Here is a 121,896-nt window from a genome sequence, read left to right as displayed (position 1 = left end):
CATGGGTGGACTCATGAAAAAAATCAAAGGTGTGTTGTTTTAGGCTACTGAATTTTGGAGTGGTTTTTAATGCACCAAGAGTTAACTGATATAACCAAAAAGTAATCTTTTTAATTAGCAGTCAGTGAAGCCAAGGCAGTTATTCTTTCACTTTTTAGTCTGTGCTCCAATCTGGGCTGATTGTTCCCTAGATGCACTGGGCATGTCATCTCGGGATCTCATCTTTATCATCACTTTAGAAATTCCTTTTACTTTGTTTTCTGAACTTCATGCCTTTCCCTTTCCCGGTAACTCCCTTGTTTTGCTGGAGTACATTCTTCGGGAGTTGCCTGAGAATGGGTGAGCAAGTTTGGAGACAATGCATGTTTGAAATGCCTTCATTCTACCCTTTTTTTTAGTTTGGTTTAGCTGCATTGCAGTTCTAGCTTGGAAGTATTTCTCTCAGAATTGTGAAGGCACTGTTTCATGGTCTTCAATGTGGCTTTGGAAAGTCTGATTCTATTTTGATTCTTGATCTTCTGTATTATCATTCTTTTCTCTCTAGAGGTTATAGAATAATCTTTGTCTCAATTGTTATGAATTTGTAAAATAATGTGCTTTAATATGAATGTTTTCATCTATTGCGCTAAGCACTCACTTGGTTCTTTCTGCTTAGATATTCATGTTCTCCAGTTCTAGGAAATCGTTTTGACTTATTTCATGGATGATTTCTTTCTCTTCCTTTTCTCTTTCTGCTACTCCTATTATTTGCATGTTAGATTTCCTAGAATGATTCTCCACTTTCCTTACTTTTTCTTCTCTGTGTCCATTGCTTCGTCTTTGCTGTTTTCTGGGATAGATCTTTAACTGTAGTTTCTAAACCTATTATTGAGTTTACTTTTAAATCTGTGCTTTCATGTTTCAGTGTTAAAGATCTCCTTTTTTTCGAGGTGTTCCCTGTTTGTTATCCTAGCATTGTGTTCTTGTTTCATAGATACACCATCTTCTCTTATCTTACCGAAGTCATTAATGTTTTTTATTTTTGAGTTTTCTTCTCTGTGAATCATCTCAGCTTCTCATGTGTAAGAGGGAGCCACAGGAAACCAAAAGTCTTGTGTGGTCCTGGTGAAGTTTGAGATTGATCTTCACTGTAGATTGCTATGCTCAGCATTGCCTTGGGGAGCCATTATGTTAGGAAGTCCATGGTTCTCTCTCAGGCTTATCAGATTGCCCAGAAAGACTGAGCTTCTGCCTGGAGAACTCATGCCTGGTGTTGACATTCTGGGAGCCACATTGGGGGAGAAGGCAAGGCAGTCCCAACATTCCTTATGCCTGGCCTCACTTTTCAGTATGGAATCTCCAGTGTCAACTGTGTGTGCCTTATAGCCTTTCAGCCAGAGACTCTTTATTTTGCCCTCTTCAGAGAATAAATTTCTAGTCATTTGCTGGAATTGGTAAAGAACAATCACAAAGCTACTTAGAGTAGGGGAGGAGATCTGGATTTCTAACTCTGTGTCTTAAATAGACTTTAAACCCCTCCTCTCTACCCCATCCAGATGTGGATGCTGCCAATACCTGAGCCTTTGAGGGGTTCTTTTACACAAGTCTGCTGGCTTCTCAACTTTCCCTATTTCTGGTTAAAATTCAGCTTTTCCAAATGTACAAATTCAGCCAGTCAACAATGAACCGCCACTTCCAACGTCAAATTTAGTTTACTGTTCTTTCTTCTTCCATTCTCTCTGGCCCGGTTAGGTTATGCCTTTTTGGAATACCTCTTACTGTCTTTTGAGTCTTGTATAAGGAAAGGGAGATATGTTCACTTTCCTCTCTTTTCCTGCAGGTCCAGGAATAATTCTTGACTTTAAAGAACTAACACTTCACAATAGCTCATTTAGTTTGAAATGTATGGACCATAACACCTTCTATGGAAAATTGGACTTTCTCCCAAAGAAGACGCACGGGGAGAGACACAAAGTTTTCCTTTTAGAAAAAATAATGTGAGTGTGAAATTTCAGCCACCTCCTACACCTGTAACCTTGTGCTTCTAAATTACCCAGATAGGCAGACAACCAGCTGTTTTCCCCTCCCAGGCTTCCACGCCCCTTAAATCAGAGACTCCTGAGTCCATTTTCTTTAACTTTTCAATAGTAACCTTTTAATATTTTCCAGTAAGCACTTAACTGGGCAATATACACATCGTGCTTTCCTTCTTATTACTGGCCCATCAGTAAATATACAAAAGTCAGAGGAAGGGAGTACTGTGAAAAGTCAAAGTAACAATAGTCATAGCATACATGTGAACAACAGACTATTCTTTGAAAACTCAAAGTGATTTACAAAAGGCATAATGGTGAATAAATTACAGTATTCTTGTTCTGAAGTATATTTTACTCTCCTAGAGAAGTGGGAGATTTCCTTTCTCCTACTCCTACTGTACCAGAGTTGAATGAACATTGACTATGAAATTGATCCTTGGCGTCATGGGCTTGATGTAAAATTTTTTGAGAGGTTTTGTTTGCAAAATCCATTCTGCAAGCTAAAATCTGCAAAATATACATATGAAAATGCCTTTTGTCCTATTGGATTTTTCACCCAGGGCTAATTTAACAGAAGCCCTCAGGACACACAAAAGATTTACCCTTATAGGACAAATTACATTGTAATCTCTGAGCTTTGGAGAGCTTTCATCTTTGCTCTCCTAAGCTTTGCAAAATAATGAAATGCTGGCTCCTTACTAATAACAAACAAGACCCAGTTTAATGACTTAGTCCAGGTCACCTGGGCTGATGGGTAGGAATGATGGTAGGAATGATGTGTAGTCAAGCTGTGCTTCCAGAGTTACATCATTATGTCACATGGGAGACAGTGCATCCTGGTCCATGACCTTTGGGCGATATTGCAGGTGAAGTGCACCTATGAGATGGAAGTTCTAGAGTTCCCCTAGTCCTGTGTTGAGAACACAAAGGCATATCCAAGTGGGGGGCCACAACATAATGAAAGGAAAGATCATATTTAATTCCAAAATAAAGTAGAAAAAGTCTTCTCTCTCCACCTATTTATTGGGAATATCCAGAAGGAGTGAAAAACCATCCCTAGCTATGAGACTTGTATGACTATCTATGGCCCTAAAGAGAATCTGGGGGACAGGTGGAGTCCTAGAGTAGCCCTCCTTAACCCGATCCCACAGTAGGTCGTTGCATTCAGGTTCAAGAGCCAGGAAAGGTCTTGGACAGCAGAAGGCACTTAAACACTAGTGGCAGGAACAACAGAGTGACCACATGTCTATTTTCTTTTCTTGCAACATGAACATAAAAACAAAATCAGACCAGAGAAGGAAAAGGGGTTTTCAAAGACCATGGCAGGAATGGGTTGAGAAGGTTTACTGGAGAGAGAACAGGGTGGAAATGAATGCAGAAAGCAGGCTTTTCACCTTTCAATATCTCCTTCAGAACCAACTCTTCATTAAGTCCAGCCCTAATTTATGTGGGAGCTTTTTCCTTTCCTCCTCCCCTCAGTCCTCTACCTTCTCCTACCCCTTCTCCTCTCCTCCTCCTTTTCCTCTTTTCCCTCCCCCTCTCCTTTCTCCTCCTCTTCCTCCCTCTTTCTTTCTGCTTCCTCTTTTTCCTTCTCCTCTTCCTCCTCCTCTTCTTCCTTCTCCTCCCCCTCGTTTCTTTTTCTTTTTGTTTGAGAAACATTTCTAGTCAAACATGTTAGTTTAGGTTCCAGATAACTTTTTATGGGGGCCTAAGGAATGAGGTCCCATTCTATAGGGACTCTGACTTTATAGATCCAATCTCTTCTAACACAAGTACCATTTGAAAGTTCCAGGATGAACAGGGCCTCCTGAATTTAAGAATAAAGACCACAGAGGATTTGCCATACAAGGGATAAAGACATTAATCTCTTATTTGGCCATAAACCTGGTATCTGATGATAGGGTTCCAATGGTGGGAAACCCTGTAAACTTTTGACATATTCCCCAGGCACTTAACTTTCTGAGTGGCAATGTCATTGGGGACAGACAACTGGAATGTTAAAGTATAAATAAATACTGACATAAAAATACTCGAGCCATATCTACACAGTTCACTCCCCCAGCTTCTCTAATCTGTGCCAACCAGTTGGCTACTGTCTATGCTCTTTCATTTCCACTATTTCTCCCTTGATTACAAGAGGTCAAAAGGTACTTCCTTGTTGTTTTTGGACATCACTAATGGGGTCAGTGTCCATGAAATGGGCCACCACTACGGAAAGTCATACAGATGTAATGTGACTTCCCATAGCTTTTCGGGGGGAGCACAGGTGGCCATTAAAACATAAAAGCTGTTGAAGCTCCTGCTCTCCCAATTCTGGTTTCAGGACAAGACAGAAAGCCTCTGAAGCCTTGGAAATAAAACAGTGCTGTCTTCCCTGATCTTCTGTGGGACTGGCTGAGGGAGCCAGAGCAGGGACTCAGCTCTGAGATGAAGTCTTTCAGGGAGACCTTCTCACAGGTTTGCAATGAGCTGCAGGGACCCAGACCTGGCTGGTTAAGACACTGAAGGATCACAGCACCCAGGGTAGAAGTGGAAGAAGTACAGATGTTTATTATAAATCAGCTTAAACCCCTTTATGTCTCTGACAAAGTAACAACAACAACAAAAATCATACTAATCAAAGGACCTCCAGGGTTTAATATCTCAAAAACACAGATAAATAGCTCACTACAGATAAATAGCTTCACCCTTTGGGTATTCTCAGAAGCATATGAGACATTTCCAGGGGGTCTGTAGGAGGGGATGTGTAACCAGTACACCCCCGTCCCTCCCCCACTGGAAGGTGATGCCTAGGCATTGGGCCCCTGGAAAGGCAACATGGACCCATTCAGATTTCCTCCCAGGAACCAATCCCTCTTAGCTCTGGGGATGTCCTTAGCATGTGGCTGCCAACTGGGAGGCGGGGTGAAGGGAAGGTTGGGGATAGGAAAGATGTGTGTGTGGCTTTTGTGAGAAGCAGTCCATAACACACCCCAGGGAGTGAGACTGGCTTTGAGGCGGGAACTGAAACAGTCAAATTCTTGCCAATTGTTAATTGGGCCCTCATTTCAGAAAGCAATGCTATTCTTATAAATTGAATTGACTTCAAAAAAACAAAGCACAATAAACAAAAAAGAGTAGAAAATTTTATGCTAAAAAAAAAAAGAACCGCAATGAAATAATCAGTAGCACATTGCATCTGTGAATGTCCCAGCTCCCTGTAAAGATTAGGTAGGATTTCTAAGGTCATGGTGTAGGTATTACGCCCCGATCTTCACGTCTTCATTCTGCAAGTTCTGTGTCTCGTCGGTTGTCATACACTGGTCCATGGTCTCTGACGGCTCCTTGTTCACCAGATGCACCATCTCCTGAGATTTGCTGGCTTCCCCATTAAGTCCGCTTGGCTTTCTGTCCTCCACGGCTCCATTCCCGTTGTTGATCACCAGCTTTTTCTTCTGCCCACACCTAATAATTTAAAGATCATGTGAGAAAAGGGTGCAATGATGCAATCGTCATTATCACAGTCATGATCACTATGGTTTATAACAATCTTAGAAAGTATGTTTCACCTTATTGGACTCTTTAAAGTGAAGTCCCCTAAACCGGCAGTAAAAGCATCAGCCACCGTGAACTTGTTAGAAATGCAAATTCTCAGCCCTACCCCAGACATATCGAATCAGGAAACACTAGGAGTGGGACCCAGGAGCTATGGTTTAATGAGCCTTCAAGGGGTTTCTGATGCACACTCCAGGTGGAGAACCAGGGGTCACAACTCAGGAAGCCAGCGCTATGACGGGTGAGAAAACCTGGGGCTCAGAGAACTCAGTGCCTTGCCCCAGGTTACTCAGCAAGTAATAAAAGATCAGAATTCAACCCCTGGAGTGTCTGACTCCCAAATTCCAATTCTCCTTTCACCACACTATGCAATGGAAATGTTTCTTTCTTCTTAGTGCTTTAGCAATTTTTGCAGACTCAGAGAAACCACCAACACGATGATTGTGAATCAATCATTCTGGTGTACTAAAGAAAATCCCATTACTTCCTCTGGCAGCCAACGCTGTTGGCCTTTTCAAGGTTATTAGTGCACATACTGAGAAGAATCCAACGCCATTTTTCTAGAAGTATAAGGCCGTACTGACTGTTCCTTAGCATTGGTTACCTTTCCATATAACCCTGGTCATAGGAGGTTGATCAACTAACTGCACAAGGCAAACATTTCAGTTACTTTAAGTTTTCTAAGGGACATTACTGTTACTTTAAGGTTTCTCAGTAATACTTCTTAAGATTTAAATGCAGGTCTTCTGTGGAAGAGCACGACTTGGTCTTACTCCGGGGCACTGTCAAAGCGCTGTCTCACCCCAGGCAGCCTGACACAGAGCTTCCTCTTTCCTGTAACGTGATCCCTGCTACACATCTGGAAGTCAGATTGTGTTTCGTCGAAGCAAAATGGCAGAGCCTCACAACTATCTCTCCGCCTCCCAAGTGACAGCCACATGCTGAGGGCACCTCCTGCATGCCCGGCGCCTTGTATTTGATATGACAAATACATGTCATTTCATGTAATCCTCACAACAATCCCACAAAGTAGCTGTTTTTCCCCTTGGTGGAAACTGAGGCCCAGGGAGGTTTAATAGCTAACTGGAGGTCATACATCTAGTAAAAGGCAGAGTCAATATTCAACTCCAGGCCTTTATGACCAAAAGCCTGGACTCTGCCCAACTCTATTCATGCTGCCAACCATCTGGAGACCTGCAAACAGTACGAAGTCAGAATTGTTCACTTTGCCGCTGGATATTTGGAGTTGTAGAGACAAGGCCTCTATTATTCATGACCGTGGGCCATTCCTGCCAGAACTGCCAAGGCCATAAACTCTAATCTCTTGTTTGGGGAAAAAGAAATTATACCTCCTCAGCAGGAGTTAGATCCTGTCTCCTCTGGCAGGAGGCTTGATGAGGGCAGAGGGAAGAATGCTTGACCTGGCTGCAGATCCGGACTGGGAGCATGGATGCGCTCCCCATAGACGAGAACAAGGACTCGGGAGGCCTGGTTTTGAGACTTACTGCTGTGTGACCTGGGACAACTTACTCATGCTCTCTGAGCTTCAGCTCACTTATCTGTAATCTCAGGCTACTTAGGGTACCACTTTCACGAGATGATAGCAAGCCCTCAAAACAGAGCCTGGCACTGCATCTATGAGTCTGCTATTATTTTATTTGCTGTTTTTATGAACACTGTGGGTGAGGAAACCAAAGCCTTGGACAAGCTCTTAGAACAGTATCTGGAACACAGTAAATGTTCAAGAATCACTGGCTGTAATTCGAATATAACGAGCATCACATCAACTGGGTTTTGCTTGTTTCTGCGGCCGCCTCCAGCCCCTTGTCACGTGTACTATGAAGATGACTTAAAAGGCCGAAGGCAGAATGTTGCTCGTGTTATTTTAGATTCTTGAGTGGTATTTCGTTCTTTGGAAGAAAGGTGACTTGTTAGAGTAATCCCCATTGCCTACCTGGTGGGTGCTTGAGAAGTTGAACGAGATATTGCAAGGAAGGGATTTATAAGCATAAAAAAAAAAGCTTGTGTGTGGGGGTGAAGTGAGGCTTGATATGCTGACATAAACAAAGCTGACTGGGAAGGTGGATGGCATCCGACCTACAGGGCTTAGGAATGCGGGGCTCGGACTTTGCCCTGTCCACGCTTCCCTTTGGATTTAGGTGTCTCTGTTACCTGCCTGAGTTCTTTCAGGCTGGCAGGATGACTCTCTTCAATAACTCAGTCTGATGTGTGGTGCTCCAGGCGTTTATCAGTACTTATTTATAAGTACTTTCAAAAGACATGTCCTCTTTTTTTCATCCTTCTGAGTTGGAAAAATGTTCAAAGGAACGGTATTAGCACTGAGGGACTTCAGAGGTCATCTAGCCCAGCCTTTTCCTTATGCTGACTGAAGACTGAGTCCCAGAAGCCCAGGCTACTGCCCGAGACTGCACCACTAGCGAGGGCAGGGCCAATGTTGTGCGACATTGAGTCCAAAGGTCAGAGGTCTCCACTGAACTGCATCTTGCCTTTATATCCTTTCCCCTAAATCTCAGGCATTAGCTGAGCATGGTGACCACATGATGTGGATGGACCCAGGCTGCAGCCTTGCCAGGAAAGGGTGGACAGGCTCCGTGGGGTTTAGAAACCAGGTAACGTACAGTTAGAACATGAAGGAATTTCTCTTGAAAGATTTGGGGGATGAGGGTGGGTAACTTAACAGCCAATCTTATGTCTCTTCTACCTGGCCATCCTTAAAGATATTGAGAGGTTTATTTTGCTTTGTGCTAGAGCCAGGTCATGCAATACAGTCACCACTAGCCACACGTGGCTATTTCAATTTAAACTAATTAAAATAAAATAATATTTAAAATTCACTGAAGATGAACTAGCCACATCTGGAGCGCTCGGCAGCCACCCGTGATTCATGGCTGTGTATGGGACAGGACAGGTATGGAACCTTTCTGCCATCGCAGAAAGTTCTGTTGGACAGCTCCATTCTAGAGGGCGGAAGGAGGCTGGGTGGGCACAGATTATGGAGATCAAGACTGCAGCTGAAGAGAAGGCAGACATTCTAAATCCTGGAACTTCAGCAAGGGGACCTGCCAAGTAGATGGTGGATGACTCCCCACTGGGGCTTACAGAAAAGACGCTAATTTTCATGAGAGGGAAATCCATTGAAGGCCTCTTCTGCACAAGCAGTGTGGAAACATTATTGAATCACTCTTGCTTTGTGAAGCTTTTTCCAGTCAGGCCCTCCCATTTTTTTCCCCTCTCCATACTAATCAGATAAATTCTTGAAGGAAAAGGCACTTAACTTCTTCTCTTGGGCCTCACTGAATATCTATCTACCACTCCAATGGACTCCCAAGACCACTGTTTGCTCTTAAAGACCATGAATAAAGTACAATTTTCATTGTCAAGTTGCAATTCAAGGACTCTGGTTACATGAAGAACAGCAAGAAAAGGTGACGTGGGTTATGACAGGGATGGAAAAAGCTAAGGAAATAATAGGACTTCTAAATCAGCACCTTTAAGGTGATGTCACTCACAGATGACACTGTCATGGGAACCTGTGGTCAACCCTTGAACGTCATCTTCAGTGACTAATGTTTTTTCACTTTTATCTTTTAACCATAATTCATATAATAGTGCTTGGCACAGAGTATGTGCTCAATAAATATTAGGTGACTCAAATCCAACAGGCCAATATTGCCACGAAACCTCAAGACTCTTAGAGAAAGGATGGTATTCTTTTTTGTTTTGAATCTTCTCCTTCTCTTGCCCAGGGCTGACAGTTATAGCTGCCCCTCAAATGACGTTTCCCAAATAAACATATGTTTGTTGTAGGTCCCTGCTTCTAACCAAACTTTCTTTGATGAACACAAGATTCTACAGCTCTCTAACTCGTAGTGCTCAAAGCAGTAAGGCCTGGCCTTTAAGAGGATTAGAAAAAGGCTAGCGACTTTAGCAACCCAAGTGCACCTTAGGGTCCTGTGAAGCCTTATAACCACCTTTTAGCTGCCTGGCAAGTCCGTTTGTGGTGATCAGATCAGGACGTTTTATGGCAGCCAAGCAGCTCTCTTCCCAGTGAGATACTCCCAGTGCTGATCCCATGAGTCCCTGTTTGCCTGTTGCTAGGGTGACTGCTGGTCTCAGGGGAGGGGGAGGGCAGTAATGGGGCCTGTTTTCACTGCTGACTCGATGGGCAATGACGTGTGAGCTAAGCAGTCACACTGCACAGACTCCAGCTGCTCTCAGGGACAGTTGTAATGGTTCTCTGAGGTCCCCCCCATGTCAACAACATCAAGGGCCACTGTTTCTATGGTGATATGTGCAGAACTCATGGACTGTGTATGTGAGCAGGAGCAATACTTTCTAGGACCTGGGACAAAAGGACTGATTTCAAACAATAGGAAATTCATATGTAATTGAGCAAAACTAACCTAAGAGATAATAAGGAAGCCAAGGTCAAGTATAAAAATTCTCTGGAAGGGGTCCCTTAAGTCACATTATTTAAATTCAACTTAAAAAAAATATCTTTCCATTTAGTCACAGAAGACAACTAAAAGGGCTTTCAGATTTCCTTTCCTAGTTTTTGTTCCTTATACAATCAGCTGCCATGACTAATTATTTTTATTATGCCTTCAAACACACAGATAGCAACACAGTTGTTTGACTGTAATATAGCACTTTTATTAACTTGTACCTGTGTAAGACAGCCTTATTTAATTTCTTCAGATAATTAGCAATACTGCCTGGGCTGCCCACAGCAATGGAATTGAGTATTTGCTATTTTCCAAAAGCCAGTGAGGAAGATTGTGTTATTTTTTTCTCCCAAGCCTACTGGTATTTTCTAGCCTGTTAGATGACCTAGTGATACCATAAAGGTGACCTCACTTGGAAATAAGATTTTTTACCTTTTATGAGAAACCTCAAGAAACACTTACAAAAGGCTTAATGTTCCTAAGCATATGCTCAGAGAAAAATAACACCTCTCAAAAGCATCTTAAGTAAGAGATTTAGACTAGTATTTGTGGAGTGCCCCGGTCAAAGTTCATTTTCTCTGTTGCTAGAATTTTTCTTCACTTCACATGGTGTTATTCCTGGAGCCTGGTCACAGCTCAACCAGGTGTGTGTGTTGTTTAAATAACTTCTGGAACAATAGGCCTTGGGTGAGGTAGGGAGGGAGGAGGACCATCCTTTCAACTGCTGCTTCCAGCAAACAGAAAATAGTGTCCTTACCGAAAACAAGCAAACAAAGCCCAAAACAAACTAAAGAACTCAATGCCTGTTTTAGGTGAAGATTCTAGAAAGTTCCATGGGCCTCAGCCAGGGGATGACCAATCCCTGGATCTTTATATGGTGTTTTTGTGTTTTGTGAATGTACTTAATAAATATCTGTTTAATAAATCAATAAATGAATATATACTTTTATGCCTTTCTGGTAAGATAGTTCATAATTCATCAGATAAGGTTTCAGTGGGCTTTAACCCCCAAATAATGAAGATCCCCAAGAGATTCAACCGATATTCAAGAACAGTGATATAGATCATTACAGTGTCTCTTTTCCAAAGAATGTGCCAGAGCAGTGCCTATTAAACTGTACCAGGTACATGAATCTCTTGAGACCCTGACCAAACAGATTCTGATACAGGAGGTCTGGGTGAGGCCTGAAGCTCTGCATTTCTAACGAGCCCCCAGGGTGCTGAGGCTGCTGGCTCCTCTGAGCAGCAAGGACCTACAGCCTAAGTTTAGGTGATGCCCTTCCAGAGTCAAAGTCTCCGAGGGGCATCCCCTTACCTTCTTCGACTGTTGACAGCGATGCAAACTGCAAGAATCAAGGCCAGGGCCAGGAGGGAAGCCAAGATGATCAGCCATTCTGGTGCAAGCAAAGGAAAAGACACCCGTGAAACTGGGAAACACATTTTGTGAAAACAAACACACACTTAACGAAATAGACCCGGTCCAAACAAGAACCACACAGTAGGTACTACAGATGCGTCTGACCAAATGGCCCAGCCAGTAGGCAAATAATACTGGAAAAGCAATTTTTCTTTAGGAGTTTCTCCAGCCCGCCTCTTGTTTTAATCTCTCACCATCAGCCAGAATTTCCAAGTCTCTCCAGGAGAAAAAAGTTTCCAAAAAAAATGTAGAATGACCTGTTGAGACTTGTAGATGCCCTTGATGTAATTATTAAGTAAACCAAAAGAAACGTATTCTTCTCTTGAAAGGAAGATTCCTTTCCTACACAAGAGCATCCACCTAAAAATGGAGGCCACGTACTAGTGAGTGGGAAGGAGGACAGCCCTGTAGATGTTGGAACCTGCACGTGTGCACTGGAAAGTCATTTGGCAAAACTTGTCACAAGTCTTCAAAATGCACATGCTTTTGATAGAGCAGTTACACTCCCAGGAAATTATAGGGCTTTAGAATGAGCTATGAGGATGTTTATTACTGAGCTATTTATAGAAAAAGGTGAAAACGACCTAATATCCAGCAATAAGGAATAAACTACATTGAATAAATTAGAGTACTTTCCTTGTATTATGTACTATATATGCCCTAATATTTAATGACATTGGAAAGCTGTGGCCAGCCAGTCAAGAGTGGTAGTTTACTAAATAGCATATATGGTATAATTGCAGTTTTGTATACAAATTACATTGAAAAATGACAGGAAGGACATATGTGAAAATGGTAACCACAGTATTTCTGGATGGTAAGGTAGATAATAAGTGATTTATATTTTTGTCCTTTTTTAAGCTGCATTTTCTAAAATGTCTGTAGTAGTTCATGCATCATTTGTGGACTAATAAAAATGCCATATACATGTTTTTAAAATCAAGCTTTAACATATTATGATATGACTTGACAACTTGAATAAATTCAGTTGCCAAGTGGGCCGTGTATCTGTGCAATAAGCTTGGGAAACAGGAAAGATGGACAGTCATTCACAGTCCATTCACCTTTGGGGGTCCTGGTTCTCCTCTGATTTCCTGCTCAGTGCTCCCCTTGGCTAACCTCTACCTCGTTATGTGAGTCAGGAGTATTGGGGAATCCAACAGGGGAGAACCATTTCTGTTCTGTCCTGGGTCTCTAATTCAGAGATGCCCCACATTCCCACTCACCCAGGTTGGAAAGAATCCTGCTGCCTGATTATAGCAAATTACATTGCACCCACCCCATCCTCTGGGCAGCCCACTTCCTCTCCATGGGCTCTGCCTCCAGCGGTGCCCAGGCCAGCTGAGGCAGGGGGTGGGCACACGCCGCATCCTTCCCTTTCCCCATGGAAGGCTCAGTTTGGAGACCTCTGAAGGGTGGGGCGTTTGAGGACCAGAAGAATGTTTTCACTCTACGCAATACACTGTCTGAAATGTCAGGGGAATTTTGCACATGTCTTCCCCAACCCCAGACATGAAGGGGAAACTGAATTGGGACGGGAGGGACCTGGCTGTGACCTGGAGTCCCCTGGGTGATCACTCCTCTGAGGAGGAAGCTTTAGGAACTAACATGACACTGCACTGGGACAGACCAGGGACAAGTGTGAATATGAACTCAGCCAATCTATGGATCCTGGGGAAAAAAGTTCCACCTTTTCTTTTCTTTTGCTCACATTCATCTTTAGCTTGCAAAGAGGATCAATCAGTTTCAAGAGTTGGACATTTAGGAAGCTGTGCTTTCAAACTGGTTGCTTCTTCCTTTCTGGGACATCCAGAGAGACCAGCTTTTAGCATCATTTTTCTCCCCACAGCTCGAGACTCACCTGGAATTTGAGGTTTCCTTATAGGACCAGAGGTTGTGCTGGCCCCACCTTCGTGGCTCCCCCTGGAGTGTCCTAAGGAGAAAAACATCTCTCAGATGAAGTTTGGGATGTATAACCAGGCTTACAGAGCAGCTCACGGGGCCAGCCGCGCATCCTGCAAAGCTACTTATACATCCAAGCCACAGACATTCATAAGGTGCCACAAGAAAGAGATCTCCCCAGAAAACTTCAGTTTGATTCAGGCTAAGGTTTGAAAATGTTACTTCTCATCAAGAACGTGAGACTTTAGAGTAGCACTGCTGTTAATAACTGTTTAAGCCCTTGGGCTCGAGGGTGGGACCACCCTGGATTCAAGTTCTGCTTCTGCCACTTGCTAGTAACCTGTGCTGGCTCAAGTGACCCTCTCCAAGTCTCAGTTCTCTTACTGTTCATTGGGGTGATACCGGAATGTACTTTATCATAATTCTACAGAGGCTTAAAGGAGCACATAAGACTGGTAATCATATGTAGTTATTTTCTATTTTTAATTTTGGACCTTGCTACTCAAAGCATGGTCCCCGGGCCAGCAGCATGGGCATCACGTGGGAGAATGCTGGGAACACAGAATCTCGGGCCTCACCCCAGACTTACCGAACCAGAATCTTCATTTTAATAAGATCCCTAAGGGCTTCACATGCTCCAGAAAGGCCAAAGCAAATCTTAAAATCACATCCTATGTCGTCATAGAAGTGAGATAAATATTATAAAATAAGGGTTTGGGGGGCCATGGCCCTTTCTATCTATGAAAAACCCATGCCTAACCAGGCTTACAGAGTGGCACATGGGGTCAGCCTCCACATCACTGAAAAGCTATTGATGCATTCAAGCCGCAGGCATTCATAAAGTGCTGTAAGAAGGAGATCTCAGAAAAGTTCAATTCAATCAGGCTTATCTACTGTTGAAACCTGCTAATATATTATTGAACCATGCTCTGTTTTTGAAGAATGAACATTTCCCTCTGCTGCAAAACAAAATAAGGAAACAAATAAAAAAATTTCAGACCGAAAAGAAGCATTGCAACACAAAGAATCCACAAGTCAGAACAGGAGGCTGGTGAAGAGACTCACCCAAACAAAAGCTCTGGGGTTTCTTTGTGTTTTTTTATGCTTCCCTTACTGCTTCACAACAAAAATGGAAAAGATCCCATCAAAAGGAACTCTACTTTCCCTACTAAAAGGAACCCCATGGCAGAATCCCGCAGGTCTGCAAGGGAAGAAAACAGAACAAAACAGGGCTGTTTGTTCGGGCAGCCAGTGAAGGAAGGTGGCTGGGCCTCACAGGAAACACTCTGAAGACAGCCAACCTTCCGACGGGGCACAGAAGTCAGTGGAGTCTTGATCAGGATGGTTATTTTGGGCAGGGTGGATCTTGTTTAAGCAATTTGACATTTGTGTTAAACTCAAGTTCTACCATGTGTCTAGCCATTCCAACATACCCCATGCCAGTTTGACAGCAGCCTCTCCCTTTACAGACCTCAGAAGTCCAGGACACTTTCTCTAGCTGCCGACCAGAGTTCTTGATCATTGGCAGGTGATCACCTGCCCTGGTCATGGGATTTGGGCCATTTAAACCAGAGCTCTTTGGCCTTCTAAACCACCTCAGATCTACAGTCACTCTCACTGGTCTTTCCCTGACTCACAGCAGCCTTTGATATTTGAAAGGGAGGCCATTAATGGATCATAATTTCTTTATTTCTATATTCCAAAAAAAGCGCTCGCAGCAAGGAAAGATCTGGGCGTGTGTACAGCCAGATGAAACCTCCTGTTTGAACAACAGACACCTGCACAGGAGTCAAACAAAAGAGACCGCTCCCACCCACTTGGTTCTCACTTCAAGCAAAAGCCGAGGAGATGAAGAGATACAGCACGTCTTGCCTTGCACTCTCAGAGGCCTGAAAATGTAGCTTGGGTAGGGCTGGTGGGGAAAGCAAGTTCTGCAAAAAGGAGCACTCGATACTGCAGGTTGGAGATGAGATCCAATCTGAGACGTGTGCAGAGAAATAATGCGACAGGCTTTAAACTATGAGAAAAGCAGTCCAGGATAGTGCTTCTTGAGCCTTAATCTATATAAGCTACCTAGTGGGGTGGGGAGGATCTTGATTCAGGAGGCCTAGGATGGCTGAGGATTCTGCATTTCCAACCAGCTCCTAGGTGATGGATCTGCTGCTGGTCCAAGGACCACCCTTGGAGTAGCTGGGGTCTCTTGATTTTAGAGAGCGTTGCCTTTTAGTAACAATTCCCTATCATTTCCAAAATCCTTTCAAATTCCTGACACCTCATGTTCTTCACAAGAACTCTAGGAGGTAACTGAGGCCAGGGTTCTGATTCCTTTTTTCAAGTACAGAAATGGAGGTTGGGAAAGGCTCAGTGCCCTACCTGGGTCCCCGGAGAGCCTGGGACTTCTGTTCTTATTTTAGAAGCATTTCTAATGAGCCCCCACACCCCTGTCCTCTTATGTAAATGGTTATCACCCAAACTACCATGTAAATATTCACCTCATTTTGCTTTAAGTGTGTGAGCGTTTAGGTCTGGAGGCAACCCCGCTTGCAATGGAAGCGTGAAGGGGAGGACAGCAGTTCATAAGGATGACCTGGCTTGCATGGGGCCACCTGGACAGATGATGCTCAGGGACACCTTGGTATGACAGCACCAGCACAGCCCCAGCGTTCATGGTCACAAGTACACCTGCTTCATGTCAGACTTTTGCTGCCTGGAGTGACATTTCCAGGAGTGAAATGTGAGTCACAGCAAATAGGAATCCATTTAATAATGCATGCCTGGTGGTAATTATGGTCATTACAGAGTGCTCCCTCCAGACTGTGCTTATGAGAGGTGATACAGGACCTTGGGACTTGAAATGGGGCTCCACCACTCAACCCACTTGTCATGTCAACTTGGCTAAGTTGCTTAGTGCCTCTGAGCCTTAGTGTCCTCTGTAATATTGGGATAATAATAGTACTTATGTAAGTTGCAGGGTATGAAGGATGATTAAATGAGTTAAAAATAGGTGAAAACATATGAAATATGTTTAATTTCGTCTTTGACTATTGACTGACTGTTTAATATGGCCCAACCTAACACACTGTGATAATTACAATCCAAATTTTATTGATTAGGAAACTGAGTCTCAGATTCTTTAAGCATCATCCCCAGTTTGTACGAGGAGGAGCTGAAATCAAACCAAGCCGTTCTTATTCCAAAACACATGTTTCTAAATCACTCTGGTGTAGTCCAATGTTGAATTGAGATCCTGCTTGGATTCTCCCTGATCCTTTCAAATGGAAGAATTCTCTCCAAAGCAGTAGTTCTGAGAGAACAGTCCTTGCTTTAGCATTATCAGCATCACTGGGGGGCTTACTAAAAAAGCACAGGTGCTCAGGCTCCACCCCAGACTTGCAGGATGAGAAACTTTAAGGACAGAGCCCATCTGTGTGATTTAATGAGCCCTCCCCATGATTGCAATGCATGCTAAGAAAGTGTGAGGACCCCTTTTGCAGAGACACTGACTCTGACTTCACTATCAGCAGGTGCAATGAGGTTGACAGTCAATAACCGAAGCAGCTCAAACTCACCGTCTGCTTCGGATCCGTGAGTGGTGTGGTGCCGCCCAGCGGAGTCGGAAGAGGAGTCTTGATCTCCTGTAAAGAGCAAGCAGAGAAGGCTCAGTGCTGTGTGTTCCAGTTACCCTGCCACCTGTATTTCCTCATGTTTGCATTTTTGTGCACTTTGCTTTCATCCCAAAGCTTAGTCTTTTAAAGGGAAGCAAAATGATGGCAAAGAAGCCTTGAATGGGTTCACAATATTAATTACTTCATTTCTTACTCCACTGATAAATGCACTAGAATTTTCATCAAAATTAAGAAGGTTAGTTCAGTACAGACCATCAAGGAGAACCACAGGAAGTATGGCTTTGACGGAAACCTCATAACTGTAACATGCAAACAGAAATATCATGATGCCTTCACAGGTCTGAGGTTGGGATTTGATACTGTGTCTTTAAAACAGAGACTATAGGCTTTGAATTGGGACAAGTGTGATCCCTGGGACTGGGTGTGCTCTGGGGCTGAGGGCATGAGACATTCAAAGAGAGTTCTCTGAGACAAGGAATAGAAAAAGGTCTTGGTGGGCAATAAAGGATCTTGGGGTTGAATTATGTAAAGATTCAAAGAGAAAAGCCAACTGCTGATTTAAAAAATGTCTGAAAATAAGTGAAAAGGAAATGGAGAAATGATAGCTAACATGTAACTAATTAGAATATGTTTCAAATAGAAATATTTTTCAAAAGTAAAACCGGCATGTTCAACACCAAGACTTAACATAATCCATCTTCTCAAACATCCATCATGGACAGGCTTTAAATTGCAACTTCGTGAATTGCCAAACTCTGGATCCACATGTCAGACCTTGGATTTAGCACATGGAAACTCTTGGTTTTCTCCCTCCTCCCCACGCATTTTTCAAAACTATACTTGAATCTTAAAACAACACAAAACAGGACAATGGTTTCACAAAATGACTATACTCACCCATTATAAAGGTACCTATAAGGAATATACCATAGTCTGATCACCACCATTGCCTGTACAGTGGAGGTAGGTGGCATGTACTTGTATAGAGGAGACAGATTGCTTTGTTCCCTGGCTGCTGGTTAGAATAACGAAAGACAGCATCTGCTGAAATGCCAGCACCAAAACCCCCACTGGCATCACCACCACCACCACCACTACCATCGCCACCACCACCACAATTCCAAGTGTTTTAAAACTTTAAGATTAAGTAAAAAGACTGAGAAAAAATGTTTTGGAAGAAAATTAAAAAATGAGAGTCAGATCAGTTACTGAGCATGTAATCCATGGGGAACCATGGAAAATCGGTTGATACCGGATAGAATGTAGAAGAAATGAGAGTACGTGGGTATCGATTTTGGAAAAAATATCTTCTTTACTAACAAATGGTCTATGTAATCCTTCTAGGCCACTGTAACTATTAAAATTGCCATTTAGACTTTAAATTCATTGGTTTGCATGACAGGCCTTATTTTTGCCGAGAGAAATTAGGCAGTGCTCTAAGAGTCATCTCTACAGAAGAATACTGACAATGACACTTGGAATTTTCAATAACTGAAAACAGAATCACTCTGAATAAAGAACCAAAGGCTGTGATGGGTTCTGTGTGGCCAGTATTGCCAAGGTCAGAACTTTCTAAGACTGTTTTCCCTGAAGCCTGGGATGGGCATCCCGGAGGATGGACGCCGTGCATGTGGCATCCTGGGTGTTCCGTCACCACGTCAGTCAGAGCATCGCAGCTGTCACCTCTTTTGTGTATTGAGTTCTCCTAAGATTTATTCTTCTTTGGGGAGGGGGGAAGGAACTTGGCACATATAAGGTTCAGTGTTACCTGCAGTTTTCACACATCCACTGGGGGTCTTGGGACACATCCACAGTGAATAAGGAGGGACTGCTATATATTTTTGGTAGTACATGTATCATTTTTTCCTATACATGCAAATCTATGATAAAGTTTAATTTATAAATTAGGCATGGTGCGAAATTAACAACAGTACCTAATAATATAATAGAACAATTATAGCAATACCCTATAATAAAAGTTATGTGAAAAGTTATGGCATTAGTGAGTAGAATAAGAATTACGCACAAGCACTGTGACCTCACAACAGTCGAACTGAGAACCCAGATGGCAACTAAGTGACCAAGGGGTGGGTAGCATAAATAGTGTGGGTACACTGGACAAGGGACGATTCACATCCCTGGTGGGGACAGAGCAGGACAGCATGAGATTTCATCACGCTACTATGAATAGTATACAAATTAAAACTGATAAATTATTTATTTCTGGAATTTTCCATTTAATATTTTCAGCTGACCACAGTTGACCACGGGTCACTGAATTGTGGAGAGCAAACCCATAGATAGAAGGAGGGGACTACTCTGTATTTAAAATCACTGGTCTTGAATAGGCCTCAGTGGTTGAGTGGTGAGAGGACCTTGAAAAACTGGCACCAAGAAAAGAGACTATGATTTTAGCTTCTTAGCCAGAGCAGGTATCTTCTAGTTCCATTTTCTACAATGTTAGTCTTTAATGCAAATGGAGAAACAAAGAAGAACAAAAGTAGGGAGGACTGTTTATTTGGGGAAAAAATCTCCTTCTAGGTCCAGGTCCAGCTGAAGTCGTCTTCAGCCCCCTCTTTGCCATTACCACAGGAGGAACGGTGCCTACTCAGTAACAGTAGATCATGTCATGACGTTTTAACAGTGCATCATAACTAGGAGAGGTTTATCCACAAGCCCTCCACCAAAAGAAAAATTCACCAATCCATCACCAACAGGAGGTAATGACTTCAGAGCGAAAGTATTAGTATGTGCGAATTATTCACAGGGGGGGTAAAACCTTAATAAATAAGCAGCATGCTATTAGCTGGATCAAATAAAGTAGCTAATATTTAACTTCTCTGACCTACTAAAGTATCAATTTCACATAGATCAACTTCATACATCACAAGATCAGTAACAAGGCAAAGAAAGAAATTCTATCATAATAACCAAGTCACAAAAATAAGTGGAAATTACACTGGCAAACGAAAGCATTCTTTATCTAAACTAAATCTAAGTTTGCCCACACTAGAATGATAACATGACAAAAGTTCTCATGTCACCGATCAGTCTAGTCACAGCCTGCACAGAAAATGACCCCTGCAACATGAAAGTATGTGTTGTTTTTGACATAAAGAAAGCAAACCAGGCAGCAAATGGTCCGATTACCTGATAAGGAAAGGTCAACATGAACTTTGGAGTCTCCAACAGTAGTAACTTCAGTAACTGCAGGAGCCCCCGTGTTAGCAGGGGTCACTGGGGGGAGGGTTGTGTATTCCTTTGTGTCTGGGGAATGAGGAGGATAAGCTTCCGCTGAGGTCGCTGAATCTTCAGGAAGATTTCCAATTGTTCTTCCACCTTTGCCATCATCCCTAGCTGTGTGACGTGGAATTAATGGTGAACTCACAATTGTACAATAAGACCACCACTCATTGTGTGAGTGTCTTAAAAATGTACAATTGCTGCAGAAGTTTTCCACTTATTACGTATGAACACAGAGCAAAAGAGAGTGTGATTTGTTACACTCTTGAGCAGAATCTATATTTTGCAATTGATACCACCTGGACTCACTCAACAAAAGAGATTCTGGTGATTCTAATACTCAGACATTTGTTGTAATATCTGCCTGAGTTATTAAGGTAAGTTTTATGCCACTACAACTATGACATTGATACTCTTGAGCTCTTACTCAATTAAACCCACCTTTGATGAAGTGGAGGAAACATATGATTGAATTTAAAGGTAAAATCATGGGGTCTGGGATTGGAATAGCCAATGCAAGTGTTTAAAGAGCTGGGGTTTCATCTTTTTACTTTTTACCAGAGGGCTCTGCCTCTTACTCACCAGCACCATCAATTTATGGTCCAGAGTATAAATGGCAAAATAATATTATATAATGAGAGGAAAATAGAGAGCAATGTAAGTCAGTTATAGGTCATAAATAAGCACTCTAACTCTAGAATTTAAGAAACCTGACCTTTAAGATTAAGAAATATAGTTGCATTTAATGTACATGGCTCCTAACAAGTCTACAAAGCAGAGAACTCAGAAACCCATCACCAGCACCCCTAGTCAGAAGTAACAACATTAACAACAGTCAATGAATGCACCTCCACCAACAGCACCGCGCAGACACCCACAGCTGGAGCCAAGCAGGCTTTACCATCTTCGCTGCTAGAGGGTGCAGTAGAAGTCATGGGCTGCTCTTTATCTTCTTCCAAGCCTCCATGTGATGTAGAGAAGCTCTGAGTGTGACTCTGCTCTGTTTTCAAGGAGGGATGAATCCAGCATTAGTTTAGAGCCCTGAAACAAATCCTGTTATCTGCTGGCAGGCGGGATCTAGCCCTACTGAGTCAGACAGATAGAGGCACCAGAATCCCAAGCTTTGTGCATGCCATTCTCCTCTGATGGATGAAAATGTACGAAAGAGTTCTGTTTTGTTCCTAGTTAGCTCCTGAGACACTTTGTTTTGAGGTTTTTTTTTTTCCAGTATCATCAACAAAGATAAAATGCCAACATAAAGCCTGAGGCAAAACTTGGTCTATCCTGGATCACCCCAGCCCAGCTGTACAATAACATTGCTACCAGTCACTGAGGAAAACCAGAGGACATAGAGACAGAGAAAAAGAAATGTTTGACTCCCAGGGCTCCTATCAACAATCAAGAGCACCTAGGTGTGTGTCAAGAAGTGTGACTGTTGGGAAAATAATCAGCATGATAGCACAGTATGCCTATAGCCACCAGAGAGGAAGAAGTTCATGTAGAATAATTTGCTCGAGTAACTCAGATCCAATTTACAAAAGGAAATACTTTAGTCCCTCCTAAAGAACATTAAATTAAAGTTACTGTTTTACTCTATTATTAGGTTTTTGATCTCCTCTGTGGACAGGGATTCTCATTGCCATGTTGAGACGCCAGGGAACGCTTGCCTGGGCAAACACAGGGCCTCACTGTAGTATCTGCAATTAGAAGTTGAGCCACTGCCCACCTCTGAATTTGCTTTGACTGTTTTGAGTTCATTTCCTTTGTGTTCTTCTAAGAAAAGTACTGGCCTCTGAGTTACAGGTGCAAGCACTCCATAAAGCACACCATGTCCACCACCAAGTAAATGTGACAGCCAGGAGGAAGACCCGCACAAATCCCAAGCCAACATTAGAACAAAAGTCAACAGGGACATAAAACGGAGATACAAGACCCTCTATTGGCAGAGACCATTTTGGCTTATTTGCATCTCCTTTAATACTTAACCCTGTGCTATTTACATTTAGGATGATCAACACATGCTTGCTGATTTTTCCCTTTGCCCAAAAGGACTCACATAAAGAGTCCTGTCCATTATGTGCAGCAAGCAGGGAAATTAGGTCTCTTAATTCTGGATTTCTTTCACAGTCTGTCAAGAGATTATGAATGACTTTAGGTTGATGTCTAGGATAGCCCTGCACACACAGTGGAAGTTAAGGCTACTAGAAGCTTAGCATTGCTTCTACCGAATGTTTAGTGATAGGAAGAGGTATCAGCAAACATTCTCCTTTTGTACCCAGGCCCTGCTGCCTTTGTCAACTGTCAACAGCATGCCTTGCCCCTCTTCTGTGGGCTGATGTGATTTCCCTACTTTCTATCATTACCCATCCCCAAATTTTCTTTGCACAACAGTCCTACCCCTCTTCTGCCTTGATTGAAGAAGACATGGGAATCGAAAGGAGGTGGTCATTTAAAACAGAGAAATCACTGTCCTATCCATGAGCTTGGGTGACACTGCCATTGCTACTTAGGGAAGGAAAATTAAGGTGAATGGAGCCCCACTCCCCCACCTTTTTTAAACATAAAGTCACTGAATCTAGAACGTACCAAGAATGATGGAAAAATCACAGTTAAAGAACTCCACCAAAAAAAACACAGAAATGAAGACAGCTTTCACGCTTTAGGCTGAGCTGAGCCAGAAAGCAATAAATGCACCATTCCACCACCAAGCTATGAATTGGGGCCAGTGCGAGCAAGAACTAAAGCAGAAACACAGGTCTTATTAAGGACTGAGTGTCATTATCCTTACGGGTTGTCATTGAAAGAGATTCTGTCCTGTCTTCCACCAAACCTGTGTTTGGATCTGCAGGAGGCTGAAGTGTTGTACTATGGCTGGAGTCCATATCTGAAGGAATTAAATCAGTGTTATTATTTGATTTCCTAAACTACTACTTCAGGGTGGTTTATGACCTAGAGCTACATTATTCTTGTATTCAAACCTGGATAAAAAGTAAAGAAAGCACATACTTAGTCATGTCTCCAGACTTGGAATAGATTATGGTTTCTTCAAAAAGAAAATCGCAGAAAGTAACTGCCTTTCATTTAAGGGTTTGAGTGCTACGAAAGCTACCATTTTCTTTATTTTTGCTGAGTCTGGAAAGACACTAAACAAGCACATGACAGGCTCCCCAAACCTTGCAGAGACACATATAAACCATGTGTGACTTATCCCATTCTGAACCTACTGCCTTTCTTATAGACATATGGAACCTGCCACATGGAGGAAGGAAAAGTGCACTGGTTTAGTGACCATCTTGTCACATCACCCTTACTTGGCAAAAACACTTCTTTTAATAGGCTTCTTCCCTCATTTGGTCCTCTTCCACTTCACAAAGTGAGTGTGCAAGTAAAACATAAACTCATCACCCAATACTACCCAGGGAGAAGCCACGGGAAGTATTCAGGGACAAGAAGTAAGTAGCAGTGGGTGTCAGTGGGTTGGTCACCCTGTAAACACAAATGTGCAGTGTCTTTGGAGATTAACATGTACAATGCTGAGTGGTAAGAAATTTCACTGAAATATTTACAGACGCTTTTTAAATAATTATCACAAATCAATTCTGTTGAAACAACAAGTCCTGAGTGAAGTAAAGGCCAAATGACCCATAAACACCATCATTATTGTTGGCTCTCCGATTCAAAGTCCACCCACACCGCTGCCTCTAGAGAGACTTAACTAGTTCCAGATGACTCCAGAGGGAAAAACTGGAATATTGGGCTCCCACGTCTACACTGTAGTCTTCCCATACAAAAAGAAGAAAATCAAGATCTTCATCAGAAACAAACAAACAAACATGGCTGACGCCTTTATCCCAGATTGAAAAACAAGAACAAGCTAGCTAGCCCAAATCAAAACCCAAATTGGATATTCTCCCAGAAAAAGTCGTGCCTGTTGGTGGTCTCTGGACTCCCTTCTTTATCTTCCCTCTTATATACAGAATCTTTCACGAGATACCACACCCTTCTATGGCTTGAGACAATTTTATTGTCTTTGACATGCTCACCAATTTAACAGAATCTCTTTCTGTTCATCAGCAAGAAGACAACACTGATTCTGAAGCTACTCTACTGGCGTGGTTGTCTCCAATGCCTATCATCAGACCCTCCAGCGGCCACGTGCACAAACGCATGTGGGTCTCCGTGTGCCGGCACTTGCTCACCGTGATGACTACAACCCAGCTATTCAAACTCGTCTTCTGTTCTGACAAATGGATCTGTTCACTCTAACAAATTCATTTCTTAGCTTTCCTTCCCTTATGCTTCCCTTACATGAGTCTTCTTCCTACAAAAACTTTCCCTGACTTCCTTTCTCTGACACTCTCCGGAGGGTCCTCTGGATTTTTGGGTGTTATTGTTGGCCACATCCATTTGGCATCTATTACTTGCTGTCTCCTATTGTTGGATCTATTTTGATGCTAAATGTTTTCTTTTCTCAGTTAAATTTTAAGCCCCTTAAGAACATAGGCCATGAATTATACATTGTTGTGTCTCCACATGCTTTGCCCATTCACAGATATTTAATACCATGTGGTTTCTAATCACTAATATTTGCTGATATCTTATCACTACTATTTGGGAATGACATAGTTATGGGGTTCTAAAGATACTAAGTCATAAAAACTTTTGGATTCATTTTAGAGATAACTGTTCCAATTCACTACCAAGAGATGCGGTCACTGTGCCCTTAGAGCTCATTTTGATAATGTTCATGTTATGCACCCTTTTGCAGTTGGGATCCTGATTGCTCAGTGTCATGAGTAATGTCATCCCCATATTGGTTCTTCAGTTTATTTCCTTTTTTGGAATGTTACATTTCTGCGACCAAGACATCTTATTAAATAACAAAATAAAACTTGAGTAACTATTCATGGGTATGGTAGGAAACATGGATTCTTTAACTTTAAATAAAGACTGAGAAAAGAGGGGCATCACCTGCTACCAACTCTTGCAGATTCTCTAAGGAATGTTGTCATCTGATCTGATAAAGGAAGGATTCTTTTTAAATATAAAAATTGGTCAGATAAAATCACAATGCTCCATTCTTACAGAACTACAGCTAGTATCTTTTTTATTCTTTCTTCTTCAATTCGGATTTTTAAAAATAGCTTATAGATAAGAATGTAGTTTAAGAAAACAGAGACTGCATTCTCTGTCAAAGTTTTCCACTTATGAAATTCACAAACATTTATGGAGGGTCAAGAGTGGTCTAAATCTTAGGTCACTTGGTACCATATCTGTCTCTAAATGTGGCGAGAATAAATAATAAAGTTTTCTGAGCCTTTTAGTTATTTGTTCAGAATAAGCACTCAGCAATTTTTTGCCCTCTAAGATTTCTCTACCAAAGGCAAGTTTTATCTTTGGGCCTACAATGAAGATGGTCATTGAACCCATCACTTGACTTTTTAAAAACCCTGCACTTAGGAGCAAGTGAAACAGAACTCTTGATACTGCCCCTTCTTCAGAGGAAATGACTTCCACTCCCATCATTTTAGGACTAATTCTTCTTTAACTTTCCTGCCAAACCCTTCACTGTCAGCTCTGGACCTCACATTCGGATAAATGAGCACATCACTTTTACAAAGGAAAGGAATTTTTGAGGAAACTTCAATTTCCTTCTTAAGAAAGTAGACTGGTCTAAAACCCAGGACATATTTCTAGGAAACTAGCCATTTGGTAGCTTTCAAAACATATAATATAAAAAAGGCTCAGGAGCTATTACCCATGCTTTCTGTTTGATGACCTCGTCCCATTGGATGTGAGATTGGGTCCAAGAAAGAAGTCCAGGAACTGTCCTCTTGACTCAGCGTTGTCATTTCTTGATTTGGATGGCTGTCATTGGCTGAGGCTGTTGTGACCATGCAGTGCAAGCAATTGTTAAAGTGTTAGTTAAGCAGCCAGGGATACACTGATTTTCTAAAATACTTTTTTTATCTAGACAAGACATTGAAAACATTTTTCTGGTACTAAAAGCCAGGAAATGGCATAAACACAGAATGTTTTAGTAGGTATGAGTACATTCATTCTCATTTCCTTAGCAATCAGAATGCAAACTGGAGGACACAGAGGCATTAGTGACTTCTCCAGTCCATAGAAGATGAGTTATAGACATCAAGTAAAGATGAAGGAGTAGTTCTTGACCATGAAGCCACCATCCCTAAAAGAAGGAAGTATACGAGTCCAAGCACATGACATCATTCTGAGATAACCACATCCCAGAGAAATGCGGAATAGATGGTAGTAATTTAGAGAAGGAATCAGGTAATAGCTTCTCATGAGATAAACATGAAAGTAAATGCCATTCATTTCAAAGGCATGAATGGAATCCATTAGAAGTATTGCCTTCTAACAGTGAAATTTATGGCATAAATGACATGTAAGAATGTAGCACATGCTTTTGCTTCATTCTATGCCAACAACAAGGTATAGATAGAAAAGGTCACAATAGTAGTCCTTAGCAATAACCAATCACACCACATAGATAGTTACTGACCCCATCACTGTGCCAAGAATATATTCAAAAGTTGTCACAAACTGGAAGGGCATTATTCATTATATTCCATATTGCAAATGGAAACATGGGGATATTTCTCACTGATGCTAAATGAGAATATCATTCTTAAAAGGAATTCACATTCTTTTACTAGCCACATTGCATTTCAATGTTTCTGTCTCAGAGACAAAAGAATCATGCATAGGAGCTTGCAGAGTCAAGTTATCTGGCTTAGATAGAACTGAGCTTAGGCATGGTGATGAGACTGGAGTCCAATTTCCACAATCCCATGATCCAAGAACATAGAAGTTGTATTTTTTGTAAATCAAGAAAAAAACCTTTTATGTACAAGGAGAAATCCCCAAAGGGGCATGACTAAGGGCCAAATGATATCAGACAGGTATTCTTCTCAAAATGTCTGGCTCCATTTCTTACAACATTGAGGTTCTGACCAAATGCTTTCTAACACACTCAGTATTTTATAGAACCATCTCTAAAGTGTGGATCCACATCATAGAGTAGATTCCTTTATAAAACAAAAGGGAGTATTTTATAAGAGCAGAGTCTCTGCTACAATCTTGCCAGGGGATGCCCCAAACTGGATCTGAAAGTCATATGCACACGGGCACACTGTGCTAATATCCACTTATGGATATTAATACCCTTTATGTGCTGATATCCATTCCTGTCCAGGTGATTTGTTGTGAGCATTTAAGGGCTGGCTCTGTGTTGACCACATCATAATTTACTAAGGAACCTTAACATCTTGTGAGATTCCCTTCAATAACTTATTTGTTCAGTGTCCTCAATGTTCAACATTTAACCCACGAGAAAATTGCCACACAAGTTGGCTTGTTAAACCATCCATTTCTATCTGTCCCTGCAGTTGGATAGAGTCCTCTCTGGGCGTTTGGAGATACTCTCCATGCCATCTATTTGTAAACCACTGCTCTTTCTGGGTGGCCGTGTCTTCCATGGTACTACTAGGCGTTGCCAGAGCTGTGAGAATAATTTCAATGGTCAGCCATTACTGTCCGATTTCCTCACCCACATATATCTTTCTATTTTAATGGCATATATATGTGGGAGAAAAGGTACAAAAAGAAAACAGGAAGGAAAGAGAGACCACGAATTTTCTAAAAGAGATATTAGAAATCAAATGGCCGAATGCTTTAATTTTTCAGCTGGGAAAACTGGGGCACAAAGAAGATTTCATTCGCTCAAAGTCACAGAGGAAGTTCTGTACCACAGTCTGTGAATTTCCCGGTGCTATTCTTATTTTACTAAGGTTTATGACTTCTTAGATCCTGTCGGAGAGAATTGTTCAAAGAATTATCCTCTTTGTTCATGCGATTTTGTTACAAGGAATACATTACATAACAACATATGACAAGATAGCCCGGTAGGAGGCCATCTGAAATGGTGGTCACATGACCCATGGTTGCAGGTCCTGGAAGTGCCCCAGAAGTAGATTTGCCCGGAATGAAGGATGTTGGGAATGACTGGGATGCTCCTCCACCAGCACATGATCAGGTTATGCTCATGTGGCATCTAAAACTGCCAAATGCATCTTTTAACAAAATTAAGTCAGTGCAAGAAAACTATTTTTGCCAGTGTTTGGCATTATATAGACAATAGCAATATGCGACAGGCTTAAAATTTCAACCACTCAGTGTTGTAGTTGTCCAGTTTTTAAAAAGATACAATGAATGGAGTAAAATTGTATCAGGATACCCATGGGAAAACAAGAAATCACTGACATTTTCATCCAGGGCAACTAATAGCAGCAAATTCTTAGTTCTCAAGATAAAGAGAGCTCATAAACTTGCCAAGTTGAAGTAGACTTTGCAACATGTAAAACTGGTTGTATCTTATTATTTTAGAAAATACGTGTGATTTCATAGTATCAATAAAATTTTACCCTAGAATTGGCCAAAATAGTACTGGGGTTAACTTGTTATCAGATGGGAGTTAAAAAAAGTCCCCAAATCTTAAGTTTTACTTCCCGCTGACTAAATCATTGCCTTCTGACAAGGAATGGAGTTAGAAAAGATATTGAGTGCAATTACAAAAAAGGAAAATATTAACTCAAACATCAACTGCCTATGGAAGTTTCAAAAAAGGAAAAGAAATGCATGCATACATATGAGTGCACATACACACCGTTCTATATGCCTTCATCATTATTTTTACAAACATGAGCCTTTAAATACCCAGTAACCTCCTATTGTTTTCACCACGTGGGTTAAAAGAGTAGGATTTCCATTGTAAAATATTACTCTTCTTCTAGAAAGTGTAACATTCTTTTGAAATAAGCCTTTTTACACTTTCTGAATTATATGAAAATTCTTAAGCCAAGAATAAGTTAAATGTTTGCATTTTTGCCATTTTTTCCCAATAACATTATGATATCTTTACTTAATATTTAAGTTTTGTACTAAAATCAATGATAGGGTCATTTCTGTATAATACTCAATGGTTTTATCAGTTTTCTCCAGGGCCTTCTTCAATCCTATTATATAGTCTCTTAACTCTTTGACATGTCTATTGTGCTGTAATATTCCTTTGGTAAAGGCCAGAGGCCACCAACCAGAATCTCTTCATGTTTTGCAAGTGCTGATAAGAGAATTACTAAGGCTGGTGGGCTCCCCCTCTGGTAGGTTCTGCTATGTTTGGTTTTGCAACCACCTTTCAGTAATGAGGCCCCTGACCCCACTACCACCTTTTGACAACACTCTCATTAATTCCAAGCCTCTTAAGTAGCTCTCAGTTTTTTTAAGCACAAACTGGTACAGAGGACTGGTACAGAATACCATTCTTATTTATTTCTCTTTTTTATCAGAAGACCCTGTTCTTAACTCAGTCCATAATCCTCATGCATGCAGCAAAATCGATCAGGGTAAGGAGTGAGAGGTAGGCATGTTGGATGTGTTCAGTACAATAGCTACGACTTCTTAACTAATGTCTTAGCTAATGTATGAAATGTTTTTTCTTTTCTGAAAGCATCCCTCAACCAGGGAATTGCCAAACCTCTTTGGCTTCTCCCTCTGGATTCTAAGTGGATGTTTCTTACATTTTTGCTTTAGAGATACCCACAGCTATGAGAATGATGGCTGGGGCATACTTTTAAAAATGCCACAGGCTGTTATCCTAAATTAAAGCTTCTTTTATTCCAAACATGATAGGCATTTCTCCAAGAAACAGATGAAAGAAGAGTATATACTTCTTACATTTTTTTCCTATCCTCACCATCTAGTAGCGGACTTAGAAATGTTTGAGAAAACCTGAGATGTTTGCACTTAAGTAGAAATAAGTAGAAATAAGTAGAAATAAGTGCATAGGCTTAAACAAAAATAGATTAGCCATAGAATTCAAATGTAGACCATCTGAGCTACTGACTTCTCTCTAAAGAGCGTAAGGGATGCCTTTCTGCAATGCAGGGAGGAAAAGAACGTTAAGAAGAAACTGGACTCATCAAAGGTGTTCACAGAAAATAAAGATTCCATGAAGAAAATTTAAAAAAAGAAAAGAAGGATTCCAAAGAACAATGCACCAGTCAAGTTTTCTTTCCAGATGCCACTCCCAAAGCACCAACAGAGCAAACTCTTCATTATACATTTTCATAAACACAGAAAAATCACCCAACTGGAACCTCTAGGAATCCTTAACACAAAAACCATATCTCAGGACTTTTTTAAAATTTCACTTTTTAAATATTTTGGCCTTTTGGGCAACCTGACAAGTTAACATTTTTCTTCCAATTTCTGAAACTCAGGTGCAGATTTGGCAGATTTTCATGCTCTGGGGGTAAAAAAACATTACTGTGTGGAAAGAGATGTGGCCATGTCTAAAAACAGTCTCTCCTATTCTTTGGAATGGCTTCACTAGCTCATCTAACTCAGGACTGCTGACCACCATCCTTCTTACTTGTGCTTGTAGAATGCTGGGTCTCCTCTTCGTCATGCTGTTCACGGTGAATGAGAGGAGGCTGTGGCTCCTGGGTCCACTTTTCGCCATAATCACTGGTGCCATTTCTGTCCACATCTGTTGTGATGATGGTTACATGCACTGTGACTTTTTATCAATCAACCTTTGATGGTTCTGCTCTCCCATTAAAGTACATGATATTTAACAGCTCAGTGCCAGAGCATCTACTATCAACACTTTCGACTGTCTTTACTAATCTCTCCCAAGAAAAAAAACAATGGGCAAGGAATTTCTTAACAATGACCTGTTATTCCACTATCACCACTTTCTCAACAGCCATAAACCATCCATCCTATTGTATTCAAAACAGAGCGACATAACATATCTTGTGCCCAGATGGTATGATTGATAAATGACCCCTAAGTTGAACCGAGTATCATCATGAAAGTTCTCTAGGAATTTTTGATGAGATATTAACTAAATTTCCTGTGTGTCCCAACCATTGACCTTTGCAGCCTCATAGTTTGAGAAAGAAACTCTTTAAGAATGCATATCCCATTACCAGTCATCCTTGGGGTTGTCTGAAGTAATACTTCCGGATTGAAAAAGCCTGGGCTCCACTCGTTCCGATCCTGGGTCTGTGTTGGGATGTTAGAAACCCGTGGTGTGGTTGCAACTGTGATAACGATGATTGAAGTTATTAGGAAAATGGTATTTCTTCAGCCTTCACCACCTGTTTTGCACTTTGTCCCCTTCTTTGGTCTATATAGTGAGTCATCTACACCAGGTTGTATAGATGGTTGAGTGGAAATGGAAAGAAAGCAGAGAATGCCTTCAGCTCAATTCAGCCATATGGTTAAGCATCCCAGTGTCCTTTGTATTCTGTCAAAGAATACGTTGGGGTTAGAACATGAGATCTTCTGAAGGAAGGAGCCAAAGAAGTTGTAGCAGGAGGAAGAACACTTTTGAAAACACCAGCCCTCCACCAAGGAGAACCAAAGACAGCAGAGCGTTGCCCATCCATGCAGCCAATATTGGCTCTTTGCACTTGAAAGTCCAGGGAATTTGTATCAGTGGCAAGTGTGCTACATGTTGATCCTCAGGATGGAGAGGTACATAAAGTTACCTCATGATGATCACTTCATTTCATTAGTAGTTTTGGTGGGGAAAGAGATACTCAGGACATCCACAGCTTTCCTACTGGTGATTCTAAGAAAGAGTATCTCCCTATGACCACCACATGATTTGCTGATACATTTCTGCAAATACCAATCAAGTACAAAGCATTCCACAAGCAAGCCATTCATAGCCGATGAGAGAAAAACAAGATGCACAGATTCAATAGAGAAACACCATAGGGAACCGACCACCATCACAGCAGATATCCAAGAAAGACAAGAGGCATACTGTCACCCAAATGACAGGGCTGGAATAGGAAGTATACCCAACAGTAAGATCATGACAAAATCAGAATCAATGTCTTTTGTGGAAAGGTTATATGCAAATCCATCCTAATTCTTTCAAACTTCATTTTGATACGTAATTAATACAACACTCTTTTCAGAACTATGCAACTATCAGCTCTATTTCACAAGTTAAGAAAAATCAAGTTTAGAATCATTGACCACATTTGCAATAAGCACAGACAAAGTGGCAGTTTTCATACCCTTAACAGAAGAAAGAGGGCATCCTGTGCTTAACAGAAGCACAGACAAAGTGGCAGTTTTCATACCCTTAACAGAAGAAAGGGTATTATGCGCCAAGCACAAAAGTGAACTGAAATGGGAAAATATGCCACGGAAATAAAAATTACCAAGGGAAGCTTCCTCCTAGAGTGTGATCACACAATTTATTTTCAGGTTGATCTGTTTGGATTGCCACCCAAGAGAGTTTAGTTTCTCAAGTATCAAGACAACATCTTTATTGGTGGCCTCACCTGCAAGATGGGGCCATATCCTAAACCCAGGAGACAGTGTAATAATAGAGCTCTAGTGTTTTGGTTATTTGCTTTCATCCTGAAGTTGTTAAAAAGAGTTTCCTTGTTCCACAGAGTAAGCTCTGAGGTGTCCAGGCTAAAATGCATACCATTTAACAGCTCACACACAATGCATCTGGTGCATCTCAAGTTTTTATTCTGTCAGTACCATATATAGTTAGATGCCTTCAAGGCCTAAGCTACTTTTTGGATCCCTTCCTCCCTGGATGCTGTCCATTTGGGGATGACAATTTTAGGTTAGGAGGGACAGAACTTCGGTGACCTAAGAGAGCTCATGTAACAAGCCAACGTGACACCTTCTCTAAGGAAAAGCGGAGCTGTTATGGAATCAGGTTCGGGATTCTCATCACCATTCAGCAATATCTTAGGTCATTACAGGTGTGAATAGGAAACTCAGTCATCAGATGGGATGTTAGACCCATCACTGCATTTTTAAAGGACATTTTTTTCAGCTCAATTTCCATTTCTGTTCTCAACAAGTTTTACAATTGTCATGAATTTGGATACTATTGTGCAGTGGCTTTACTGCTTGTTTTTAATATTTGCACTGTTTTGCTAAAGCTCGGCTGATATTTGCACTTTGCTCCAATGTCTTTGTGTTATATTGGTGCTCAATTTGTTAAAACTCTGAATTTGTTCCCTTAACTTCAACCAGGGCCTTCTAAGTCTTCAATTTAGAATCATCTACTACTTTCAATTAATATCCTCTCAGTCACATTCTCAAGTCCATTGCTATTATAGACTATGAGCTTTTTGAAGGCGAGAGCTCTGGCTTCTTTCGTCTTTGTGTTCCCTGCACCTAGTGCAGTAACTACACGATGAATATTTGTAGTTAATTTTACTACACCATTGACAAAGTTCAATGGTCCAAAGAGAATCTGTAGCAGCAGAGCACAGGAAGAACATGAGGCATTAAGAATTTTATAAAGCATGTTTTTCCCATTTCTCTCTAAATATGTTTTGGCTTCCATTAAATAATTATTTCTTCCTTTAGAATCTAATCAAGGTATAACTAAGGTATGATCGAAGGCTTATGCTCATTTTTCATATTAACTATTTCTCAAGAGAAATACTATCGGGCATCACTCTGATAAGCCTTGCATAAATAGTTCTACTGTAATTGATTATTCTTACTGGTACTGGAGATAAAATCTTCATCATCATCAATGCCTGATCCAGAATGACTGGGGTTTTTGTCTCTTTCATCTTCATTTTCTTCAACTGGCTCCCAGCCTGCTGAGGTGGTATTTGAATCCGTACCTGTTGTGGTGACTTGCATTAGTAGCTGAGCTGGATGCCAAGTAACCCATTTGACAAAGGAAGAAAATCAGACTCAGAGTATATAATGGAATTACCATAATTATAAGAAAAAGTGAAACATTTGATATGTATAACCACAAATTCTTTTTTTATTTTTATTTGACAGATAGATAGATAGATAGATAGATATAGATTTGTTGTTGCATTAGGGATCAAACCCATAACCTTCATGTATGGGAATAATGCTCTAATCAACTGAGCCACCCAGCCAGGGCCTATCCCAAATTCTTATATCTTAGTTTCTGAAGCTAATCTTTAGATCTAAAAACAATTGGCTATGATTTTACAACTGAATAGTCTCTTTAAGAAAATTAAAGAATAATTATAGACACAACCCAGCCAGAAAGGTAAAAGAAAAAAAGGCCAATAAACACTCCCTCATGCTTTTAGATACATTCATTAACTTATTAACCATACGTCATTAAAGGTAGGGCATCCAGCAACGTGTAGAGAAGTTTCACATGTGCCTACTTGCTTTGTCAAGTTACTTTCAAAAAAACCTTGGAATCTAAACACATGTTAGTCATCTCTAAAATATAGCTGTATTCATAATTTGCTGATTCATTTATTATCTTCTCTAGCATCAGACCACTGTACTGTAAATGCAAATGAAACCTACACTGCATTTCCCAACAATACTTCAGCATACAGCAAAGGAAAAAATGTCAATTAACAGATAAGTCTTTCCTGTCACTTATTAGTCACCCTTTTGGCTGACTAAAATGGACTGTAGCCAGGATTTGGAGCAATTCTCACTTTTCTGCTTTTGGAAGCAATTGCAGGAAAGAAGACAACCCTGCGCCACTTTTCCCTGGTCACCGTAGAAGATGTCTCTTTACCGCAAAGGGGTTTCCTACATTTTGAATCATATTCACACTATCTTTTGGAGTGACCATTTCTCTTCTCATACTGTTATTATCTACCCCAAGAATAGTTCCACTGATTGAGATTTTTCTATATTTTGTTAGCTCTAAGTATGCAATTGTATTTTCTCCTGAGAAGTCAAAAATTTCAAGTGACTTTGGCCATTGTAGAATATCTTTCAGAGCCAAAATTTTGTTCTGTCATCAAGAAAGACCTGGCCCATTTTCACGGTCCCCTTATTAGGCTCTTCTTGGGCTATATTAATTCTGTAGAGTAGAAAGAAGAAATCTGCTTAACAGTACTATAAAATCAAACATACAGATCGCAGGCCTCATGATCCTTCTGAAGTCATCGAAAACATTTGTGAGACCAGAATGGACTTTATGTCAATGAGAATTATTGAAGACTGTCAAGAAAACAGATGAAATGAAATAATAACAACTCATCACCAGCCATTACTATTGTGTGAAGATGGTCCTTGGATTCTGGTGGTTGAAACAACCATGAAAACCAATCCTGAACTCCTCGCCTCTTGGTTACCGTTTTTGGAAGTGTATCACTAGTGCTCATCAAAGCCGCAAGCATAATTGAATCAATTGTTAATGATCAGTTCCTAAAAAATAGCATTGTGTATGCATTTATTCTTTTTTCTACTCAAGAGAATCATCAATACTTGATATATGGTGGAAAGAAAGGGAGAAAACACAGAAGCTCCATTTCTTTCAGAGGCCCAAACTGTAGTTCATAGAATGTCAGAGATGCAAGGACCTGAAATATCAGGATTCACGCTGTTCATCTCAAAGATGAAAGCGCTGTACAGCACAGGTCTTGGCCTGTCTGAAGTCAGGAGGCTAACCATCAGAGAGCTCTCAAGAGGAACATGATAGCTGTTTTTGCATTTTGAAAGGCAATAATGTAAAAGAGGAACTAAAATTTTGCCTATGTTCCCAAAAGGCTAAATTGGGACCTGCACTGGGACTTGTGGAGATGGCCATTCTTTCAAATGTTGAATTAAAAGAGTTAATAATCTGAATTATTCAATAATGAGCTTCTCCATAAAGTATTATATACCCCACCATCAGAAAGACCACTTAGCAGGAAAGTCATGTAAGTGATTAAATGATTTAGAAAGTATTGATTGAACTAGGCCTTTTGAGATTTCTCCAAATCTGAGAGCCTATGAGTCTTAAACCCCGCTCTTCAGAGTCTTAGCCCTTCATCCTCTACACATTCAATGTTGGCCAACCAATATCCTATATATATCCTATATCCTAACTCCAAGAAGTTAGGATATAGTATTTCTGCGAGCAATCCTAAACACATAACCCCAGCAATCCCAGATACACAGAAGGATGACATCTGAAGTGAAAAATGAAAAAAAAAGCCTTTCTGTTTTTATTGTTTTCCATTTAGAATCCAGATGCTCTAGCAACCTTGCCTGTGGTCACTGTTTATAACACTTTGCAAAAACAGATCAGGGTACCTTGAGTTGCAGCTTTTGAAAAGAGGAAAATCAATCGAGGAAAGACAGACAGAGATGAAGTGACCCAATGACTTCAGTAATAAGACTCCTCAGAAAGAGTCCTGATATGCCATTTCCGTAACCATGGAGTGCTTCAGAAAAATATTAAATAGCAGATGGAAAACCAAAAAAAAAGTTCAAGCAGAGACACTGAAACCATCATTAAATTCCTAAATACAAAAGTAAGGTGAACTAGATTCCCTCTTTCAGCCATCAAGAAAGCCCAGAAACACAAACAGGACCGTCCCCTTCACAATGTTTGTCCTGCAAAGATAAACATTTTAAACATTTAAAACTAGCATACCCCTCCCTCCCTCCAGCATTATCTTAGTCACTGTGATACGCAATCATAACATTGACACTGTTTTCCTTCCTTGAGCATTTGTCGAAATAAAGAATATTCAACATGTTACAAGCTAAGCACATGTAAAGAATCATTTTTATTGCTCTCCTACAGAAAGAACACTATAGCTTATTATTTTAAAATGTGATTATATCCTCCATCAATGAAAGTTCATCAATGAAGATATGCTTATAATCTCCCGTTATTACAGATTTTGAATCTTCTCCCATAAAAGCTCGCAAGTCAACATGCTCGGCAGGTGCTTGGGGTTAATAGTCAAACATCCAGGGAGCTTGTTAGAGGCCTGGATTCTGGCGGGAAGCAACAGGTCACTTCCTACACTTGCAGTGGAGGTTGTAGGTGTCCAAACAAGTGTCCAGGGCCTACACTTTCCACCTGTCAATCAGTACTCCCCTCTATTATTATTGACTGTAATAAGCAGCAGAGAGTGGGAATGTGCATTTTCTAACAGACCTTTTACTAGAGTACTTGTTTTGAAAGAGGCTCTTAATAGACACCCCTATAGAAAGAAAAAATAATTCCAATTATTTGGCATGTCGCCCAAACGAAAACAAGTAGAACACTTAGGAGGATCCAGACATGTCCCAGATCCATAGGGCTCGCTGATACATGAGATGGTATCAAACCCTGTGCTCCCAACAATCATGATGGAGCATCAGCAGAAAATGGTAACAGATGGCCTTCTCGGGTCCTTTTCCTCAGCACTGGCAGACTTGGTGTTCAGGACAAAAAATTAGCAGAAGACGTAACAGTGCACCTGTCGTTGCTGTTGTTCCATCCTGAGCCTTAGGCTGTGAATGATCAAACCAGGACCGTATCCCATCAACTGGCTCCTGAGCTGCTGCCTGGCTGTGGGAGCGCACAGCTGAAGTAACTGAATCAATTATGCAAATGTGCATTTAGTGAGGTCTTTCTACAAAACCTTTACCCTCAGATCTGTCTATAGGTAATGTCTGGATCTAGTATAGGGTAAAGATTAGAAAAAAAAGGAGAGAGGCCTGATTTTATCTTTCCACTCTCCTGAAGTCTCCTGCGATCTCAGGATAACACCAGAAATAGGTGCTGAGGTGATGCTCCTCCTTCTTCAAACGGAATCCCCTGCATACAGGCTCAGGGCAAAATCAAGGAACAACTTAATATTCTGTGATGGAAAGAGATGTTTCATTAACTTGATTGGGTGACTCAGCCACGATGTGAAGGTCTTTAATGCAGAATTTCATAACATTGCTTTCATGCATCTTCTTTTGGAGTGTCTTTAGAGGTGCTTGCCTGTATCTTTTGGGTCTATCATTTCCTCCAGTAACTGTGATGGCACCTGACATTTGAAAGCTCTGCTGACACTCATAAACCGCAAGTTAAGCTTTATACTGTGTGTAAGTCAAGCAAGAACTTTGTAAAGGGAGTGTGTTCAGCGTGGTGATATCGGATTTCAAGCATTCACCCATCACTTCCTGTAACTCTTCATTCTAATTCAGAATGCACAGTGTTTCCAGAAAAAAAAAACCACAACTCTCTTGGTAGAGAAACTCTGGACTCTGTTCAAATTAGAGGAAGAATAATTGGTAATATTTTTACACACTGAAATCTCTTATTTGACTCCCAATTTGGACTGAGTCCAAAACGTTTTCCCATAGAACAAAAATGGCAAAGATCACCCGGATAAACATCTAAACCACTTGTGATTTTTAAAAATCATTTTGAGTCACACACCCCTTTGGGAAATGTGATATGAGCTATGGCTTCTTTCCTGAAAAAAAAAAAAAAACAAACAAAAAACAATTGATCCTACATGTACACATTCTCAAAATTTTGCATATTATTTCAGGTGCTCTTGTATACCTTCTGGTCTATTATTGAACCTCTTGGAAGTTCATGAACTCCAGGTTAAAAACTTGGACTCTGTACACACCAAATGTCAACCATCTGCACAATAGATTCATACTGCAAAGGACACATTTGTTCAGAATAAAGAGTACAGAGATAGGAGCCAATTTCACCAATGATACCCTGAAATAAACCTGAGCATTCCCTGGAAAATTCTCAGACATCCCATTCTTACCTCAGAAACTTGTTAAAGATGCATAACTCAGGCTACCCTCACCCAATAGTACAGCAGGAGAGACCAACAGCAAGTATATATATATATATATATATATATATATATATATATATATAGGAACAATGTAGAAATTGGCATTATTTCTGACTTCCTGAAGAGATTTGGGGAAAAGGAAAAAGCTAATGCCTAGGCAGCAGAGTTTCCAATTTCCCCACCCAAGTAAGCCATATATATATATAGGATATATATATATATATTTGTATGTGTGTGCATACATATATACACATGTATGCACACACGCACATATTGCTTTGACACCCAGAAGACAAGGAAATAGAGTTCTCCCAAGCAGGAGTCTGCTTCATGAATTAGTTTAGGTTTTTGGATCCCAAAGAATTCCAGATCACCAGTAGAAAGGAAGCCGATGACCTACCTCCAGGAGGGCTCGTCCAAAAACAACACTTACTATAAAGAGTTCACTGGAAATCGAAAGCTACCCAGATGGTTGTTCTTGTTGGTTTTCCTTATTGCCACCCACTGAGGACCCTTAAAGAAGGAATGAGCCAGCCAAGCCAAAGAGTGATTGTAGGTACTCAGCCAGCCCTCCTCTTGACCTCTGCCCGCCTGCTTGCAGTCACTCCCTCTCACTCATTTCCAGATCTCAGTCTAACAGTCATGAAGTTGTAAGACTCTGCTCAGTGGACTTAGAACATACGGTCTATTCAGGAACTTAACAGTGTTCACTTTTCCTAGTGGGCCATGTGCCACTTGCAAGTGTCCTGCTGACTGTTTTGACACTCCTCATTGCATGCACTGATTTACTGAAGCCGCCATTGGCCTAATTGGGACCTACAGCACTCCAATAACTCTCGGATTAGCCTCGGACCCACTCTGGTGGACAAATGAGTACCTTTCTTCCATAAGTACTAAAAAATCTTAGCTAAGTGCCTTGGAAAGAGAAAAGCATGATTCCTTTCCCAACCCAAACCCTGAACTAGGTTTCGGTGAAATCCCACAGCACACTCCTTTCTTGATTTCTGAACAGTGTATAAGCTCCATGAAAGTAGGTCCAACTCTGAGTCCCCAGGAACGAGAGCAACGCCCGGCACTGAGGAGATCGCATATATTGGTTGAACTTGAATGAGTGACTCACTTAGTAATCCTTACCTCTCTTCTATTATCCCTCTCTAATGATGTTCACTACTGTATTGTTAGCATTAGAATAGACCTAGTACAGAGTAGGTCTTCAAATTTTGTTTGCTGGCTAACTAACAGGAAGGAAAAATGCAGTCCTTAAAAGATGTGCTATGAATCGTTCAGACAATATGCTAATTGACTTTCTTAAGGCACATGTGAAATACTCACTTGTTAGCAGAGGCATTTATCAGGATTTTCTACTTTAGGGGGAAATGGTATTTTAACATAGCCCTGACTTGCATCCTGCCGAGACCAGAATTGTTGTCTGCAGGTATCTGACAAAACTGAAGGCCCTGATGACCAGCACCTTCAACAGGTCTGCTTTTAAAGGGTGGAGAAATGGACATGTAACAAGGAGCCAGCAGCACAGGCCAGTTTGCAGAGGCTTCTCTCCAGAAAGGTTGTCCGAGGGATGACAAACAATGAAAGTGACAAACAGTTGGCTCTGGAGAGCTGATAATCTGGGACAGCATGGGCAATTGGAAAGAATCTGCTTTTTGAAACGCTCCAAAGAATCTGCAGAGGATGACCAGAACCCCAAACCTACTTGTACCACTACGAGCAAGCTGCTAATAGAAGTTCAAGGCATGGTCAAGCAAGTAACTGTACTCACTCATGCCCTGGAGGAGTTCCTGGCTTCTGGGTGATGAGGGAGAGAAAAGGTTCCTGCCTTGAGCATTCACAAACCAGTAAATTTCTACCACACTCTTTGGGGAGCAGAGCCCACCCCTCCAGAGCGGTAGCCAGAAAAGGAGCAAGCCCACACCAAACGAGGAAAGCTGCTCAAGAGGCCGATGCCCTAGTTGAGTTTAAATAATCCTCCACAGCAGGAATACAGCCAATCTGAAAACATGGTTTAAAACAAACCACGGGGCAGGGAAAGCAATGAGGGAAGTGAAGAAGGAGATGAGAGGGAGATGTAAACACTTTCCAATGAAGCAAAGCACAAGGGGCCCATACCCAGAGAAATCTAAGGCCACATTTACATAATTCCACTCTCGCAGTGCCAAGGTCATGAATGACCCACACAAACCAAGCAAGTGCTGAGAGCCTTCCCCTACAGGCTGGCACAGAAAACTCTTAAGCAGATTTAATTCGATCAGAAAACTCTTTCAGCTGTGTTTCCTTGGACCAAAGACAAAGGAACTGTTCAGTCAATCATGGGCGACGAAGAAGACTAAATATCACACAATCAATAACGTGAGTATAAATCAGGTTAAAATATAAAAACATAAAGTTAAGTGAAACATAAAGGAGCCGATGGAACGGTACACAGCTGCTGGGACCTCCAACTTATGAGAACGGTGCTATCCAGAGGTGGATGAGCACCAGAAGGAAACGTGCAGAGATGGACACAACTTCTGTGCTGGGTGTGAATTCTCACCACACCCCTGGGACCGGAGAACAAGGGAAGTTCTGAAACACCTCTCGTGTGGCACTTCCTATGCCAAGGTAAGAGAAACAGAGTTGCAGATTAAAAACAAACCCTTGGCAGTAGCAGTCCTGTGTGCATGGCACCGACTGCTGCTGTGGCCACCTCCCCAATGACATCACCAACCTTGAGAGAAGAGACAAACGACATAGGAGTGCCTATCTCTCAAGAACAGAGATGTTCTGGCGGGCGAATCGCTATTGGAAAGCACGGCGATCCATTCTCCTTACTGGTAACAGAGGTATCCTCTGGGTAGCTGGGCACCGAGGGACGGTCTCCGCCTTGGGTCGGGTATTCGGTTGGAAGTTGGGTGTGGAAGATGGTGTAACTTGTTGGAGTGTTTCTTTCACTGGGGGACACACCACTGATATCATCATCAGTAGTGGTGGCATTGATGTCGTCAGGGTTAGTTCTGTATTCGCCTCTCTTGGTGTAGCGGGTACCGTCACGGTTAACGATAGCTGGGAGAGAGAGAGAAGGCATTTTCAGAACTTGACAGCTCACGTTCTCCGAGTATAGAAAAGACTCGGAATTAATGTGTAAGATGGTGACTATAACGCTGTTTTTCCTTTTTATTATGAAGAGCAACTCCTAACTACCTATCTAGTTGGGGGTGTTTATAGCTGAAACATTGAGAAAAATGTACCCTCCCCTGCCCACTCACACACCTTGGAAATGGGGATGGAGCCAGAGGGTGTGTTTGGGAGTCCCTGTGTTTGAATTCCAGTTTTCTATGGCTCTAGACAAGGTAGGTAACTCTCCAAGCTTTCACTTTGTCATTTGTAAAATAGGGATAATACTCCCTTCTGTTATGAGGACAATATAATATTGTATGTAAGTGTTCAGCACGGTATTCAAAGTATAGCTGGTGCTCAATAAATGGTAAATCTCCTGGCTTGTCCCTACTTTCCCTTCTCAAGAACATGTAAACTTTGTGTTATTAATTCTACCCATTTCAGGAAAGGATATGAAGTAGGAGACAGAGAGGTTATTAGCATCGGCTGGGAATACATGTTTGCAAACTCACGAAGAATTACATTTTCTTTCTAAGGGCCAAATTTTGTCAGTTTAAGTGAACCCCAACTCCTGGCTTAATAATTAGCACGCTTGGATATTGAGAGAGCCTCCACCCTCTGTGGAATTCACCCTTAAAATTAAGAAGCACAAATGTATATTAAGAGCAAAATCTCTTGATTTCACCAAGAAAATGACTAGAATGCACAGGAGGAGTAAAAGCAAGGATGAATTCATCCACTGTTTCTCCCTAAAAGTATTTTCTGCCTTCAGGTCTGGGCCACTCAGTGCCTAACTGAGCATTTACCTGAAATTATTGTCTGCTGTACTGCATTGGTGGGACTAAAGATTCCTTTTGCCCATCTAGCTTGCCCACGTGGAACTATTCAGAAAACATAAATTTAAAAATATGCCGAAGTCTCAATCACCCTGCTAACCTCTGCAGATGAGGATCTGATAAGGAAATACGTCCAAACCCGTACAGGTCTGGACTACAAAAGAGATCTGTGGGGACCAAGGAAGTGGGACACTTGTTGAGCATCTACTGTGGGCCCGGCATGCATTAGACACAGTATCTTTCTTCATTCTCTTGGGAAAATCTCATATGTTGGCCCATTACCCAGGTTTGAAAACAGAGGCTCAGAAAGAACGAATCATTCCTCTAAGCTCAGCCCAGGTGGAAAGGAGCTAGGATTTCACACCAGGCCTGACTGAGATGGCACCTGTCGCATTGCAGGCCTCTGTTTCCTTTTGCAAGGCACAGGCCAGGGACAATCCTCTCCATTACAGTGTGTGTTGGGGGGGTGGGGCTGGACTTGTGTGTTCCGGGGAGGTTCTCGTCTCCCTGTTCTAGTCGCCACTGTTCCCTGGGCACTCCGAGGGGTCCGGCTCTTAGCAGGCAGACATCCGACCTTCCCAACACTGTGCTACTTCTCAAAGAAATGAAGTTCAGAGGCAGTGAGATCAGAATCAATAAGCTGACTTTATCTGAAAACTTGGGTTGAGATATTCTGTTTTCTACACTGCCAGATGCCTACTTCCGGGGATCATTTTCGGTGGGCTGGTATAAATAATGTTGAATCACCTATGGGGAAGTTTATACCCTTTATAATTGTTTTTCAACACTCCAGTTAAATCAAACGTAAAACCTGGGCAACAGAAGGCCCCTGCCCCGCCACCTGTTAATCCTCCTCTGTGAGGCAGAACACAGATCAGAGCCTCCGGCTGCCAGAATTTAGGAACATTTTCATTTTCCCTACATTTACATTCACTTTTAAGGTTACTTTCTATTTATGACCAGGGATGTTGACATTTTATTTGCAGCTTTAAAAAAATAAATGTATTTTAGGTACAAAAGAATAGGTCAATTAAATGTAACATATGGATAACAGGGCTGTGGACATGGAAATGCCACATAGAGTGAGAGTGCTTTTCAAATGACTGAAGTTTGAGGAACAGGCGTGGGGGCAAACCCGGCAGCATTTTAAGCCACTGCAGGAAAAGAGGAAGGGACGCTGCATCATAGCCGATGTGCCTCCCCGTAGTGAAAGGACTGCCGGTCTAGGCCAATGTGAAACATGGAACAGGCACCTGGTCCCTCTCCCAAGAACAGAAAAACTCAATCAAAGTTAGAAAAGATACATACTTATGGTAATTGGTCCTTCAAAGGCATTCGGCAGGTCTGTGATTGATGTGCAATCTTCCCCTTGTGGTGCTGTAAGGTAGAAAAGAAAAAAGGCATGAGAACTCCAAATAATATGAGCAAAATTGATGACCATTTCTATTACTAAATTAGAATGAAGGTTTATTATAACTCATCCCAAATAATTTTCTTTTTCTGAACCTTGGTTAAGTCTCCTAGGAACTTTTCTGGTCTTTGTAACACAGTTTCCATTTTTATTTAGCTTCATACATTTTTTGGAAGCTCATGTGTTCCTCTTCCCACACCAGCAAATTCATTCATCAACAAATACCTGTGTTCTATATCAGGCATCGTGGAAGGCACACTGAGGGTACGACAATGAATAAGATAGATATAGTCCTTCTCTAACAAAGCACACATTAGAAATTTATTTTTTAATATGTTATTATAAAAGTAATCTGGGAACTCTGAAAAAAATTTAAAGACATGTATAACTACCATAAGAAAAATCATGTATAATCTCAGTAATCTACAGAAATAATTAAAAAACATGGCAGAAAAATACAAGTGAATGTGTATCAACATGAACAATATGAGAATCTCAAGATTAAAATAACCAACAAAATTTAGTTGATAGAAATATTTAAAGACAGACTAGGCTTCAATCTTTCATTAATGTATTAATTTTTTTTTATTAACTTGACTTCTCAACATAAAGTCTGCCTTTGGTCTAGGTGACCAGAGTATTTCCTGAGGCTGCTGTTGTGGCATATCTCACTGTGGGTATCTCTTGCTTCTTTTTCTTTTGTCCTCCATTTATCATCCACACCCTCCCCAGACCCTTGGGAATTAAGATTTCTGACCAGGCCTTGGGCCTGCTTGGATACCCGAGATGTTAACAGTAGCTCTCTGAGAAATGCCATGTGAAACCCTGTGGAAAAAGGCTCTGGAAGTTCTACCTCATATGCCATCCTGAGTCCTAAAAGAAGATGGCAGATTGCCTTAACCAGCTGTTCCACTCATGTCCAGGTGCTCTATTCAGTACCCAGACCTGTGATGAGCTCTAAAATCTCCATAAGATTTAAATTGGCTTTCCAATTATAGGAAGGATAGATCTAATCGTGCATGACAACTTTTTATCCTGTGTGCATGTGAATATGCTCACCTAAATGTAAAATGGCAACTTATTGCTTAGATTGGTTTCTCCCAGAGCTGCTTGTTGGCAAAGAGCAAGGAAGAAAGAAAGGGGTGGATGGATGGGTGGATGGATGGAGGCAGGCAGGCAGAATGCTATCTATCACAAGGAAGGCTATTATCCCAAGTATTCTAAGTGTCCTGGCATAAACCATTGGGTGCTCGTAACATTGTACAGAAACACAAGTTGAACAAAACAGGGTTTGATTGCTTCCTAGTTCCTAGGAGCATCTTTTCCAACAGATAAACAGGATGCTTTTTACCTGCCTATTTCTTTGGCCTTGGAGTGAAACTAAACAGCAGCTTTATATTCCAACTAGAGAAAAAGCAAGTTTTAGGAAAAGCTATTCTTGCAAAAGCTGATTAAATGATTCCACAGAAGAGAAACTCTAAAGATAAAGAGAAAGCCGCCTCTTTGGGAAAGCCGTTTCTCACCATCCGATCGAAACCAGCCCCTCGCCACCCCCCATTCCGGTCACCATTCTGCCTCAGGCTTACCACTATCTAAAATTATCCTGTTCGTTGTACTTAACGGCTGTTCATGGCACATCTCCCAACCCCTACCATCTGCTCTGCACCCACCTCCGTAGAAATATTTAAGCTCCAGAAGATGAGTAGGAACCTCATCTGTCATGGCCAGAACATTTATGTGTTGATGGGGACAGAGAGGTACTCAGTAAATATTGTTGAATGAATGAAAAAGGGAAAAAAGTTCATTCTTCTAGTAAACACACCAAGATGTTAATCCTCAAAATGGTCTGTATATACAAACAAGTCAAAAAACATTTAGATAAAACCTGAGTGGCAATACCATAGAAATGATTAAAGAGTTACAGACCTACCAGTTCATTTATTCACTTTAAGCAATTACTCAACACATATGACAGACCACACAATTTTTAAAAAGAGAAAAAAATAAATAAATAAACATGTTCTTGTCCCTGCTTTTGAGGAATTCACAAGGTCATGGAAGGCAGTAATAATGAATACTTCTTCAGATTTTTAGAGTTTTCCAAGTATTTTTTTCCAACGAATCCCTCACTTCAAAATCAGGACAAAAGGCCACACCGGGCAATCGAAGAGCCTCTCCCCAGCCTGCTGTGGGGGCCCCGCCAGAAGCTGGCCTGACCTGTGACGCGCCGCCGACGCTGTCACACTGCCCAGACCCAGAGACACTCCTCAGATATGGCTTCTCATGGCAGGAATGGAAGACAGTTCCCCAAATTCAAAAATGACTGCACACAACAGCAGAGTGCACTGGGAATTTCTAGGAGATGCATTATAACAGAGGGGGCATGGTGTCAAAAACACTAAGACAGTTTTGTGAATGATGAGAGCATTTGTTCCCAGGGACACCCTTCATGCTCCAATTCGCCTTCTTATGAAAAGCACATCAAAGCTGGCAAGCCTACTAAGATGGATGGTGACCCAAATGTGCAATTACTACACTCACGCTCCCAAGTCAGATAGCAGGGCCTCGTTAGGCGGCCCTTCATTCTGTTTAATGAGCACTGTGTTGCTGAAAGAATCAGGCCTGGTGTGCTTTTCCTGAACCTAAAGATTTGTTAGAAAGACCCCGAGGTGAGCTTCCTGGTGGGCTGCATCTCAAAACCTCGCCTCCACTGCACTAAAAAGCTAAGAGAAATGTTCATTATTCAGTCTAGCCGATCGCTCGGTGCCACATGGTCACCTTCCTCAATGCCTGATACATTCTGGGTATCCAATAACTATTTGTTCAGTAAATGAGTAAATGAATAAACAAATAAATGTAGAATCTGCCCTAAATCTCTCCTTCAAAAGAGAATGAGGCATTTCATTCAAAGCCAATTTTAAAAATGAACAAATTCAATTCAGCCCTCCGTGTGGTTAACACAAGAGTCACCAGCCTCACACTGGGCCTTATCGCTGACAGCTGAAGCAAGGAAAAAAACCACAAAGCCTTCTCAGGGTCTGCCTGATTTTCATTTGCAAGCCACAGGCTGTGTTTTATACAAGCGTTGCTGAATCGTAAACAGGCAGAAGCTATCTGCTGGGATGGAGCTGGCTGTGGTCCCTGGACCCAGTTCGTGGGGGAATCGTACCACCGGGTCCTGCTGGTAGTTCTCAGGCTAAGTTGGATTCAAGGATCTTTCTGGTGAGATCCTTCACAGCAGAAGGTTATCAAGATCTGTAGCTTATTTAATGCCCTCTCTCTTCTGACTCTAAAGCAAGACGGTTAGAATTCATCTTTTCTTAAATAAACATTCTTCTCCAGCTTCTTAGCTTTTTATCTTGTTGCTTCAACAAGATTAACTGGCCAGATAAGAAATAGGTCCCCAGTTCTCTCACCCCATTCTGCCCTGCAGAGTACTGAGCACACACAGCTGAAAAACATACACAAGTAGCCTATCCCTACTGAATAAATTTTGAAAAAGGAAAAAAATATATATCATTTTGAACTTCACTACTTTAATACAGCCGTTTTTCTATGCAATACACTTCTCAAACTTTTCAACTAAACTACCTCTGCCCCCTGCCCACTCCACCATCACCAAATGAAAAGGAAAGTTAATCAGTGCTGTTCACTCCTTTCTCTGAGGACAGGCCCAATGTTATGGGCAAAAATAAGGATGGGGAGAAAACTCCTAGTAGTAACTTGCCTAGATGGCTTCATTTCCAGGCAATAAAACAGTGTGAGCTTCCACCTTTTTCAAATTAAGTTTCTTTTCAGCAAGTGATAGCCGCTCGTAAATCAGGGGAGACAATGTGGATGCGCAACAACTTGTATATATTCACTGAACACCAGTCAGTGGGAGATGCAGCACCCAGAGTCCTCAAGAGTCTGCTGCCTGGTGCCATCTCTGTTCCATGTGACCAACGCCCTCCTCTAAAGCACGGTCTTCCCACATCTTCCGGGACCTCTGGCATGAAGATAAGCTAGCCAGACCACATGCAGCTCTGTGTCCATTCCTTATTTATTTCCAAGGGTTTTTTCTCACTATCATGTCATTAGAATGGACATTCTGGGTGTGGGTGTGGGACCTGGGTGTGGGCCATGCACTGTGTAGTGTCAGTTGGACTCTCCCCCTTCTGGTTAAACTCCATTCGTGTTCTTTGTTCATACAACGGGAAGGACTAAATATTCTACAGTTTTCTCCCTACTTTGAGTGTCCCTCTATAGGGCTAGTGACCTGTATATATTTTTGGTCGCTCCATTCCAACTAACCAGCCCTGATCATTGCTCCCTCTCCTTCACTCTAGTTTTCCCCTCGGAATTGTCACTGTGATCCCCACCGCTCATGCAACAGTAGGTGGGTGGAGTATCCTCACGCTGTCGATGTCATCTTACAATTTCTTTGATGTCCCTACTTTAGCTTAAAAGTCCGGGCAGATTTTATATCCTACTACCCTATATAATACCTGTGTTTGTCTCATAAAAATAGTGCCTTAAGCTATCATATAATAACATCTGTGTTCATCTCATACAGAAAATGTCTCAAGTCACTTTCTGGCTAATTCAAAGACAGGAAGGATGCCCTTCCTGTCCTTAAGGAAAACTGGTGTGCCAGGTAGAAGTGTCAAGTTTACCTTGTGGCTTTAGCTTCCTCTTCACACAATCTCAAACTTTGAGGCACAACAGAAGGCTCAGTTTGAGAAGTAAAACATTTGATTGTTGGCATTTAAATAAATTGACATTTATGGGTCTGACCTTTCTCAAAAGACCCTGAAGATTCATGATGCATAGGATTCTTTAGTTTTGCTGGGGCCTGAATTAGACCTGTAAGCATGTGTTTCTAGGCCAGTGAGTGGCTGGAAGTAAGTCCCTTAGACGGGGAGGAGGCCTGGCCAGCAGCCCAGCCTGCAGATCGTAACTTGGCTTTCTTGTTCTCTAGCTGCTGGGCTCTCCACTGTTGAGCAGGGACTCTCGACAGGGTCAAAGGCCTACCATATATCCTCCCAACTTTCTCTCAACATGTAATAAATACCTCTAAGTTAAACCGTTTGGCTTGTACCCCAATGCTATCATTAGATTCATGTCCCTCCCCTCTCCAAAACCCCGCCATGACTTCCCATCACACTGAGAACAAAATCCAAACTCTCCACTGTGGCCTCCGAATGCTTATGTGATCTGGCACCTGCTTACCTCTCTGCCTTCATTCCCTGGCTTCTTTCCTCTGAGCACTGGGCTTTATCCACCTGGGCCTCCCTGCTCTTCCCGGCACAGGCCAAGGTGCTCCCGCATGCCTGGTTTTGCACCGGCCACCCACTCTGCTCAGGACTTTCTCTCACGTTTCACTCAGGGCTCTCCTTAGCACCCCTTCTCTTTCTGTGACCACCGTCCCAGACGAAAGCATCTCCAGCACTCTGAAGCCTCTTGTCTTGCTTTCCTTTTTATAGTTACTGACTCACTCTCATATAAGGCATTTAACACTCATTGGTTTCCTGTTGGCCTCCCCAACTTAGCAGGTACGCACCCTAGAGACAGAAATCTTGTCTCTGCTGTACAGATAGTCAGTGAGCCTCTGGAAGCTACATGAAGTCTCACTGAAGCCGAAAGGGAACCGCTCGGGGCCACACTGCCACAGGCTTGCCTGCCAAAAGCCACCCAGAACACAAAGACGATTCACTGGGGACCAACCTGAAGCATTGAAACAGTACGTGTCGTACTGGGAGGTGTTGGAGGGGAGGATGTACACCCCCGTGTGGTTTGCAGCACAGATGGAGTTGGGGTGGATCCTGGGGATGACCACGTGCCCTTGTATGAACCCGTACCTGCAAAAGAAACACCAGCAGTTATCCCCCTGCAGGGTTGTGACGGGTGTGCGTCACATCCCATCCAACGACATGTCATGTCGTGCAATGCTTCGTTCCACTCACCCCGAGGGGCGTTAGAAGTTTCAACCACTGAGTCATGTGAAATCTAAAAATAACAGCAGAGGAAGAGCGAAAGGGATCAACAGTGCTGATAGACATAATTTCATGGAGGGCTCTATGAGAGCTTCTTTAAAAAAGAAAGATGCATGAAAGGAATACATTTGTTTCAAATAAACGTTGTGGTCAAGTCAGTTTGAACAAGAAGCAGGAAGCCCGAGTCACAGAAGAGGAAAGATGATCACTTTATGATGTGAGAGTCACTCCGGTTCCCCGGCACCTTCATCATTTTCACAAAGCATATAAAATGACCAGCTCCCTTGAGACAGAACTAGGTGGCCCTTCATTTCAGTCCTCAAACATCAAACTCGCCCTCTTTCCCATCCCCAAACTTCTCTCCCTGCCTCACCTTTTCCTGCAATTCCTTCATTCCAGATTCCACTACTCTAAACACGAAGCCTTGTTCACGTGCCAATACGAGAGCATTTTGCCTCCTGAGCGTCCCGGGCATCATTTCATTGCCAGTGGACATAAACTGACTGCCATTAAAACAGGAGTAATCATGATTAATAAGTTGATAGCAATGCCTCATTTCACTCCAGGATTTTCCAGAAGCAGCACAGCCAGGGAAGTACTTAAGCCCCTCGGCCCCACCAAGGTGTTTCTGGGAGTGTGTTAGAGCTGGAGGCCCTGCCAGATACAACATACAGCGCCCAGTGCCTTCTACCAGCATCATGGTGGCTGAAGATCCACTTACTGCACAATGTCTCTGGAATATAAAGGACTCAAAAAAAAGAGAGAGAGAGAGAGAGATGTAGGCTGAGAAAATACCACTTGCAAGGGATGAGGTGGTGGCAGGGGAAGGGCAGAAAGGGAGAAACTAAATCCAGCAGGTTTCTGAAAAATGCAAAGCTGGCTAAAATGCACAATCCTTTTAATCTCTCCTGCCAGGGGCAACCCTAGTGCATTGCCCTGCCAGATCCATGGAAATGGCTCTGAATGTGAAACTTCGAAGTACTAAAACTCATTAATGTCTGTGTTGCAATTGTAGCTTGCATGACTAATTCCTCATCTAAACCGACAGTCTGGTTCTTCCAAAGACTCCTTAGCTTGGTGAGGGGAGGGGTGGCAATTACGTGTTTGTAAGCACCGTATATCTGAGAATTGCTACTAATCAGGGTGAGGCAGACAGAAGAGAGTAGCTGCTAAGGTTCTATCATAGCCTGAGACTCTGCTGTCTGTCTTATGGCAGATAGCTGATTCATAGCTGCAAGTGAAATTATGGAAATGAGTTTTGCAACACTTAATACCAGCTATGGAGGCAACGGAAGGTTTCTTTGGCACAGTTCTTCTTCTCCTTTTTTTTTTATTTTAAGTAATAGTGCTCCTTGGTAGGCCTATACTCCGTCCCACCCTCACTGCATGCATCCAATCTGTATAACACTGACAATCTAGATTCTAGAATCTTCATTCCCTTAGAATCTGCATTCCCTTGGTAAGTTATTCCTGAGTTTTGCCACATCAGGTCGACAGCCAGTTTTTTGTGCCACACTGTACAGGGGTTGGGGATATTAAAATTTATTTGTGTGTGCACCACATGAATAGGCTGCCGTTCACAGGGAGAAGAGAAATACTCAGCAAATCCACATGTCATACTTGCATCTCCCTTTTGCTCTCAGTCCTTCTGGGAAGCTTGGTCATGAAAATCTTGCCCTGGGCTCAGATGAAACAGGACCTGAATGCAGACTCCTCCCCCTGCAAGCAATGTGGCCCACGGTGAGCTATGGAACTTCCCTAAACTTCACTTGCTTCATCCATAAGTGGGGTAATGTAACCGACCATGGTGCCATTTGAGGGTTAAGTAAGGGTTGTGAGCAAGTGCCCAGCAACTACATACTTGATGATTGACCAATGGAAATAGTAAGAACTTCCCTTTTCTCAGCATATGAGAAGATTCCTGTACTTTGTAAAGATGTCTTGCCTGCATTTCACAATCAAAACTCAGCTTACCAAACTCACTTTCTTACTGGATTTTTAAAAATATATTTTATTTATTTATCTACTTATTTACTTATCTATCTTGTTGTTCAAGTACAGTTACTGACCCAGTCCAGGGGATACGTAAACAATTAGCCTTGGAAACAGAACCAATGAATCTGCTAACTGTCCTTCCTTCAGGGCAGACTACAGCTCAGAGTGAGCAGCTACCAGAGCCAGCTCCCTTTCTCTGATCCCTTTATGTTCTTGCAGACATAGCTCTGAACGCATACAGATGTCTTATTCAGCTGCTGTTTGTTTTAGAGCAATGCTGTGCAACAGAACTTTCTGTTATTGTGGAAACGGTTTGTAATCGATGTTGTCCCATACAGGAGCCACTAGCCATTTGTGGCTAGTTGAAATGTAGCTACTGTGTTATTGAAGAATCAAGGTTTCAATTTCACTTAATGAAGTGTAGCTCGGCACACGTGACTAGCGGCTACCATATTATACCTCAAGGTTTCCCTTTTAGCAAGAGCCTTGGCTGCCACTCATAAAGTGGGTGCCTCACTCTCTAACCAAGGATGAGGGTTAGATGTATTTAATGTTCTTAATGATGTCATGTTACAAAAGCACAGAGAGGGTAGCATGGGCTGGGATGGAAACTTAGCAGTTGCTCAGATGACTTGGAGAGCTTCTAGTGAAAACAAACCAAACCATACACTTCATTGTGTTTGTCGTCCCTACTTGCTCTTAAAGTGCACCACTCACCCTGGGGCCATCGGAAACTCAAAAAAAAAAAAAAAAAGTCCATTGCCTGCTGTGATTGTCCTTCAGCAGAAGGGTTCTAAGAAAGCGCCACAGAGCTTGTGATATCCGATACCCACAGAAGCTCTCAGAAGGCTGTTCTGAGTCCCTCCCATCGTTTCCCAATCACCGGTGATTTATCTGAATAATTTTCATATCCACCTTTTTGGAGCCCCCTCAAACAAAAGCAACATAGAAGAGAATCAAAAAACAAGGAGACTGAGAACCAGAGAGAGAGAGAGAGAGAGAGAGAGAGAGAGAGAGAGAGAGAGAGAGTTGTTTGAAAAATACGCTTTAAGCCAAGTCTGCAGGGCCAAGACTCCCAGCACTTAGTTATTTTAAACACTGTTATTTGGCATACATTTCCTTGTGGTTCCGACAATAATATTGCACGTTTTCTTCAAAGCCAGGAGAGTGCTTTGGGGAAGCACTTCAGGCAGGAAGATTCCAGAGGCTGACCCTTAATAGCCTCCTCTGGGCAACCCTGCTATGATTCACAAGGTGTCTTGAGAAGACTAAATTTCAGCTGCCCTACAGTTTCCAGTGGACTATACCAAGTTGATAGGTGAGGCCGATAGGCAATCATCCAATCAGCTGTCAGGGAGGAGCCGTCTCAGCACTAAGCCCCGCCCCCTACCCCCTCACACCCAGCCCCTTGCCCTTGGACCCCGGCTGGTCTCTCACCTGCAAGTCTCAAACCCAGCTCTCAGGGCTTCTTCCATCTGGGCCATCGTGGGCAGGGTGCAGTTGAAAGCCTCGCAGAGGTCAGCAGCCTCTGTCCGGGAGATGCTGTAGCGACCATTTTTCTCTACGTGGAATACACCTGAGTATCGGCAGGTTACATTCAGATCTGTGGGATGGAAGAGAAATGTTAAGATTCTTTTGCATAAATAATCTGGAAGGGATAAGAAGTTTGTTTTTGAGCAGTCTCATTAAAAAGCCAAATAAAGTTCTCTACTGGCCAGAGCCTTCCATAATTACTCCAACATTCCAAAGCACCATTACTGTAAACTCAAACCTAGGATGAGACACAGCCAGGTCGCCTCACTCTTACTACGCCTCCATCCACTGCGGCGCAACAAAGTTTTTTCAAAGCATAGGATTGGGAGCGCTCCTGACCACTCTGGGTTTGGCGCTGTCCAGTTGAAATTGATTTTTGCTCAAATAAACCCTTAAAACGTTTAGTAAGTTCCAGTTTGTCTTTTACCACCTGCAAAATGGTACACCCACGACAAAACAGCATTCTCTCACTCTATAACTCAGCGATCCCACTCCTTGGTACTTGCCCAAGGGAGCTGAGAGCTCATATCCGCACAAAAACCTGCACACAAATGTTTATAGGAGCTTTGCTCATAATTGTTGAAATTTAAAAGCAACCAAGAGATCTCTCAGTAGGTAAATAATACATTTTAAAAAGAAAAGAAAAATTCAAGCTATATAATTTGTTTCTGATTAGTAAAGAAATACAAACTTGTGGAAAACTTACAAAATTCTGGAAAGTAATGAAAGAAAAGCAAGTTCATCACTAAGAAACTACAGCTACCATTTTAAACATTTTGCTGTATCTTTTTTTTGTTTTGTTCTCTGAATGTGTATATGTGTGTTTCTAGTTAAAATGATACTAAATACACAGTTTTGGATTTGGGAGTCTTCCTGCCCACCCCCCACTCCCCCACCCCCCAATCTTATATTATGAGCATTTTCCCACAATCCTGTGGTGTTGCTCCCTGGTTTATAACCTCCTGTGGCTCCTGCTTGCACCCAGAATAAATGTCCTTATCACAGCTGATAAGATCTACAAGATCTGGCTCCTGTTTCCCTCTCTGTCCTTTAAGTAGCTCATTCAGCTCCAGAGACAAAGCTTCCCTTCAGTTGTTTTGGGCATTCTGAGCTCTTTCCCACCTTAGAACATTTATATCTGCCTTTCCTGCTGTCTAGAATGTTCTATCCTTGATCATTACATTCTTTCTAGTTAACTCCACATCACCTCCTCTTAGAGTCCTTCCCTGAACACCCTCACTACACTCGCGGTGTCTCCCTCCGCTCACCTTGCATTTGCACCTTCGACAGCAACTTATTTATTTGCTTATGCATTAATTATCCTCCATCTGCCCTTTCTGTGAGGAAAACAGGGGGAAAAAAAAGCAAAGGCCTTTTAGTGGTTTACAGCTGATTTTAATGCTCATGGACAATACCTGACAGAGAGGCTCAGTGAATATTGTTGAGTAAATAAATGACTCATTGAAATTTCTTGAAAAACATACTTTAGCATCTTGACAGATCGATCCAAGACCTGTTGTTTGTTCCCAAGAGTTAATGGCATTTAACATGAAGCCTAACTGCTGCCCACTGGTGAAAGAGTGATTGAATTCAAGGACTTCTGTGAGTGATTAATCTGAAATCTCAATGAGGAGCCGAAAAATCCTCTGGTTCTACAGGATCCTCTGTAACAATGTCAAACGTCTTAAAAGGCCTTCATTGAAAATTCTTTTCTTTTTCTTTCTGGGACCGTATTACCCCGGTTTGCACTGGAGTTCACTCCAACACAGAAAGGTCACATTACTGAAACAGTCCCGGCGAAGTCTAATTCCTCCTGAGCACTTCCTTGAGCCTCAAAGATGGTCCTTCCCTAAGGATGCTTACTGACAGCTCTCAGGCCACCCGCCACAGGGTGGGCCGCATGCCAGGCTGGGCAGCACTTTTCCCATTAGAAACCAGGTCTGGATCCAGACAGACCTGGCTTTCCTCAGACTCCTGTGGGCAGGTTGGGAGGTGGTCAGAAAGATCCTGCTTATTTACCAACAAGAAAACTGAGACTCGGAGAACTGAGCTGCCCAAGGAGATAAGAATGTCTGTCCAAAGGCTGTAGTCGCCTCCCGGAATCTCAGGTGCTCTAGCTGCAGCACTGAGCCAATAGCCTGAGTACTGGAAACCTGCTACTGCATTGTCCCTGGGTGCCCGGAACCTAAGGGTTCTGTGTGGCATCAGCTTCCAAGAACCCTAAGAGATGAATTTAATGTATGTATATACATATTATTTATAGGTAAAATAAAAATGTTTAAGCTCAGAAAATCAAACAACTTTCCAGGTTTGCCCAACTTTCCAAGTTTGCCCAAGTTTGCTCAGAAAATCAAACAACTTTCCAAGTTTGTCAGGAAGAGGCAGAGGTGGAATTTCATCTTAGGCTTGTTTAATGCCAGACCCATGTTCCAAACCACTTTGCTATTTGCCCTCGGTTCCTTTTGTATTTACTAGAGGAGGATTTCGCTCTAAAGGAGAGAGGCACTCCTAACCTGCCGGGACATAAGAACAAAGAGAGGGCTGGTATAATTGAGCTGTACAGGCAACAACTCCTTTCTGAGCAGGAAGCAGGTTCCAACCAGAAGAACACAGAGGCAGACAAATGCGAAATGAGATGCTACGAGAGCTGTTGAACTTCTGTGTGCTCTTTCCTGATGGAGCACAGTGAAAGAAAAAGGAAGAAATGGAGCTGTGAAAAGACATGAGCCCATATGAGCTGGTCTTCTTTTTCTTTGTTCGCCTCATTAGCACACAGGTGCTCTAAAAAAGCATCAGAAGTAGGTGAGATGGAGGAAATGGGTTTTTGCGTGAGATTAATTCCCTTCGGGGTGGAGAATGCTGTGCCTCTCAAAGAGCCACACGGCACGGTGCAATGACGTAGGGGCGCGCAGAGGAGGGACTTGCACAAGGCCGTTTTGAAATACTGTTTGTTTTTACTGACATTTTCAGCTTTGACCTCTGTCAGCCAATCTTAGCAAAGGGAAACTGTCACTCTGGGTGGCAGCCCTTCTCGGGTGGCAGCCCAGTCGGGGCTCTGCTTGTCTAGCCTTCAAAAGAAAAACAAAACCTCCCAATCAGCCCCTTGGAGGCGAGGCTGATGAGGGAGAGAGAGAGAGACTTCAGCAGAGAGCAGGACAGGCCAACTGCCTGTCAGTGCTCAGCCAGGTGGCTTCTGTCACTCCCAGGTTAAAAATAAAGTCTGAGGCATGGATGTGGCTTGGTGCTCAATGGCAGTTTCAGTCTTACTAAAATTAATTCTACTTTGCTACGTGGCACAGAGATTTGCAAATGCAATAGAAACCAATTCAGGCAAAGACTTTTGATTAAAAGCCTTTGTGCCACAGTCAGTGTAACTTTATGGACAGTACATGCATGTGTTGTGTGTGTGTCTATAGGTGTGTGTGCAAGTAGAAGTGTGTGGTTGTGTGTGTTCTGCTCAGCCAAGAGAGGAAAAAATAGGTAAACTCATCCTTTAGCCTTCCTAGACTTCAAGGCTTAAACGGGGCCTGACGCACAGTAGGTGCCTGCCACGGGCTGCCAACTGAATGCAGGAATTCTGTGCAATGTGAAAATTCCACAGCATGTATTTATCTTAAGCTCACGGAGAAAGTCCCCTTCCTAATCCCGTAGCATCCAGCCAGCTGCAATGAATTGCAAAGATGGTGTCAAAACTTGGTTTCAGGCAACTGTTCCATGAATGTTCAGGGACAGGAATGTTCAGTTCTTTCTCCCTGGGTCCCTTGTACCTTAAAAGGGACCTAGCCTTCAGGGCCATGTATCCTTCAAGCCCTGATAATGCATGATGACTTTCAAATGGGCTGTCTCAACACTAATGCAAACCAAAATTATTACCCCAAAGGGTATTAATATACCAATGGCAATATTAGTGGCTAACACATACTATGCACTTACTGTATGTGCTGGGCACTACTCTAAGCACTTTACAAGTAATAATTCGCTTTACCCTTAAATCAACCCTACAAAGTGGGTAATCTTATTATCTTCACTTTGCAGATACAGAAACTGAGGCACGGAGAAGGTAAGAAGCATGCTCATGTTTCAAGAGCTAGTAATGATGGAGCCAGGATTCACACCCAGACAGCCTGGCACCAAGAGTCCATAGGCTTATCCACTAGGCTACTACTCCTAACCCCGAATTAAGTAATTTTTTATGACCTCTCAACATCCCCAATATATAGCTGCTAATATTTGCAAAGTTAGAGTAAGGCTGAGGTGTGAGTAGCCATGGAACACAGACCGCTGGAGAGCACCGGCGTCTATGGTCGTGGTAACGGCCGTGCAGCAACCGCCCGTGGACACACAGGACTCCCGAGATGTCTGTACAGTTCTCCCAAGACATAGAGGCCCCTGTGATTAGGGATCTGCTGTGACTCAAGAGGCTAATAGCAACTGACTGTTGTATCTTTCAAACAAGCCTTTCCAACTGGAAATAAATCAAGAACTGTTTCCGTTGAGCCCTCTGGTCTCAATAAATCTCCTGTATAACGTAATAAATAAACTGTCCAAGTTCCTCCCTCTGAGAGACCCAAAGGGCAACATCAACCGTTTGAGGACACTTTTAGATTCAGGGTGGAGCTTCTCTGGAAAGAGAAATGCCACCCGGCACATTAGGGTTGCCAGGAAGACAGAGGGGCCACAGGTCCGGTACTGGGGGAGCTCTCCACCCACATGGGAAGAGGTCTATCAGTGTGACCCGTTTGGGAGATTTTTTTAAAGGAGCTCTCCAAGAGAGTGTCTTCTTGTCTAACCTACTCTGGCACCAAACTCACACAAAGGCTGGTACAGGTGTTCAGGGTCCTATCCTCTGTGCTCTGCTGCCAATTGCGGCAGGTTCTGGGTAAATGCATTCTTGCTTGGACAAACCATTGCTGACCCAAGATACCATGAATTCTCACTTTACTTTCCACCAAGGCTCAGGTCAAGGAAAACAGATCTTTCTGGTAAAATCACTCCAACACGTTTCAAGACTTAGCCCTCATTGCAGGGCCTGAGATGAACAGCTTCTTGGTTTGCCCTAGCCATTTCCTGAGTGGTAGAAAAATCCCAAGGTCAGCTGGGAGGGGAGCCCTGTGTAATTTTCACCCAACTCACCATTATCTACATCTCCCCACACTTTCGTGAGGGGTGAGTGGGGGTGGGGTGTCACACAGCTGCCTAGCAATGGAGGTTTTCACCCTGGAATTTACAAGCTGATCTTCAGGGGGTCTATAAACCTGTGAAATTATGTGCAAGATTTTGTGTGTATGAACATAGTGTGTGCTTGCATGCTTGCATGTGTGCATGTGTGTATGTAGCTGTTTTGGAACAATGTCCCTGGGTTTCGTTAATTTCTTAAAGAAGTCTGTGACACAAACACATAAAGAATTACAAAGATTATGCTCTCCAAGTTCTCCTTAGTAATCAAATTCGGGATTCTGAAGATTTGGAACTTCCCTGTGGGTTTCATGAGGGAGGGACACAGTCTCTCATTCACAGTCTCTCCCTCGTCACTGTGTCCCCAGTACCCAGCCCAGCACTGCGCAAGTAGGCGCATGTTGAATGAGTGAATGAATGAATGAATGAGTGACTATTCTCTTTCTCCTCCTGCCCCAACAGGACAAACAGACTGGTGGAGGGCAAAAAGAGCCCCTCCCAGATCCATTCCCCCCACATCAGGTCTGAAGAATCACCAGCTGGGCCTTGTTGAAAATTCCCTACAGGACACTTAAAGTGTCTTTAACTGGAAGCATTTTGCTTCTGCAAAACTTTGCTGTTTTCCTTGGAAACAAATGGTTCAGCCCTGACTGGTGTGGCTCAGCTGGCTGGGTGTCATCCCACAAAAGTGAAAGGGCACTGGTTCGATTCCCAGCCAGGGCACATGCCAGTGCACAGGTTCGGTCCCCAGTTAGGGCAAGCATGCAAGAGGCAATGCTCCTCCCTCATGTGGATGTTTCTCTCTCGCTCTTTCTCCCTCCCTTCCCCTCTCCCTAAAAATAAATAAATAAACCTTTCATTTAAAAAAAACAAATGTTTCAAGATCAACTTTCTGTTTTGTAACCGGCTTTGTCCGAATTTTATAAACATCATCTCCGGGACGGACACAGCCTCTGTGCACCCTGTCATGGAGTCATTTCTGAGGCCAGATCTCCTGAGAGAGGACGCCAGTCACAGTGTGTCTCACGTGAGGACCAGCAGAAGACGATCTGCTGTCACGCTGTGCCCAGAGACCCGCAGCCCTGCAAACCAGACTTCTCCGGATGGTCCAAAATGAATTAACTTATTCTCTAACATGAGCCACCGAGATGTGCCTGGACCCTATTTGTCATCTCCTCAGGAGGGATGTGGCAGAGTCAGATTTTTTCCAGATTTGGTCCCAGAGGAGGCCATGTGTCTGGGGAAGTTGAATTTTTGTTTGTTTTTTGTTTGTTTGTTTGTTTTGAAGATGGGAATAAAGCCAGTTCCTGAGACATAATGACTTGTGCCATTCCCACCGCTATGGTAACAGCAAGTGCTCACCCAGCGCCTACTCTGGGCCATACGAGGTTTTCGACATTTTATGTGCAAGAATTCATTCCATTCCCACAACTCTATGTGGCAGACCCTTTCATTTTCCCCATTTTTCCACCGGAGGTAACTGATTTGTTGAGAGACCTGAGTGACCCGGGCTAGTAAGATGTGGACTGGATTTCAGACTGGGCGGACCAGCTGGTCACACCACAGTGTTAAATGCGGCATGGGACGGATGCTACAACTACAGGAAATCCACTTTTTTCCCAGGTGGTTTTTAAAGTGTGGAAAGGTGAGCACTAAAAGAGAGCTCCGGTGAGAGGAATCCGAGCTTACTGAATATTATTTTAAGATCAGAGTTCTCCTGATTCCAGACCATAAGGCTTAGAAGAGCAGGGCCCTTTGCCCAAGAACTTGTTAAGGCTTCAGGGGGAAAGCCTCACTGATGGCACTTCCACCTTCTCCACGGGGAGAAGATCCACACTCTCCATGGTCTCCATTCTCCTGCCTCTCCCCAACAATGGGCTGGTCGCCTCCCTGCTTCTACCTGTGCTCTTCCCATGATCCCTTGGGAACTGAGAATCTAGCCCAAGCTACATGCTTAGGCCTCCTTTATCCTTCACAGCCTAGGGCCCTGGCCAAGGTCAAACAAAGTGAGTAAAAGACCTGGGGACTCAGGGTTGACCCAGGGCTGGCAAGCCAGACCCAGGCTGTCCTTGTGACATTATGAAACGTCTGCTGTTCAGCCTGAAATCTCAATGGACCAAGCTAAGATGCCCAGCCAATCAAGCTGGAGCAGGCCCTTCGGGCTGATTGTACCTGACTCCACGAGCTCCTGGGAGTCGGTCACATGCTGGCCTCTTGAGCAATGACAGCCAAAAGCACTGGTGAGTTCTCCACTTCTCAAAAAAAAATTGTATAGTGTTTATCATGAAATAGCCAGGATTCTGTTTCTGTCTCCTGATATGCTGAGCTCACCTCTGAAAAAGATTATACAACTCATAAACCTAACTGAACCAATTCTCATTAAAAGTAAAAAAAAGAAAAGGTCAATTTTTTAAAAATAGCATCATTATTACTAATTGGATCATCTATGTTTAAAACCAAGAGGAACAACAGATGGCTTCTAATCCAATTCCCTTGAAATACAATAGAAAAAAAAAAAAATCCAGGATGACTGAATATGGTCCCCTAGCCAGTTCTGAGAAAAGCAGGCCCTCAGGGGTGTATAATTGCGGGATTTCTGAGTCCTAGACCGGTGCTCTTACTACTGAACTGCTTCTATAAGAGGTCTGACAAGCTACTCCCAATAAAGTCATAATCCACTGTTGTTTTTACTGAACTTGTTGGGGTGACACTGGTTAACAAAATTATACAGGTTTTCAGGTGCACAGTTCTACAACACTTCAAGTGTACCCTGTGTGGTGTGTTAAGTCTCCCTCCATGACTATGTACCCTCCATTGCCCCTCCTCTACCTCTCCCCATCCCTGTCCCCCCACCAACCACCGCTCTGTTGTCCGTGCCCATTAGTTTTTTCTCTTTTTTAAATTTTTTTCTTCTTTCTTTTTTCTCAATCCCTCCACTACCACCACCCCCGCCGGCCCACCCAATCTCTCCTAACAGCTGTGAGCCTGCTCTCTATCTATGAGCCTGTCTCTATTTGGCTTGTTAATTCATTTTGTTCATTAGATTTCATATATGAATGGAATCGTATGATATTTGTCTCTCTCTGACTGGCTTATTCACTTAGCATAATACTCTCCAGGTGCATCCATGATGTTGCAAGAGGTAAGATGTCATTTTTTTTATCCACTTATCTACTGATGGGCACTTGGGCTACTGTCACGTCTTGGCTATCGTAAATAACACTGCAATGAACATAGGGCTGCATATATTCTTTCCAATTAGTGTTCTGGGTCTCTCTGGATATATTCCCAGAAGTGAAATCACTGGGTCAAAAGGCATTTCCATTTTTAATTTTTTAAGGTAACTCTATTCTGCTCTCCACAGTAGCTGCACCAATCTCCATTCTCACCAACAATGCAAAAGGGTTCCCCTTTCTCGACATCCTCACCAGCACTTGTTTGTTTGATTTATTGATAACAGCCATTGTAACAGGTGTGAGGTGATACCTCATTGTGGTTTTAATTGGCATCTTTCTGATGATTAGTGACACTGAACATTTTTTCAAAGTCTTTTGGCCATCTGCATGTCCTCTTTGGCGAAGTGTCTGTTCATGTTCTTTGCCCATTTTTTTAAATGGGATTGTTTATTTTTTTAGTATTGAGTTTTATAAATTCTTTATAAATTTTGGATGTTAGCCACTTGTAAGACCTATTGGCGAATATGTTCTCTCATCTGGGTTGTCTTTTCTATTTCTTTTTTTTTGTTATTTCCTTTGCTGTACAAAAAATTATTAGTTTGATAAAGTCTCATTTTTTTCTTTTTCCCCTTGCCTGAGGTGATATATCAAAAAAAATAGTGCTACAAGCAATGTTCAAGATTTTACTGCCTAGGCTTCTTCTAGGATTTTGATGGTTTCAAGTCTAACATTTAAGTCTCTAATCCATTTTGAGTTTATTCTTGTGTGTGGTGTAAGAAAGTGGTCTAGTTTCATTTTTAGGTATGTATCTCTCCAATTTTCCCAACACCATTTATTGAATAGACTATCTTTACCCCATTGTCTGTTTTCGCCTCCTTTGTCAAATATTAACTGACTATAAAAATGTGGGTTTGTTTCTGGGCTTTTAATTCTGTTCCATTGATCTATATGCTTGTTCTTATGCCACAATCCACTGTCATAGCAAGGCATAAAGAAGACATTCTGTTCTTCATGCCTTTGATTGATTTATTTGAACCCTAGAAGTTTCCATCTGGGAGTCTTTCTAGCTATTACAGCCCCTGTTGGCACCCAGGCCTGCCCGTCCAAAAGGCTGGCAGGCCTTCTTGCTGGTCCCACGTCACTCACCTCTATCCCCTGACGCCCATGTGATGGGCGCCTGCTGAAAGGCTCTATTGTTCAGCATCCACTTCTGAATGAGGCCAAAATCATACTCGGTGGCCGAATCGCCTTTGGCTGCCCAGTGCAGACCATGAGTCTTGAGTGACTCAGCCTCTCCCGGAATTGCCCGGAGGTGGGTGAGAGAGTTTAATGACAAGAGAAAATAGTCATACACCATCACACCCAGAGAATTTCTTCCAGCATGTGTCCTGGGTGGCTTTCAACTGAACTATTTATCTCTTGGTACTTAGAAAAAAATGCACCCAACTCTTGGCAACCGGCTGTGTCCCCTGAGCATGGGGTGCCGTGGCCGCCAACACTGAACCAACGGAGCATTTGGGTTGTTTCACAGTCTGAAGAGTTTTCGCCCCTGTCTTCTAGTGGGACAATGGACTGGGGGAGGGGGGCAAGTGGGGAGAGCCTGTTTAGGCTCCTACTCCCTAGCCTGGGTCCAAGTGTGTGTCCTAGAATTGTCACCTCAGTGCACAATTCTGAAAGGCCAAGTGGTCTTTGGTGAGCAAGTCTCCAGGAAGATGGCCGAGGGAGAGAAACCCCAGGGTACACCCCCGCGTGTCGCCTTGGCAATCGGGAGATGCTCACTCTGGCCTTGCAACCTTCGTTTTCTCCTTTTTTGGACCATACCCCTTCAGCAGACTGACTAGCACAAACCCCGGATGTGGTAAGTGAAAAAGCACCTCAGGGGACCACAGGGGGTTTCCCTGTTGCAAATGGAAGAAAAAAAGAAAAGGGTCCCACTTTGTTTCATAACCAGATGTTTTTCCTGAAGTAGTTACAAGGATTACATCACCTAATTCACACATAGTTTTTGCTCAGGTGTGTAACCAGCATTTTGAAGAACTGATTAACTTTTACAGAGGACCACACTAAGGATCAAGAGATTCAGAGACTCAAAAGCCTTACGGAATTGAGTAAAATCCAGTCCTCCACTCAGATTATTCAAGGTAGGATTTTCTCCCTTACCGGTGGAGCTGCCCTGTGCAACCTGGGTTGTTAATAGGCAAAGGGGAAAAGCGGCCACACTTGGAGAGGAGAGTTATTCTTTTCATGCTGTTTCTGCCTCCCCCATGAGGTCGGAGGCAGAGCCCCAACACTTGGAAAGTAAAGGCAGAGCTGCCCCAGCAGGAGCTGGAGTGAGGTGGAGGGGCAGACTCCAGACCCTGTATCCACCCACTGCTCATTCCCGCCCCACCTCCACCCCACCAACAATCCTGACACCTTCCACAACGGTCTAGGAGACGCAACAGAACGCTCTGGAAACCACCACAGTAAGAGCCAATCACAACAACGCTAACCGCCACTTAGAAAGGCCTGCCAAGTGCCAGCAGCTCCAAAGCATCTGGGCCCCTAAGAGGGTTAGTCACCCATGTGAGAGCTGTGGAAACTCAGAGTGGAGTGTTAAGTATTGCAATTAGCACGGGGATCTGCAGCCAAAATGAAATGCACTGCGTAAAAGTGCTTTACGAGTGATACAGGCCTAGTATTATTATTTTGTGTTTTTCCCCCTTGATCTCAGGGATAAAAGCACCTTGCAATTCACAGCTCTCCGTAAAGATCGTCCATCCCTGGTTCACTCTGTAAGGAGGAAATTGCAAAGTCCGAATTTCCAGTCTTATCCTACAGGGACTGGGGCTGGGTGACAGTGGGCTTGATAGAACTCACTGAGTCAGAAACCGAGGGGACCCTGTTGTACTGCAAGGGGGACATCCAGATGGAGAGGCACAGAGGGCCATCACGTTTCCTGCACAGCCCAACTTCACCCCAGTCTCGAGTGTCTCCAACTTTGATTTTATCCTCCTATCACTTTTAGCATCTTCTCAAGTGAGAAAGAGAAGACTGTGGGTTTTCTGAAGCTCTGTGCTGTGTTGGATGGTAACCTAGATACCATAACAGATGTTACACCATGGGATTCCCCCCAGCAGCTTCGAGAGATCAGGTTATCACCCCCATTTTGCAGATGAAATAAGTGAGGTTCCAAGCACAACAGACCCAACGTCCCGCTGAGAAAGTGACAGAGCCAGGAGTCAAACCCTGAGACGATACCTGGTCTGTGACATGAGCTAGCCAAGACTCAGTTTACCAAAGCCACACGCGCCTCTCTGCTTATGGCAGAGAGATTCTCACCCTGGGGGTTGAAATGCAAGTGCACTGTGCAGTCAAGGATGTGGTTTGGGCTCTCAAGCTCCTACAGATCCTATAGCCGAGCCCCTGGCTGGGCTCCCAGTAATATCAATACTAGTATAGCACCTACTATGTGCAGGGGCTTCACACTGATTTTCTCACTTAACTCCCACAATAACCATATGAAATGAGTGCTGTTATTAACATCAACTTTTTGTAGATAAGAAAACTGAGGTTCAGAGAGGTAAAGACGCCTGTCTAAGGCTGTGCCATTAGGAAGTCAGGCAGCCTGGCCTCTTTTCTCTTGGCTGCCACACATGAATGCCTCTTTCATGGCTTCACTTCCGGAGGTTCCAGGTGATTGTAAAATAATGCCTCTTGCCAGATAGTTTGAGCACTGCTGGGTTAATATTTGCTAGTGCCCTGCAAACAGAGCTGGTGGATGGGAGCTGCTTACTACTTTCTGTTCCAATGGGCCAACTAACAGACCAAATGAGTTGAGGGGAATTTTACAGGAAAATCAGTTCTGCGTTGGAACTTAAGAAGCCCATGCCCTGGACAGGACTGACCATCTCAGGAGTGCACTCAGGCAAAGCTTGGTGAATGGATTAGATTTCTGCCTGGTCACCATAGTAGACAGATAACTCTGCACTTCCCCTGATGGATTGATTGTACAGGACAGACGCCCCTTAGGTTGAGAATTTTAACCTCATTCTGCCTTAGTATCACTTCAATTTATAGGAGTGACAACCCCAGTGACACTCTGATGGGCACCAGGTGCCTCGCAATCCCCAGTGGCCTCTTTTTCTGTCATTTAAAAAAATTTTTATCTGAATGCAAGTGAATGAGCATGCAGATTTTTCTAGGAATAGCCAGGAGTTCAATGAAATTTAGAAAGCAACATCCATTGTAAGCGTTGCCGCTTGGTCGCTGGTAGCCCTGTACTTACAATTTACCTACAACCAATCCTGACCTACAGGTGGATCGATACAGAACAAGAATCGTGCCTTTAGGTTACCCCTTTTCTCTCCAAATATGGTGAAGTGATGTAGCTACAAAGTATTTATTTGCAACCAGTATTGCAAGTAACTAGGGAAAGTTACAGATTTCCACTGATTATGAATTGGCTGGGCTCAAAAATCATCTGGTCACATTTCAACAACTCTATCTCTCTCTTTCCCTCTCCCTCTCTCTATGAGGTGCTGCCAACCTGAAGAGGTGTGTGTGTGTGCATGTGTGCATGCAAGAGGCAGGCTCTCTTTCCCAGTCCAATCACCCACCACTATTCATTCTTCAGATGCTTTTAAGAGCAACACAAATGTCTCAAAGCAGAAGCCCTACAGGGGGAGAGGCTGGATTGTGGAGACGTTTTTAAAAATCTGGGCCAAAAATTTCCAGGATCAGCACAGTTCCAATTGCCCTGTGAGCTAATCACTTGTAATTCACACCTCTCCCTGAGCTTTCAATCTGCGAGATCTCATCGGTAACCACAGATGCCAGTCTCAAATGCCAGGCTCCAGAAAACTCGTTTCTGACAAGCTTTTAAATCCTACTCAAGCCACAGGATTTGGACAAAAATCTTTACCATTTCATGTTCATCTGAAGTGGGCCAAACATAACTTCCTGACTTTAAGAAGCATGGCCCATGCAAAGATCCAGGAGGTTTAAAGATGAAGGAAGTTACAAACGGCCCTTCTGTGAAGTTGTCAAAGAAAATAAGGTCTTGAGTTTCCTTCAAATAAATGGCCATGAAACATGACCAAGGGACCATACCCAGGGAAGGCCCAAGCTCCTTCCAGCACAGACATTTGAGAGGTGCTCTGGAAACATCAAGATGAGGACAATAGGGCCTCTTGCTGTGACTTTGTGCCTCCTGAACTGCCATTAGCCCCCTTAGGCCATGGCGCAGACATCACTTCAACACCCCTTCTAAAAGATACAGCTGTTACGCGTCAGACAGGTGCTGGGTGCTGGGGAGACATACAAGATTCCTGCCGCCCTGAAAGAGTTTACATTCTAGTGTGGGGAGACAGACAGATGGAATGCAGGTGAATGGTTAAGACATAAATAAGACAGTTTCAGGCAGTGATAGCCTGAAGAGTGAGTGTCCGCCACACAGAAAATAAAAGATGATGCTCTACTAGAGAATGACGGGGGCTACCCTGCCGGTCCGTCTCTGTGGTCGGACACTCACTCTTCTATGAACTCATGGGCATGTTTTACTTCTTTATTATGGGGCTTTTGGTAAGATCATCTCAGAAATGTGGTCAAAGAAAATACTGCCCTCCACACACGTCCACACACACAGGTTAAATCGGATTTGGAATTCATTTTTGCTTTCCATGAGCCATGAGAAGATGTCTCCAAAATTTGGACGTAATAGGGTAAATAGGGAGACTTGGAAGGCAAAGCTATGGCAGGTGAAAGATCTGGTTTCTGGAATAACAGTTCCATTTGGGTCATTAGCTGGGTGCAGAGTTGGTGGAATTGGGGTGCATCTGCCCTTTCTGGGTCCTGGCCTGAACTTCAAGGAGACAAGTCAGAATGACAGAGCAGCCGCCCACTCACAGCCCTCTGAGTCTCCTGGCCACCTAGAGTCTTTGGCATCTTGTACTTTACACTTGCTGGTGACTGGTGACTGGAGCGATTTACCCGCATGGTACAGTGAGATGGCGTTGTGGCCATGCTCATGTTCTCTCATATGAGAGGGACTTGGGTTCAAGTTCAGGCTTGAGCTCTTGTGGAATGTTAGACACGCCATGTTCTCTTAACCTTTAAGCCTCCGTGTCTTCATTTGCAAAGGGAGGGTACTACCTAGCTCATGAGATGCTTTGGGAACATAAAGAGGAAACAGCCATGAAACACTTAGCAAAGTACCTGACACTTGGAAAAATGTCTGGTATTGATAAATATGAGCCAATTAACTCAAAGATCAGAGTATAGTTAAGGCAGCTTATATATGAAGTGTCTCATATTATGACTTAATTCTTGACTGGTCAGTTACTTTCTGTATCATTAGTAATAGCCACTCAAGACCACCAGTTAGGAACCAGGATCCTAATTATTCAGATACACAAGCTCTTACTCTATAATATGTATTCATGCTGGATAGATGGATGGATGGATAGATGGATGGACAGATAGACAGATGATAGATAGACAACTGATCTAGGAAACAGCATTCTAGGAAGAAGCCTGTCTAAAGTGATACTAACCCATATAATCGAAGTGGGTTCCAGTGGGACTATGCTTTATTCATCTTTATATCCCCGGTGCCATACTAGTCCCCAGTCCGGAGCCCAACAGATGGGCCTTTGGTCTAGTGGGAAAAGCACTAGGTGGAGTCCAGTGGCCTGGGCTCTAGCTCTGGATTTCTTATTGATAAACTGTCAGTACTTGGAGAAACTGCAGTTTCTTTATCAGACCAAGAAGAAGTCCAGACCAAGAAGTGGCCTGGATTTGATGATCTCCAGGTTGTTAGCCAATCTAGCCCTCTGCCTCCAGAAGGAGAAATGCACGTTTCTTTGTGACTTGTTCTCTCCACCCTCCAGAAACCCTAGCAGCTCCCTCTTGCCTGCAGGATTGTGGCATTGCACTGGGGAACCAAAGCCTGAGGGTGTGATGAATGCCTCAAGCAGGGGGGACTGGCCAATGAAAAGAAACAATAGACAAAACAAGAGCCTGTTACCAGTATCCTGCTCTCAGATTACACCAAATAAACGCCTCCAGAACAGGCAGGGGCTAGAACCTGTCCCACTAAAGCTGGCAGGAGAGAATGGTTTCAATTAAGAGGAAACCAGCAGAACTGCTGATTTCCTTAGAGAAACTTCCCCTGAATTACTACAAGTCCCCAGTGCTCGCTCCCTGCAGCGAATTTCCGCATCACCGGCCAACTCAAACAATTCTTCAGTTGTGAGACAATCCTAAAGTGAGGCACTGCTAAGCAGCCCCCACAGGCACAATTGGAGACCAGATGCCCACCCCCAGCTGTGTCTCTCTGATCACTGGTGGTCTCGGGGGCTCCAGTGCCCCTGCAGAGGACAAAGGGAAGCTCCCTTCCTGAAGAGAATTCCCTGTAGTCTGACGTTGTTTCAATGCCCTTCACTTTCAAGGAGCAAGAAAAATCCGGATTGTTGGAAGAAGGAGACGCCTTGATTTTCAAGGCCTCCAGTTCTGGGGATGGAAGAACAGGAGTAACCCTGTAACACTGAATGGTGATTCTGGTGCACTGTTAAAAGGGAAAGGGGAGCTCAGCATTGAACCGCAACCCCACCACGTAAGAGCTGGACCATTTTTAGGCAAGTTACTTCACCCTTATGAGTCTTAGTTTCTCAGCCTCTAAAATGGCTCTGAGGAAACTCGGTCATTCATTTATTCAATGGATATTTGTTGTGTACATCAAAGAGAAGTTTATGGGAGATAGATGATATAAATCAAGCACCAGCATTGAGCTGGGTCCGTAACAGGTGCTTTAAAACTGTCCATCTTTTCCCCTTCTCCCAAGGGAAGACAGAACTTTGGGGGACTGGCCACAGCTCCTCCATGCCTACCCCCAGGTTCTGATCTGTGATGTACTTATGCCATGAAAAACCGTCTGCGCTTTGATCACCTTCCGTTTCAGCCTGAACAGCAGTCTGCAACTAAATTAAATTAAAAGCAAGATGAGAAGCCAACACAAATGCCAACACTCCTGTTCAAAGGTATAAAGGTCTTAGTCACTTCAGAGGTGGGGCTGGGAGTGGCCTGATCTTCTTTTCTTGAGAGGAGAGCAGAACTAAGCAGTTTAAGGCAATTAAAGGTATTTTCTTGGAGATGAACACCCCAGTGATGGATGGATGGACATTTTACGCCCTTAGTGGTGATCCTGCGGGCCCCAACCAGAAATTCCAGGCTTGGGTTTCTGGGGAGGAAGTGGGCTCTGGGAAACCCCCCAATTTTCAGAATCAGAAGGAAGCTGCTGCATTAAACCACCCCTAATGGCCCTTCGATACTCTGAAGTCAGGGAACAGCACTGTAAAGAAACACACCTGAGAGGGAGGAAAATACCATCTCCCCGCCTTGGCCCCCCTGCTGACTGCCAGGACCAGAGGCAGGAAGAGGCTGATCCTGCTGAGACAAGCAGCCCGGGAAATGGACTGACACTGTGCAAGTAAAGACAGGACCTGGGGCTCGTTTCCCCATTCGCTTTCATGAGCTAATGCAACAGCCAAGGTTTCCGGAGCAACTCATGCTGCTTTATCTGCTCAGCAACATTTGTTCCAGTTAGCACACGTGGGTGTCAGCATGAGGGTGCACCCTGCCTGCCATACTAAACGAGATTTCCCTGGCTAATGTTTTGCCCAGAAACGGAATGAAAACCACCCAAAGGCAGCTGAAAACATGTCTCAAGTGGAGCAGGAACAAAGTCAGGGCTGACGGTGACCAGAGAGGTCCCACATCTAACAGTAACAGCGATCAGTGGTTACTGATGAACGTCTGTTCCAAGACAGTCCCTTTGTCAAGAGTTTCATGCGCATGATCACAGGAGTCCACACACAACCCTGCGGGGAGGTATTATTACTCTATTGTAAAGATGAGAAAACCGCGGCTCAGAGATGTTCGTTGTTTCAACCACGTGATTGATTGATGAGGATTCAAACCCAGGTCTCACTCCAGGATCCACACTTTGAGTGCTGGGGACACCAGACCCAACCCGCCCCTTCACTTTGTGCATTTCTGACAGCCTATGCTTGGCCCAGAGAGGGACCATGTGGGCTTCAGGAACATTCTCAAATCTAGTCCTCAGAAGAGGCTAGGAAACCTGGCTCTGAGAGACACTGTCCCCTGATGGCCTGTTGGAAGTGACGCCGGTTTCTGAATGTGTTCCAGGGGGTGTGGGAATCTCATTTGGGGAAGAAACCAAATGAGTTTTCCAAAGGTTTTAACAATGCAAACAATGCGGAATACAAGAGTGGCTGTTGATTTTAACCTCCAAACAATGTAAAGAACAGGATGCTAGAACAGATAATGGGGTACTTTTCCTATACCCTGGGAAACAGTCCTTCTGGAAGGCTGGGGATTATCTGATGAGGTTTGTTTGAAGGACAGTTTCCCTAAACATGTCCCAGAAGGAAAGCCACAGGAAGCCCCTCCTTCTAGTCCCGGCAATCAGAGAGAGCCTCGTCCAAGGCCTGCAACCCCAAACCTTGGCCAGTCTTTCCTGTCTCTCACAGAAGTTGTCCTCCTTGCCTCACCCATCCATCCAGAGAGGTCAGACATTGTACATCTTCAGCTTCCCTTGTGTACTTGCAAGAAACCACAGAAGAGATAGTTTCCTACGCCGTGCAAGCCAAAGGAGAAGGGATGGGCACAGGGTGGGGCAGAGCCACACCGAGCAAGGAGGGAATGAGAGAAGGTAAGGCCTGCTGGCTGGCCCTCCTTTGCTTTTTAAGCACTTATCTCTTATTCTAATAGGATAGGACAGGGTAGGATAAGATAGGATAGAATAGAATTTAAAACAGTTCTTTTTTAAAGTGGAATTTGGAGACCACAGCCAGAATCCACCACACTAAGCCACAATCTCACAAAAACAACCCAACGTTAAGTGAACACAGGCCTCCAGAAAAGATAACAGCAGTTCCAACTTTATTATTCTAACAGTTTCACTCAGTGACCCCGTGTACTGGGCACTGTCCTAGGCACCGGGACCAGCGCATTGAACAAGGTAGGCAAGGTCACTGTCCCAGGGGAGATTATGATCCAGGAGAGTAGACAGGCATTCAACAAGTCAACAACACAGCACGATAAAGGTTGTGACCAAGTACAAGGTGCCTTTCCTCCCCGAGACATTTGCTGTCCGCCAGTGATGCCTCCCCAAGGCGGTGTCGTTTCAACTGAGCACGGAAGGGATGGATTGGGAACTAGCAGGCCGGTCTAATAATCAGCAAACCTCTCGGTCAGGAAATTCACCCTCGGAATAAAACATAAGTCACTTTGGTTTAACAGAATCCATTTCCTCTAGCTCTTTCATCATTCGATTCTGAAAAGCAGCAGCCCCCTTCCTGGGGAGGAAAGAGGCCCATCCTAGAGGCTATGTTCAGCACCCCTGGGGCTCCGCTGCCCTGCACGCAGGCATAATAAACCTTTCGGTGGTATTTATGTGGGGAATAAAAGGGATGCAAAACAAAATTTAAAACCCTGATGTTTCTCCCCCTGCTGTTCGGTTCCTCAGCTAATGACCTAGTGGCAGGGGACTGGCCCCCAAAACCCTCCTGTTCATCTTCGGGCTTATTAGAAACTGTTAGGATGACAGACCCTTAGGAAAGAACAATTATTAATATAAAATTCAACAATCTGTTTCTGGACTCCCTGAAAGCAAGTCAGGTCCATCAGGAGCCAACATAGTTCGGTGATGTGGACATCGGCTTTGGGGGTGAAGAACTAGGGTTCAGACCCTGAATCTGCACTAATTAGTTCTATGACCTTGGGAAAGCCATTGAATTTCTCTTCTGTACAGGAGGATAATAATGCTCACCACAAATGAGTTAATGTGAGGGCTAGATTAGAGAATGGAGCTGAAAACACTTCATGCATGTTACAACACGCTGGGAGCAGTTATAGGAAAAAGAAGTCAGCGCTGTGCCTTGGGGGTCATCGTCTCATAATTTACAGGGAGAGATGCTGGTCCAAGGTCACAGTAATTCTTTTTTAATGAAGCACTACAGATTAGTGGTCCTTCTGCATGGTGTAGCTCCAGCAGTGCTGAGACGAGTTGCAATAGTGCGTTTCTAATACAGAATGCTAGAGTGTGCAAAAGACTATTTCCTGTAAATTTTAACTGATTTAAAGTTATTTTCTGATACGATTTTGCTGGGAAGAGAAAAGGATAAAGGTATAGCTATTCTGATTGGTTGGAGGTAATTACTTAGAGATGTGTAAGTATAAGCCCCCAAGTATAAGCCATAGGTCCATTAAGCCTCAGGTTGTTGTGTCCCCCAAGTGAACCCTACTCACAAGGTGTGTCTTCTCAGAAGCCGGAGAGTGTGGTTTAGGAACACAAGAACTCAGCTTTGTCTCTCTTTTTCTTTAGCTTGTATAGCATCTCAAACCCCAATTCTACCATATAAATGGACACCTTTTAGGACCTTACTGACTATAACAGACATTTTTACCAATGCAACAAAGTTCTTCTAATTGAACCCCGATTTTTTTCGAGTCCCAACCTTATGCTTAAAGGGAGGTTGAGGTCCCAACTCCCAGCTCCAGTAGGTGGATCCTGACTGGTCTTAGTCAAGCACTGTGGTCAGAGTACCCGTAGCCAGTGATCGATCAGTTTGGTGTGGGCATTCCACGGAATGTGACCCATTTCTTCCAGTGGGAAATAAAGGGAAGTCAATTCTGAAAAAGAAGTTCTGGAAAAGCTATTCCTCCTTTTTTTAGACAAGATGTTTGGAAATAAGCTTTCCTTCTTCCAGTGCCAGACATTGTTTTCTTTCTTTCATAAGATGCCTGGAAGTGTGGAAGTCAATCTGAGACCATGAAGCAGCTAACCTGCAGGAAGACACTGGCAGAAAGTGTCTGGAAAGACACTGGAAGACAATGGCAGAAAACTGCAAGAAAATGGGGCCTTTGATAAACTGAGTTCCTGGAATTGTCCTACCTCCATAGTTCTTGTTGTGGAAAGATGTCATTTTGTGAGGGTCAGTTGCTCTGTTACTTACAGAGATCTTCATCTGGCATGCACTGATATGGGTATACCAAGAAAAATGTGACAGATAATAATTACATGAGGCATGCATCACAGTTTGACGCATAGATGGGTTGTAGCTTATGTTCAATCATGATAGCTATAACTCCATCCCTATCTCTGCTACCCAAGAAAGCACATCTGAGTAAACAGACATTACATCATCATCAGGGAGATAACCTCGAATCTACTCTCATTTATAAGACACGGTTGTTTAGAACTGGTCATTTGAATTAGCTGGTGTCTGTACTTTACCGATTGATAAATATTGTTATTATTATCTATGCTTTCATCTGAAATCATCTTACGTGATGGTTTTTGTTTTCTTACCACATCTGTCCCACTCTCCTGATAGAATCCACACTGGTCATCTCTAAGTAATTACCCCCAACCAAAGAGATAAAAGAGTGAGGCCCTTGTAACCAAGTGGTTAGACATCCATATCCCAGGGTTCTTGCCTGTTCCTCCTGCCTGGACCCAATAGATGTGGCTTCATGACTGCTAGAAGTCACCCTGAAAACCACCCCCTGCACCCACACACTCCAGCCATCCACGTGCTCAACATAAGACCAAGAAACTTCCAATAACATGGATGAGATAGGACCCTAAACAAAGACTGAAATGCTTAAGATTCCTAAGTAAGTTATGAATTTTCCCTCATGGCTTAAAATAACTCTGACATCATGTGACACATTGTTCCCCAGCGTTTAGGTTCCTTTGCTGCCCCAACATGTGCTTCTAAAAGTCTGAGTCAGCTTGAAAGTTTCCACAGTTCTCTTCTGACTACTGTCTATTGCAGGATGGACACGGTAAGGCAGGTGCTTCCAGAAGTTCGAGAAGCAGAGCTCTCTTTTCTCGCTCTCGTACTCAGAAGACCCATGTGTGAGGTGGGCAGAAGAGGCCCCGCGGTGGCTGGATTTGCTATGAGGAGCTTTGATCCCACCCACCAGACTGTCCCCAGGTCGTGAGTGCTGGTGGGGTTGAGAAGTCCAAGGAGCAGTCCTTCCCCCTCGTCCCACCTCCCTACCATGGAACTGTGGGGATCTTGCACACATAATTACTGCTATTAATTCTGCAGGTCTGGAGAAGCCTTCGCTGGTGCTCTAGATCAGGTGAGGTCTCCTCTTATACGGTCTCTCATGATCCTGTGTTCCTCCTTCCCAGCATGGACCTCAAGGGTAATTAAATAAGAGCATAATGAGTTGTTTACTGTCTGTCTTCCCAGATAGACTGTAAGTTCCATGAGAGCAGAAACCAAGTCTCTCTTGTTTAAAGTTCTACCCCTAGCGCCTGGCAGAACACCTGGTACATCTTTGTATTCACTAAGTATGTGTTGAGTAAACAAATGAATCCTTTGAAAACCATTGATTGTTGACCTGACTCACAGAATTGCTGAGAAGGGGTGAGAGAAAGCCAGACCAGTTTATGCCAGACCTTCTGGTTTTAAAATGCTCATTAAGTCACAAAGGATCCAAACAAACACCAAATATGGATATACAAGAAACTGAACAGTCTCCACCTATACTGTTTCCCATTGTGCTACAAAAAAACCCCAATATACTTGTATCTTCCTCTCTTTGTCATTCCAAGTCTTCTTGCCCTGGTCCTCCCACTGTCCTCTTGTTTAGTGCCCTTTCCTCTAACATCTCCAAGGGTGAAAGGCCACTAGACTGAGAGTCAAAAGACTAAGGTTTTGACTCTAGTTGCATGACCTTGGGCAAGTCACTTGAGGTGATCCTCCCTTATCTGTTCAGTATAAGCAGTAGGCTATCTAGCACCCTTTTGCATTCCGACCTGCCATCATCTTTGGCTTTTTGTCACCAGCCCATGATAACTTGTCACTTAGGGTCTTTTTCCTTTTCTGTCTCTTTGGATCTATACTTTGCTGCTCTTGTAGGGGACCAGCTCAGCTTACACCCTTCTGAACCCTAACAAAACAGCCGGAAACCCTCCCTTCCTTGCCTCTAGCACTTCCACTGAGCTACCCCAGCAAGGGCATTGTGACTGAACCTGGCAGGGCACCCCGACCCCCTGCTGGCCCAGTAGAATCTGCACGCTTCAGGAAATGGCAGAACCAAGAAGCCCGAGCACATACCAGGTCCTCCTTGATAAGCACTGCCCAGGAGGGGCGGCAGCTTGGAGGAGACTGGTGAGCATTCCAAAGAATACAGTTTCAACGATCGGGGTCAACCAGCAACAGGAGACAGAGATAAAGGAGAGAGTTACCTTAGGTAATAATAGGACCTTGTAGTTCTACATCACGTGCTCCTCCCGACCAGCACAAAACACTTTCACACCAACAGGCAAAGGTGGAGAGGTCTAGGGGAGGCAGAGGGATTATTTCCCAGGTGGTTCACAGTGTATTGAAGCATTAGACAGATAAAGCCAGTAGCCCAAGGTCACACAATTAGGCTTTGACGGGTGGGAATTAGAGCAGAGTGTCCTAATCTCACCCGGTGGTTATTTCTCGTCAATTCTTGATGGAGCCTTTTGTTTCTACCTTGGTTCTGTCTTATCTCACCTGCCCAGGTAGTGGGCTTGCTTTTTCCCTTGGGGATGAGTAGTGGGAAACTTGAGCAGCCCACAGTGGGCTGGCCAGTCTGAGTTCAGAATCCAGCTTTCTTGGCTTGGATGCGACCAGAGGGACCCGTGGGGCCAGTCTGTGGAACGCTGCTGCCTGTCTGCTTTTGGGAGGCACAGAAGAGCCCCGAGTGGCAGCTGAGAATGCAGAGGCTCCAGGGCTGATAAAAGTTGTAATTAACGTGCGCGTACAACCCTTTCATCTTCAAAGGCTTCATTCACATCAGCTCGTAATTCCTCCTATCACCGCTATGGGTGAGGCATCATTTTTGTCCTCTCAGTTTGCAGATGGAGAAGCTGATGTGGAGAAGGGGCCTTTTGCCAAGAAGTCTGGCCCTTATTCACACAGAGGAGATTCCTGGCTTCCAGCATTGAACTTCAATTGGGGTGATGGAAAAACATAGTGGGAATCAATCATAAGAGAAGGATCAAGCGACTTCACTCCTCTGGGTAGGAGACTGCATTTAATACTGTTCCAGAAGGAAGCAGTCTGCTCAAATCTAGTCAGTATGGCTACTTGACTAGATTTGACCAGCTAAACTCCCCAAGGTACACACAACCATCAAAAATAAACGAGAAGAGCCTGCTGTTCTCTATGGTGATCTTCATGTGACACGTGGGGTCAAATCCTCTATATGGTGCCTGTGGCAGACATCACTAATGGATCACAGAACTCTCTGTGGCTGAGCCAAAGTTTGGCTTCTTAACAGAGCCCCCTAGGAAAACTCAATGGGCCATGTGACATGAGCTGAAATCTATTTGCTGCTGCTGCCACAGGCTTGTTTAGGATTCTTCTAACTCGCCACTGTCCAACTCGGGCAAAGCTGCCCAAGTTCTATGTCAGCCAATGTTGGAGCTGGCCTGCTTCTGAACTCTGTGTAGCACTGTCTGAAGAGGGTGTCATGAGAACTTCTCTGGGACAGAAGAACTGGATCTTGCAAGACATAGCCGGTGTTACCTGATCACCTGGAATCTGTCCAACCTCCTCCTTCACTGTTCTTCAATACAGACTCTTATTCAGACAGGCCGAGCCGTCTCCTGACCCCAGGCAAGCCATACTTAATTCCCCCATTTGGAACTTTTCAGCTCTTCCTCTCTCCTCTCTCTGCCCATCTTCTTACCTACACTCATCCCATCCTCAAATTCTGCTCCAGCCATGACACTGTCTCATACAATTGCTGCTCATGGAAGTATCTGCTTTCCTTCACCCACTGGCACTTGATGGCATGTCATTTCGTGTGGTTCTTTCATCCGTTTAATTTTTCTCCTACCCTTAAGTCAAATCTTCTACTTCCCTCGCTTTTTTCCACAGCACCAATCCCAGAGCACTGTGCAATGAATGGAACTGGTGAGTTTGTCACCATTTCACAAGTAGGGAAACAGAGGCAAACCAGTAAGGGAAGACTTGTCCTGTGACTGAAACAGAGAAACACTACATCTCTGCTGGCTGCGTGCGAGTTCTCACTTCTCCTAGAAGGCCGTGTCCGATGGGCTGGCTGGAGACATGCACGACTGAACCATAGCCAGCAAGCAGGGAGGGCCCTGCGTGGGACATGAGGACTGAACCCTTCTGCTATTTTATTTCAACTTCTGGTCAGTGGATTTCAGACGGATATGAAATGGGCACACCCAGGATGGGCAGCAATCTGACCAGGGACTCTGAGTGACCGATGGCAGGCTGGAACCCCAACATGGGATTTAGCCTCTGACCGGTTTTGGCAAACTCCTAAGTAATGCAGTCTTTATGACTTCCTTATTATTTCTTTCTTTTTTTTTTTTTCCTGAGCAAGAAGTGTCTCTGGTTTCATGGAAAGGAAAGACAGGTCTTAGTGAGAGTCTGGAATGTTCTCAGTAGAAGCAGCAACTTACCATCTCAAAGGCCTGCCTTGCTCAGTGCTCGTGTGTGTGTGTGTGTGTGTGTGTGTGTGTGTGTGTGTTCTTTTGGTTCATTTGCTTATTTTGATTCCTAAGGCCACCCGCAGGACACTAGTGCTCACCCTCTTAGCACTATTTTGGTTGAACATTGTGGTTAATTTGCACCAACATGTTGCAGAGTTCCCCTAAGGGAAGCTCAGGAATCCAAGATGCTCCTGGAGCTTTGAAAGTCAAGGACACAGTCTTTTCTTTTCTTCAGGGGTTGGCTTCTCTGGCCACTTGAAGCAACATTTTACAAAGTAGAGTTTAAAACAACAGGTATTATCTCTGGATCCTGCAGGTAATCCAAGCACTGGCTTCCTGTAATTTCCGCTTGTGGGGCTGAGACTGTGGCTAACCTCTCTGGCCTTAGCTGTTTCATCAGCCCGAGCCTAAGCAGTCGGGAGGGTTCAGTGAGGTCCCCTGAGCAAAGCACCTCGTCCCTAGGAGTCATTCTCGCCCACTAGAGTTCAGGGTGAAACTGAGTCGATACGCTTGTTTCTGACATGGATTAATAATTTATTTCTGACATTTGATACAAACCAGGCATTGCTTTTTTTCTGGCACTGCGTTATAGTCATGTTATTCTTTCCACTAAGTTTTGTGAGGGTTAGGTGCTCATTGGCCCACACAGTGGTAAATTTATAGAACATGAGGCCTGGAAAGGACTTTACAGATCAGCAAGAATCCAACCCTCTCACTTGACACATGGGAAATTAGAGGCAAATGGGGTGAAAGGATTTGCTCAGCATCACACTGGGAATCGATAACAGAGAGGAGCTAAAATACAACGGCCATTTCTATTCCTGAAACACTTTCCATGTGCTAGACACTCAGCTCCGTGTGCTAACCATTGTTCTAGAACTTCACGGGGCCAACTGCCTGACCCCAAGCTGCTCTTAAGTGGCAGACAGGAGGCTTGACCTGAGATCTGTCTGGTTTAATTTTCCTTCTACACAGCCACCTTCTGAAGCCAAACCTCCTCATTCCTCTTCCTCCATGCTCAACATCTGGTGGTCTTTGGTGTAGAGGGTTATTAAACCATTGAAAGAAACAACTTCCCTTTTTTTTCTTTTAGCACAATAATGAAAAAGCCAACATCTTTTCCCTGAGTGTCACCAAGAACATGATTTTGAAGCTTGGGCCAGGTTGGAAGTAAGTGCTGGGCCATAGAGACAGACAGGCCTATAGGAAATTGAGATTTCTGCTCTACTGGACACAACCTAGTAAGCCCTAAACGTCCCCTGCCTTGCTTGACAAGTCAAACCTCAAGAAAGATATTCTCAAATTGGAGACTGTGCAAAGAAAAGCGATTTCAAGGATGTTTGAGGATCACCACAAGAGGCAATAGGAAAATTAAAATAAAAAGGTTTTACAGACCAGAATTTTTAAAGGATGGAAAAGAATTAGACCCTTTAAAATTGCCAAAGATAAATGATAAAGAAGTCTTCGCTAGCCAAGTGCAGACATTTTATTCATTCACCCAGATATTTAGTGAGCACCTACTATGCATGGGAAACTGTGCTGACAGCTGGGGGCTACAGAGATACAGAAATGTATAGAGAGCTTATGTGTTCATGGATGAAAGAGAACAGATTGCCAAAACACAGCTTAGAGGCATTCCCTGAACTTCGTTTTATGGTCTTTTGAAACCTCAAGGAGAAACAACTATGAAACAATAGCTAAAGTACAAGTCACCCAAGGAAGTCTAGAGGGATGCACCTGACCTCTAAGGCTGACATTGGGAGGACACTAGTTCCATCCCCAGCATCCACTGCAAAGACAAACTTCTGGGCAGGAGACATCAATGGCAGCGTTACTTCCCCATCCAAACTTCTGTCTGCATCTGCGTGATTAGCACTCTGTGGTCACCCTTGCCCGCCCTTGCAGGGAAGTGGTGGCTCTGGGGCTAATTCTGTCACATCAGCTGGCCTCCTGCAGGCTGTGAGATGATGCTCAGCTCTGCTGGATTCTGCTTCTTGGATTGCACAGACGCAGAAATGGCAACCACTGTGATGGGCATGTAGTCGATGCTCGCTCACTTCAGACTTTTGGAGTGTGTGAAGACTGGGGCTAGGGACCTGAGTAGAAACGACCTCCTAGGCCAGAGGCAAGACACCAGGTACTGACTGCATGGATGGTAGTTTCTCTCGGGCGTCTCAATTTGCAGAACAGTGACCACGTGTGAAGAAGTTTGATCATCATCACTCCAGTACCTTGGCAGGTTCTCTCTGAGAGAGAGAATAGAACACAGGTGGCAAACACGAGGCCCGTGGGCCGAATCCGGCCCTCCACATTGTTTTATCCAGCCCAGCACCTTGTTTCTGCCTGACAGCAGCACCAAGCTCTCACTTAACAGTTAAGGAGTAGTTACATTTATACAGTCCTAAAATTACATTTGGCCCTTTGAAGGCAACCACAGGCTGATGTGGCCCCCAGGGAAAATGAGTTTGACACCCTTGGAATAGAAGAGGCTGCCCGGATCCATGACTGGTGTGTGGGTTCTCCTAGAAGGCACTGCAGCCCTGCTCAAGTGCAAAGAGATGCACTGAAACTGAGACAGATGGATAACCTAGGATGAATCTCTGTCTCCAGGCCAACACCACCTCCCCAAGCAGTGGTCACCTGCTGGGCCAAACAGAAGCCAGGCCAGCTGGCTGGGCTGGTGAAAGGAGCGACGGTACACTTCCAGCAGCAGCTCAATTCCTTGTGTGTAAGTGAGTGTAGCCTGATTCCTGGCAGGCTCCTCTCTGGGTTTCCCTCCCTCCCTCATCAATGCTAAGTGGTAGGAAAAGAAAGTCCTGGCACCCTTACGCCAAGGGCTAACATTTTGCTGCTATTTGGCTCATTTTCCACTTTGACCAATCAAAAGCCAAAGTCCTAGGTGATGGAGAAGTATCAATCAGCAACCTTCTTCTTTCATGCAGGCAACAAGTAACGATGTGATAATGAGCAAACAATTCAACCCACTGTCCCTTTCAGTCCGACATTCTCCACAACTTCCCATCACACAGAAGAGAACAGAACTTCTATCTGGGCAATGGAATGAATGAGCCACTCAGAGTATGAATGGAAAGAAGTTTCCATTACAACTTCCTTTTCATTTTTGAAGTCCCAAGCCCCTCCTCTGACACGGTGTGTAAAAAGGAGGGCGCAACCAGCTCCGTGAACATCAGTACTCTACCCACAACCAATTCCCAAATGCCGTTCATGAAAAATGCCAGAATGCTACCAGGTACCATCCCTCGAGTTTCTGGGGGTGTCCTGCCGTCTCCATGTACTAAGGGATGCACGGTAATGTAGTCACTAGGCATGTGAGCCCAGTAGCCAGGAATCCCAGCTCCATCGTTTACCAGCCCCGATCCCTTGGGTGATTTACTTTATTTATACTTCAGTTTTCTCATAAGCAAAAGAGGGATAATAATAGCACTCCTTTGTAAGGTTATGGATTAAACAAGTTAGTATATAGGAATATCCTAGAATATAGGAATATAAGGTAGCATATAGGGCTATAGTAAACAAGTTAGTATAAGGAAACAATGAGAGTGTTCCTGGCCCATGAACACCCTACAAGTGTTTGTTATTATTACTAATATTGGTGACGGTTTCTCAGAAACATACAACTAGCTGCAAAGAAGCGAGTGCAAAAGATACACAAGCTCTAACTCTGAAGAAAGGCTGGGGGGAAGAAAGATGAACTTTCAGGCACCATCAAAAGACAGAGGCAATGACGCCCCAGCAAATGCCCCACATTACTGTTCTATGTGAATAATCTCTGTCCCCACTGGAGTTTTGCAATTAACCTTTACTCTCCGAAGCTGAAGATGCAAGGAAGATTTTTGAGGCTTGAATTTCACAAATTACCTCCTTGGTGACTCAGCTCCTTTCCACCCACCTGGGTCCTATCTGCCCACACTTGCACTTAGGAGGGGCACTTGCCTCAGGAGGACACACCCAGACAGGCAGTGCACCCCAAACTTGAATCATGAGGTCCTGTTCCCCCCACAATGTCCATCCCCATTCTGCGTTTCACTCCGTTTCCAAGTCTCCCTAGGTGGATGGTCCACGGGTAGGCAGGACTTGCCCCTGTGTTAGGCACCTTCAGCCTCAACAAGCTCTGTGCAGAGGAAGCAAGGTTTCGTCACTGCCAGTATGGCTCCCCATCTCCCTGGAGACTTGCACCTTAAGTAGCTGCAGAAAACCCACAGAGAATGCAAGAATCCTCTGTGAAGCTCTCTTGCTTCTCTCTCAGCTGCTACCACCTTCCAGAAGCAGGCAAGGGGGCTGGACAGGTGCAGGCCTCTCATGCAAGAAGTCAAACCTCAGATAAGCCTCTCCAAAATAACCAGACTTCTAAACAGGCAGCTGCTGGGCAGTGCTTTATTTTAAGGCTTAAATTTGGGGGTGGTGTCATCATCCTGCCTGGTTTCCCACTCCATTCTCGGCTCCAGAATCCAGTGACCCTGTCCTTAGACAGACATCCCAGCCACAGCAAGCAGCCACCAAAGCCACAAATAGGTGGGTGAGCTCCCTCTTTGGACAGACCAGACTGGAGCCCTGTGATGGACAGCTGGCGAGCCAAGCGCCCTCCTCGGGCTGGCCGTAAGCAAGACCGCCATCACCACGGTTATCAGGTAACATAAATGTGTTTGCATCTTAGGTGTACAGGTATACTAGCCAATATATACGGATAGAGTTACTTCTATATTTTAGACATTCATTTCAGTTCAACAGTTACTGGTAACAACTGTGGGCCAGCACTGAGATCCAGAACCACGAAAATCAGTGAAATAAAACCCCTGAGGTCAGGGGGCTCCCACGATACTGCAGAAGACTGATAGAGAAGATATGGGAGGTTTGAGGGTTTCCCCCTTTGAGGAGGGTAAAAGTCACTAGCACCCCTGGGTTCCCAAAGCTAAAAAGGCCTTCCTGCATAATTTTACTGTGAAGTTTGAGGCTAATTAACTGGGGACCTAAGGGAATCAGATACCACATTGTCAGAGATGAGGTTACTGGGGTGGCTGCTGTCCTGTTACACCAAAGAATCTCAACTGGGGGCAACTGGGGGCAACTTTAACACCAACAGCCCCCCTCCTACCAATTTGGCACTGTCTAAAGGCACTTTTTGTTGTCACAGTTGGAGTGGAGGGATGCACACGACCAGAATCCAGCATGTGGAAGCCAGAGATGCAGAGTCAGCCGTTATCCAGGAAACCCTACACTAGACTGTGAGCTACACAGAGGTGAGGGCTGCTCCTCCTGACAATGACCTCTCCCATCCTAACTTCCAGTGCACTGAGCACACAGCGCATTAACACTTGTTGAGTATATTTTCTAGTTAATTAATTATTTGAGAATGGATAGATTGTCAGCAAGGTAATAGAAATAATGCACACCCCTTTCTCATCTCCTCTTCTTCATATATTCAAATCCTACCCTCAGCCCTGGCTGGGTAGCTCAGTTGATTAGAGCATTGTCCTAATATGCCAAGATTGCAGACTTGATCCCAGATCAGGGCACATATAAGAATCAATCAATAAATGCATACATAAGTGGAACCACCTCTCTCTCTCTCTCTAAAATCAATCAATAAAAATTTTTTAAATATAAAATATTAATAAAAATAAATAAATAGTTAAATCCCATTTTGTCTGTATTTCCCCCCATCTCCATCATGGATTCTTGCCGTTCTCCTGGCTGTGCCTCTGCTTAGCATTCTTACTCTCCTTACCCTCCACACTGTCACTCAACTGCGCTACGGCATACACGTAGAATCATAAAGGCCTTGAATGCAAGGCCTACATCCCATACATTTAGATCACCAGAGTAGTCAACACAGTGTGGGACCCACAGAAGACACCTCATAAATGCTTAACAGTTGACCAGTCATATACCCACATTACATGTGTTCAGATGCACACAGACTTACAGCCACACCCACGGGTGTCTGTCCACTGCTAGCAAGCGTGGAATTGGATATGTGGCATTTCCTGGTACTTCGCATATTGGGGTGACCAAGAAATGGAGAACAGAGGAAGCAACACTAACTATTTCTCTCCAAAGTAGACATTTTTTAGAACCAAGCATCAATTTAATCTGCTGATTAAATTGATAGACTGATTAGGAGTTGTGGAGATGTGAATTCATGCATGCAAAAAGTCGTAGAAAGTTTTTGACTTCTAATCACACGAAGCTATACATTTCTTTGTAGAAAAATATATAAATATTTAGTCGAAGTACACGGTATGTATCACCTGGCAGAGTATTTGCATATTTGAACTCGCAACGCCCCTAGAAGGTCTGGAATGCACAGCCACTGTGTCCATGCCAGGCCAGACCCATTGACGGAAACTTCAGAAAGCGCCCCTTCCTGGTCCTAGAAATTGGGCTGGCTTCCCACACCCTTGTTGGCCAGCTTATGGGGAGTACACATTTAAGGCAAATTTCAACTTCCTAAGTAAGTGAAAAGTGGGGTTTAAATGAAAGGTAGGAAGCACTAACCTCCCCTGCTAATTCTGAAGAACATTTGTGTGCTTCCCATTTAAGTCGCCACACAAAGGAAATTGAGTCATCAGTTTCTTTCCGTGCAAAACCCCAGAATTTCTCTGAGGCGGAAAAGATCCCCTTTGTAAACTGCGCTTTGTCTGACAGCATCTGCACCTGCTTCACTCATTCTTTATGAGAGCCACTTCCCTTTTAGGCTCTGGGTGGAGTCTGCTAAACCAGCGGTGCTGGGGAAACACAACTTCAGCCCCTATCTCAGCCCCAGCCTCAGCCTCAGCCCCTGCCCCAGTCCCAGCCCCAGCCCCAACCCCAGCAGCAGGACTTTCTGCTGTGGAGGCCCAGCTTACCTCCCACCCCCTCTGCCCTGTCAGGGAACCCCAGCCTGGAACCACCTGATATCACAGGCTGATCTGCCATCTCGCTTGGGCGGCCACGTGTACCTGGAGCTCCACGCTAGCTTTCAGTTCCAGACCCTTGACTTTTGTAGAGAACTGCGTCATCCTGGGTCCTTAAGACGTTCCTTTACTGAGGCTCATACAACCCACTAAATGCCGTGGGCTTCCAAAGATCATGTGTTGAGGGGGCTCTCTGGGTCAATGCACGTAAATGCTTGCGGGTCCACGTGAGAGGCTCTGCGGGCAGGGCCTAGTCCTCAGTTTTCACACAGAGGGCATTGTCCTAACTTGTCTCTGAGGCAAGAAGCAGCCTCTCCCTTTTTTCCAAGCCTGCAAATGAGAGCTTGTCTAGAAGGGCAGCTGTACTCTGATAATGTTATGGACTTATTTTAGTGATAAATAATTAGGTTAGCATTTCTCGACAGCTGTGGCCAAACCTGAGGAGGCCCAGGCTAGGGCAAGAAGAGCCTCACAGCCTGCTGGGGGCGAGGGAAGGCACTCAGACGAGCAGCATGTTAGCTGGCCACAGGGATAGAAGGAAGGGTGGGAGACCACACCAATTTACAAAGTCCGCCAGAGGCAAAGTAATGAATCAAAGCAGCACAGGCTTGGGAGTAGAACATGGGGGATGTTAGACAACAGGGGACCCCCAACTCCACCACTTACTAGCTGTCTGTCCTTGGGACAGTCATGCCATCTCCCTGAGCCTCAATTTCTTTGCCTAGAAAATAGAGTTAAGAGAGTGCTGTTGTGAGGCATCTGTAAGACGACCTGTGCAAACACCCCCAGTGAATGCCTAGCATAAAGTTGGTGCTCGTAAATGCTGTTTCCTGCGCACCTGGGACACTACTTGGCCCAGGAGCCTATGGTGCAATAGCTGAGTGTCAGGCATTTAAAACTGAGGTGCACTCCTCGCCCCAAGGGACACAGCAATGGCCCGAAAGGCCCTGGAAGCCCCAGGACAGTACAGAAACTCTTCACTGAGCATCATTTGTGCTTTATGGTAAGAAATAGATATCTCATTATTTTAGATTAAACTCAAAATGGGTATATTTTGGAGCAAAATAAAAAACTGTGATGAGTGTTTAAGATGGTATTTAAGGCTTGAAACCCCAGTAGACCACACCCTGCCCACCCATCGCAGGGGGCAGAGGCGGGGATCACGGCCACTGGTGACAGCGGTATTGCAGAGACCACGAGTATGGAGAGTGTCCTTCTCTAACATTCTGTCAGACAGCGGGGAAGTCACGCCTCTCATCCAGGGTCTGTTTCCTTCTCCAGGGAAAAAGAAGGGGTTTTTCTGAATGATCCTCGGCAGTCCCGTCTCTGAGTCTGCGACAATGAGTCAAGAAATATTTCTTGAATGAATAGAAAAGAGCTGTCATAAACAAAGAATTCCATGCTGCCCAGCATTCCCTTCTCCATGGCGCAATTTGAAAGAAAACGGAAACTTTTCCTACTGGCTGCCAGCCTCAAATATGCCTGCCTACCTGGCGCCCTACCTTTGCAGGAAGTAGATGTCCAATGTAAGTCTGGGGAATAACTCAATTAATTGATGTGAACTTCAAGCTGTGATAGACCATTACTTACTTGCTCCTTCACCTGGGAAAATAGAGCCAAAGCTCTTATGCCCAATAGGGGTCTTTAATGCTCAGAGTGCGCAGAGAGCACATGCCAGCCCCAAGGCCCAGAGCTCTCAGGTGCACACCTCTTTCTCAACACTAGGGGCGCAATTCCCTAGCAAGACCTCTGGCCCACAGTAGACAAGAGGAGGAGATAGATGTGGGGGGGAAAGCTCATCCCACCTGCCCTTCACCCAGGGCCACTCTCCTTCTTCCACGTATGACAACTAGTTCGAGGTATCTGTTTGCCGGCTCAGAGTTTCTGTATTGTTTAACCACTTTTAGCCATTTCTCTACTTTTTGCTTTCTGATAGGGAGATTGGAACCGTCTTCTTCCCCAAAGCCTTGCCTGCCCCTTTCCAAAGTTTCCTCTTCTCTTCTGGAGCCCACCCACTCCCAGAATAAGCCAATAGCAGTTCCTTTCCTTCTGCCCCTCTTTGTCCTTTTGCTATCTGCCCGCCCAGCCCAAGCCCACTTGTAAATCATGTCTCTCTCCTTTCCAAGTCTTAATTCCTTCCAAACAACTTTCCAAGCCAGAGTCCAGGCAGTTACTGCTACTGGCACTTTTTTGTGCTTCCTCCAAATGACGCTGCCTAAAGGGACTGCAGGAACATGGGGCGGGAGTGAGCCCGCTGCTCCCCGGGAAAGTCTCACAGGTCAGGACAACGCCACATATTTGGTGATGGCGTCCTTTAAAAAGAATACGGCAGACAGGTTGGCAGGGGTCGTGAGTCAGAATTCTCAGCGGCAAACCAGAAGTTACCAGAAGGTAACATGCAAATTAACTTCCCCAGAGGCCTCCCTTCTCTAAAGCCAGCCCCCAGGGCTCTTGCTGCACTCAAGTTTCCCTCTTCTCTCCCATTCCAAGCGTCTCCTCCTTTCAAGGGCTCTTCGGATCTCCAGTCTCAGCCTCTACTAAGGCCTTTGGCCCACCACACCCCCCTTCACCGAAATCCTTGTCAATTTTGTCCCTGCCATTCACGCAGCCTAGCATATTCTGACTGAGAAGAGACTAGTGGGCCTGGGTTTCCACGGGCGCCAATCCTCTGGCTGTGCAAACACAGGTAAGTCATTTAACTTCTCTGAGCCTCGGTTTGTTTCCCTGCAGTAAAATGGGACTAATGCCAGAACACTTCTCAGGGGGCCAGCATGCGGGCAAAGTGACACTGTAACAGACGCAAAGAATTCCACACAGCACCCGGCACAGCAAATGTGAAAAATAAATGCTTGCTAGTGCCGTCGTTCCTATTTTTTATTATTATTATTATTATTATTATTATTATTATTTCTATTTCTATTTCAGGAATCTAAATCAAACATCCCCCACTTATCCTCTTCTAAAGTACCCAGGAAGGATGGTGTCTTTGACTTTCCCGGTGCCCCCAGAGCCGGGTTTAATAAATACTTGCTGAGCAGAACTAACCATAGGCTGAGCTGTCTTAATGACCCAGCTGGCACTTCTTAAAAGAAAAATTAATTTTGCTAGTGATAAGCAAATCAGCCATGTAATTATCTGTACATATATAGACAAAGAAAGGGAATACTTGGAATTCAGCCACAACAGAATACCTCACACACAGCCACCCCCTCCACAGACAGGAAGGGCACAGACCCTGTTGCGATGGAATCCTGGCAGCATCGCCAGCTCCAAGGCCCCTGGTGCAACCCTGGTGCCCAGGCTCCTGCATCTCCTTCAAGGATTCCAGGCAGGAAATAGTAGCCACGTTACTGTCTGGATTTCCCCTAACTGATTGGCAGAAACAGGAGTTTATGAGGCCTGAGCAGCTGGCCCACTCATTGCCTTTTGGGCTCACACTCCCTGCCCCCCCCCCGCCCCCTCTCCCCACCCCACACACCCAGGCTAAGACCTCGTGGAGACCCAGAACCTCCCCCACAGAGTTGGTTCAAGTTCCCACTAGCGCTAAAATAGTCAGTGACCTGAGCCAACTATAGGATCTTTGAAACCCAGGCTCAGTGGGCAGCTCCAGGAAGCCAGGACCCCTTCCTGGAAAGCTCACTGCCACCAGCTACCATAAACACAACTGTGCCCACCTCTATGGCCACTTTGCTAACAGCCCCTGGCCCTGCCCGGCCCCTGCCCTGCCTCAACCACAGCCAGGCTTCAAGCACCTTTGGGACAGGAGCCTGTTGGTCCGGACACCAGCTACGGGGCATCCAGGAGTACAGTTACTTTCCGCCTCGGCTTCTGGTCACCTCACCCAAACGGCGCGTCCGCAGCCTGCCGGCAAATTTCCTTCTCTCTTTCTCTTCCTTTCAATAAAACGGTATTTCCAGCAACAAACTCTCCGACAGTTGAGCGCAAACCTTAGTCTTCCTTAACCCACCGCACGGAGCACGCCCTCCGCTTGGTTCCAGTCCACAGGACCAACCCAGCCAGCGTGGATGGCGGATCTGTCCCGACCCCGCTGCCACTCCCTCCCGCTGCCCCAGAGGGCACTCACCGATCTGCGCCAGGCTCAGCTGCAAGAGGCAGAGTCCCCAGGCTGCGCGCCACCCGATCTTGTCCATGGTGTCGGAATGGACAGAGAGAGCAAGGGAGTGAGCTGGAGGGGCCCGGAGCACGGGGCTGGAGGAGAGGGCGAGGAGGGCTGCCGAACGTGTCGGAGCAGAGGCTGGGGTCCCGCTGGGCAATGAGAGCGCCTCGGAAGTCAGTTGCAGTTTTTATTCAAGAGCTGACTAAGAGGGAGGGAGGGAGGGAGCAAGCGAGGACACACCCAAGCGAGGGGGCTGTGACTAAGCAGCCGCAGAGGTTTAAAGACGTACTGGCCCTCCTCTGAACGGCCCCTGCGCTTCCACAGGGTTCTCTTAGGAGAATGTAAATCGCCATTTCCTGGGCGTGCGCCGGGAAGGCAGCGGGGTGCCAGGCAGCGGGTGCCGGCTGGAAGGGCGGCCTCGAGAAAGAGGATGACTGAGTTCTGAAACCTCACCCAGTCCATTCTCCCGCAGGCTCATCCACCCTCCCAAACATGCTCCCAACCACACATTCACCCATTTACCCATCTTTCTTTACATCCCTCCACCCATTTATTCAACCGCCCATCCTTTCATCTACCCAGCCACCTTCCTATGCAACTTCCCATTCACCTCTGCACACATTTTCCCACATTTCTTCGTAAGCCCACATTTATCTATTCACTATCCTCTTCTCCATCCATCCACCTACATACCTGCTCATCAGTGTATCCATCCATCGTTCATCCATCATCCCTTACCCACTCATCATTGTATCCATCCTCTCGTCCACCCACACTTCCGTCCATCCTTTCTTGCTCCCATTTATATACCTATTTGTGCAAATGTTAACCCATTTCCCCCATCTAGCCCACCCAGTACATCTCGAAAAGGAAGGAGATTGTCATATTCTTTAGAGAGGCGTTTTGAATTTGAAAAATCATGTTTGCAGTATCATTTCATACCTACCACCAACAGACTGTGATTTAATATTTGAAAATTAACAGGAGTATTTGTTGTTAATGTGGACCACTGAAAGTCAATCTGAACAGACTTCTTGCCTGGTGAGATGCACAGAAAATGATTGTGGTTACCAGTGACTGCGGTCAGACCCTGAAGGAGCCGTGGCAGAATTTCTGAAGGAATGTAATTCCCTTTTGATTTTGTTATTTATTGAAAGAAGTTGGAAAATGGACAGAAAATATACTCAGTCATTTCTTTTTCTTTTTTTTTTTAATCTCCACCTGGGGATATGCTTATTGGTCTTAGAGACAAACATCTGATTGGTTGCCTCCATATGTGCCCTGATCAGGGGTGGAACCCACGACATTTTGCTGTACAGGACAATGCTCCAACCTATGGAGCCACTGGGCCAGGGCCACTCAGCCATCTTTAATTCAACCGTGTAGTGAGTGCTCAAAGATGTCAGGAGAAACAAGACCTGCCCCGTCTTCAGGAGCCTTACACTTTGGTAGGGAACTAGACTCCCAGACAGGTTGTTGCCATACAATATTTGTGTACAGAGTGCTATCGATCCTAGAAAAAAGAATTGCGCCTTTTCCTGGGGAACATCAAGGCACTCTTCACAGTGGAACTGATATTGGAACCAGGTCCTGAAGGAGGGGAAGGAATTCTTCAGAGGAATCCACAGGGACAAAGCATCTACAGGCAGTACTCCATAGCGGTCAATAGCAAGGATTCAGGATGCACTCTGCCTGGATTCACACCTCGCCTTGGCTGCTTATAAGCTGTGTGACCTTGAATAAGTCACTTAGCCTTTCTGTGCCTCAATTTCCTCAGCCTAAAATGAGGTTAGTAACAGTGTCTCTTTCATAGAATCAGTGAGGATTAAATGAATCAAGAGTTCTGCGTATATTAAACACTAGATAGATATGTATATGTGCATATAAGAAGCACTATATATGTGTTTGCTATTATTACTAAGAGCAAAATTGTGAGTGAACACAGATACATGAACGTGCAATAGGGAGGAGTTTGAACACTTGATCAGATGAAGAGTTTGAGGGACACAGTGAGACATGAGGCTAGAGAAGAAAGCAGAGGCCAGGTTGTACACTATACCAGCAAGTTTGAACTTGATCCCTAGGAAATAGGGAACCAATGTAAGTTTTATTATTATATTGTTGTTGTTATGTTGGTGCTGCAATACACATAACATAACATTTATCATTTTAGCCATTCAGTAGCATTTAGTACAGTCAGCACCTTGTTTAGCCATCACCACTATCTTAATCAGTTTGGGCTAAAGAACAGAATACATAAACTGGTGACTTGAACAGCAGGAATTATTTCTCACAGGTAGGAGGCTGGGGAGTTTGAGACCAGGGTGCCAACATGATTGGATTCTGCTGAGAACACTCTTCCTGGTTTGCAGGTGCCAGTCTTCTCCTAACCTGACAGGATGGGAGGAGGAATAGAGGGGGGAGCAAGATCTTCAGTGAGTCTCTTCTTAAAAAGGCGCTGATCCCATTCTTAAAGGGCTGCATCCTCACCACCTCCTCAAGGCCCCACCTCCTAAAACCATCACCCTGGGAGGTAAGGATTTCGACATGTGAATGCTGGAGGGTAACACACATTCGGCCAATACTAATGTAAGTTTTCTAACTGGGGAGAGCCTGCATCCCAATAGGCTGCTCTTCTTACACTTTCAGGGAGAGCATTTGGGGCTTAAAACAAAATCACTGAACCTGCTTCCCACCCACTCCGCTGGCATTCTGTCATTCAAGGGGCGGCCTGTCTGAAAAATGAAGGCAGTGCCTCTGAGCCCCACCCGAAAAGCAGACACTTTGAAAAATGCTGTCAGGAGTCAGAGGGTTGACCTTGCTGCTGTCTGTGACGAAGCTTTCCCAAAACAAGTGGAGGGCAAACTGGCTCCCAGGTAGATAGATCCTCAGGCGTTAACCACCTGAGAAACCAGTTCTGGTGAATTCCATGGAAGGAATCCTGGACTGGGAGGCCTGTGCATGTTACATCCAGGGCATTCAGCTTTCCTTTTTTGGAGGAGGGGCGTGAAGCAGGATGGATATTTTCTAGAAATAATATTTGTCTAACTGTGTTTCATGGAACTTGGAGGTTCCTTGGAGACCCCCCCGAAATAGACAAAGAGGTCAAAGTAAAGCCTTACACGTGGGCTGTGCCTCCCCCACTCCTGTCCCCACCCTAAGCACTGAAGTTCCACTCACACCAATCTTATCCACTAGACTACTGGGTGATTTCATTTTGACAAAGGATTTTACTTTTTTTAAACCTATAAAAACTCCTACACAAGGTCATCTCAGACCCGGTCCCTTCTGTATTTGCAGTCAAGAGTCTGCAAATGAAGAAAGCGGTTGCCCATGCTTTGCAAACTGTAGAGGGGCATGCAAATTCTAGGGATTGTAATTAGGAATATTCTCCCCCGGGGCGTTCTTCAGCCTGCTGGCTTCCCCCCACGCCACAGCTGACTCATTTCAAACTGACCCGGTGACTTACTGAGTGACAGCCAGTCTTAGGGAATTCCTGGATCACCTCTCTGACCTCCTCTCTCCTCCTCCTTCCAGTCCAGACATCTCACCCATACTGCTGGGCTCACAAAAACTTCCCCCCTCAGATAAGATCAGATTCAAGGAGTTCATCATCACCAAGCCCTTATTATATGAAATATTAAAGAGACTTATCTAAGAAAAAGAAGATAAAACTGTGAACAGTGAAAGGACAGCAAACTCAGAGTTATTAACAACCACACCTAAAACAAAAGCAAAATAAGAGGACAGCTAGATCAGGAGCAGAACCATAGAAATGAAGATCTCATGGAGGGTTAGCAACAGGGGAGTGGGAGGAGGGGAATGGGGGGAGAAGGCACAGAGAATAAGTAGCACAGATGGTAGGTAGAAAATAGGGGGAGGGCAAGAATAGTATGGGAAATATAGAATCTAAAGAACTTGTGACATGTGGTCATAAACTAAAGGGGGGAATGGTGGGGGAGGGGTGTGCAGGGTGGAGAGGAATGAAGGCTGGAAATAGAACAACTGTAATGGTATAATCAATAAAATATATTAAAAAAAAACTTTCCCCTGCTCTTCTCTGAGCCTCCGTAAGGATTAAATCCTTACAGTTACTAGTTTCAGATGTTGAAGATCTATCGTGTGTCACACCAGATACCTTCCTAAGCCAAACCATGGGACGTGGGAAACTGAAAAAGAGAGCTTGCATTGATCGGGTTGACATGAGATCACATATTTGGAAAGAACCCTGGACTGAGAAGGCTCAAATCTGGGCACCGGCTGTCCCTGTTACCAGCCAGTGACTTTACTCAGGTCACTTAACCTCTGTGAGTTCCAGTCATCATCCCACCCAGAAAATAAGATTAAGAAGACCTTTCCCACAGTTGGTTCTGAGTAGTAAGTGACTTTTAGAGGGGTGCCTGCCTCATGGAGGGACACTTGTCCCACTCTCCTACCTGAGAACAGGACATCTACCTCTGTCTCAGGCACTAGCACACACTCAGCGCCTGACAGTTCTCTGTCTCTGGCACGAGTGGTCTGCTCAGTAAGCACACATTACAGAGATGCATACATGACATGTGTTCTTTTCCCACCCAACACACATTAAACCCAGGGCTGTCCAGCCTTCTGGCATCTCTGGGCCACCCTGGAAGAAGACTTGTCTTGGGTCATACATTACATACCTTGTGGCACATAATCACAAAAATATAATGTTCTAAGTAAATTTACAGTTTCGTGTTGGGCCCCATTCATAGCCATCCTGAGTTGCATGCAGGCCGCGGGCCATGGGTTGGACACCCCTGCAAGGGTGACTTCGGGAATCCCACGAGCCAGCAGGTAGAGGATTTAGACACTTTGGAGGCAAATGCAAGCAGCAGTGTCATATCTGGGTGACCTCTTTCAGACAACCCAGTGGGGCCACAGTGTGGTTCACTCTAGCAGACTAGTGTTTGTTTAATTTTTTTTCAGAACATTGGGGCTTGCCGGCTTCTGACTAGTAATAAATCTTGTTCTTTTTAAGCAAAGAAAGGTCAAATGTAAACCAAATGTGAGAAGAATTGTGTCGAGCAAGAGTGGAAGACGTGAGCCTGAACCTGGAATTTGAGGATTATAAACACAGCAGGTCACCGGACTCTTTTAAAGGGACAGCATTCAATTCTGTGTCCCAGACAAGGAGCAATCTGGCAAGGTAGAGAGAACGTGCCATTCCAGTTAAACTTTAACTAAAAAAAAATCTGTTCTTAGTTTACCTTCTCAGTATGAATTCTACATATGCAAATGAGCAGTGGTAAGAAAGTTGTCATGAAATAATTGTTAGGAAAGTCTAAATAATCTGGTAATTTAGGAAGCAATCTTCATGCTAAATAAATGACATTGAATGACAAAATTAGTCTCAAGCTAACCAAGCATGATTATGAAGCTGGGAAGCCTAAGAATTACTAAGGCTTTCAAATTATGACAAGTAAAGTGGTCAGTGGGACTTCAGCACCCTGGAATTTCCCAGGGGACGAGGTGTCTCTAGATTCTAGATATGTCCGTATCAGTTGCAAAATGAGTTTTACTCAGGAACTTTGGATGTTGAAATAGTGTGCCAATAGGATCGAATTGCACCATTAGATGGCAACTAATTCAGAAATGGGAATTTGTTGAAGATGAAATTTGAATTAATTATGTGCACTTTTATGTAGCAAGCTAATTGGAAGACAAATAAAAGAGTATAACTGTATGCACCATTATTTAAATGTAATTGTATTCCTTTTAAGTACATGTAGTAACTAAAATTCTTATTTGATCACCTCTCCTCTCCAAATGAATGGTCTCAGTACAGGTCAAACCTAAATGCATTTAATTGTCACAACAACCCTATGAAAAGTTTATCCCCAATTTACAGATAAGGAAATTGAGTCTCAGGGAACTGGGTGACTTATCCAGACTCCCATCCTCATTTTACTGAAAGGAAATCTTTCTTGCTATTAAGAGATGTAGAAATAGAGAGTTCTGGCCAAGATGGATGCATGCTTTGCTTCCTTGTACATGCAAAAGAAGGATAACAACAAATTTCAAAACGAAAAACAACCAGAACTGTATGGAAGTCCAACAACCAAGGAATTAAAGAAACATTCATCCAGGCTGGTAGAAGGGGTAGAGACAGGGGCAGAGAGGAGGCATGGCAAGGTGGTGGACTGCACAGGCGAGGTGGGGGCTGGCTGACCAGATGGTCCCACATTCATGCGCAGATAAGCCAGGAAGAACGATTGGGGAGCAAGACAGGCTGTGAAACCCAGGGTTTCAGCTCAGGAAACTAAAGACTCAAAATCTCTGGCTATAAAAATCTGTGGGGGTTGCAGTGGTGGGAGAAACTCCCGGTCTCATAGGAGAGTCTGTAGGAGAGACCTGCAGAGTCCTAGAATGTACACAAACACACCCACCTGGAAATCAGCACCTGAAAGGCTACAGTCTGCTTGTGGGAAGCCGTGGGAAGCAAGGGAAGTGATGAAAAGCCAGCTGGGAGCTGAGCAAGCAGTGTTGTTCCCTCTCTGACCCTTTCCCCCCATACAGCACCTCGATGCAGAGAAGGGTGTTGTCCCACCCTGCAAAGTACCTGAGGCTCCACCCCTTACAACCTAACAGGTATACCAAGACAAAATATGGCCTAAATAAAAGAACAGATTCAAACCCCCACAAAAAGAACCAAGCAATGAAGAGACAGCCAACCCATCAGATGCAGAGTTCAAAACACTGGTAATCAGGATGCTCACAGAAATAACTGAACTTGGTCAGAAAATGAAGGAATAAATGAAGCTATACAAAGTGAAATAAAGGAAAATATACAGGGAACCAACCGTGAAGGGCAGGAAACCAGGGCACAGATCAATAATTTGGAACAAAAGGAAGAAATAAACATTCAACTAGAACAGAATGAAGAAACAAGAATCCAAAAAAATGAGGAGAGGCTCAGGAACCTCTAAGAAAACTTTAAACATTCCAACATCCTTATCATAGGAGTGCCCACAGAAAAGAGGAAGAGCAAGAAATTGAAAACTTATTTGAACAAATAATGAAGGAGAACTTCCCCCATCTGGTGAAGGAAATAGACTTCCAGGAAGTCCAGGAAGCTCAGAGAATCCCAAAGAATTTGGACCCAAGGAGGAACACACCAAGGTACATCATAATTACTTACCCAAGATTAAAGATAAGGAGACAATCTTAAAAGCAGCAAGAGGAAAGGAGAGAGCTCCTACAAAGGAGTTTCCATAAGACTGTCAGCTGATTTCTCAAAAGAAACCTTGCAGGTAAGAAGGGGCTGGAAAGAAGTATTTCAAGTCATGAAAGACAAGGACCTCCATCCAAGATTACTCTATCCAGCAGAGCTATCACTTAGAATGGAAGGGCAGATAAAGTGCTTACCAGATAAGGTAAAGTTAAAGGAGTTCATCATCACCAAGACTTTATTATATGAAATGTTAAAGGGACTTATCTAAGAAATAGAAGATCAAACCTATGAACAGTAAAATGACAACAAACTCACAACTATCAATAATGAACCTAAAAAAAAAACAACCAAGCAAACAACTAGAACATGAACAGAATCACAGAAATGGAGATCACATGGAAGGTTATCAGTGGGGAGGGGGAGAGGAGAATGGGGGGAAAAGGTACAGGGAATATGAAGCATAATAAGTATGTACAAAATAAACAGGGGGAGGTTAAGAATAGTAAGGAAATGAAGAAGCCACAGAACTTATATGAACAACCCGTGGACATGAACTAAGTGGGGATGGGGATGCTGGAGAGTTGGGAGTTCAGGGAGGAGGAAGATAATGGAGAAAAAAATTGGAACAACTGTAATAGCATATTCAATAAAATATGCTTTTAAAAAATATATAAAAATAGAAAAATTTGAGTCCTTCCTGATTCTTGATCTAACACAAATGCTAACTCAATGGAGTCCTAATTAGTTTTTACTGGATTTTATTCCGGTCGGTTATTGTAAGACAAAAGACATCCTTTGGAAGATTTGTCAGAGTTGAGGAGATACAGAGAAGGTTGTTAAGGTAGAGGGTGGAGAATGTTTTTTGTCACTGAAAAATTCAGCTTCTAAAATAGGGCAACTTTAAATGCATAGACTCAGACCTTAATTACTTACTAGAAAATTTTAGATTTGCATAGGACTGTGCCTTCATTCTTTATAGTATCATTGTGAAATAGTATGTCCTGCCTAGAAACTTTCAGGTGGTATAAACAGAGACTAGCGTTCATTCCTCAACAATTTCTGGATTGCTGGCCCAGCCCACATAGGAGTATTATAGATCCTTCTGTAAATATCGCATCCAGAGGCTTAAAGATAGTCCCTGGTCAGCCATAATTTTACTGTGTGACCCCATCTCCTGTGCCCATGACTTACTGAATAGCTGATGCAAGCTGGGCAGATCAGAGTCTTTACTCTAGAAATTTGAGATTAGAATGTGGCTGAACATGCAAGACACAAATTTGGAAGCTGTGGGGGGAACCATACACCTTCATGTGAATGGAGAAACAGGAGGAAGAAGAATAAGGCAGAAACTCAGAGAAAAAGAGAAAAACTTGAGTTCTGACCCTTTTCAGCTTCCTTATTCTAGTCCATTCTTGACACCTGACTCCATTCTTGCCCCTGATTTTTATGATGCACCTTGGTAGCTTTCAACAAACCCTTTTCATTCTCCTTGGTGTAGCTTAAACTGGTTTCTATTGCAGCATAGGGGAGCATCACTCTATATGACAATAAACAGAGATTCAAATGAATGGGGGATATGCCTATATTTCGGTCTTGAATTCAGACTTCTAATTCTAAATATCAGACCTTTGGTTGTCAAGTTCCAGGGATCTTAACACTACTTTACCTCTCCTACAACCCTTCCCCCATATCATCCAATTAACCCAAAGAATGCATTTATTTCTCCTTCTGTGTTATAGAATCTAGACATCCCTGACAATTTGTCCCCAGTTGCATGGAAATCCAAATGAGTGGCAGGTCTTCTGAGTCTTGTCTTCCCAGGACTTCTTCAGAAAGCCCCCTTTTGTCTGAATGTGCCTTCTAGTCTATTCCAGCTGGCAAATCCCAACTGCTGTTTCCCTTCCAAACACCCAAAGGGTAAAACTTCTGGGCTCCAAGTACAGGTGTGAGGCTCCAGCCAAGTTTTGACAGGGCCTAGAATCAACTCCTGCAGAAAAGAGAATAGGTGCCGAACTTGGATGTGAGGCCAGGCCAGAACCCATTTCAGTGCTGGATACTGTACCTCAGTCACAGTTAGACTATTGCTTTAGAAGGCATTGCGTGAGCAAGAAAAAGACTTGAACTGAACTTAACTAGGAGAGGATGTGGTTGGGGGTTAGGAGAGAAAAAGGAGAAGACACATTTTGAGAGAGCGTATGGGAGGTAAAGATGCAGAAGAGGCTTGAAACCACTATGACATGAAGGGAAGTAAAAGTCTTCTAACCATCAATCAAAAAGATAATGGACACCTGTTCTATGTACTACATGAACTAACACCAAGGAAAAGTCAGAGATGAACTGGGCCTGCCCTCTCTCCTCGAAAGATTATGGTCTCCATCAGAGTTGGCAGATCAGTTGCTGTCACTAGTTCCAGAAATATTTAGTGAGCATCTCTCTGAACCAGCCACTGCTCTAAGCACTGAAAATACAACAGCAAAAAGGAAATGATAGAGTCTTATTTTATTATCATTGAGGAGGCGAGTGGAGAGTACAGGGTAACTTTAATAGGGTAGGCAAAAAAGTCCGTCTGAAGGGGAGACATTTGAGCTAAACTTGCAAAAAAAATATGAAAGAAAAGCTTGCAAAAAGGAGGGCACAGCAAGTGTAAAGGCTTGAGGTGAAATGTTCTTGGTTTATTTGAGGAACAGAAAAGGCCAGCATGGCTAGAGCAGAGTGAAAAAGAAAGTTAACGGTAGGAAATGAAATGGTAGAGGAGGGTAAGGTCCAGCTCTTACGTGACCTTGTAGGCCATGGTAAGATGTTTGGATTTCATGCTGGTTGCAGTAAACTGATCTAGGTGGGTTTCCCTTTTTTTTTTAGCTCCAGTTAATTACTTGTGACTGCTTAGGTCACTGTGATGAGAAAGATTCTGAGGCCTTTCAGCTCAATTGGTAAGGGTTCAGTGATGGGTTAATAGTATACATCTAAACTGTAGGATAGGGCAATCACAACATGAATAATCAACATTTAATATCTCTGATCAGCATGAAATATTAAGTTGTATTAGGCAGAATAGTCCAGGTTATGCTGCAGTAACAATGTCACCAGCATCCCAATGGCTTGACACAACCACCCAAATGACTTCTTGCCATGCAAATTTGGTCTGCTGTGAGTCCAGACAGTTCTTTTTTTTAAAAGACTTATTTATTTATTTGTTTGTTTGTTTGTTTGTTTGTTTTTTAAGAGAGGAGAAGGGAGGAAGAAAGAGAGAGCAAAAACATCAATCAGTTGCCTCTTGCATGTGCCCTGACCAGGACCATACTCACAACCCAGGCATGTGCCCTGACCAAGAACCAAACTAGTGACCTTGCCCTTCGTGGGTTGCTGCCCAGACAACTGAACCACACCAGTCAGGGCCAGACAATTCTTCAAGGCAGCTGTCTTCCATGCAGTAGCTCAATGACTCTGTGTGTTTTGGTTTTATGGCATCTCCATTTTAGTGCAATTGCTGATATAAGGAAAAGAAGTAGAAGACTTCACACCAGTCTCTGAATGCTTTGGCTCAGAAATAATATATGCCATTTCTGCTCATAACTCATTGGCTAAAACTAGTCATGTGATCTCATCTAATTTCAAGGAGCCTAGGGAAGGGTAATTCTCCAAAACCTAAATGTCTCTAAATGTTGAGAAGAGCCTAATATAAGCAAGCAAAAAAATAAAGGATGTAAGTCAACTTTAGAGAAAATCCAGTGACCATCCAAGGCAGTTTGTAATAAGCTGGATGAGGAGTAGTAAACAATGAAGTTCAAGCAGTAGTGAGGGGGACTGGTGTAGTTCAGAAAGGCTCTAGAAAGAAGGAATACCTGAGTGATATCTTGATGGATAGTTTTGTTAGATGGCCACCCCCTTGCTCAATCCTCCTCTCCTGAAGCCCATTAAACCCTTCTCTTTCTAAAATACACCCCCATTCACCATCCTGAAATAGGCTCTCTGCACTTACCTGGCTCTTTCTATTTATAATTTTGGATGTAATTTTGTATGATGCTGAAGAGCATCATCTATTTGCTATAGAACTTGGGCAACTTACTCTCAATTCCTGGTGCTTAAGTGCTTTATATAACTATTGTGAACATTAAAGTAGATAATGTAACAACATATCTATTTAGATTAACAGAATTTGGAGCATAGTAGGGCCTAAAACTAAAGTTATTATTTTTAAAGGAAGCCTTCACTGTTTTATTAACAAAAAGTATAGAGAAAGGTAGTTGGTTAGGCAGCTTGATCATAAGGTCACAGATACAAAATCTGTTCATCTTTCTGGACCACTCTTAGCCTGCCAGCTTCCATTCTCATGCTGTTTGCCTCATGTCACAAAATAGTTGCCAGAGACCCAGGCATTAAATCTGTACATGATAATGTTAAAAGCTGAAGAAAGGAGGTAGGCAGAAAGAAGGAGGGTCTTTCCTCATATGGTTTTCTCCTTTACTCAAAGAGAAAAATTATTATCAAAAGTTCAGCATCTCCAGCCAACCTCCTCATGTCTCAACTTCTAGTTTATATCCAGATGTCATTATTATTATTGTTGATTCATTCTTCCTCTAAATTCTATCCTCTCTTGCCTTTACAGATTCTGCCCTAGCCCATCTTTCAGATGGATTTTTCTTTCTGTATTGTGTGGTCCAGTTTTAGCTCTTCATAAATTAACTCAACAACATATAATGGCTCAAACACATAGACAGTTATTTGGGGGTCATCTAACACTCACAGGCATTTCTGGGTAAATAGGATGGTGGGAAGGGATGGAGGATTCAGGCCAATGGAGGCTCTGCAGTTCTCAACACACGACTTCTAGATTTGCTGGGGTTGTTTCTACTCAGTTGGTGGAAGAAAAAAAGAGCATATGGAGGTACTTCTTGTGAGTTTTTTTGTGAGCCAAGGTTGGGATTGGACTATCACTCTCACTCACATTTCATTGACTAGAACCCAGCTCTAGCCACACTGAACTATGAGGAAGCTGGGAAATGGAGTCCAGCTGGGAGTCCAGAGTAAAGAAGAAAAGATGAAGTCCAAGCCGTTGTCTTTGCCACATTTCTGTCTCCATCATCACCAGCTCCGCCTGCAAGTCCTTTCCACAACCGCTTCTCCTGCTGCAGAGCCCCTGAAGCAGACACCCCAGGCATCTGTCTCTGTTTCTCCACTTTTCCCGGGGCTCACTGCACCTACCTGCTGCGGAAACGGCAAAGGAGGCTGCCCTGGCTCTCACCCACTGGGAGCCACCCTCTGAGAGCTCTGCTTACTTTCCTCCCTCATCCTCCATCTGGACTCTGGGCAAATCCAACTGCAGACCGTGGGAGAAGGTTTTGGGGGAAAAAGAAAGAGAATGGGATGCCAGCACTGGTTCAATCCTGAGAACAGCTGTATGGGATCTTGCACAGAGTTTACAAGCAAGAACGTGGTCCGTGTAGTCCTGGACTATGCCCCTGTGCCTTTGTCTGCCAACTTTCTGGGACTTTGGGAGACTCCTTTTAATACTATTGATAAAATGCTTTGAGACCATTTCATCAAAAATACCTATGTCAAGCATTGTTCATATAAGAGTACTGCTCAATAAAAGGCTTTCTTAGACAAGACGTTTGGGGGAAACATTGGATTAAATATAAGTTAACAAGGTTTTTTACTGTAGAGCCTTTCTTTGGTGTTTTGTTTTTTTTTTACCCATTAACCATTTGTTGAGTGTTTGCTACTGCCAGGCGCTGTGCAAGCCACTGCGGCTCAGTAGTCTCCCTAGTCTCCACGAACACACCCTAGTCTCCAACAGCATGCGTCTGACGCTGACCTTCGTTGTGAGAGAGGGGGCCGCAGCATGCCATTCTCTCCAAAGTTATTTCATTTACAGACACCGCCTCCTTTTTAAAGAAATTTTTCTTTTTTAAAAGAAAGATTTTATTTCTTTATCTTTAGAGGGGAATGGAAGGAGAGAGGGAGAAAAATGTCAATGTATGGTTGCCTCTCATGCGTCCCCCTGCTGGGAACTGGCCTGCAACCCAGACATGTTTCCTGACTGGGAATCAAACCGGGATCCTCTGGTTCTCAGGCCCGTGAGCTCAATCCACTGAGCCACACCAGCCAGGGCTTAAAGACATTTTTCAAAAAATTTGGTGCAAAGCATAATTTAAAAATTCCTGATGAGATTTTAATATTAACCAAATAAATAAGGTTTTGTTTTTTACATATGGTAACAAATCCCAATAGAGTACAATTTCTCTCTATGTACATGTAGGCATAGAAGGACTGGAGGAAAGAGGATGTACAGATGGCTAATAGACATATGAAAAGATGCTCAATGTCACTAATCATCAGAGAAATGTCAATTAAAACTATGATGTCACCTCACACCTGCCAGAATGACTATCATCAATAAATCAACCAACAACAAGTGCTGGCAAGGATGTGGAGAAAAAGGAACCCTAGTGCACTCTTGGTAGGAATGTAGACTAGGGCAGCCACTGTGGAACGCACTATGAAGTTTCCCTGAAAACTGCCTTATAACTCAGCAATTCTACTTCTGGGTATATATCTGAAGAGAACGAAAACACTACTTTGAAAGAATGTATGCACCCCTACATTTATTGCAGCATTATTTACAACAGCCAAAATATGGAAGCAACCCAAGTGCCCATCAATAGACAAGGTGATAAAAAAAAGCTATGGTACATATAAGTGGGGAGCCCCCCAAACCGGAATTATCTTCTAGAAGGCAGGCCCCTTGTAGTACCAGCTTCCCCAGCTAGGTGAGTATCCTAGGAACCCATCTGTATCAGTGAACCAGCTGGTGTTGTTATGAGAGGCTGCGTTTCACTTCTGGGAATTTGTCTGAAGACGCTCTCTGTGTATTTGTCCATTTCATGATGGGTGGTTTGTGAGTGCACCTGCCCACACTGCACTGAGTGTTCAGCAGTTTTTGACCAAAACGGCATGGCCCCAGGTGCCCCACCTTCCTTATTCACCCCATCTCGCCCCAAGTGACCTTTTTCGCTTCCCTGGACCAAAAAAGTCCTCAAAGGGAAAAGCTTTGCCGATGTGGGAGTGGTGAAACAAAGAACAGCAGAAGCATAGAAGGCATCAAAATTGACGAGTCCAAAATCTATTCCGAGCAGTGGAAAAAAGAAGTCTCGATAAGTGTGTTGCATCAAACGGAGAGTACTTTGAAGGGGACTGAAGTTGAAATGTAAGATTAAATATACAATTTCTAATAAATAAATTCCAGTTTTTTGTCTCCTCCTCACATATTTACAATGGAACATGACTCTGCCATAGAAAAGAATAAAATCTTACCATTTGTGATACCAAGGCCGTACTTAGAGGATACAGTGTTAAGTGAAACGTCAAACAGAGAAAGACAAACACCATGTGATTACGCTTGTATGTGGAAGCTAAAGAACAAACTAAATGAATAAACAAAATCGAAACAGTCTCTTGTAAGTCTGATGGTTGCCCAAGGGGGAGGGGACTGGATATAAGAGGTAAAAGGATTAAGAAGGACAAATTGGTAGCTACAGAGCAGTCACAGGGATGTAAAGTACAGCCCAGGAAATACAGTCAGTAACGTTGCAGTAACGGCATATGGAGCCAGGTCGGTGCTTGTAATATAGGGAAGAAGCACTCGGTAAAGTATATGATTGTCTACCACTAGGCTGTACCCCTGAAACTGCAACAAAATGGTATTAAATGTCAACTGATATTGAAAAATAAAATTTAAAACAAGGTACTGGAAGAATATGAGGTGGGATTATTGGTGATTTGTTTTCCAGATAAGTGAATGGAAGGAGACATAAGGCACAGAAGGAAGGTAAAAACCTTTTAAAAGATTTTTCAGTTATGACAAATTGTAATCATAAATACAGACACACAGGTAGTAATAGAAGTATAGTGAGTCCTCACGCGCCCATCCCCCAGCTTCAGCAGTGAGCGACTCACGGCCCATCTCATCTGCCTGCCCCTCCTACTTCCTTCCTCGCCACGAGGAGATTCTGAAACAGGTCCCAGATGCCCTATCTTTTCATCTGTAAATAATTCAATGTTACCTCTAAAGACTGAGGGCTCTTTAAAATAACATGATCATCTTATTACATTATTGGTAATTTTAAGTTTTCTGCACTAGATGTTTGTATATGTGTTATAAATATATATATATTACTTTTGAATCAAACAACAATCTTATTTTGAAAACATATTCAGACACAGCGAACGTAACTGGCATATTCAGGGGCGGGCACACACACACTTGCTCAGCGGCTCTGACATCACCCTGGGGAAACACGCTGGGCCCCAGGGCGGTCTCCACCTCATGGGGGGGGCCCTGCAGCAGAAATGGGGAGGAAATCCCGCCCATCCTCGCCCCACTTCTGTGGGACATGGGGCCCATGGGGATGTGACCCAGTCCTAGATGAGCAAACAAAATTGAAACAATCTCATAGATACAGAGATAAGTCTGATGGTCTTAAAGTGTCTTAAAGAGCTGTGAGTGGCCCATTCAGGTGACCTCTGAAAAGTGATGAGGAGGGGAGGTTGACAAACCTGGGGAGCAAGAGGCAGGGCTGCCGTGTGACATCCTTCAGAGAAGGTCCTGTTGTCCCTCTTCTGCCAGCCAGGTGATGCCCCAATGTCTGCCATCTGAAGTTTTCAAGCCTCATTGTTGACTTTACCTTTCAGGTCAGTGAATTTAGCAGAACGTGTCTCACCAACAGGTTTAGCAAGGGCAGGAGAAGTCCGAATACCCAGGAAAAATACCCAGGGAGCAAGGATGCACTGAAGACATTTTTGTACCAGGTGTACCTAATCTGGCCTTCTCAGGGGCAAGCCCTGTCCCGCCCCCAACCTGCAGTCCAGGTGGGGCTATGCCAATAATGATCAGCGCTGTTGAAGTCAAGGCTTGCCTTTGCTCAAGGGTGGAAAACTTTCTGTCTTGTAGCCTCAACCTTGTGGGGTAGGGGAACCCCTTCTCTGGACTGTGGGTTGTGTATCTCCATGGACAACTGACAATGATTTCCGTCGCCTCATCTCATGAATGAACAGCCCCATGTCCAGTGACTGGTACCAGCTCCCCTCCGTGTACCTGTGCTGGGCGTGGGTGGATGAGGGCTGCAGGATGCAGAGGATGATGGGAATTCCATCAGTTTCTCCGTAGTCTCATCTTTCTCTCCCCCATTCTCTCTCCCTTCTTGTAACTTCTGTTTTCCTCATACTTGTTTCCCTCGTTCCCCGCCCCCCTCACCTCCTCATTGGTCCACTTCTCCCCACTCACCTTCATTCTTACCTCTTGCCTGGCTTCTCATCCCACCAGCCATATTTATGCCCCTTTTCTCTCCAATTATTTAAAAACAACTTTATTGAGGTATAGTTTACATTTCATAATATTCACCCACTTGCACAACTACCAAATTGTGCAACTACCAGCACAGTCAACTTTGTTTTATTAGTCCCCTCCTGAAAAGGTGTTTGTTTTCTTTTTATTTTTTACTGTATTTTTTTCCATTACCATTTAGTCTCCTTGTGCCCCACTTTCCCCACCACCGCAATCACCACGCTAGAAAAGTTGTCCATGACCGTGAGTCCTTTTTCCTTTTTGCACAACCCCTCCACCCTCTACCCCCCCTTTTAAAATCTTCACTCTCTCTTCCGCCACCTGGGTCTGCCCTCGGCCACCTCCTCAGCCTGGGTTTGTCCCTTTCTCTTTCCCCACCCACAGAGTATCTGCCCCTAACAGCCAGATGTGGCTTCTCATGTGTTTCCACTGCCATCACACGCAATCTGGAAACTTGCCCTCTGAGCAGTAGGATGGCCGTGGGCGCCGTCTCAGGATAGGCCTGTGTCACAGCTGCCCCTTCCCTCAGGAGGCAGTGACAGACTCCTCTGGCTTCTTGTTGGAAAGATAGACTGACAGGGAGCTATCCCACGCAGGGGGTGGATGCGGAAGACACAGGACATGTTTTGCTGTCTCGGTGGTTACAGGGAACCCATCTCCATGGAGAGAGGGAAAGGGAGGACAATGAAGGAACCATTTATGTTATGGGGGGGCTGTGGGAGAAAGGCTTCCTCGGGACATAGCTAAATTGAGTGTTATCTGGCCACTTCAAGACAAAGTTTCTGAGGATCAGAGAGGTTCAGTGGCTTACCTACAGCCACACAGCCTGCAACTAGAAGAGCCAGAGCTGGAACCCGGTCTCACGCCTGTTGATCTGGTCTTCCCTGTTACCAGCATCTCTATCTCTACCTTCTGCAAAAAAAAGGTGATCCTTTTCTTCATTCCACCTTGTGGAGAAGATCATTTGAATTGCCACAGCAAGTTGTTTGCTTCTTTGAAGCATTTTTTAATGGTGTAGATTTAATGAATCAGATCCTTCTTGCAGACGATGCCATATTTACTAAAAGATTGAGCAAAATCAGTGTGTTATCTCTCCGAATTTGCTTTTGGTTGATTTTGCCGTAACCATGCTTGTAGATCAATCCATTTACTGGCTTCAGGTTTGCGTACCCCCTTGCAATATATGGTTCCACAATCCTCAATGGTAACTGAAGCCTTGTCAAGCTTAACAAAGGTGCCATTGAAGATCTGGTGAAGGCAAAGAAGCCACAGCACCTTTTGGACCTTCAGGCTCCCACCATCCACATGTCTGAGCCTGACAACAAACGCCAGTTTGGATTCTGTGGGTATGTAGACTTTGCCAGCTTTCCACGCCATCCTAGCCATTTGGATCTCGGTTCTGTACATCCACCTGTGTTCTTTGGGATAGCACTTAGCTTTTTCATAGGTAAGCTTCCTCCTTGCCTTTCAAAGCACCTTTTGGGCATCTTCTTTCTCAGGCCCTTGATCTCCAGCTCTGCAAAATTCCTTAGCTTTTTCTTAAGGATTGCTGGCACATCAGGAACCTTTGTCTTCTCTTCTGCACCCTCCATGGTTCCAGCCAGAAACGAGGAAGCTGGCACAGGCCTAGGCTGCCTTTTTCTGTCTTAACCACCCAAGACCAACCAACATCTCAGCATTTGTTTCTCTCTCTCCTTCCCTTTACTCTTTTGTCTGTCATTTCCTCTAGAAAAGTTTATGGTGTAGACGTCTTCATCTGCCCCAGGCACTTCTCCACCCACAGCATAGTGATGTCACCAGTGCCTTGGGAAAGTTCCAGAAAACTTTTTCATGTGGAGCTTCAGGCTTCAGGTGGTCTGAAGTCAGAGCCATTATGCTTTGAAATGCTTTGAGGAACTTGCACTCGAGACCTCTAAGTTACGTGAGACCAAGGAGCAGACAGGGAGGGGAATTGCAGCTTCTAAAGGTCAGGCTAACAGCTGCTGGCCAGGTGGAGGCTGAGCTGGGTGGAGCTCCCCCTATTATGCCTGGGGTCCCCTCTGCCCTCCAATGAATTAGCTGGTGCACGAACATGTGATCCTGCCTACCGCGCCCCATGCTTTGATGGACAAGGTAGTAGTGCCTCTGCAATATTGAAAATGCTCTTGGATTAAAAAAAAATAATTACCTGGATCCCACTTGTTATTAAAAATTATGTTTGCTTTTGCATATTTGCTTTTAGTTTTGATCCCGTGTGGACACAGTTTTCCTTTTCACACGGTGGCCTTTATGGTGCACACGCCATTTTCCTTCCTGCTCCCTGAGCGCCTTAGTCTAACAGTGCTCGTTTTCCCATGTAAGCTCCTCCCAAAGTTACTATTTTTAAATTACGCCTAGTATCCCATTAATTGGATGTAGCAGAGTGTATTAAGGCATTTCCCTGCTGATGTACATTTCAGTGGAGGCCAATGGTCATAATTATATACCACATTGTGATGGACATGTTAGGCACGGAGCTTTCTGCATCTGTTGAAGTATTTCCTCAGAAAACTCATCAGGAACAGGAATAGCTATGAGGCATTTGATGCAATATGCAGTTGGTATTAAGGGTGGAGTCCCAGGGACCGGAGGGAAAGCCCAGGTTTGGCACGGGCCACTTAGTGACCCGGGACAAATGACTGAATCTCTCTGTCTCCATTTTCTCAAATGTAAAAGAGGGCGAATAGGTACTATTTCACCCAGGGGGTTGTAGTGGGAAGTGAATAAAATAGTTTGAATGAAGTGAAATATTTGATATCCCACATACCTTAGTGTTAGTACCAGCACCACTGCCCCTGTGACTGTGGCTGCCACTGACAGTGTTTCTGTTCCTTAAACTGAGTCAACACCACGTGGCTGAAACCCAAATATTTTCTAGAAGCAAACACAGGCTGGTTAGCCATCATCCAACAGGTCAAATTATTTTAGAACTTCTCACCCCACTCATAACTCTCACGTGGCTCGCTGGCTCCCTTCAGCAATCTACTGTCCATCCTGAGTCTGAGGTTAGTCATGTTCTGACTTGATTCTTTTTTAAGGTTCTTTAAAGGCCTCTGTGAGACCCTGGACCTCTTCACTTTGGAAGCCACACTGGAGATCACATCAGATGTATTGAAACCACTCGCCCTGCATCCTGCAGGGACCGTAATTATATAGGAGCAGCGGGCCACGTGGGAGCCGTGGAAGAGTAGATGTGACGTTTTGTACTCAGTTAAGTACTTACCGATTTTGATTTGTGGTTTGGGTTAACGTTGAGGGGTTCCTTGAATAGCGCTTTCCACCTTCCTTCCTGAGTTCAAAGCCAAATAAGAAACATATTCAGAAATCAGAGAGATGGTGATTAAGACACCAGCTTCATGACCAGGAGGAGCTAAAGAAAAGGCTATGGCTTAAATACGTAGCTACAGGGAACTTTCTAATACTACCCACTGAAATGAACCTGAAGTATACACCCCACCCCCCAAAAACTCACAGGTCTTCCCCACTTGCCACAGAGTGGGTGACAGCCCAGAACGGACCCTTGCTGGAGGGATGCATATCCGAAACAGAGAGAGAGGGAGAGGGGAGGGGAAGAATGTTCAGTTTTTCTCCAAACCCACTGTCCAAAAGAAAGAGGTAAAGGATGATCAGAGAGATGAGGAGTACTTTTAGGCCAGGGAATGACCGGTTTCATTCTGGACCAGTATTCGATGCCACGCTGACCTGCTGGACAGATGGCAGCAGGTCCCACCTCGCCATTTGGACCCTGTGCCATCGCCCAGCCCTGGTGAGACCCACTCTCTCCTCCCATTTCTCCTGGCCTTCCCTGTAGCCCCAGCCAGTCCTTCTTCCGAGACAGTGTTAGCCTAAAGCTGGCACCCCTGGGAAGGGCTCTCTGACATTTACAGCTTTTGAATCACGTTTTCGCATTGCTTTCTTGTCAACTTATAATCCCCATCCATCGTATAAAAAGTATGCGATGTAGCAAAATTAAAAACTAATCCAAACAATTCCAAACAAACAAAAATCCCAGTTGAAACGGCCCAAGCAATAAGAACATGTATTATTTCACATCACAAGAAGGAAAAATCCTAGTGTGTTATTATCAGTGACTCAGTGGTGCTGAACCCAGGTTCCTTCTGTCTTTTTGCTCTGCCGACTGCTCTTGCCTTCACCCTAAGACTGGTCCCACTTGTGGTCCTAAAACAGATGTTGTGGTTCCAGGGGTCCCACCCAGGAACCACCTCCTTCAGAAAAAGAAGGAGGCCATGGTGCCCCTGTTTTACCTCTTTGAAATTGAAGAAATTGTGTTCCTAAAATCCACCTCCCGCTGAATTGGCCTGAATCAACAACTAAGCAGTGGGGGGGACATAGGCGCCATTATTGTCTTAGACCTGTTCGTGGATTTGTGACTAGATTGGGTGTCACCCCTCACCAAACTGGGGCTTGACCAAAGCAACGGGGGAGTGTGGGTGTTGGGTAGGCAGCCAGCCATGTCTGCTCTGCATCACTAGACGTTTGTTCAGTGGTTATGATTTTAAAGAACCTGTCTTCCCATTTCTGTGTTTTCATCTCTGAACTTCAGTTTCCTTATCTGCCTTCTGTACTTTGCAAGGCTGTTGCAGTGATGAAGTGAAATAACATGAACTAGGAAGGGCCGTGTAAACCTTGCATCTAACGAGGATGGTACCAGAACGTGAACTCTCCCCACCCACCGCCGCCGAGGCGAAACTCGTTCCAGGCCCGAGCAGATGTGTGCACAGTTGGGGTGGTCGGTGTGAGACTGCGCAGCGGAAGCGCCTCATCGTCGGCATCAGAGTTTCTCTTTGGCCTCTGGATATAAGGGGAAAAAATGTAAAGAAGAAATTCAAGCAGATTCAAACAACGAACTTACGAAAAGACGCTCAGTCTCAGTAAGTGTTAGGGAAATGGCAGATGGAAACCACAGGGGGGTCTCTATCACCTCACATCCATCAGGACAGCTGCCATCAGACGGGTTTTCAAGGATGATACACAACCTGCGAGAGACACAACCTGCACCTGCTCTCGGTGGGGAGGTGAAGGATGCAGGCATTTTGCAAAGCAGCATGGTGGTTCCTCAAAATATTCTACGTGGAATTGCCATGTGATCCACTGACGCTGCTTCCAGACAGGTAGACAAAAGGATTGAAAGCAGGATCTTGAAGAGATATTTGCACAGCCATGTTCATGGCAGGATTGTTCGCAATAGCTAAAAAGGTGGAAGGAACCCCGTGTCCATTGGTGGATGAGTGGATATGTGAAAGGTGGCGTATGCCTACAGTGGAACATTATTCAGCCTTAAAAAGAAATGCTGACGAGTGAATGAAACTTGAGAACACTGTGCAGTGTGAAATAAGCGAGTCACAAAAAGACAAATGCTGTGCGATTCTATTTGTGTAAGGTCTCTAGAATAGTCAGATTCACAGACAAAAAAGAGAACAGTGATCTCCAGGGGCTGGAGGGAGGGAAAAATGGGGAGCTGTTGTTTAGCAGGTAAAGAGCTTAAGCCTGACAAGATGGAACAGTTCTGGAGACTGGCTGCTCAACAGTGTGAATGTCCTTAATGCCTATGAACTGTACATGATAAAATTTTTGTCATGCGTCTTTAAAAATTAAAGCTTGATAATGTGCAATGCTGGACAGTGCAGAGTAAAATCGGCACTCACCTCCACTCTTACCAACAGTTAATGGGACTTTAAATGGGCTTATTTTTTGTGGTCAGTGGTTTGGTAATATCCATCTGAATTAAAGGCAGGGAAAGGAGGAGATTCAGGTGTACATTATCAGGAGGTCTACAGGGCCTAAGAAAGAAGAACCATTGTGTAATAGGACCAGATGGGACCCTGAGAACAGGGGTAGAGTCAGTGTGCAGGGGCTGCCCAGCCTCTGCCCAGCAAGTGCCCTTTGCAGCCGACATTAGGAGGGTGAGCGAACCACCCCTTGCCAGTTGAGTGAACACAGGCTTTTTACTGCTGAAGGCCTCTCTTCGGTCCTTCACCTGGCCACCAGGTTCAGGCTTCTTACCTGTCACTTGACGATCAACTTGGTAGAACTGCTCTGCACCTATGCCTGGAGATTCTGCCAAGCCCTCTGTTTGCTACCCATGTTAGACTGGACTGGCTGAGTAGCAAACAACCTCATACTTTAGTGGCCTAACAGAGTAGACCTTTATTGCTTTCTTACGTGAGTCTCAAGGCAGGTGCTCTTGGTCGAGCAATGTTTCTGGGCAATCCTGTTCCAATCAGGGACTCAGGGATCTATGGCTTTGCCATGCCCTAAGCTCCCCTTGAGTTCTTCCCTTGTACCTCTGCATTCAGCCAGTCAGCCAGACAGCAAGTCAAGAGAGAGATCAGGGAAAATTGCATGGGCCATTCCAAGGACCAGGCTTGGACGCAGCATGCATTATTGCCACTCATTTGCTACAACAGACAAGAGCTGGCCACACAGCAGCCTTGGATGCAAGGGGTCCAAGAAACATAGTCTCCTTGTGCATCCATGGAGAAAATGAGATAGTTGGGGAATATGTACCAATGTGTCTGTAACAGTGCCTATCTGGACAACCCCCATATGAGAACCTAGAACCTTGAAGCCTGCTGAAGCAGAGTGAGTGCCTCGATACCAAGAAGAACAGTGGTAAAATTCTCCCCGCCCCTGGCCCCACCCCCCGGCCCCACCCCCCACAGCCTGTACTTAGTTGGGTTTATAAAGAACTGTCTCAAGATACTCCTGCTCCATCTCCACTTCTGTTTTCTTCATTTTGTAATCACAGGAAAAATGAAGATATCCAAGCCTACCTTCCTCTTCTTTCACTTGCCAGAATTTACTTACTGATACCATGTTTCCCCACAGTTACAGGGAGCCTCTTGAATGTCCTTCAGTGGTCAAAGGAACCGAGAAAGGACCCTTTGCCCTTGCTTGGCCATCTCCATGGAGGAATCCCCAGCCCTGCACACCCAAATCCTACCCAACCATGCTGGGGCACATCACAAGGCCTACAAATCTTTTCCTCACTTCACAGCCCACAGAGATCATGCCCCTTTCTTACGGAACAATGATTACTTTTGTTACTGTCACTTGAGATTTACTTATCTTTTGCACTGAATTACATATTTTAATGCAGCAAATATTTGCCAAGATGCCCGGTCCAAAATGATGGGATTCAAAGATGGTCAAAGGAAAATGGCTTCCATGGAATATGCAATCCAGGGAGGTGCCAAAATGAACACCCCAGGAAGCTGAATGCTCTAAGGCTATCAGGTAGAGAGACACAGAGCATCTTAGAGATTCAGGAAGGAGTCCTTCTGAGTAACTGAAGTGTGTAAAAGGTATAAACAAGTAGAGTCTGGGGGAGAGCAGTCCAGGTGAAGAGGAGAAGGAGCAAAAGTGCCAAGGTAGGAATCTGTGGGGAAATTTCAGAATAGGCGAGTGTTTCTGTGTGGTTGGAGATAAAGCTACAAACGTGGGTGTACCCGTCAGGACTCTTTGAGCTGCAAATAATAAAAGTAACTTTACCATGAGTTTAGGCAATAAAAAAGAATGCATCATACACTGCGGTCCAGGAGCAGTTTGGTCCAGGCTCCCTGGCTGTCTCCCTGGCCTTCTCCTGGTTTTGCTCTGCTCTGCATCCACACCATCCTCATGATCACAGAATGGCTGCTGGCGGCATCAGGGCCTGGAAGGAAATGGCTTTGCTTTCCCAGCAACCCTGAGCAAACTAAATGGCTTTGAACAGCCCAGCTGTGAACCAGTCAATGACAGTGGAACTACCATGAACCGTACAAAGGGATTGCCTAAGCAAAATGCAAGGTGTCGAGCCAGCCACAGAGGTTCCTGTAGTAGGTTTGTCCAGACTACGGACAGTTCTGAATCTCAGCTTTGAGAATCTGTACGTGGAATAAAAGGCATGGGGTGCCACTGATTGCTTTTCAGCAGCGGAGTAGACAAAACTGAGTTAAGGGTGTAATTATTTGGATGTTTTGATGAGAAACAACCGAGCAGAAGGGGCGGGATGTGGAATTGCCACGTGCCCACTGTCACCGATGCCCTCTTCCTCCCACATCAAAAGGGGCTCCCAGGACAGGGGCTGTGACTCTCGCTGCATCCACATCGGGAGCCAGGGAATGATGAGGTGTGACACCAGGGGGAGGGGGAGCAGAGCTTTGATGGGAGAAATATTCTAGGCAGGACTTGGAGGATGACTGGAGATGGGGGAAAACATGAAAAATGACTCTGATGTTGTAAATTTGGATGACTTAAGCATGCAAGCAGTGCCACAAATAGAAGTATAGTCATCTAAGGGAGTCAGTGAGGTGATTTTGAATCCATAAATCAGATGCATGATGAATAGCAATGACAATAATACTAAAATGATGCTAATAGTGAAGTAATTATAATTAGTAATAAAATTAGCATATATCAAGCCTTTACTCTGTCAGTATTTACTAAGATACTTATTGTTGCTCTGATACATAAGAATGCATTCATTTACTCCTTGCAACAATCTTATTATTATCTTCATTTTGCAGAGGAAGAAACTGAGGCAAAGAGTGATCAAAGTAAACAAGCCGAGGTCAAGTTACCGGTTAAGTAGACGAGGTAGAATCAAACCCAGGCCATCTGACTTGGGACCCTACTCTTTCAGTCATTATAACCATAGCTAATATTTATTAAGTATCTACTATGTGACAGTACTTTCTCTTTAATTCTTAAAAGTCACCTGATAAAGTGGAGAGTATTATCCCTGTTTTATAGATGAAGACAGAATCAGAGACTTGTCCAAAGTCACACATTTTAAGTGGCAGAGGTGGGGTCGCCTTGCAGGAGGTATAGCAGTAAAACACACTTCTGTGATGCCATGAGAAGGATGAGTGCATCCGAGGACCACAGGATCTGGACCCCTTATCTCAGCAAAGAAGTTCTAAACATCTAGCTTATGGACCAAAACGGACACCTTCGAGGTGCACGCTTGGCAAGGACAGGACCTGGCATGTAGATGCTGAAACCAATAGGATTGTGAAGTCTCGGGGAACCTTTGCACATAGGACAAAGCTGAAACTATGGAGGGGGGATGCCTTGTCCAACCAAGGCATTCAAGGGGGCGGGTGCTTAGGAGAACAAACTCAGGTCTCACAGCCCTGTGTCCAATGGTAGCCCTGCAGGTCATTCGCTGGGGGACCTTGAGCAAACTGCTTAACCTCTGAGTTTCAGCATCTTCATCTGTAAAACCAGGATAACAATAGCTGGACTTCACTCTGAAGAACTGTGTAACTAAGACTGAATACGATGAAGCAAGGGAAACATTTGGCCCATTGCCTGGCATATAGCGAACACATAACATGATAGTGATGTTGCCACTGTTGCTGTTGCTGTAACTATTTCTACAAGACGTGGAAGGCAAACGGTCTAGCCTCTGAGAGAGGGATTCTGCTGTTCATATTGCATAATGTGCCTGCCGTCTGAAGCCTTCATACAGCAGCTCTTTGGCTTCCAAACCTCACGGTAGGACCTCTTCAAACCATATCGACGAAGGCCAGCTGTTGTTCCAGAAGCTAAGGAGGAAGAGGAGAAGGGTGTTGAGGGTGGTGATAGGAGAAAGGAGGTGGAGGAAGTCTGCCCACCCAAGCAGGCTCCCCTAGGCCCCTCCCAGACCCTGCTGTGTGGCCCCAGGCCTGGCCCAGCCTGCACTCTCTGCCTGGCCACGTGGTTTGCATTTTAAAATGTAACCAGCAGCTGTTAGCAGGTGGTTCCAGCTATTAATACTCAGACTGAGAAGTGGTGGAGCTGTGAGGTCAGTGCTGACAACGAAGCAGCTGCTCCCCTCTCCATGCTGGTGGGGAATTCTGGGAAACTAGTCTAGAGCTGGGGGAGGTGGGGGGGAAGAGGGTGCGGTGGGGGGTGGGGAGCAACTTCCCCTCAGCAGCAAATGTTTCCGGGAAGCTTCTGGAATCCCATGAGTCTACAACTGTTTAGTCATGGAACATCAGAGATGACAAAGCCTTTAACCCAACCATCCCATTTTGTAGGTAAAGAAACAGAGGCCCAGAGGGGTGATGTGATTAATTTCAGACGGCCTGTGAATCAGGGCGGGGCTGGGGCAGGAACCCTGGCTGCAAAGAGTGAGCCGGGGGTTTTTCCATTACTCAGACTCACAGAGCCCACCCCAGCCTCTTACCTGAGAAGAGCTGGGTTTTGTGATCCAGGTGGAAGCTGCAGCTACAATGCAAGGACTGAACACCTTTGAAAGAGAACTTGCCAGAAACAGATTATGGGCAAAAATGATGGCAAAGAAACATGCATTTTGACATGGGAATGAGCTCACCCTGCTGTGTGAAATGAAGAAGAAACAGATTCCCCGAGCAGAATCCATGTGGGCCCATTTGGGTAAGGAACACATGCACACACACGTGTGCACACAGAAAAAAGACTGGAAGGAAGAATAAAACAAACTTACCCTAGCAGACAGGTTTTCCTTTTTCTCTTCTTTTGTCTACTCTGTATTTTCTAAACTTTGTACTTGGAGAGTATTTGCTTTTGTAACCATCATGTTAAAAGGGTACAAAATAAATAGACAAGAGCCCGGGTCCCAGTCACCCGCCCTCAGGCTTGGCTCTGCCACAGCCCCCAAGACAGACTGCACCCATTGCACAAGGCGGGGGTGTTCTCCTTTCCGGTGAAGCCAAAACAAGCTCCGACCTGAGCACTGGCAGCCACAGCTGCGGTTTTGCTGCAAGTCTGGGAGCAGCGTCTTGGGCTCCGGGCACTCCCGAGTCTCCAGTGTGCACCAGAGAGGAAGGGCCAGACGCCAGGCCCCAGCCCCACAGCTGGCTCAGCTGACCTTGTGTCTGGAGGTCTGAGGCAGAGGCTGAACTGAGGTCTGATGTGGGGAAGAGTGACATGCGAGTCAGATGGCCCTTCTGGGAACTCTTCCAGTCCCAGATCACACCCTCCAGGAAGCCTCAGTTGTATCTTTCAAGCATGCACATTTGTTGCCACTTGCCCAATGTCCTTTGATCCCAACGTCCTTGAGACCAAGCCACCTTTCTGGGTCATCCAACGAGGGCTGCCTGCCATGTGGACTTCCCAGCCTTCTTCTTGCCTAGTACAAATCTGGGGGTGGTGGGTCTTACCGCCACTGCCATGAAGCTCAGAGAGGGTTTATTTAGACAGAACCATTGCCCCCTGTTGCATTTAGAGCCGGGACTGTGGTGCCTGCCTCGTGTCCCGCTGCTTCCTGAAGCGATGTGTCTGAATGTTGGCTGACTGAGGCTGCTTCCCACAGGGTCTGAGTTCTAAAAATGCCGTCACAGGAAGCTCCCTCTAAGGAGCACGCCTGTGCCTTTCCCCACCCCTTCTTTCCCCAGGGCATGCTCTTGCCTCCACTATGAAAAGCTTCTCCTGCCCCGTAAGGACGGATCTCACATCCGCACACAAGGCAGAGGGAGCCGAGCACCCAAGTCCGAGGGCACCACGGAGGGAATGGGCGAAGCAGAGGCTCAAAATCCCACCTCCGCTCTCCACCAGCCCATCTCTTGGGCCGGTCACGGGTCCTCCGGAGCTTCGCCTTCCTCCCGAGTGTCAGAGGTGCTGGCAGGGTTGGGGAACCTGAGCCCTCTCTGTCTGACTACCGCCCCCGGGGGTATCCGGCCTGCTGCTTGGTTTTGTATGGCTCTCAAGCCAACAAGTGTTTTTACATTTTTAAGTGTCTGAGAAAATAAAAAGAAGAGTAATGACTCACGAACCATGAAAACGGTGTGACGTGCAAATGTCAGTGTCTGTAAGTGCAGTTGAGTCCAGGCACAGCAATGCATATTTACACGTGTGTTAGTTACATATCCCCTGTGGCTGTCCTCGGGCCACGGAGCCCAGATGGCCCATGAAGCCCAAACACTCACCGTCTGGCCCTTTACAGAGAAAAGGCTGCTGAGCCCTGACCTGCAGGTCTGGTACGTGGCACCAAGTTAACAAGTGTTGCTCTCCCTTCTCATCCTCTGCTTTTGAATTCCTTCCACCAGGGGCCTTTTTGTCTCATCTGAAAGACAAGGAGTGGCGAGCTCTGGGAGGAGGGCGGATGAGGGTCATCCTTCCTCACTGCAGACTGCCTGGCTCCAAGTCAATTACACCACCCGCTGGTGCTGTGACCTGGGGAAGGTCACCTCACCTCTCCGAGCCTCAGTTATCCTCACCTATAAAATGGGAGCATGGTAGCTGTATGCTACCCTCTAAAATGTTTGCATACCACTTGTCCGTCGTGTGCCAGGTATTGTCCCAGTCACATCGGTCACTTATTTAATCACGACAGTTCTATGAGTTAGGTCCTGTCATCTCCCCATTTATGGGCAAAGAAGCCGAGGCAGTGGAAGGGTAAAGGAGATGCCCAGGGTTTCTTTGTTGATCAGAAGCATGTCCAAACAGCCTCATCACTAGGGTGCATACACAACTATGTGACAGGGCCCTGCGCGCTTTGTCCAAGAGGATTCAACAGAGATAAGGAATCGGAATGCTTTTAGCAACCCATCAAGTTCCATGGTCATGTAAACTCTTTCTATTGTGAAAGGAAGAGGAAGGGATAATGTTCCCAAATCTCTCACTAATGGTGGCACTTCAGAGAACGTGGCAGCATCTGAAAGGACAGGAGACGTTTGTGGGTGACAACAAGCCTTACCTGGATTCACCTGGCTGGTCTCTGTCTCCCACCCTCTCAGAGTCGGAGGGAAGCAGCCAGGCCTGCTCCAAATGCCGGCGCAGCGTCTAAGGAAGACCTGTGCTTCATCAACCCTTGATGGGTAAAGAGAAGTCACCTTTCTGCTTGGGCGGTGGGACTTGTCTCCCTCCTTGGCATTGGGTCCTGGACCGGCCTGCTCTTGGTCTCATCCTGGCAGAATCGCTGAGGAACAGCCCGGTGCCTCAGCCAGGAGCGCAGAACCTGCTGCTCTGTGTCCTCGTGCTGACCAGAATGCAGCTTTTCCACAGAAGTCATTCCCAGCTCCCTCCCGCCCACTCATCAGCACACTTCCCCTCTCTCTCCTGCGTTAGCATCTTAGCATTTGGACAGGGGATGAATGGAAGGACTGGGGCAGGCAGTGTCTTGCCTTTTTTCTACTTGATCCCCACGAGGATGTCTTGCCCATGCCACATACAGGCTGGGAGAGTGGAAAGAAGCTGGCATTAAAGATGCAGTCTGCTTGGTAAAGAGTGAATAGCCAGAGCCCTGCTGTTGGAATTCCTCCACCACTTCCTGGCTGTGGGACCTTGAGCAAGTTCCTCACCCTTTCTGTGCCTCTGTGTCCTAATGAGCAAAATGGAAAGAGCACAGACCTGATGGGGTTACCGTGGGAATTCAGTGAGATGATACATGAAAAAAGCCTCTGATAGCGTCTGGCATCTATTCGGTGCTCACCACGCACAGGCCATTACTACTTCTCTTCCTTTCACCCAGAACTCACCTTAAGGTACCTCAAGAGTGTGACTCAGGCTTTCCCCACATGCTCTGCAATGTTCTGCACTGTAGTACATCCTTGATTCACACAGTCTGTCTTGAGGGCCTACTAAGTGCACTGTTTTAGACCCGAAGGAGGCAAGGATCTCACAGCCCAGGGGAGGGAGGAGAGAGACATGAACAGACACATATGCTGGAGCCAGGGGCTGAGCGCTTTGAGACCTGTGGGCAGTGTGGAGGGACCCTCCCCACTCTGGTGAACATGTGGTGGTGGAGGGGGCAGAGCGGGAAAGACCTGCCAAAGGAGAGATGAACTTGAGCTGGGTCCTCAGTCACATGCTGGCCATGGCAGGAGCAGGAAGAACACTGTGGGCCTCAGGTACAGTGATGGAAAGGAGCCCAGCAGCCCCAGTCCACACAGACCCCTTCGTGAGCCTCCGTGCAGATTCAGCTCAGGGTCTGAGCTCATTGCCCAGGTGCTGGTCCACGCAGGAAGCACGGAAGTTTCTTTTAGCATTGCATGTCGAGGCTGTGGCTGGCTGCCAGAACTAGGCGGGAGGAGGGGGATTCTGTGAATGCTACAGCTGGCAGGGAGCAAAGAAAGAGTGAAAGTTCTGGGGTCCTGGCCAGGGCTTCTCCTTCCCCAGTGTGGGTCAGAGCAACTCCACCTGAACCAAGCGGACGTGCCGCTGACAGCAAAGGAGGCCCAGCAGGATGGAGAAAAGGAACAGTAGCGAGGCGGACGTTCTGGAGCTCCCCAGGGGGACTGACTGGAAAAAGAGAGTGAACCAGTCGAGAGAGGTGCTGGCTAGACAGGAGCTAATCAGACCGGGTGGGTAGCAAGTCTGGCTGCTCCGGTCGGTGCCTGCGACCCCAGCACCTGCCCTTTCTTCATTCCTCCACCCACCCAAGGGAGGCTTTCTCTCTGTCCTGCTCACACAGGCAGCTCTCAGGTATTCACAGAAGGCAGGACTTGGCCCCAGGGAGGAGAGAGCACTGGTCTGGGAGCAGACATCCTGGAGCCTCCCCCAGTCTTTGCCCTGAACCAGCAGCGTGGCCTTGGGCGAGTTTCGACCCCTCGGGGCTCCTGCGTCCTCACCTGTATCCTGGGATCACGTGCGTGCTCTCCCTTGCAGTTCAGCCAGAGGAATCAATACTACGTGGGGGAGGAGCGAATACTGCTTTAACTGGGAATAGTGGCGCCGTCCGATTTCTACGTTAAATGCGAAGTGGGGGCGAGCCTTTGCCGGGTTCCCTGCTGCATGCCTACACTGAACACGCCTGGAAGGTTTGCCCGTGGTCCTGCCTGAAACGGCAGCAGTGGTGGTGGAGTGACTTCAGCCTTCGTGTGTCCCTCTTTCCTGCCCCAGCCCTGTGATCGGAGTGAGACACGAGCTATAAAAGGAACCACCAGGCAACAGCACAGCGAGGAGGAATGCGGCTCCCACCTCCTTTATCTACCGCGCCCCGGGGCAGTTGCTTTCCCTGGAGCCCTGTGGCCTTTCTGATCCACAGGAGTCCAGTTTAGTCTGAGCTGACAAAGTTTAGCGCCAAGAGCTACATTTCTTACCATCCTGGCATCTAGAGTAGTCATGGGACAGGCATGGCTGAGACGATAAGGAGACAATGGAATGAGATTCTGGAAAACCTCCAGTAGGTTCATCTGGCCTTTTGCCATCTAGTTTTTCTCTTCTTACTGCCTGGAATGTACAACTGATGCCTGGAAGTTTAGGAGCCATTTTGCAAGCATGAGGACAAGATCCTCATGCTAAAAGTAACAGAGAAAAGGCTGTTTTCATGTAACCTTGGACTGCCTACTTCTGGAAATATAAAATTTCCTAACTGTGAAAGCCACGGTCACCCTCCACCCTGGGGAGAAGTTAAAGTGAGGGTGGAATTGGCTATTTGTAGGCAAGCACAATTACAACCAATACACCCTTTCCACCAAGGACCACGTCAGTACTCCTTGGACACCTTCTAAGGGCCCACAAAGGGCTTACCACACTGCATTGTACAAGCCGGTTACCTGTACACTGTCCCCGAGAGCCTGCTATTTCAGGAAAGGCAGGAGGTGCACACTCTGTGTTGATCAGAAGTGCACCCCCAGAGCATGGCAGTTTTTGGCAAACAGGACATATTCTATATGCTTTTGTGAATCAGTGATAAAAGAACCCTCTGAGTTCTGATTTTAGATGCAGCTCACCTACCTTAGATCCAGGAGCCATCATCTCTAGCCAATTTTGAAGTCCGTTGACACATTGTTGAAACAGTCAGCTTTTAAAATTGGTTTGCCTAAAATAGCCACAGTGCATGAGCTTTGTAA

At 44.5% G+C, this 121,896-nt stretch overlaps 1 protein-coding gene, 1 long non-coding RNA gene and 1 pseudogene across 14 annotated transcripts; all 3 read right to left on the bottom strand.

Annotated features, from left to right (window-relative positions):
- Positions 1-4,539: 4,539 nt before the first annotated feature.
- CD44 (CD44 molecule (Indian blood group)) lies at positions 4,540-89,791 on the bottom strand. Of its 12 annotated transcripts, none has more exons than XM_037128225.2 (16): positions 89,550-89,791; positions 53,583-53,748; positions 49,882-50,015; positions 44,073-44,141; positions 41,644-41,874; positions 33,790-33,945; positions 31,222-31,335; positions 30,660-30,776; positions 25,962-26,087; positions 22,992-23,087; positions 21,105-21,203; positions 20,111-20,317; positions 16,904-16,969; positions 13,294-13,365; positions 11,331-11,409; positions 4,540-5,459 (listed from the first exon to the last, which is right to left on the bottom strand). In XM_037128225.2, the coding sequence occupies exons 1-16, from the start codon at positions 89,614-89,616 to the stop codon at positions 5,255-5,257; spliced, it is 2,004 nt and encodes a 667-aa protein (XP_036984120.2). In that variant the 5' UTR covers positions 89,617-89,791; the 3' UTR covers positions 4,540-5,254. The 12 variants fall into 12 exon arrangements, with proteins under 12 accessions (XP_036984120.2, XP_036984122.2, XP_036984121.2 ...); XM_037128227.2 differs by having other exon boundaries at positions 20,111-20,227; positions 89,550-89,790; XM_037128226.2 differs by having other exon boundaries at positions 33,790-33,915; positions 89,550-89,790.
- A 17,161-nt stretch (positions 89,792-106,952) lies between these two features.
- On the bottom strand, positions 106,953-107,712 carry LOC119036469 (60S ribosomal protein L7-like; annotated as a pseudogene).
- Positions 107,713-114,508: 6,796 nt separating this feature from the next.
- On the bottom strand, positions 114,509-120,972 carry LOC128628527 (uncharacterized). Of its 2 annotated transcripts, XR_008392928.1 has the most exons (5): positions 120,673-120,972; positions 119,581-120,343; positions 118,800-118,912; positions 116,310-118,166; positions 114,509-115,686 (listed from the first exon to the last, which is right to left on the bottom strand). It is a non-coding gene; the product is annotated as an uncharacterized LOC128628527 (long non-coding RNA). The 2 variants fall into 2 exon arrangements; XR_008392929.1 differs by lacking the exon at positions 118,800-118,912.
- Between the last annotated feature and the right edge of the window lie 924 nt (positions 120,973-121,896).

This window comes from Artibeus jamaicensis, unplaced genomic scaffold (assembly GCF_021234435.1).
Source record: "Artibeus jamaicensis isolate MK-2021 breed Jamaican fruit bat unplaced genomic scaffold, CSHL_Jam_final contig_797, whole genome shotgun sequence".
NCBI classification, from domain to species: Eukaryota; Metazoa; Chordata; class Mammalia; order Chiroptera; family Phyllostomidae; genus Artibeus; species Artibeus jamaicensis.
Note: the sequence above shows the minus strand (reverse complement) of the source record. Positions and strands in the feature narration are given on the sequence as shown.

Bases quoted from the DNA above. Each gene is read 5' to 3' on its own strand.
- CD44 (XM_037128225.2), bottom strand. From the start codon at position 89,616: ATGGACAAGATCGGGTGGCGCGCAGCCTGGGGACTCTGCCTCTTGCAG. The intron at 20,318-21,104 runs GTAAAGCCTGCT...CACGTCACACAG, and splicing joins ACCCTCTAGCAGCGAAGATG to CTAGGGATGATGGCAAAGGT. The intron at 13,366-16,903 runs GTGAGTTTGAGC...TTTTCTCCTTAG, and splicing joins TCACGGATCCGAAGCAGACG to GACACTCCAGGGGGAGCCAC.